The sequence below is a fragment of the Pararge aegeria genome, chromosome 9, assembly GCF_905163445.1.
Source record: "Pararge aegeria chromosome 9, ilParAegt1.1, whole genome shotgun sequence".
In the NCBI taxonomy this organism is placed as follows: Eukaryota; Metazoa; Arthropoda; class Insecta; order Lepidoptera; family Nymphalidae; genus Pararge; species Pararge aegeria.
Window position 1 is genome coordinate 12,454,760 of NC_053188.1, and position 144,179 is coordinate 12,598,938.

The 144,179-nt window shown below is 35.9% G+C and overlaps 7 protein-coding genes and 1 long non-coding RNA gene across 12 annotated transcripts in view; 4 read left to right on the forward strand and 4 right to left on the reverse strand.

Annotated features, from left to right (window-relative positions):
• Positions 1-4,474: 4,474 nt before the first annotated feature.
• LOC120626311 (NAD-dependent protein deacylase-like) lies at positions 4,475-9,287 on the forward strand. The gene is made up of 4 exons (XM_039893783.1): positions 4,475-4,962; positions 5,708-5,902; positions 6,801-6,960; positions 8,355-9,287. Exons 1-4 carry the CDS (start codon positions 4,648-4,650, stop codon positions 8,561-8,563), a joined length of 879 nt encoding a protein of 292 aa, XP_039749717.1. The 5' UTR covers positions 4,475-4,647; the 3' UTR covers positions 8,564-9,287.
• On the reverse strand, positions 9,169-26,408 carry LOC120626310 (ATP-dependent DNA helicase DDX11). 3 transcript variants are annotated; one of them, XM_039893782.1, is made up of 14 exons: positions 26,353-26,408; positions 25,861-25,981; positions 24,598-24,935; positions 23,439-23,605; positions 22,839-23,079; positions 20,608-20,875; positions 19,188-19,501; positions 17,501-17,689; positions 14,694-14,897; positions 13,181-13,369; positions 12,634-12,743; positions 10,860-11,020; positions 10,545-10,645; positions 9,169-9,359 (listed from the first exon to the last, which is right to left on the reverse strand). In XM_039893782.1, exons 2-14 carry the CDS (start codon positions 25,910-25,912, stop codon positions 9,276-9,278), a joined length of 2,418 nt encoding a protein of 805 aa, XP_039749716.1. In that variant the 5' UTR covers positions 25,913-25,981; positions 26,353-26,408; the 3' UTR covers positions 9,169-9,275. The 3 variants fall into 3 exon arrangements, with proteins under 3 accessions (XP_039749716.1, XP_039749715.1, XP_039749714.1); XM_039893781.1 differs by having other exon boundaries at positions 26,322-26,403; XM_039893780.1 differs by having other exon boundaries at positions 26,194-26,403.
• Positions 26,409-26,601: 193 nt separating this feature from the next.
• On the forward strand, positions 26,602-28,319 carry LOC120626274 (dynactin subunit 6). 2 transcript variants are annotated; one of them, XM_039893716.1, is made up of 5 exons: positions 26,602-26,774; positions 26,844-27,014; positions 27,211-27,383; positions 27,666-27,883; positions 27,920-28,319. In XM_039893716.1, exons 1-4 carry the CDS (start codon positions 26,764-26,766, stop codon positions 27,881-27,883), a joined length of 573 nt encoding a protein of 190 aa, XP_039749650.1. In that variant the 5' UTR covers positions 26,602-26,763; the 3' UTR covers positions 27,920-28,319. The 2 variants fall into 2 exon arrangements, with proteins under 2 accessions (XP_039749650.1, XP_039749649.1); XM_039893715.1 differs by having other exon boundaries at positions 27,666-28,318.
• A 1,256-nt stretch (positions 28,320-29,575) lies between these two features.
• Positions 29,576-81,846, forward strand: LOC120626147 (phosphatidylinositol 4-kinase beta). 2 transcript variants are annotated; one of them, XM_039893466.1, is made up of 10 exons: positions 29,576-30,093; positions 53,753-54,665; positions 60,876-61,076; positions 65,994-66,260; positions 71,614-71,793; positions 75,354-75,587; positions 76,893-77,071; positions 78,016-78,127; positions 78,695-78,836; positions 80,174-81,846. In XM_039893466.1, exons 1-10 carry the CDS (start codon positions 30,005-30,007, stop codon positions 80,353-80,355), a joined length of 2,499 nt encoding a protein of 832 aa, XP_039749400.1. In that variant the 5' UTR covers positions 29,576-30,004; the 3' UTR covers positions 80,356-81,846. The 2 variants fall into 2 exon arrangements, with proteins under 2 accessions (XP_039749400.1, XP_039749401.1); XM_039893467.1 differs by lacking the exon at positions 29,576-30,093 and adding an exon at positions 53,385-53,664.
• A 6,208-nt stretch (positions 81,847-88,054) lies between these two features.
• LOC120626148 lies at positions 88,055-89,105 on the reverse strand. Its single transcript, XR_005658842.1, has 3 exons — positions 88,982-89,105; positions 88,782-88,868; positions 88,055-88,118 (listed from the first exon to the last, which is right to left on the reverse strand). It is a non-coding gene; the product is annotated as an uncharacterized LOC120626148 (long non-coding RNA).
• Positions 89,106-90,045: 940 nt separating this feature from the next.
• On the reverse strand, positions 90,046-103,281 carry LOC120626357 (ATP-dependent RNA helicase DDX54). Its single transcript, XM_039893856.1, has 13 exons — positions 102,913-103,281; positions 102,306-102,485; positions 101,899-102,082; positions 100,883-101,226; positions 100,240-100,450; positions 97,126-97,244; positions 96,399-96,512; positions 95,377-95,568; positions 93,345-93,458; positions 92,972-93,114; positions 91,929-92,064; positions 91,151-91,301; positions 90,046-90,290 (listed from the first exon to the last, which is right to left on the reverse strand). The coding sequence occupies exons 1-13, from the start codon at positions 103,111-103,113 to the stop codon at positions 90,115-90,117; spliced, it is 2,265 nt and encodes a 754-aa protein (XP_039749790.1). The 5' UTR covers positions 103,114-103,281; the 3' UTR covers positions 90,046-90,114.
• A 437-nt stretch (positions 103,282-103,718) lies between these two features.
• Positions 103,719-115,685, forward strand: LOC120626174 (dnaJ homolog subfamily A member 1). The gene is made up of 8 exons (XM_039893536.1): positions 103,719-103,950; positions 104,870-105,068; positions 105,973-106,220; positions 106,689-106,847; positions 109,153-109,308; positions 109,932-110,103; positions 110,761-110,888; positions 112,527-115,685. The coding sequence occupies exons 2-8, from the start codon at positions 104,870-104,872 to the stop codon at positions 112,674-112,676; spliced, it is 1,212 nt and encodes a 403-aa protein (XP_039749470.1). The 5' UTR covers positions 103,719-103,950; the 3' UTR covers positions 112,677-115,685.
• A 1,850-nt stretch (positions 115,686-117,535) lies between these two features.
• The window catches only part of LOC120626621, a 39,572-nt gene continuing 12,928 nt past the window's right edge, over positions 117,536-144,179 (reverse strand). The window contains exons 7-22 of the mRNA XM_039894239.1: positions 140,930-141,041; positions 139,842-140,026; positions 138,510-138,562; positions 138,022-138,084; positions 136,040-136,301; positions 134,455-134,504; positions 133,450-133,509; positions 132,543-132,677; positions 125,531-125,640; positions 124,422-124,597; positions 123,522-123,659; positions 122,883-123,061; positions 120,741-120,851; positions 119,711-119,875; positions 118,651-118,821; positions 117,536-118,219 (exon numbers count right to left, since the gene is read on the reverse strand). Coding sequence (XP_039750173.1) covers positions 118,121-118,219; positions 118,651-118,821; positions 119,711-119,875; positions 120,741-120,851; positions 122,883-123,061; positions 123,522-123,659; positions 124,422-124,597; positions 125,531-125,640; positions 132,543-132,677; positions 133,450-133,509; positions 134,455-134,504; positions 136,040-136,301; positions 138,022-138,084; positions 138,510-138,562; positions 139,842-140,026; positions 140,930-141,041 — 2,069 coding nt within the window. The 3' untranslated portion in view covers positions 117,536-118,120. The remainder of the gene's footprint in view (positions 118,220-118,650; positions 118,822-119,710; positions 119,876-120,740; positions 120,852-122,882; positions 123,062-123,521; positions 123,660-124,421; positions 124,598-125,530; positions 125,641-132,542; positions 132,678-133,449; positions 133,510-134,454; positions 134,505-136,039; positions 136,302-138,021; positions 138,085-138,509; positions 138,563-139,841; positions 140,027-140,929; positions 141,042-144,179) is intronic.

Sequence of the window (144,179 nt, forward strand, 5' to 3'; positions counted from 1 at the left end):
ATTTTGCTTCAGATAAGGAATGTCCGGAATTTACTCGCCAGCAGAATATTAAACTAGCCATGTCCCAGGACAGTGTATCTTATATGGAAGCCTCATTGCGGTTTCCTCCAGTTCACAAATCATATGCGGAGATAGCAAGAGAATTGTTCCCTACTCCAATCTACTTTCCCCTTCCTTCAAATCCTCCCCATCACCCTTCAAACTCTCCCCAACCGAATTCTTTCAATTCACCCCGTAGGTCATACCGGGAAAAAATTATCCGCCCGGCTCGTACCCGAGCTCCCTTAGCGAAGGGTTATGACAAATACGCCCACCGATCCTTTACCAACAGTCCCTCTTCCTCCCTACCTAATGGCTGCGCCCTTGGCAGCAGCCTACCTGACTCTCCCCCATCCCAAAGTAAAATGCTAGAGGTTCTCTCTGAATTCCTTCTGAGTATTGTTGCTCCATGCAGCGAAATTCCACTACCGCCCAACGTTGCACATAACTTATCTCAACTGTTTAATATCCTAAATAATGGCCCCAACAACCTTACTACAATGGAACAGTAAAAGCATCCAACCAAAGAAACAAGATCTTTTATCTTTAATTAACCTGCATAACCCTATCATTGTTGCTATCTGCGAAACATGGCTGAGGCCTGGTTCTCGCTTTCGGGTTCCTGGCTTCTGCTGTGTGCGGGATGACAGGAGTGATGGTTATGCAGGCAGTGCCATTTTTATTCGACACAATCTTCCCTTTTCTTCTATTCCCCTCCCCGCTCACAGTGATCAACTTAATGTTGTTGCTGTGAGGAGTCTAAATATTTCCTTTCTTTCACTGTATATTCCACATCCTAATCCATCCTTGATTCCAGAAATCCGGTCTATCCTATCCTCCCTTCCTACCCCAGTTGTGATTATGGGTGACTTTAATGCTCACCATACTTCTTGGGGGTGTTACTACTGTGATGGGTTTGCTCCTTTATTGATAGACATCTTTGAGGATACTAACCTATGTATCCTCAATGATGGCACTCCTACCCGTAGAGTCTATCCCTATCAGAACCCAAAATCTGCTATTGATCTATCCCTTTCTTCTCCCTCTCTTGCATCTCAGCTATCCTGGAAAGTCCTACCAAGTACTTTTGGCAGTGATCACTTCCCTATCATCCTATCCCTGAATACTAGATCATTACCACCTTCCAACCCTAGTCCATTATTGAAGTATAAACTGCATAAAGCTGACTGGTCACGTTACGCTCAATCTGTTGATAACATGATAGACTCTTTACCTGATCTTGAGCATTATGACAATTTATTAACTTGTTATGAGCAATTTGTTAGATATCTTATTTCTTCAGCCGACTCTAATATTCCTTGTAAAAAGTCTTATGCCAAAAATCACTTATCTTCCCCCCCTTGGTGGGATGGGGAATGCACTGATTTATTTAACCAAAGAAAGGCTGCAGAAGAAGAATATACAGATAGCATGACAAATGATAACTTTATGAAGTATCAACATTTGGATGCTAAAATAAAAAGGTTAGTGTCTAAAAAGAAAAGGTTCGGTTGGACCAAATTCTGTGAATCACTCGGCCCTAGATCTCCCTCCACTGTCGTGTGGACAAACATGAGGAGATTCCGCCGATCTCTTAACCACACTGACCCAAGTTCCAATAACCCGTCTGAATGGCTTAACTTTTTTACAGACAAGCTCGCTCCGCCTTATGTCCCTCATATGGACGATTTCCCCATTTATACACCTGTGTCCACTGCAGATGAAATGGATGCCCCATTTTCTTTTTCAGAGCTTGAAATTGCTCTAACTGGCCTTAAAGACTCGGCTCCTGGGGAAGATGGTGTACCTTATTCTTTTTTGGCAAAACTAAAAGATAAATCAAAACTATATTTTCTCAACTTAATTAATAGCTTTTTCGAGAGTGGAATAGTTCCAAATTCCTGGAAAACACAACTAGTGATTCCACTACTCAAACCTGGCAAAAATCCATCTGAACCAAACTCATACAGACCTATTGCACTTTCATCCACTTTGGCAAAAGTTAGCGAGATACTCCTCAAAAATCGACTAGAGTGGGTAATGGAAAGTAGGGGAGTACTTTCTCCTTCTCAGTTTGGGTTCCGTAAAGGATTTAGCACTGCAGACAGTCTCAGCATACTCACCACAGACATTCGAACTGCCTTTGGTAGGGGAGAGTACCTTGTGGGTATTTTCCTAGATATTGCCTCTGCATATGACAATGTACTTCTTCCGTTACTCAGGCAAAAATTGCATCAGCTGAGTGTACCGCCAAGGATAACACATTTCATATGTAACCTGCTCTGTGGCAGGTCAGTTGTGGTTAAACAACAGTCATCCTATCTTTCCCCCAGACTAGTCTGGAAAGGACTTCCCCAAGGCTCAGTACTCAGTCCTCTGCTTTACAGCATATACACTCATGACCTAGAATTGTCTGTAAATAACTTTTGTAACATTCTACAGTATGCTGATGATATTGTCCTCTACCACAGCTCGGGCTCAGTAGAGGAAATATCCCAATGTCTAAACTCGGCTTTGTATTACCTAGGACAATGGCTGTCTGACCACGGCTTATCTCTATCCGTGGCTAAATGCCAAGCAGTTGTGTTTACAAGAAAAAGATCTCACCCTACATTTAACTTTTGCTATGAGGATCAACCCATCAATCTAGTAGACAAAGCAAAATTCCTAGGTATTATACTGGATAGCAGACTGAACGGATTACCGCATACTGAATATGTAATTAAGAAGTGTGAGAAAGGTATAAATGTTCTGCGGGCAGTGGCTGGAGTTTGGTGGGGGGCCCATGCCTATTCCCTTAAGCTTTTATATAATGCCTTAGTCCGTAGCCATGTTGATTACTGCTCATATGTTTTAGACCCTCTAAATAAAACTACCTCTGAAATACTCAACCGAACTCAATACAGATCCCTCAGGATCATTCTGGGGGCAATGAAGTCCTCCCCTACTAATGCTCTGCAGGTTGAATGTGTTGATCCTCCTTTGCATCTGCGTAGGCAATATCTCTGTGATCGTTATGTTAGCAAAATGTTACAACTGTCCTCCCACCCTTTGTGGTTTAGATTAACTCAATTGTCACAAGTTCTTAGACCACGCAATCCTTCTTCATATCTATTAGATAGCTATCAGAAATTTATCAATCTCCCTCATCCATTAGTGACTTCACAAATAAACCCTTTATACTCTACATCCTATAAAGCCCTAGTCTTTGATCCTGCCGTGGTCACAGATCTTGGGCTAGTTAAAGGAGCCCTTGATACTAATGTAAAGTTTAATAACATAGTTTGTCAAAATTGGCCAAACCACCTCCTTATTTACACTGATGCATCAAAGTTTTCCCCGGAAAGCTTTGTTGGTGCAGCCTGCTGGGTTCCAAGGTTTAGAATTGCTCTGCAATTTAAGTGTCCTCCAGAGTCTTCGGTATTTACAGGGGAGGCTGTTGCCTTGCTGGAGGCAATCTTATTTGTCCGATCCCATAACATAAAACAAACTGTTATTTTTACAGACTCTCTTAGCTGTTTATACTCCATTAAGGAAAACCCATTCCGGAGTAAGTCTAGATTCCCTATTGCTCTAAGGATCAGGGAGGCTCTGTACTCCTGCCATCAAAATGGATTAGCTCTATTATTGGTCTGGATACCAGGGCACTCTGGCATCACGGGTAATGAAACTGCTGACTTATGTGCTAAATCAGCTGTTCATTTGGGCTCCCTGGAGCATTTCAAAAACAGTTCTCAGGATCTCAGCGCACTGGCAAAAACATATCTAATCAGATCCTGGAAGTCACTTTGGAATGATTCCAAATCAGTTAAAGGTAAATATTACGCTTCTGTCCAAACTGATATCCCTAGACGTCCATGGTTCTTCTCTTGTAAATATGCTGATAGGTGGGTTACATCTACAATATGCCGTTTACGCCTTGGCCATGCCTGCACACCTGTTCACCTGAATAAGATTAGAATAAGGGATCACTCCATATGTGAATGTGGCTTGGAAGAAGGCACTGTCTCCCATATCCTCTTCTCTTGCCCTAAACTCCTTCATCCCCTCTATGATGTTCTCCCAGTCCAAGTTCCTCGTCCTCTAAATGTTGAGTGTCTGTTAATGTCTGTGTTTAGCCCATTCTGTAGATTCCTATGTAAATATGTTAAGTGTAATAATATTAAGTTGTAAATATATATGTAAGAACCTTCCTATCTCCAACAAACTAACATTCTGATTATCTGTTTTTCTGTTGGAAATTAACTCATAAAGGAGAAGCAAAAAATCTGCTACTTATTTAAATGCGTCAAGATTAATATTTGGTCTTCCTCATATTTCACCGATCATTCTCAAAAGCGTGTCTCCTCCATACCACGTGACATTGGCGAAGTAAATCGTACCCAATTGGTACAAACGCAAGCCATAAAAAAAAAAAAAAAAAAAAAAAAAAAAGAATTGAATTGAATTGAATTATTTTGATTTCGACTAGGTACATGTTTCCATGAACCTACCGAATTCGAATTAGGTATTTTTATCGTAAATTAATTTAAATTGCATTGTATTGACTTAAATATACCTATCGCAAGCAATTCGCATTATATTACGCTTATGTTTTAATAAATTATTATGTTTCTTAGTTCAATAAGAGTATTTAATAGTATAGGTTCACCAAATATTCGATTTCAAATGGCTATACGGCAATCTAGTGATACGGCAAAGTTCCGAGAATATTTAAATGCGGCAAAAGAGGTTGTTATTTTATCCGGGGCAGGAATAAGTGCGGAATCCGGAATACCGACCTTTAGGGGTGCAGGTGGTTTTTGGAGAAAGTATCAGGCGTCTTCCTTAGCGACACCAGAGGCATTTCACACTAGTCCAAGTTTAGTTTGGGAATTTTATCATTATCGACGAGAAGTTGCGGCCAAAGCCCAGCCTAATGCGGTAAGGAGGGTTGTGTATAAATCGTCCAACACAACTAAAATTATACTGAGTTTTTGATTCGGTAGCAGAAGCTGCTTATGACAAACTGATAATCTTTCTAAGCAAATGCAGTTTTTATTTTAATTTACAAAAATATGGAGTTTTGGGTCTTGCTGTTAAACTCCCAGCTGTTAGGTTAGCTGCCTCCATAGCCTTCATGGACACTTTTCATGACCACTTTTGTCATAACAGTAGTCTAATTGGCAATTCAGGTACCTCATTTCTCCTTGGGTAAACTTTATATTCCGAGGACAGAACTTAATAGGTAAATAAATTGCCTGTTACTTCTCACTATAATTTTTAAACTATGGCTTGTGGTGATCTTACGGTAAACAAATAACAAAACACTTCAAAATGAGAAAAAAACTTTAGGAAAATCCATTTTGGGCTGGGCCAAATAAAGTTGAATATACTTAATAACTGACTTAAGTTACATTATTTCTATAATCATCATCATATCAACCCATTACTGGCCCACTACACAACACAGGTCTCCTCCCACAATGAAAAGGGGTTAAGGCTGTTAAGTCCACCACACTAGCCCAGTGCGGATTGCTGGAATCCACACACCTTTGAGAAACATTATGTAGAACTCTCAGGCATGCAGGTTTCCTCGCGATTGCTTCTTCACAATTGTTAAAAAAAATATATATTATTATTTCTTTAAAGTCAACCAACTCATAAAAGAAACAATGTTTTAATATAGGGTCACCTAGCCATTGCTGATTATGAAAAAAGGAATGGAGCTGATAAGAAAGTGACAGTAATAACACAAAATGTGGATGGACTGCATAAAAGAGCTGGCACAAACAACTTAATTGAACTTCATGGTAATTTGTATAAAACTCGCTGTACCAAGTGCAAGGAAGTGTTGATCAATACAGATTCACCTATATGTGAGGCAGGTATAATTGAACTAATTGATCTGAATAGTGTGCTTTTTAATTATAACTAGCGGACCTGCGCGACTTCGTCCGCGAATGAGTCGAATTAAAAAAATAGTCATATGCCCAATATAAATGATTCCGAGATTCCAATATAAATGAATCCTAGCTTGATCAATTTATCGCCTCCGAAACCCCCTGTATACTAAATTTCATGAAAATCGTTGTTCTAATTATATATATACCAGAGTTGCTTGTTTAAAGATATAAGATTACAAGTTAGTAATATTGGTAACCGCAGCATTTGTATACCCCCTGACACAGTGGATATATGACATGAAATTATACATACTTCATAGAGAGCCGCTGGATCCAAGCAGCATAAGATCATGGTATTAGGAACTCCCCACAAAAGACCTATACCAAGATAAGCAGTTGTCCTCCATTGATTGACATGATGATGGAATTGAAGCAATTGCACTTCCTATTCTGATTACCGCTTATTACAAATAAAAAAGTGTAACAGTCATTTGTTTTTGAGGGTAAATAATAATAAAGCCTCCGATAATGAACTATAATTTGATATATGCCAAATATTTTATTAGAATAAGCATTTTAACAAATACTAAAATAAATGTTATAATAAAGCTAATTTTATGAAAAGTTTCCAGAAATTATTAAAAATGATATTTTTTTCACCACCAATGTTCATAACATTGTGCTCCTAGGTATTTTAATATAGATATGGTTGTATTTTTAATACGTTTCAGTCTTGTAATAGACTCAGACGGCGCAAAGATACCTCCCGGTGTCTAGTCATTGACACCATTGTGATATGACCCTTAAGACATGCATTCCTAAAGTATTGTGAGTATTTTCTTATTAATGTAAAACATCATTAGCTTATGGTTCCAGGCACTAGCTAATCGCGGAGCACCTGATGCAAATATTGTAGGATCAGAAATCCCTATTTATTCTCTACCACACTGCAAAAAGCCTCATTGTGGTGGTCTGCTCAGGCCACACATAGTTTGGTTTGGTGAAGGCTTAGATTCCAATGTGCTGGAGCAAGCAGGTGATATTATTTCTCTGTTCACGACTAGTTATAATCGAAATTCAATTGGTAGAACTTACTCCTTTTCAGTTTTTTATATGAGATGCATTCATCAGATTCACAAAATTTACATGTAGAAGAAAATGGCATTAAGTAACTTTTTGTATAGAGTGCAATAAAGAATGAAAACAATCAAACTAGATAAGATTGGCGCTGTGCCTCAGAGCTAACATTAAGCTATCAGTCCTGGTTATTATCACTATCATGTTATATTTAATAAATAAAATAATAATAAATAAATAGATATACTACGACAAACCACACATCGCCATCTAGCCCCAAAGTAACCGTACCTTGTGTTATGAGTACTAAGATGACTGATGAAATTTTTTTAAAAATAATATACATAAATACATATAAAATACATATAAACACCCAGACACTGAAGAACATTTATGCTCATAACACAAACATTTTCCAGCTGTGGGAATCGAACCCACGGCCTTGGACTCAGAAAGCAGGGTTGCTGCCCACTACGCCACTCAGCCGTCAATATTTAAACCATTGTTACTATACAAAGAGGTACTAGCTAGCCGGGGAACTAGATACCTACATGTCAATGCATAGCTTGTATCGCCAAAGCGTAAAGTGGTGTCGCGATGCTCCTCGCGCCGTCAGTTTGCGCTGGAAACCTATAGTACTTCTTCAAACATCTGAGCGCTTCGTCGCGTCTCGTCAGTATATATATATAAGCTTAAGCAGAGTTGCTCTCAATCTCAGCCTCCGATCAGAGACAAGTCCTGTGCACACACACAACTGTGTTAAAATTCTGAGGGTGTGGTGACGGCAGATCAGAATACAGTTGTCACCGCCCCTCCTCTTCTCGCAGGGCTCGTACGAGGCGACTAAGGGAATATACTAGAGGACGGGCAGCAGCGTCGTTCGTGCTACTAATACCATCTACTCTGATCACTAACCCATTTGCCAAACCTGGTGATCATGGCCAAACCTCTATAAGGAAAGGCCTTTGGTCCAGCATTGGACTGTTATGGGCTACTTTTGATTTTTTTTTATTCCACTACAAGTTAGCCCTGGACTGCACTCTACTGGTGGTAAATGATGATGCAGACCAAGATAGTAGCGGGCTAACCTGTTAGGGAGTATAGCAATCCTATTAAACCCATATTCATAATCGATTTCTATGAAACATCGTACCGGAACGCTAAATTGCGGTTAGCGGCATGTCTTTGTTGTCCCTAGGGTGTTGACCAGCTACGGCCGAAGCCTCCCACCAGACCAGAAATCCAGAAATTATAAATTCCCAAGTTGCCCCTGGGAATCGACCCGACAACTGCGGTTGTCAAAAAATATAAGTCGTCTGTCGATGATACAATGTTTTCAATGCTCTTTTACAGGAAACGCGATGGCAGGCTGTGACGTCTGTCTTGTAGTAGGTACTTCATCGGTAGTGTACCCTGCAGCCATGTTTGCCCCTCAGGCGGCACAAAGAGGGGCAATTGTTGCTGAATTTAACATTGAACCCACGCCTGCTACACCAGACTTCCATTTTTATTTTGAAGGCCCTTGCGGCACAACACTCCCTGGTGTCTTATCAGCTAATTAATTATTGATTAATTAGCATTAGAAAGTTTAAGATGATGCTAACTGAGTTTACTTTCATAATAATATAGTATGTGATATAAAAACGTAAACAAAAAGGTTTTACTAATAATAAAATTTAGTTTACGTAGTGTTCCAAATTTTACGGGAAAAAAAGTGTTACCTCGGGCTAAGAGGCTGTGTTTTTAAACTTTAATATCAGCGAGCGTCATCAAATCCATTCAAGCATTTTCTCAGCAATACAGTTGTACACCTGTGGAATAATTTGCCTGAGAGAATAGTAGGATCGCTGAATCAGTTCCATACAGCCAAGTCAAAATACAAATAGTCAGTGGCGGGCGTAGTCGTTTTCCAGTATATTAGATTGTTACATTTATAGAGGTTTCCGGTCAGTACATCCAAAAGCTCGGATTTTTTTAAATTTACCTATTATATTTATGTGCATGCATAGAAAATGGTAGTACCTACCTGATAAATAAATCCCATAACATTCGAAAAGGTAGGTACTTCATTACCAAAATTATTGAAGGAATTTCGACCATGAGTGATATATTATGTAAGGACAAAAAAACTACTGAGTATGTAGATCATAAGAAAAAATACCATATGTGATAGTTACATAAAACTATATTTTTATCATTATCATAATTTAATATTATCAGATCAATTAAAATGGTTTTCGTCCATACTGAAAATAAATATTTATTGAAACAATATCATCTTTTGTCTTTATGCCTTGCAAAAAACTTGGCTATATTCCCAATAGTTGGTCCAAATGCGCAGTTGGTGATCAATGATTTCTGTAAAAGAAAATTCACAAATATGATCCACTCGTTATATGAAACAGTCCAACAAAGACAGCCAGCTACATCCCGGACAGTGTTTTAATGATACAGCTCCTATACTTACATCAGGAATCATAGATTTCGAAAATAAAACTTTTTTCATCTTTTTTTGTGCTCAATCAAATTTGGAAACGGGACAAAAACACAGTAAGGGTCTGGCTTCACTACCAAGTGTCGGATAGCCTAAACGTAAGCCACTTTCTTACTTACACTTACCTAAGTCAAGTGACAAAGACAAAAGTGAACAAGCTATGCGACACTTAAAAGGTGACCAATAGATATTAACGTTCGTCGCACGCCATATTGACAACACAATTTTACATTGCAATGTGAGCTTTATATCATACGTCAAAAGTTTTGTTTGAATTGTACGCGTGGTGCACCCGTAACGTGTTCCTGCACAAAATTTTTGAATAAGTTTGCTTTATGTCCTACATGGAAAATTATTATGAGCTGTTGTCACTTTGTTTTTGTCTCCCATTTGATTAATACTCATAAAACACTAAAATTTTATAAGCATTAATTAAACTATTAGGTAAAATAATTTTATAATAAGTATTAGTTCCAGAGATAACCGTACGTCAGATGTGGCGCTACAAACAGAGACAAGGCTTCAGCTTTCATTCATATATGGATCAGTCCAAGGTAATAGAGCTCAGTGTTTATGTATCCTGTAAAGCTCACATTCCAATGCTTTAATTTCAGTCGAGTCGGTGTTTATAGTTTGCGTAGGCCATTACTTCGCTACGTAATGACAATGTTTGTGAAGATTTGTCAATGTTTTTCATAGCACTAATATATAAACAGCTGAACTTGGATCACCACACGATATATTATCTAGGGACACAAAACAATTGCATGCGGACGGATACTATTTTTTTTATGTTTTAATAATAATATACTACGAAGATAAACACATCGTCACCTAGCCCCAAAGTAAACGTTGAATAAGTATGAATAATATACATAAATACTTATTATATACAAATGAACACCAGGAAACTGAAATAGGTACATTCATCCTTATCCCACAAACTTCTAGTTGTTGGAATCGAATCCACAGCTTCAGACACACAAAACAGGGTCGCTACCCACTGCGCCAATCGGCCGTCAGTTGTATCATAATTTTAACATACACACCTGCACAAAAGAAGGTAGCGCTGATACAGTCTGAGGCCTCGAATATCTCTCATCCACTAATAATACACACGCAAAGTCATTGGCATGCCGGACTGCTCGCCCTAAAACAAATTTAAAATCAATAATGGTTTCATTAATTTAATCAAACACAGTTTATTCCAATTAAGTTTGGCTATCATCTTTTAAGATATGGTCTTTCAAGTTACGTAAATTCGATGCATATAATTTCAATCAATAGGCATATATATAGCAATATATATATATAGTAGTATTAAAATTTAAATAAGAATTAATAGAGACATTTTTATTCCTTACCGATACACTGATTGACTGCCTTCATACATAGGTTCTCATAATAAATACTGCCTGACCCGGGTGATGCTTTGTTTAGATAATTCAATTTCTCTTGAAGTTCCGGTGACTTCACGTTTGGGTACGGCATTCCTATAACCATAACGCAACGGCCTAGTTCGTCACTGTAACAATATTATCATATATTGGATAGAAGCAGGCGTTATTTTGCGGAAATCCATAATATATTATGAAAATTAAGCTTCATTTAGATTGAAGAAATTATAAATTACACCATACAGATTCTCCTTAAAGTTAAGAGTTAAAGCAAATTAAGCTCAATTTTCATAAAATATTATCAAATACTTAAAGTTACAGGCATATGAGGACTTCTTTCTGGCATAACGTGCAAAGAGGTGCTATGTTATTAGACGATGGTTACTATGAGGTAGGTCATTTGTTTATTCCGGCAATTACTGCGTAAAAAAAACAATTTGCTGTCCCCGGCCGCGTCGAATTTTGGCTACACGAATTATTTCTCAACACCAAGTCGTAGCTTTATCGATGATTAATTCGATCACGTGTCTGTGTGTTTGTCTGTGGCATAGCTCCTGCACGGATGAACCGATTTTGTTTTTTTTTTTGTTTGAAAGGTGAATTTAACGGGTGTGTTCTTAGCAAGTTGGCGCCACCACAAAATATGGATATCAAATGAAAAGTATTCTTGGCTATTAGTATACTACACACTAGTGATGGAGCGAGTACTCGTTTATTAGGTACTCTGTACATGCTGCTTTTTTTATTTACCCGTCGATACCGCTATATACGAGACGTTCTAAATTTGAATAAAAGACACTTGCTTCCTGTATGCGAAACGTTCTAAACTAGTATAAACGACATTGGCTTCATGTGTACGAGACGTATTAAACTTGATTTAAAGGCACTTGCGTCCTGTATACGAGACAAACTAAACTTACATAAACAACACTTGCTTCCTGTGCACGAGAGGTACTAAACTTGCATAAAAGACACCTGCTTCCTCTTTACGAGACGTACTTTACTTGCATAAGAGACCCCTGCTTCCTCTATACGAGACTCATACTAAACTTACATAAACAACACTTGCTTCCTGTGCACGACACGTATTAAAATTGTATAAACTGCACTTGCGACCAGTGGCGTGCACTTCATACATGCACAAAAGCGCTACTTTATGCTTACCCTGGTCGAAGTTCCTGTGCACGCCACTGCTTGGGACCTTTATAAGACGAGACGTACTTAACTCGCATAAACGACACTTGCTTACTGTATACGAGAAGTACCTAACTTGCATAAAAGTCACTTGCTTCCCGTGCACGAGAGGTACTAAACTTGCATAAAAGACACTTGCGACCTGTAAATGACGAGACGTACTTAACTTGCATAAACGACACTTGCTTCCTGTATACGAGAAGTACCTAACTTGCATAAACGTCACTTGCTTCCCGTGCATGAGAGGTACTAAACTTGCATAAAATACACTTGCGACCTGTAAATGACGAGACGTACTAAACTTGCATAAACGACACTTGCTTCCTCTATACGAGAAGTACCTAACTTGCATAAACGTCACTTGCTTCCCGTGCACGAGAGGTACTAAACTTGCATAAAAGACACTTGCGACCTGTAAATGACGAGACGTACTTAACTCGCATAAACGACACTTGCTTCCTGTATACGAGACATACTAAACTGGCATAAAAAAATAAATAATAGTCATAACAATCTAAATATTGGGCTTAAATAGAACTTGCCATACCTGAAGTTTAATCCTTCACTTAACTTCCCTCCGACGACGCTCAATAAAAGCGCACCATTCAGTTCGGATGTTTCTTTGTTTTTAACTGCTGCACCATATTTTTGTAAGACCTGCAGGAATATAGAAACGAATATACCAATAACTGAACGAATTTACCAATTTCTTTGCCTGTTACGACTTTTATCGTAAAACTACTGGACTGAATTCATATTTAAGTAAGCCATTTCAGTTAATCCTTTTGTTAGAATCATTTTATACTTTAGATATATTAAATATACTTAGTAGTTATTATGAAGTATATTGTACCTTTATTTGATCTATACCACAATTAAATCATCTTACTCACATCCAGGGGTAGCTGGAAGAGATCTCTTATAGAGATAAGCTTTCCTTTGTACATTTCATGTATGTTATGTTCACAATCACAATTTATGGTACATAAGTAATAAATAAATACATAAAAAACGACATAAGTCACCGTTGGTGTTATAAAAAAATATAGACAATATTTCAAAGTAGATAACAATTCAAATATTACTCTACTCACTTGGTCCACTTCTGAAGCAGATTTTGGTTCGCGAAAGATCTTTTTCTTCTTGCTGATGCTTTCCAAAACTTTAGTACCATTCAAGTGTTCGTACAACATTTGTTCGTATGAATATGAAGGTAGAAAGCAAACAATGCCATCGGGGATTATACTACAAGCATTTCTTAGAATTCGTCCAACTTCATTTAACTAAAAGTAGGATTGTTTTTTTTTAAATTAACGCTAAGATTGAGTATAGGTATATACACAGCAGTGTTAGCAGGAAGCGTTGGAAATGAAATGAAATACTTTATTGTCATAAAGAAAAACAAAACAGAATCAAAAGTACTTAAACATAACACAAAATATATACACAAATTTTGTTTTATTTTGCACAGATAAAAAGTGTACCTGAACTACTGTTCTCCGAACTAGTTGAGACTGTGTCTCGGAAAACAGGGCTAACCCGCTCGCTGACATAGCTTACTACTAGAAATTAAAATCACTTGTATGCCCAAGTACTCGTGGTTGTGTTTGTATGTGTCATAAGTGTCCATGTCAGAATAAGTGTGTGTGTTAATTACTCATCATTACTTCAACCAATTGACCTCCAATGCCAAAGTTCCAAAATCTACGGTTCTAGGAGACTCCCAGCGACTCGTTTGAGGTTTTCTGTCCACTATGGAGTCCCAACGTCCATCGGTTCTCCTAATTAGTGCCCCGCTCATTACCAATTATGCTTCGCGAATCGTTTTGCTACTTCCGAAACTCTAATTTTTTTACTGATCCACTCATTTGACCACATAGAGATAGTTACACCCAACATAGCTCTCTCCATCGTTTCAGAGCTGTTAGCTGTACAACGCTGTATAATAAAATAAATTGTATGGTTATAAGTCACCAAAACAAATCCTAAAGTTGCCATAACATTTTTTTTTTGCACGGGGAAATGCACTGACGCATCCCTCCCGGAGACAGGTAAGAAATTATCTAACCTGTTTCCGGAAGGGTATGTGAGACTTGCTGACACGGGGCCAGAATACCCCCTTAAACCCAGCGGAACCGTCTACGCCATACCGGGACACCACAGGATCGTTTTCGCATGCTACTCTGGTATCCCGACAATGTACTCATAACCCTTCCCGTTAAAACCAGCGCGTGTCAACGCTGCATAGAACATTTTATGGCTATGATCAACTAAATGCAGTAATTATGAAATTTCATTTTGATTTCTCATGAATAACGCGTCTGAACTTCAGGCGGGTTATGACAAACCAGAACCAAAAATCTGACTACTAGCTTCTTCAAGCTAGTAGTCATGATGTGTCGATCTCACAACATGTCATCTTCAAACTGCTTGCCCATGTTGTGACGGAGATCGTAAAAACAAGAGAAGTTTCGAATTTTGAAAAATTTCGAAATTTCAAATACAAACACGTTATATACTTACACGTCACGTGCCGTTGTCACGCGCGATTATGTACTTTACGTTACGAGTAATAAGGTTCTATGTAACAATGATAATAATCCTTACCAGATCTTTCGAAGAACGGTTTTCGTAGGAGAAGTTCAAATGAACATTTGAAGGTCCCTTTGAAAGGCACACACCCAATACATTGTCCGGAGGGACGACGTGTTCACATTTCACTACATTGACCTTGTCTACTTCAAGGCTATTGTTTGTTAGCAAAGCCTGAAACTCTGCCACTGGTTCCATGGTACCACCTGCTACGATTACCTTAAGGAAACGAATTAGATTGTTTTTGAAAGAATTTTAGATAACTAACTTTTTCCCGCGGTTTTACGTGCGTTTAATAAGGGTGGTAAAGTAATGTTCATCATCACATCAACCAATTACCGGCCCACTAAAGGTCACGGGTCTCCTCCCACAATGGGGAGGGGTTAAGGCCGTTTTTTGCTTTTTGTGCACTTGTTTTTTGTACCTGTTGTAAAAGGAAATATTTCTATTTCATTCTATTGTATTTTATTTTAATGATTAAATACAAAACGAATATAAATAATAGACAGAAGTTAGATAGAATTTTAATGAAGAATATGACTGTCGATTGTACTTTCTTTATGCTTACCTAAAGCATAAAGAAAGTACAATTCTTCCTCACTTTAAGTAAAACTACATATCTGTTCCACATTCCACTGAAGTTACATTTTTCATGACGTCTCTTATAGTTTGATATGCAGCGGGAGCGTCTGTTGATATGAAATTGCTTGCTTCTTTTGTCGTGCTTTACCATCGACCAGATTGGTTCGATTGGATTAAAAATACAATGATAAGACGTAAAACGCAAGATTTTAAAAGCCTTTTGAGACTGCCACTTCATCCATAAAATATTTCTTTTCGATTCTAACCTTTATAACAATATCCACGAATACTGGTTTTGTTGGGATTGGATCTGGCATAGAAATATTGTGAGATATCATTAAGTCAAGAAAGAACTTTTCCTCGCAGTCATAGTAGGTACTTTAAGTGATAATCGTGAGTGGTACGCAGCGTTGCTCCTTAAAAATTATGCTAATTTCTGCATTTTCAACCTATCCTTCTGTTGAACCAGCATTAACAATGGCGACCCCTCTAGAAGAAAGCACATTCGAATCACATGAACAGAAAACTAAGTCTCGCAACTCAGTTTGCTACCGTACAAAAATGTTAGATCCATTTTATACTAAGTCGGTTACTTTATTAGGTACTTAAATTCTGTCTTAAGTTATTATGTAATTAGCTAACCTAACCTCTTATATCATTAAAAATCTTTTGTCTAAAATAAAATCGAGTCACTTGGCCATCGCATAAAAACAATGTATCTTACATGGAATACATATATGTAATATTAAGTTTTTATAGCGATTGCCAAATCAACCTATTTTATTGAAAACATAAAAGATTTTTAACAGGTAACTGGTAGGGCTATCTGTACCTACGGGTATATAGAAGAAGCAGTATCAACATCAATAAACTCCGGTGAAGCAACCAATTCCAGTACGATATATTGGAGGTATCGTATTAAATTTAGTCGCCATTCATATCAAGTAACTTGCAACTGCTGTGTCGCGAGTCAGCAGCCTGCCGAGTTGTGAAGCCAGGCATACTTGCGCGAACTTACCTCTCACCTACCTAGTTCACATAGAGCAACACAGCTAAAAGGAGTAGAAAGTTGCCGCCCCAATGAATAGAAGGAAGGTTAAAAAGCAGTTAAGGCCCACAATATTCATATTGACGACGATTTTTGATAAAATATATATATTTTTTTAAAGAATATATTGTATTTTAAAGTATATAATATATATTTCTTTTTATTATATATACTAGATAGACGGCTTCGCACACTGGCCCAGTGCGGATTGGTGGACTTGACACACCTTTGAGAAAATTATGGACAACTCTCAGGCATGCAGGTTTCCTCACGATGTTGTCCTTCACCGTTGGATCAAGTGATATTTTAATTGCTTAAAACGCATATAACTTAGAAAAGTTAAGAGGTACTGGCTAGGATTCGCACTCTGCTCCCCCAAAAGTGAAGTGGAACAACTCTATGTACTGCAACTCAAATGTATAGCTTGATGCAGCATGGAGCACTTATACACCTAGATCAGCATTTTTCTTATCTCTCACCATTGAAGCAAGTGATTTTTAATTACTTTATTATTAAACTCTTTATTTGTATACCACAACATTAACATATTTAAAATATAACAAAAACAGAAACATATCGAAAGAAGTAGTAATACAAAAGGCGGCATTATCGCTTAATAGCGATCTCTGCCAGGCAACCTTAGAATTAGGAAAAAAAAAGAAGAGGAGAATAGACTGCTGGTGGTGGTGGTGGTGGTGGTGCTGCTGCTGCTTACTTAATACGCACATAACTTGAAAAGTTAGAGGTGCGTGCTGGGATTCGAACTCGGCCCCCCGAAAGTAAAGTCGAGCTCCTACCCACTGAGCTAACACCGCTGTAGTTATAAGGTAGGTACATTTACATATTAGAAACCGTCTTAATTAATGTAATGAATAATTTTTATTTTTAATATTTGTTTCCTATGCTTCCTTTGTTACCCTTAGGTCTATGAAAAAAAACTGGGCACATTGTAAATAACATTTTAAACTTGCCGTGTAATTGGCGGGCCCATCTTAAATTATATTATATTTCATGTGCGTTTGGAACAAACTGGCTCGAACAATTCAGTCCCGTGGGGGAGATCCGTGCCCTGTAGTGGGCCGGTAAAGGCGTTTTCGTTGATGATGAATGATTCACTAACTAATACTGATCATAATTTTTTACCCACAGCTGGGCCTCCTCTTTAATAGGAATGTGGGATTGAGAAACTTACCGATCGACATTGGTTGACCACTTGAGCGAAGTGCTCAGCCGGGTTGAGCAATAGGTATTTGAGTTGACCGTTCTCTCCGTGTTGCGCCAACACTCGCCCGTTTCGACCCCGATCGCACAGCCTCTCCAGAAAATCTAATATGGCGTACAATCCACTTCCGGCGGAAGTTTCTGTTGGTAAATTGTTGAGCTGGAATATTTTTATTTATTTATTTAATACATTAAATTGTACACCAGACGGTGATAGCGCATTGAGTAGGAGCCGAGTTCGAATCCCAGCACGCACCTCTAACTTTCCTAAGTTATGTGCGTTGTATTAATAAAATATCACTTGCTTCAACGGTGGAGGAGAACATCGTGAGGAAACCTGCATTCCCGAGTCCTACATAATGTTCTCAAAGGTGTGTGGAGTCCACCAATGCGCTCTGGGCCAGCGTGGTGGTCTACAGCCTTAACCCCTTCTCATCGTGGGAGGAGACCCGTGCTCTGTAATGGGCCTGTAATAGGTTGATATGATGATGATGATGATGATGCTTGTACACCAAAACATAATAAAAAATTTAACTAGAATAACATAAAAAATATTAGGCACGTACAATAGGCGGCCTTATTGCTAACAAACGATCTCTACCAGGCAAACTATCACGAAATAAGATATTTATATTAGCGTAACACATCTGCGTTACGTTACATTTTCAAATCAAAATAAATACATTTATATATATATATATATATATACATATCCCTATCCCTACTAATATTCTAAATGTCAATGTAAGTTTGTTTGTTACGCTTTCACGCAAAAACTACTTAACCGATCCGCATGAAACTTTGTACACATATTCTTGGAAGTGTTAGAAGTAATATAGGATAGTTTTTGTCCCGACATTAAGCTCGGTTCCTTTGGGAAAGGGGATGACAGTGTTTGAAATTATAACCGATTTAAATAATTATTTTTGTACTACAGAGGTTATAATATGTGTTTAATTTTGCCCAAACTTTGTGTAGATCTGGTGAATGTGGTTGGAGATAGAGGACTCCTCAGCGGACAGCAGCAAACCCCTCATTTAAGGCTTAGCGATACTGAATACTTTAAATTTTTTAGAACTACAACTAAATTGAATACCACATCAAAAAACAAAATCAAACGCAGACGAAGTCGCGGGCAACAGCTAGTATATATATATCTATACATATATATCTATACATATATATGTATACATAGGATAAGATGAGGGTTATCTCAATGGAAAATTTTGTCAGCATCGATTGTGCTGTTATGTCGTACACAAGTTACAAAGTTTCAATACAAGTTACAAACTGTTTGTCTGTCCTTCCTTTAGACCTAATTAAGCAACTAATCAACTAATTTTATACATAGAGTTAATTGAAAGGCTGGAGAGTAACATGCTATGGCCAAATTTTGTCCCAGGAAAACAACGGTTCACACAGGATGTGTAAAAAAACCATAGTTAAGGCGGGCAAAGTACGCTGGCAAAGTAAGTAAGCTTGTTGTATAAAAATATATAAAAGCTTTCGAATCGACAGTCTGATAAATAGCCAATATAATATTTTTAACTGTGCATATATAAAGTGATAACTTTGTACTTCATTTTTTCGCCGTAACATATCTCTCACTCACTGAGACTCACTCAACTCAAAAAAATGCATAATTAGTTTTTATATACCTGATTATTCGCTTTTTTCTCAGTATTCTGCATTTCCTCTTCCCTTTGATCTTTTTTCTTAGACATTTTATTGAGAAACTCTTTGAACGAAGCTTTCTTATTGACTTCAACTTTTTCATTTTCTTGCTCCAGCGCTTGTTGGCTGTATCTCATGGAAAAACCGTGGAGTTTTGGTGCCAGTCGACTATTTCTACAGAATTCTACTAGAGGGCGTAAACGGAGATGATCTATTTCAGCTTTTATAACAAAATCTTCGAGCGAAAATACTGCTGCCTGCCCTTTTTTGTCACTTGATAGCTTTGGTTTAACGACACCTAAAAAAGTTAAATAAGGAGCTTTTCAGGAAAATGATTCATCAAAATAAGATTTTTTAAAGGATGACAGAATGTTAAAGGTTGAACAAGTTAATTTTTAAGTCATAAATATATAGATGGTGCTGTTTTGGTTTTTTTTAATATTGCATTGCGCTATGAACATGCTTTACTAATAATAAGTATAGGCCTCTTTGATTGTTATTAAGGTTGAGAATTGCATTGGACCTATGCTTGCTCACTCGGGTGTGGTGTGGGTACACACTTCGTTGAGTCGAGTTTCATCCCTACTTGTCCAATATCGCACCAAGCGATCTAAATCATCTTTCCTCATATGCATGGAAAGTTCTTCCAATTTCTTATAACCCGTGTAACCCTTCAAAAAGAGTTAATAGGCATCTTTTTTATCCCTTGACTGCAATCTTACCTGGTAAGTGATGATGCAGTCTAGAGATGGTAGCCACCCATATCCGTAATCTGTTTATACGCGACATCGTACTGGCAGGGTGATTACTTATCTCGCGACAGGCGTAAATCTTGCAATCACTGCTGTCAAATGTCACTTTTCCATACGATAAATAAACAGAAGTGAAGTTTGACAGCAGTGATTTATTTACGCCTGTCGCGAGATACGTAATCACCACCGTCAGGCAACAAGGCCACGGCTGAAGTGTCCCACCAGAGCAGAAATTATAAATTCCCAAATCAACCCTGCCGAGAATCGATCCCGGGACCTCCTAGTTCTATCTAAGGTCACACACACTCTCTTTCACTTTTGCTTGACTTGGTTCAACTACAAGATTCTTGCTGCTTAATCTGGCTCTATATATTTTATTGATACAAATTCCAGGAGTGGTTCAACAGAAGACAATTGTTTAACGGACACTGGGGCATAATGAACGTTCTCTAAGGCCCGATTCTCCGAGACCGATATGACGTAAGCTTTTAAGAAGCCCTTCAACGACAACGATATTGACTTTAACTGCGTAAGATTCTTGCTGCGAATATTCCAGAAACGTTTTACCTGAAGACAGCTGTTTAACTGACTGACTGGTAGATATCGCGGAAGATATTGGCGGGTTTAACAGTAAATATTGCTTATACCTTACCTAAAAGCTTCCCCACAACGAAATTGACTTGGTTCAACTGCAAAAGATTCTTGCTGCTTAATCTGGCTCTATATTTATTTATATAAAATTCCAGGAACGTTTTAACTGAGGACAGCTGTTTAACCGAGACTGGGGCGCAATGGGCGTTCTCCAAGGCCGCTGTCAGGCCGTGCGCTTCGTCGAGTATTAGCACGTTATCCTGCAATTTGAGTGAGACGCCCGATCTTGCGCCACTGCTCACAATACCGGCATGGCTAATTAAAATTATCTAAAAAAAAAAACACTTATTAAGCCAAAGCTCATTGGCACTATTTCGTGCCGAAGAAGGGTTGTCCGTGCGATCTATAAATGGTTTCGAGAGAGACATTGAGAGATAAATTATGATTACTATAGTCGTAAAAATGTAATAAGCCCGTTTTGAGATTTGTGCAAGACCATAGAATGTAACTTGGAACGAAACTGAAAGAAACAATAAAATAAAAATCAATTACATACAGTGTTTTAAAAAATACGCAATTTTTTTCGGGACGTTAAATAATATGAAAGAATATATTGCGAGTATTCTTTTTGCGCTTACTTTATACTAGCATGCAATTTATAATTGTTGCGAAACGTTCCGAAAACAGTTACGTTCTCAGTCTTTTTTTTTTATACTAGAGCTGTAACCATTTTTTTACAGAATATCGAAATTAAATATTGTGTAGTTATCTTTACTGCAAAGAATGAGCTTGGTTCTCAAAATGGGTTCTAAATAATGAGTCTGAGTTGATGTATCTGACCAAGCGGCACATGACTGAAGCATCCCCGCGCGCACTGCGCAGTTTTTCGTTCCTCATTTTGTAAAGTTGACTGTGCGCTCGTTTAAGTTTGATATATATTGTTTACTATTACGTTAACTATGGCTCTTCTATTTTGGACATTAATTTAAACATAGTGATTTGACTCGATTTTTGTGTTTGTTGTTATATAGTACTAACTCTGTTTCAACATGTTGAAAAGTGGACGTATAATCAACAGCCAGTCACGCGTATTGGTTGTGAAGTTAAAGGAATACTTTGAACGAACGAACACTTTACAATACATAATAATATCAATCAAGTACTGATACAAACTTGAATTGATTTATCGTGAGTATCGAGTCCCGAGTCTTATGGTTCCATAACTAGTTACGTCGCGATGACAAATGTCAAAACGGGCCTATTACATTTTTACGACTATAGTAGGTGAAACTATTGTAAAGTTATTTGAATTGTTATATTTTTGTAATCGTTTCAATCTGTATAATTTACTCTAGTATGTATTAAATTAGTATAATTGGTGTTAAACGCACTAATTGAATTTAAATAAATGAATAAACGGCAGTCTATATTTGAAAATTAAATGTATGTTAACAAATAAATATTTACAATTTAAGAGAAAATAAGTCTTTAATAATTTGAACGCTAAAAATTTATACGCGTATCTTGTAGGCCGCTTGATAATGACGAAAAGACGCTATTAGCAAAAATTTTTATCTTTAGTAGAAAGGATTACAACTAGTATTGGTCAATTGTCAAGTCATGAAAACGCTAAGTTCGATTCCCACAACTGGATTTTCCAGTTTGTGTGGTGAACATGAATGATTTTCAGTGTCTGGGTGTTTTAAGTATTTGTGTATATTATTCCTAAATATTCATCAGTTATCTTAGTACCCATAACACAAGCTACTTATACTTTGGGGCTAGATGGCTATGTGTGTAATGTCATAATATAATTATTTATTTTTATTCTTTAATCAAAACATTACCGCGCTTACCGCCCTTTTTCTTTGCCTTTTCTGTTCCCTCAGACAATAAATAGGTTGGAAGAAAGGATACTGGGATTTATGAAAAGATTTAAGAAATTTTATAAATAGAAATCACTGGGTTTGATTTATCAAACATACTGTGTTCCGTAAACCCCAATAGTCTGTGAGTCTTCGTGTGGCATTAGGGTTCCTAAGCGAATAGACCAATTATGATGCGGTTTTGGCTGCTTGAAATCTTATATTATAGAAATGGTTCTCAGCTATAAAAGTTTATATATATATCTGTGTTTGAAAATCATGTTCTCATTTCTAACTATACAAAAGGGCCTTACCGATTTTTATTTCCGATTGTTGTTAAGTTGTAACCTATTTAAACATACGTTCGAGTTTGATTCCTAAGCAAATATGCAATGGGGCGCATTTTAATATTTAAGACTAAACATACCTCAGCGTCATCTAAGGCCATTCTTGAAGCGTAATATGGACAAGCTTTCAACTGTTTCCCACATTTGACTATGTCTTCCATATCCATGATATCTACAAGCAAATGTTCCTTTAACGCTTTTATGTTGTTTTGGTTGTAGTAAGGGCAAGATGTGCATGACTTTGTCTTTGTCTTCTTCAGAACTTTCCCTTCATCACCCATGGATGTCGTTTTGGTTTTAGATTTTTGCATATCCAGACATCTGTAAAATTATTTAAAACAAAGAAGATTAATATCATTAATGAGATGGCAGGTTAAGACTAAACTTAATGCTTCAAATTTAAATCTGCACCTAACACAATTTTTTTTTAAACCTAATGCTAATCCAATAAATAAGGTGAATCTTAAGAATAACAAAAAAACTTCAGGTAGGTACCCAAGATAGTTAATTTATGAGATTTTGTGGGTGTGTTACACCACAACACAAAAAAGCCCAGCAAATTTATTTTTGTGTTCGAAACTACCGGCGCGTTACTTCATTGCATGCCGAAAGGAGTCGACTGACGTCGGCTTCTTATAATAGCAATATTTTAGGAAAATACAGTGAGTAAATAAAATTACCGTTCATTTATAAGATTAACATTTTTCAGCTTAGTGACATCAGAGTAAATGCAGAAGTGTTGTCGGGAAGCAAGAGTAACAACTCTGGTATTGTCGTTGAACACTGTTCTTTTGATTTCCCCTACGAACTGCGACAGCTGGCTGTGTGTCCTGCTGCTTATATAAATCTGTAAATATAAAATTATAGTGTAACTCATAATAACCAACTTTATATTGTCATCAGCATATCAATGCATTCCCTGCCATCTAAAGGGGTCTCCTCCCACAATGGGAAGGGTTTAGGCTGTCGTCAATCACACTGGCTCACTGTGGATTCCTGGTCCTCAGACGCTTTTGAGAACATTATAGAGAGCTCTCAGGCATGTTGGGTTACCTCACAATGTTTTCCTTCACCCTTGATTCCAGTGAAATTTTAATTAAACTAAAACGTAAATAACTTAGAAACGCAAAGAGGAGCTGGCTAGGATTCGCACTCTGCTCCCCCAAAAGTGAAGTCGAATAACTCTATATACTGCAACTCAAATGTATAGCTTGACAAGAAGGAGAGCTTATATACCTAGATCAGCATTTTATGAAACCTTATTAAACATTGAACCATATTTAGTCTGTAAAATTATGTATGCGTTTCTACTCCATGATTAAATAATCAGGTTTCTGCATATATAAAATATATGGTGACTATGAAAAATATAAGGATAATTAAGATTTCAATAACTATGTTTAACATTTTCTTATCCTTATTTTTATGGGATAGGACAAAAAATTTGTGGAAAATTATATGGTGGTGTGCCCTAACCCATGCCAGTACCACAAGTTCAGCAAAAACGCTGTAATGTCTTATGTATATATGAGAATAGATAGTAAAAAGAAAATCTATCTTAAATAAGTTTTAAACATATAACTATAATTCAACATTTAAACTACATTAATAACAATCAAAGTAAATAATTATAACCACAGACTGACATCATATGTGTTTAAAATGATAGTATTGTTTTCCTGTTACAAATCTGTATGGCAGATTGCCAAATGAGATGGTGTAACAGAGATATGCATTGCAAGAAGTTGACGAACATGTTGGAGATCCTGCAATAGGCTATTGCTGACCATGCCTAACATTGCAAATTCTACAGATTCCATGAAATTAAAATACACATACTTTTGTACTGCTCTCCTTTTCATCTTCCACACATGTTTCTTCACAATCAGATTCATGATCATTATTCTGATATTCCCCTACAATTAGGTCTTGATCTTCAATGTTTCCTTTTTCCTCGCATTCATTATTATCAGTAACTTCAATTTCATGGGGCTTGTCTCTTTTTTCAAACTGGTGATCAATTCTTTTTAGATTTGTCCTGTATCTAGAAACTCTTTTTTTTAATTCAACAAACTCTGCCTCTCTATGTTTAATTTTATCAAGTTTTAACTGTAGTGTTATTAACAGTTGGTTCTTTTTTATTTTCTCATACTCTTCTTGTAACCAATCAGCAGTATCTAGTGTAAAAAACAAAAAATAATGTTAACTTTGTATGACAATATTGAGCAACCTTACAAAAAAATATTTTATTATTTTCAATGTTAACAATAATCATTGTATTAAATTTGGAGAATTAGTCAGTAAAATTGTACCATGCAAACTAGCAGTCTCTAAGTCAATTGACAGCCAATTGGTGCAGTGTGCCGCAATCCTGCTTTCTGAGTCCAAGGCAGTGTGTTCAATTTCCACTACTCAGTATCTATGTTTATCTGTTTATTAGAAGTATTTATGTATATTATTCACGAATCCTCTCTGGGCCAGGGTGGGGGATGATGGCCTTAACCCCTTCTCATTGTGGGTTTAAATGATAATGTATATTATTTATAAAATTATTCATCAGTCATCTTAGTACCCATAACACAAGCTACCCTTGCTTTGGGGATTGATGGCAATGTGTGTATTGTCGTAGTATATAAGTTTATTTATTTAGACTCTGTTGCAGGATGTCAGTTTAGTCTAGATGTTTTCTTCCACTAGGTCTCAAAACATGTACAGTGCAACCTTAATAAAAAGTACTTCAATATAACAACTTTCAACAACCAGAAGTAAATTATAAATATTTACTGATTTGGTTGATCTGTATCTTGAAATAGAAAATACTGAACGTTAAAAGTTGGAAACAGACATGTTGTGCCAGCCCTATATAGAATGGGATAAGGGAATGATGAAGAATACCTATGCAAGAAACTTAATTTGAGCAAGTTTAAGCAGTGTGCTTAGCCAAGCTCTAATATGCTTGTTAGTGATATATAAATATGATGATGATTAGCACATCAGTGAGATATTTATATTAAGCTATGTTCAAGATGTTTTTGTTATGCATTTGTTTTGATACACAGCATTTTAGCGTTAAGATGTTTAATCCTAAGATTAAGAAATTACCTGTTGTATTCGAAAGTTCCAGTTTTAGCTGTTCAATTTCTTTTTGTAACATTTCCACAACTTTTTGGTTGGTGTCTTTAAGCCATTGGAGTGCTCCACAACATATACTCAGAGATTTACCCTTAAGAACAAAAAGAAATACCAAGTGTTTGTTTGATTGTTAATGTACTACATACCAGGGGCAATGTAATATTCTTGTGCTACACATATATGATGTTATGTTGGCAAAACCCATTTCCATTGCATGGTGCTCTGCATTATTGGTTTTCATAGCCAGAATTAGATTATAAAACTAAATAACACTTGAACAGTAAAATTACCGTAGTTACTTACAGTTCCTGTAGGGCTTTCAAATACGCCTACTTTTCTACTTTCAATTGTAAAATATAATTCATTCATAAACTTCTTTTGGATATCGTAAGGCTGGAAGGGGAACGAAAAAATAGGACTCATCATCTTACGCAAAATCACAATAGTTTTGATAATATAGACCTTTCGACTTTTTATTATGTGTCACAAACTCACTGAGTAGGTACTGACCGATTGAAACTTGAAAGCGGACGGACGTATTTATGTTTTCCCGCCAACAGTCAAAACTATAACCACAGACCAGTATTTAAGGTAATCTGTGACGCGGTTAGTGACAATATCTAGGGGAATACTCTGTGATAGGTTCACAGAGTATTCCTAATAAATAGTTATACCGTTAGTTTGTGGCTAACTTTATTTTCTGTGTGTTTACTGTTTGACGAATGACGTTTATGTTTATAAGGTTCTGAAATGTGATTGAGAAATGGGAAGTGGTTAGGGGTAGTTATTTATTAATTTGCATTTAAGTTATAAAAATTATCAAATTGAAATAAAACGCAGCTACTTTTAACCTGTACTTATTCCGAAATAATTATGTCACAAAAGTAAGTAAACTTTCATAGAGAACGAGAAATTTATGTTTCACCTATTTCATTCATAATTTTTTATTACAGTATAAAAATTTTGCCTGGTGCAACGGTGTGTGAGGATTGTACACTTGAAGGTGATATTACTATTGGCGGAGGCACAGTGATTCACCCAAGAGTAACAATTATTGCAGAGGGAGGTCCTATTATTATAGCTGAGTATTGCATTATTGAAGAATACTCCACAATAATCCACAAGTAAGAAATTAGTATGAATCTTATCATAGAAATGCAATATATTTATAATTCTTATATAGGCAATATTCTTATTATTGTTGTTCTATACCTATATGATTTTCCTCATCCTACACAAAAAAAAACATCTGTAACACTGCAAATCAAATTACTAATGTTTAGTATATTCTATTTTGATTAATGTTTATTATATTTTTAGGAAAAGTGATAAACAAGAGAGTCCTCCAAAACCACTTTTTATTGGAGCTCACAATGTATTTGAAGTTGGATGCAAATTAGAATCACCATTTGGACATATTGGTGAAAGCAATGTTTTTGAATGCAAATCATATGTAGGTGTTGATGTGAAAATTGGCAGTGGATGTGTTATAGGTAATTTTCTCATTAAAATTTATTAGCCTGTTATTTTTATATTTTATAACTTTTTTTTAAACAGGATCCAATTTTAAATCCTCGGCTTTCACATCTAACTTTCCAGATTTATAAAAACTTATAATTTTGAGAAATTAAATATCACTTTAACAGTGAAGAAAAGAACGGTGAGGAAACCTTCATGCCCGATAGTTAGCCATATTATTCTCATTTGATTATGAAGACCAATCTGATGCCATTTTAAAATAATATTGTCCAATCTCTAATGCATGTATTTTTCAGGAGCAGCATGTCAATTAATAGTCCCTCAGTCGTTACAAGACAACACTGTTATTTGGGGTTCAGAACACCACAGCAGAGAAGCATTAGAGAAGCAACCATCACAACTTTTACAACTTGATTTTCTCAGCAAAGTTATGCCTAACTATCACCGGCTAAGAAAACCAAATTTACATAAGCGCCAACCTTCAAGACAATCTCAAGAAGGTGCAAAAGTGTAAAGCTACAAATATTAAAAGATGTACATTATATATCAATTGCTTAAGCTTATTTATCATATGTTATAAGCTTTTGAAGAAAAAGTTACTAGATTATGAAATCTAGCCAGTCTAGTTTTATGTCTGCAGCCACAGTGTGAGCCCTATAGGTTGTTGATTTTATGAAATTATACATACTTTCATAGATCCAGTTATTATGCTGTAATTAGAGAAATACAGACATATTTGTGTACAAAAATTTTTTTTTTTATAAGAAGGTCCCTTTTGCAATTATACCTTTTATTGTATTTATTAAACACCAAGATAAAAAAGTACCTCCACACTAACCTAGAATAATATGTTGATATTGATGAGTATATAGATTCTTTATTAATAAATGTAGGCCAGCTGAAAAATGTTTTCAGATATAAACCAATGTTTCAATTTTTTTTTTCTTTAAGTTTCATTTAATCCATCAATAAATTAAATTTACTAAAAATGCCTTTATTATTTCAGTAAAATATACTCACAGAATACCTGTATTCTTAGCTTCTACTCTATTTATCTTACTTTACTTTTACAGTCAGACAAAAAAATGAAATTGTGGAGAGTGTAAGTAAATATAAATTAGCATTTTCATATGAGTGGTTGTTGGTTGATAGACATTTCACGCCCACCGCTTTTTTGTCTGACGTACTGGTACATACATGGTACATATTTTTTAGTGATATTGTCAGTTAATATAGGTACATACTTAATTTAATATATTTAAATATCACTTGCTTTAAACGGTGAAGAAACCTGCATGCCCGAGAGTTCCCATAAAGTTCTCAACGGCGTGTGAACTCTCCTTGGCCAGTGTGGTAGACTACGGCCTACACCATTCTCATTCTGAGAGAAGACACGTGCCCTGTAATTGTCTGTAATGGGTTGATGATTGTGACGATCATGTATGAAAGAATGTATAAATTACATAAATATATTAAGATAATACACACATCGCCATCTAGCCCCAAAGTTAGCGTAGTTTGTGTTATGGCCTAAGATAACCGATGAATAATTTATGACTTATATACATATAATATAAATATAAACACTTGAACACAATGCTCATCGCAAAAACTCTTTCCAGTTGTGGGAAGCGAACCCACGGCCTGGGACTCAGAAAGTAGGGTCACTGCCCACTGCGCTAATCAGACGTCAAAAGTAGTTCGGCGTAATCGGCTTTTTAGAATTAATTTTTTACTTTTACTTGCTTTAACGGTGACGGAAACCTTCATGCCTGAGATGTCTTCATAATGTTTTCGAGGAATGTGAAGACCATAAATAATATAGGTATTTATTATTATATTAATATCAGGAATCTGAAAAAAAATCTGTAAGGAAAATCGAACTATCATAATTTAGTCACTATGTGTTGAAAAATTTAATAAGATCACCGATTTGAATAATAATACAATACTAATGTTACATTCGTATTGTAGTATTCATTCTTATTCAAAGAAATAGTTGTATCAAGGTTATCTTGTTTTGTAGTTTAATTTGGAGCTATTGGCTGTTATAAAACTGAAATAATCTCAAAAGTACATGTAAAGAGGATATAAACACTACACTGACAGACAATCTAATGTATATATACTCAAAGTAGTGAATCCTGATTGCCTTCTATAATCTGTGTGACAGACAACAGTCAACACAAAGTCAAGTCAATGGCGATAACATTATTGTTCATTTTGTTTGTGTGTGATTTTGTAAATCTGATTAAAGTAACAAAACAATAAATTAATGATGTGCATTGCTATTCGTTCTGATATTATTTCATGGCATTTGTAATGAGATCTCGACCATAGTCTATCGTAGATCGTAATTGAATAATAACTACAAACTGGTTCAAACTTTCCTACCTCTACACATTAAAGTTTTACACATTTATTGAGAATAGAGCAATATTTTAGATGACCGCGTGAGGATAATTTTGTGTTCCAGCGTCAGATTTAACCGTGTATATAACTTTATGCGTTGATACTTTATTTTAAAATAAAACAAAAATTATCGTGTAGTACCGACGCCATGTTGTTATTTACTCTTTAATTTTTACGGAGATTTGTTATGGGTTTTGTTTTGTGAATAAAAAAGTGCGTGAGCATGTTGGAAAATGTTCCTATACACGGAAGCCGAAGTGACATCAAGAGCAAGCCGCCTACCCATCAAAGAAACCTTAGCTTGGATTTTAGGTAAGTGTTCATGAAACGTATAAACCCCAATATGACTAATATAATCTTATCAGCCTAATTAATACATAAAACTCTTACGGTATAACTATCAAACATCTATGTATTTATAAGTATCACAGTATTTTTACTAGATAAATTCAAATTATATTATAAACAAAGGTTTCTTTTTTATTATTCACTAGCGGTTGCCAGTGACTTTTACGTGATATCAAGAAAAATCTCCACGATAGCTTTCAACTGTCCCCTGGAAACACTACCTGAAGCAAATACCTGGTGTCCCCTCATTATCGGTTCATTTTGGTAACATATAACACAAGTGTCAGAAGGTTACATATATACCCAAAAGACTCACTTTCACATTTATTATACTTTTGTAGATTTAATTTTAAAGATTGATGAAATTATCATTAACCAAGATTTAGGCGAGTATTTAGCCAGTGACAACATATTTTAGTGGACTGTTTAGTTTTGATCCCTGCTTGTCTCATAAGAGGAAAGAGTCGGGGTTAGGGAAATTCTCCAATGAAACAATTTTTTTCTGTTAAGAGTGGTGCTAGTTTTTTTTTTGCCTTAGGTGTGCTGGGTTTCTAAAATAAATAGTAATAAATGGCAGCAGGCTAACCTGTAAGGGAGTATGGTAGTCACCCCTAACCCCTAACGGGTTTCTACGCGACATTGCACTAGAATATAAAATTGCTTAACGGCACATCTATGACGGCAAAGGTGGTAATTAGCTACGGCCAACTGCCACCAGACAAAACTTGAGAAAATTCAGAAATTAAAAGTTCACAAATTGGCTCTGCCAGGATTCGAACCCAACCTCATAATTAATGCATACTTGACGTTTCAAAAGTGCTTATAAAGTAGGCCTACTTGAAATAAATGAATTTGAATTTGAATTTGAATTCACAGCTCTCACCATTGCTCTAGGGAGATAGTCAAAAAATAATGTAAGGATTACAATTTAGAATGACTTCTATTTGGTATGTAATTTGTTTTTGGATTCTAATGTTTAATAATCTTGTAGATATCATGTTAGTTCTGTGATGAAGATGATTTGTGTACATTAAAATTATAAGTCCACAGCCATTTTAAGACCATTACTTAATAATAAATTACACTAATAACTATGTAAACAAAAACATACAAATTTGTTTTTGATATATAAACTATTTGTACCAAAATTATCAGCTTATAATGTAATTTAATGATGGCTCATTAAATGTTTTATTTGGTATTTACTAAGCCTCATGTTAAATTAAGGGTCAGCTAATGTTACATAATGATGCTAGAAGTGCTATATTGGTCATAAGTTATGTATGACATGCGAGGCGGTATTGTGTTGAAGGTGAGAGTTATAAGAGCAACAATTTAGAGTTTTATGAATAATGCCCAATGCACACGTGTTTCATACGCGATTTTTCAACACACCTAAAAGGAAAAAACAGACTTGCAATTCAAATAAATTACCAGGTATTTTTGTTGTTTTTCTATGGTATGAAAGATTGTAAGCAAGGTATTTTTTCTTTCTAGAATTTGACCTTTGGTGGCATCAGACACTCCTCTTTGGTTAAGAATTCCAAATTAAAATTTATACAGCTATTACTACTCATGCTTTTGTGTTTTGGAAACTAATTAATTTGTTAAACTAATTAACTCTATTGGTTATTTTCTTGGTTAGTTTCAAATTGGAAAACATGAAATATCGCGTAATTTACCAGTACAAGTTCCATCGTGGCACCAGTGGATACATGATGCGTGGGGCGGCGGTGTCGCAAGAGAAAACACAGTGCGTTTTTGGTTTCAACGATTTCGTTCTGGATAGGTGTCAGTGATAAAACTGTTTTAATCCACTTTGGAAGGTGAAAAAAGCTTGAAAGGTCGGTAGCTCATGAATTGAGTACAGCAAACCGACAAACGCGCGTCGACTACTATGTTACATTGCTCAACCGGCACAATAATGAGGGGATTTTAAATCGAATTATTATATACGCTCATTGCAATGGCTGGTGAATCCTCCAAACCTTTTTAAACAGATTACAATTATATTTTTCGAAATTTGGATAACTTCCAAGGGAAAAATTTTACTGCGATGGGAAAGTCCAAAGCGCCTTCAAAGATTGTATTGATTGCCGTCCGATCGTTTTTTTTTTTTTTTTAGTAAAGGGTACTATTAACTACCTATGAGATGGCAAAAGAGCATAAACAGCAATAGTATATGCTTTGGTAAAATAAATATATTATTTTAAAAAAAATGTGTGTTCACTTAAAAAAGGCTAATTTATATATATGTAAGGATCTAATATTATACTTATAGAAATAAATTTATTCTGGTCAAAAACAAATATTTGGAGGATGCTGTTGCGAGAGTAACGTAATATATGTCACAAGAAGGACATAAGCGCCCTGATAACGGCAAGGAAATGTCGAATCCTCCCCGCCTTTCCGTTCCCCGGCAACAGCTAGTAATTATATATTTTAATGATTGTACCGATTTTACAGCCCACGGATATCTCGGAAACGCTAATAAATTATATTATTAAGGGAGTAAGTTGTTCTTGCATATATCACTTTCTATGATGTGTGAGAAGTAAATTGTTTTACGCGGCTGCAATTTTGGATTAATATTATTTGGATCTCCTTAAAAGTTTCTTTGACTCTGTATTAACTATTAAAACTACTCTAATAAGCACACTATATCAAATTTGGAGCCTTGCATAACAAATTAGTTTTATTTGTATAGATGTAGCGCATTCTTTGAGATCAGGTGAATGGACCGAACTGAAAGTAAAAGTGGCCAGCGCACAGTCCAACTGCGGAAAGCAACACCTGATTTCCTGCCATTCTGACGTACCTACACAAAATCTGCATTTTAACTATTAGTACCTATAAATAATATTTATAATACAAGGATGCAAATTTTATAATCTCGAAGCCATATTTATTTCGTGTTTATAATTTCAGAGAATAGTTTAACACAAGAATAAATTTTATAGAATACTTTACTAGCTTATGAAAATATTATTCGTATCATTTCTTAAGATATACATAGCAAAATAAAGAAAGTAAACTCTATTTTGCACTAAGAACACCTTATAATAATAAACAGATTTAGCTCAACACTACTACTTTTTTTTATTGATTTAATGTATATTTAGTATGCATAATTACATAATTAGAAAAAAGCATTCTGCTTTCCTTCTCTTTATAAACTGGAAAATTTCATACGGGGGGAGTATGAAAGTCCGCGCAATTTACATAAACAAAGTTTTTGCTTCACGTATTAATATATAGATAACGAATAATTTCTGAGTAGGTAAGCTTTTATGACAATTGCCGTGTTGCTGATCAATCAAAAACAATTGACTTTTAAAATAGAATGTAAGCGACCTCCATTAAGCCAATGTGCGGTGGACCGACCAAGGCCTTTTTCATTGTGATTTTATATGTTTAGCCGTTAGAACATTTCCAAAAATTCATACAGGGTCTTTGGTTATTTAACTAATAATGATGCCTATGCATCGCGTCTCATACAAACTGTTTTATAACTGAAGGTAATCCGTATGTTTGGCTTTTGGCTCTCACATCTTATATTAACGGAGTTTTACTCCAAAATAGTCTATAAATAAATTAATTAATTTATATACTAAGACAATACACATCGCCATCTAGTCCCAAAGTAAGCGTAGCTTGTGTTATGGTTACTAAGATAATTGATGAATAATTTTATGAGTAATATACATAAATACTTATAATATATAGATAAACACCCAGCCACTGAAAAAAAATCATGTTCATCACACAAGTCGCTGCCCACTGCGCCAATCGGCTATGAAGCAGACAAAGACCATAGAAATGCACCATGGTTGGAACCATGAACCCGGTCAGGTCTTAAAGTCAAACACGAGAGTTCGAACAAATAGTTACGTAAAGACCTTTAGTACTAGTTGAGTCCCTGGCAGGCCCTGTGAAGTGCTCCGCAGTTTATTGGCCTTATTTTTCCCACTTACCATCTGCCATAGTGGGCCATCTGCTCGGTCCTTCAATTAATACTATAAAAAAGTCTTGAGTTTGGATACACTAATAACGTTAACGCTGAGCTTGTAGCCAAAACAGCGTTTAGGACATTGTGCACATAATATTTCGTGGGCTAACCATTATAGTTAATTAACTATTATGACCCTGCCAGTGTCTATCAGTGGTGGCGTCCACGGAATGCAGCAAGCCGCGATCGCAATCTTTCCAATTACTCGGAACAGCTATTTCTATGGGTTCCATAGTAAATATAACTTTATTCGAATAATTAAATGTTACGTAATAACTGGATTATTTTTAAAATTTAATCGAAGAAATTTTTTATATCGATATGTAACCCAAACAGTTTTTTTTTTAATTTTTCTCTGTCGGTTCGCGCATTACGCAGAAAATACTGAGCAGATTTGAATGCAATTCTGTAGAGTAAGATTAACGATCGTATAGCACTACTCAATCACACATAGTTGATGCGGGTAAAACTGCGGGGCACAGCTAGTCGTTAATCAAACCATTATGGTCATTGATAATAAATTAATAAAGTTATTGCCCTCAGTCTATCAGTATTCCATTACTGGGTTAAGGCCTCCATCTCATACATGAGAGAGAGAGAGGGAGAGAGGTCTGAAAGATAATCCACGTTGTAGGGATGCAGTGATAATAACCGGGACCCACGGATTACTTTGCTTCCGTTGAATTGAATGCTCCCATTTAATTTTACAAAAATAAATATATTGAAACCTTGACTTAATTACGTTCACTGTCATAGGATACCTATTGGTATTAATATCAGATCCGCGTTACACATGTTTACAATACGACATTATCTTATTAATTATTATAATCACGTACCAACCTACCCCTATATAAAAAGCATAATAGATAATAATATAGAAATATAGTTACCTACCTTCCTTATCAATTTGATAAATGTTTTATTTATTTAGATAACTGCGAGAAGGACGTCTTTATATACAATACGATGCAGTTTAAATAATGAAAGAGATGTTTTGTTTGAGAAAGGTATGTCCTTGGATACTCTATTGGATTTGTTTGCACCATTATTCTAATGCTGATAAACTTAAAAGGATAAATTTACATTTTCCGGCTTCAGGGACATCACGCTAAAAATATTTTCGTTACGCTGCGATGCGTGCTTCATTCTCTGTGAAAAATCCTAGTTATATTCTTAGGACTTATAGCTTAGCTGTATTATCTTAAAATAACAGATGTATATGACCGTCTACCGTCCGTACCGTTTACCGTCCGAAAAAAAAGCATTATAATTCTAAAACAAATTTTAAGTAATAATAGGTATGTTATAACCAGTGATGTAAAAGTAAAGCGCATTTTTCATAATTTCCTAAAAGGACCAGGACTACTACAGTTAACGAAATGCCAAATTCAAAATTAATTTAATTCAATGAGGTCTACTTTATAAGCATTATTCAATCATTAAGTCTGTCAGTTTGTCATGACTTCAAAACCATGTGCAGCACAGAGTCCTGCCACGCGCATTGCATCTTTGTGAGAAACCAACCTAAGCCAATTGTTGTATCATTAATAGCTTTTAATAAAATAAATTAATGAGGTAATATCCACAGGTAATAAATAATATTTTGCGTTACCTAACGAATTACTCAGATAATGAGGATATTAGTAATTGGATTTTGACAAGTGACTTTCTTTCGTCTTCAACGGCGACCTAGTTAATTTACAATGTGGCAAAACGAACGAATAAAAGAGTAATTTTGTAGGAAATAATTTTTAATCGATCCATTAAGAAAAAGAAGAGAGAGTGCACTAAATTAAACGGTATTTGAACATTGCATAGAACTGGGACTTTAGATAGGCTAGATGCTTTCATCTATGCAGTCTTAAAGGCTGCCGATGTAAGAAGTCACACGAAAAATCACATGTAAGTCACATGTTATATTTGTTACCACAATACCGGAGTGCGATAGTACCAAATCACCTTTAGAGGCACACGAGGTCCTACCAACAGTTGGATAGGAGTAAAGTCCTTAAGTGGAATCCAACTTGATGACTTTACTCCGATAGATCGTTGTAATTCCCTGTATCCATCGCCTGATTGTCTTTCACTAGGGAGTAGATGGTATCATGCTTCGTCGTGTCGTGTGTGGCAGATGATCGGGTGAATCTGCGGAATCCTCTTTCAACCGGTGCGCTAATTTTATCACAAATCCTCGCAGAAGGATGCCAGGTAGAGCCGTCTTGTCCCATAGAACTATATCCGCAAAACCTACACGTGACTCCGAACGAGAAACAGACTTAGAAACGTCGCACTGAGCATGTCTTGCCCCCCAGAGTGCGATAAGGACAGCTGCAACTGAGATCGATTTTACCAATAAAACTTGCGTTAAAAGACGAGAACGACGTTTCATATTCCACGGTTTTCTCATCCTACACTGAACGGATTCAATTATTTTTAGCATGAACATTTTAAGACAGATTGCGTCTCGTTTTTCTTTCACATTATTTATTTTTCATATTTATCTTTGAGTCCTCTGAAAGATAAATATGAAATCCTCTATTGGTAATTTTAGAGGATCAGATTATCAAAAGTATTAAGCTTTCCAAAAAAAATAAATGCTATCTTGAGATATTATCCAGGACGTAAATAGGGGAATACGTTTTTATGGAGAGTCCCGCCTATAGTTTCCTCGTAACCAAGCTACTATTATGTAATATTATATAGTTTCTAACAACGTTCTCATCATTCTAGAAAAGTGTGTGTGCGGGTGTGTACATCCTTCAATCACCAGTGACCTTAATGTGTGGGTGAACATTTCAATTGTTAATGCTAATGTATGCTTTGTTAAAATCTTCTTAGTTTTACAATAATAAACATCGATCATCAATAGTCTACGACAGTCCACTGCTGGACTAAAGGCCTCTCGCTATGGGAGGGCCGGAGGAAGATTGGTGGACACTGTAATCTGATCTCCATTACCACACGTTAAAATAATACTGTCTATATATAATCTAAGTAAAGAAATAACTAATAGGTACTTATACCATAACGTAGACCAATTTCACAAGCGTTTTGAGGACACAATGGACGGAAATCATCAATCAGCATTCTCAGTTCTCACCCACGGGTAGGGGTTCACTCTTAATAAACTCGTACACAAAAGACCTTTTAAACTAATTTCCATTTATCTATATCATGATTTCATATTTTACTTGCTGTACCCGGCCACGCTTCGCTGTGGCTCAGTCTGATATTAATTCCCGCTACTGTGGGAACTCAGTAAATTGTTTAATAATTTCAAATTAAGGCTTAAAGTAACATACGGATGCTGAACTTTTATATGCACCTATTATAATCTCTTTACACATATACAAGGCTGGTTAGAAAGGGGCCATACTGATAACAAAAATCGTTTGTTAGAAGACTTTTTACTAGGAGTCTACTTTTTCTTTCTTTTTACTTTGTCGTAACAAATATGCAGTGCCAACCATAACGTCTGCATCAGCATGTTAACCGAGTCGGTCCGTGGGTTTTTGTTGGGATTTCCATATTCCACAGTCTTCTGTTTGCCGGCTTCCTGGTTTCGTCCGTAATCAGTTTACCTATTCTAGCCCCTCTGAATTTTAACGCCCGCGTAATCAAAATAAAGATTATCCATTATTGAATTTTAAAGTATATAAATAAAAAATAATTCTTAAAGTCTGTTAGCGATGGCGGAGATATACCTAATAATAAAGGGACCTAATTTCTTAAACTCGGTCGAAACTCACAAAAAGAACATGATATGAGTACTAATCAGTAATCACCATGTTTCGGAAACCCCGGTTTGCGTAAGACTTATATCGAGCAAGGTCTTAAAAATAAGAAACATCTGTGAACCATCCGGTAAACCAATTTTAGAGTCATTTAAGTAAATAAAAATAATACATTAAGACATTTATGTACAAATGTGGCAATGATTTCCATCAATTTTAGTGACCCCGGTTTTAAGTAATTTAATCTTTTAAAAGCTTTATCTGATAAGATAAGTTCATAATATTTAATTTAATTATTTTAGCGGTTAAAACTTTTAAAAAGTAATTTCGAAAGTTTATTCTCATGATTTCAAGTGATTTAAAGTGTCGGATTATATACAGGAAAAATAGATTATATTTCATTACTTTTTTTTTTTGTTTTTTAATTATGGTATAAACTTTTATGGTATGGTATATTTGTGTACATATTTGTTTATTTGTGGTACAAACATCACCAATGTTATTTTTGGTTAGTCAACAACAGAGCAAAAATTTTAAAAATATACAAAATATAACGCATGAAAGAATCGTTAGAGTCTAAATGCTTCAAATGTATTCATATTGTGACGTCACTGCAGTTATCGCCCCCCTCTTGTCAAACTTTGTTGAGCTCTCAATTTTAAAAGTGTGACGTATTTTATGGATGGCCCCATTGATATAAATCTATAATTGAAGTCGTCTGATGACCCCCAACGTGCGTTTAGAAGTTTAGCTTCTTCTAAAACCCATTTGATCGGTGACACTCAATACTTTATTTTTGGTTTCGTTATATCATTCGGCGGTTTTAGTCGTGATTGACGATTATTACTGCTCCGTTACGCATGCCAGTCGTTTCTCATTCTATTGTCTGCCCCATTGATATAAATCTATAATTGAAGTCGTCTGATGACCCCCAACGTGCGTTTAGAAGTTTAGCTTCTTCAAAAACCCATTTGATCGGTGACACTCAATATTTTATTTTTAGTTTCGTTATATCATTCGGCGGTTTTAGTCGTCATTGACGATTATTACTGCTCCGTTACGCATGCCAGTCGTTTCTCATTCTATTGTCTGCACAGGAAGAAAACTAATTGCCTGTTATTGCTGTTAGAGGAAATAACTTTTTTCTCTACTCACTGAGGTACATTGTTTCTAAGTGGGTACTTATAATATAGAGAGTCATGGCCACTAAAGCGCGTTACAAACCTTAAGTCTTGCTTACGCCCACGCCGCAAATATTGATGCATATTGTATAGTAATTATAACAAAACTGTACGTTTAGTATGATTAAATTATTCTGCAGGCCTTCTGTATGGATGTTATGAAATTTGGATGAATTTAAGTTGCTTTTAAGTTATGTTTAATACCGACCCTGGAAGAACACCCTCTGCATTCCAGTGGAAAGTGGTACCTTTTTTTTTGAATAATGTTATCTTTACACGTGCGTTGCTACACCAGCCGTTTCGGTATTTTGTTTTATAATGGTATTGTTTCTACGCTTGTTGCCAACGACCTATTGTGGTCGCTCAATGAATTCTTGCGTTTATTCATTCTACAATTATTTTGAAATATTTTAAACCAATACTTTAGTGACGCAATACATCGCAACACGTTTCTCATCGACGTCAGATTTAAAAAAAAAAATGTACGTACATTTTTCCTTTTATGTTATAAAACGTAAGTTTAATGAATTATCTTCAGAATTGTCAGGAGAAAGTTTTGTATGTAAGAAAATTTTAAAAAAGCCCGATAAAAAGTTAAAATTGCGATGATAATCGAATAATTCCCATCTATATAGTCACTCACCACGAAATCTCGGGAACCATAAGACTTAGAAACGTGAAACTTGGTAGGAATATTACTTTTGCTATGTAGAGGTCAGCTATGAATAGATTTTAAGAAATTCATTCCCCAAAGGGGATTGCGGGGGCGTTAACAATGAACAATTCCCGTTTTTAAACTATAGCTCCTATAGACTTCAAATTTGGTAGGAATCTTCTGTAAGAGGTGTAGAAATAGGCTATGAACAAATTTTACGATATCCCACCCCAAAGAAGATTGCGGGGGCGTTAACAATGAAAATTTTCAATTTCCAAGCGATAGTTCCTATAGACTCCAAATTTAGTGAGAGTATTCTATATGTAATATAAAAATGATCTTCGAGCGGATTTTACAATGAATCACCTCCAATAAGGTTCGCGGGGGTGGGTGTTAACAATAAAAAATTTCAATTTCGAAATATAGCTTCTAAAAATTCTAAATATGGTAGGAATCTTTTATTATTCACATAAAGAACATCTCAAAATGGATTTCAATAAAGTCTACTTCCGAAAGGAATTGCGGGGGTGGGTGTTAAAATCTAAAATTTTTATTTCTAACCTGTAACTTCTACAGACTCCAAATTTGGTGGGGATCTTCGTGTATGTATGGATATTCGTGTATTTCCTTACAACAATCGTCTTTTTGGCAGCGGAGAAAAAGTCATTGAGAGGTTTCAAAAACTTAACTTTACATGTAGCTATCCAATCAACGGACTAAGAATTTTACATTCATTTTACTTTTGCAGACTACATAACCGACGAATTCTTTTATTGCGGGATCGCGGAAATGTAACAGATTAAAATGAATGCATTTTCCAAGCACATGAGATGTGGAAAAAAAATTTAGTTATCTACTTATTCCAATAGAATTCATAAAAAAACATGCACAATTAATCTTCTATAAAAAATTGATGTCACGGAGAAAATTTTAGTTAACAGAAAATTCGTCGCACTTGAACCTAGACAGATTTCAACTTCACATATGAGACTTGCAATGACTTTAACTTAAACTTTCAATGCTCATTTCAAATTTTTTTCTTCATTTCAATTATTATTAATTTTTGGAAGAAAGGCACGGAAATGTTATAATGATTGCACATTGAAAGTTACAATGAATATTAGTGAGAAAAATCACCTGGATGAAAGATACAGGCTAAATCGATGGAATTTGGAATTTGAGTAAGTCTAAACAATATCGATGCTTACAGTTCTATCCGCGGGGCCTATTTATGTTCATACAAAAATAAAAAAAAGGAGAATAATAAAAATATGAAAAAAATAAATAAAAATGAAACATAAAATGTAATTTATTTCCTTTTTCAATTCGCCCAGCGAAGCGGGCTGGAAACGGCTAGTAGATATATATATACATTTTATTGGTAAAGCTGAAGGGTCTGGTTAAACGAGTAGTGGCTGATTGTTTCCAGTATTTGTCTCGATAAGTCTCTAGAATTCCAGGTCCGCTTCAAATCTATACTAATATTATGAAATTGAAGAGTATGTTTGTTTGTTTATCTTATATCTTTAAACGAGCAATTCTTGTATATATATAATTGGAATCTCTGAATCGGCTCCAATGATTTTCATGAAATTTAGTATACAAGGGGTTTTGGGGGCGATATATCAATCTAGCTAGGAAGTATATCGGAATTGTTGTTTCTTTAAAGTTCTATAAAACAGTTCGCGACAACATACGAAAATTTTCTTAAGTCGGCTCATTCGCGGACGAAGTCGCGAGGGTCCGCTAGTTTGCTTAAACGCCCTAATCTCAGAAACTACTGGTTTGAATTAGTAATATATATTTGCATTGGATAGTTCCAATCATCGAGTAGGTCTATAAGGCTACAACATCACGCTACGATAGGAGCTGATCATCAATGAAAAGGTTACAAAAAAGGGAAAAATTATTTCTTTTGTGATGATCTGTTACGTGCGATGCGTAAACGGTTAAAGTTACACTATTGTTCCTGTTCAAAAGAAAAAAAAGTCCGTGCCAATATTGATATATCTTTATTTTAAGGTTCACTCATACGAAGTTGCGTGGGACCGCTTGTTTAATTTAGACATATCTTTGTTTTAAAACAATAATCAATTGTTTATATGTAACCGTTAGTTTTCCCGCAGTCTATGAATTTTTAGAGAATCAAATCTATCTATTCAAAATCAAAATTTCGCAAAGATAGTTTATGTTAGCTATGAAGCCTCGCATAGGTAATCAAGACTATATTTCTTAGCTACCTGGGAACTTTTAAACTAGTGCTTTTCCGGGATAATAAGCATAATTTAGGCTTTCAATTCAAAAGCAACCTTCACATCTGCGATTGTATCTTCGAACGTCACAATGCCGCGGCAGGTGACGCGAGTAGCCAACCAGCTGCCTACGTAACAGCAGCTGTACCAACAAACGCGCAGACCCAAATGTGCTTCGATTTAAAGTCGATTTTATTATTCAAATGTATTTACCAAAGCTTGAAGGAAATATCAAATATCAATTTTAAAATGCATATAAAAATTTCGACAGGATTATGAACCTGCGACCCTCAGGCAATCGCGGCCTGAGCCTTATACCACTGAGCTACGGCTCTCATAGCACTGATGCCGAAATTATTATGCTTTTATAATTACGATCATACACTATATACCTATGACAGCGTAATGTATATTAGTGTGATGTCAAGAAGTGAATTGTTATATAATTGACAGTTTGCTAGGGAAATAGTCATGAGTTATTGCTTTACATTCAAAACACTATAAAAGTGACAGATTTATTGATTTTAACGCTATATTTTAAAACATTCAACAAATAACCATCACAAACAATCACAACAGAAACATTCATAACAGTAACTGGACACTTTTTCAGCTAGATTGCATATAGAACTGCATATCAATGCATTATTAATTAATATTTTATAAAACTTAAACTGCCCGTGGCTTCGTTCGTTCACACTGTATCCCTACCTAATTCCTTACTAATGGTTTAAACGTATGTTGCTCCCTGAAAGTTTCTAATTTTGATATATTCCATAGGAACCGTATATTTTTCTGAAATAAAAAATAGTCGTCGTCACTAAAACTGACTCTGTGCAAACATCCGTTGCTCTGTTGCTGCGTGAACGAAGCACAAACAAACAATAACACTCGCTTTTAATTATTAGTATAGATTCGCTCAGACAGCTTTTAAACTTTTTACTTATTTATTTAGTACTCGTTTAGTCGGTATTACTGCTATGTCTCTGGGATATTTGCTTGAAACATGCATTGCTGAATAAATGAAGGGATTGATTTTATTTAACACGTTTATCTTGCTCAGGCCTTAAAGATATTTGAAACAAACATTTCATATATTATGCATTTGATGATTGTTTGATACTGACGGCTTTGCTACGAGAATTAACTTAGGTGCAAAGCAATATAATTGCTTTGACTAGTGCGGCTTAAAACTGTGCATGGCTGCCATAAAAATTTTTAATCAAAAAGGATAGATAGAAACAAAATTCATTTGATAAAGATAATAGCTAGCAGTCTCTGGCAAGCAGGTCACGATCTATCTCGGGTCATCGGACCTTACAAGTTGTCAACTTGAAACATGAAACCAATTACCAACCCAACCGTACATTCGACAAATTAAACTTATTCCACTAAAAGCCTTCTTTGTTTCGTGTATTTTGTACCCAATAGGAATCTTGTACCTACTCGGATTTCAGAACGTTTTTAGATAAACTACTAACAGTTTCATCGTTTCGAATCTGCCTTTATTGCCACGTATCGTTTACCTACGAGAAATATACATTTCGAAAAGAGAAGTAAAGTTTAAGGTAATGAAAAGAACACTAGAAATGGTATGTATTATTCACTAATAAAATGTATTGCGTATGAATGAAAGCGTAGATCGCTCAAATTACTAAGTATAAGTATATAAAGTTTTTATAAAGTCGCTTTCTCGGGCTTTAATATTATCGGTCAATTGTTATAGGTATATCACAAGATTAGGCGACGTAGCTAGAATTACTAAACTTTCATGTTGATTGAGTAGTTGATAGTTTCTACGAATTTCTGATTTATAAAACGTCATTAGTAATATTTAACGCAATAATTTTTGTGTCATGTCAACCACCTCGAGGCTGTTTTACTCACAGGGTTATAGCCACATAATTGACCTGATTTACAATAAAATTAGGTCTTTCCTAAATGACTACAATCTCTTCACAAAAGCCTGTTTGTTAATGGTATAACTTTATTGAAATTCGAAATAAAAATAACAATTTATATTTAATTACACTTATTTGCTTTGAAGCATTTGAACTGTTCTTTATACAAAAGTAACACGTTGAATAACCTAGCTGATACATTAAACCAATATTTTAGATATTAATTGTCAAACCGTATGCATAAGTAAATTTAGACTCTTATCATTCTACTCAATCATCATCATCATAATCATCATCATATCAGCTGATGAACGCCCACAGCTGAACTGTAGTGATATCCAAATTCCACGGTCCTGTGCCACTGGCCTAAGTATAATGTCTCAACGCGGCCGCCCCAGAGAGCAAGGAATGAGTGTAGTGCGGGGAGCAGTCTGGACTATAGAGTCCTCCCTCTGCCCACGACGCCTGCGGTAGGCTGATTTGACTGCTTGCGTGCCGGTATGCTCAATGAGTATACAAAGAGGTGGATTCATTATATAATCACTATATACATATATAAATAATATGCCACTGCTGATCAGCGACACCCTGCTAATTTTGACGCAACCTGCCCGCCTTGTCTATTATTCTCTGATCTGGTCTTGGTTCTGGATTATGATGATTATTCACGATTATATTATATCTTGTATTACAAGTAAATAATAAAGTTGTAAACAAATTCTGATAACTAGACCGCGTTTGTTTTTGTTCAAAGCATCCTGTAGGAACCGTTTATTTAGGTGTAGTTCTACAGATATTCTTGTATAAAAAAACGGGTGTAGCGTACGCGATCGGAGGTCCTGCTTTGTCTCGCTCACACTCATTTGCTTATATGGGGCTTTTATTTTACTGCTCTCTCTCATAGAAATTTCAATGTATTTAGCAGAGACAATCTAGATTATTTAATAATTTAGTATGGAGATCAAATGCCAGATTGCGAGTTAGTGAAGATAACCAGCGAGCGAATTGAACTAGTTAACACTTGACAGATTCATTATTATTAATTAGTGACTACTTAGTTAGGAGTTTTTTATTGTTTTTTTGAGTTGAATAGTGCATTTTATAGTATTTTAGGTTTGTTTTCTTACAAATTATAGTAAATATTGTTAAATATGAGCTTAAATTGTGTGCAAATTGTTTCTGTGGCGAAATCAGAAAATAATTGGCGAACAACAGGTAAATTTATTTAATTTAAAAATTGTTTGTTGGTGTTGCATATTTTTTTTCTATTGAGAATAATGGTTGAAACGCGGCTGCGATACACGACACAAATTACCAGGCATCATAAAAATTAAAGAGAGCAGGACTTTTTCAAAGATTTCTTGATATTGTTTGTCATTTAGCACAACAAGAATGGTTACTTAGAGATCATGACGAGTTAAATTTGTCCTTTAGGTAACTGGGCTTGCTCAAATTCAAAACCCTAGGAACGCCACTGCTACCTCGTTGCCTTAAATTTTTAAACTCGTCATAACTTCTAAATGAAATGTCCGATTGGAATGAATTAAAAGTATTTTACTACCATACTCTTGATGATAAATTTATTTATCTTAATATAATATAAGATAATAAGAATTTATACTGCGATACTATTGCAACCCACTTATGTCCACACCTGCGATCTAATGAAATTTTAGAACACAAAAGCTGTTATTGCGCCTTAGCTATAATGGTTAGATATACTTCCTCGCGATCGTTTAAGTAGGTCATAATAAGAACTTTAGTCATTTATTTATTTATTTTTTAATTCAATTAGTACGTTTAACACCAATAACACTAATTAAATACATAGCAGATTAAATTATACAGATTAAAACGAGAACAAAAAAAAGAAAATACAAAAATATAAACTGAAACAAAAACATAATTATAACAATTCAATTAACTTTACAATAGTTTTACCTACTAGAAATTATATTATCTTCTCAAAAAATCAAAAAATAGTTAAGCCAAAAACATGGTGCTATTACATTTCTCACAGTACTGTAGGCAATGGTTAAAACGGTGTTCCAAGGATCCGCAAATATGTAGTACTTACAACATTTTTCATGTATCACCAATAGTTTCCTCAGCGCACGAGTAAATGAATTTTACAGGCAAAACGGCGCTACTTTGTGTTACATTATTGCAATTTTCTTCATAATCAGGATTCAGGATCTCCAATTATTTTTTTTATAATAATTACTTCGTATTACTATTAGTTAAACTTTCTTTTAGCCAAGAACTGGTAAAAATTGGACCAGTAAATTCGGAGCCTATTCGGCACAAACAAACAAAAATCTTCTTTATAATATTAGTAGTTAGATTTGGTAGAGTCATTGTAAATATACACACTTGTGGTTTCAAAAGTGTAGAGTAAGTCTCTCTAGACTTCAAATAAATGAATTTGGAATACTAGTTTAAAAGGAGATATTTTATACCAGAATTAGTATAATCCTTACTAACATTATTAATGCGAAAGTATATTTGTTTGTCAAAGGACAAAGGACATTCCTTGCTTTCCTTCCAAACTAAGCAACTAATCAATCAGCTTGGTTTTCGCATAAAGTTAGCTGAAGAGACGTAGAGCAACATAGGCTACTGTTTATTCCGAAAAAAAAACAAACGGTTCCACGGGATTTAAAAAAAATCGTATTAACCGCAGACGAAGTACGCGGGCAAAAGATAGAAGTGGTTGTGCTAAATTATCCCCTGGGCAGCTGTCAGATTTTTGCCTTTATATAGGCATACTATTATTACTTCAACACAAAATATTTTATTTATTTTTGCTTAACTACCAGTTTGGCGTTTATTACCGTATAAGTACCTAGTACACGATTTAGCTAAGTTAGGCCATTGATCAACCAAGCTTGCAATTAAAAAGCTGACGTTTATTTTTTGAGACTATGACTCATGCACATTTAAAATTATGAATAATTTATTATAAAATGGTCACAATTAGACTGGTGGGCGTACCAGACAAAACAGGTTCCTTTTTAGGGTTCCGCACACAAAGGGTTTCAACGGGACCCTATTACTAAGTCTCTCTAAGACGGACTCTGACGGTCATCGTAAGTTGTTAATTTGCAATTTTTCAGTTCTTACGCTCTTATAATCTTGAAGTAATTTAATTATATCTTGCTTACAGAAACGACGTGTCACTGTTTTTCTTTTGTTAACTATAATATATAGCTAAACTTGTGTGTGTAGGTAAGGCCTAGATCCAACAATAATAAATTATACGACCGAATCATCAATCACGGGTCAAACAATGCAGAGTATAATACATAATATAATAAGGCCTCGTCATACACCAAATATTGTATATGAAGGAACTAAAGCAGGGATTGCTTCTATGTTAATATATACATATGAATGATGCCCGGGCGGTTTGCGCTGATATAATGCCAGTGGGAGGAACTCTTTAAATTTTCCGAGATATCTCACGAGATGAGTTTGTTACCTTTTTTAAGCATTTACTGAACTAATAATTATTTACTACCCTACTGAATATACCCTTTGAACAACGTGAAATACTTGTGTGATAATAGATTCAATGGCACGAACGTCCCAAGATAGCGCTATTATAAAAATACTACCTTAGTCGCACACTCGATATATAATTAGCCCACAAAAGATATTTCTATTCACCTACTTTAACAATTTGCTCAGTATGTTTTTATTTATTTTTACTAAATAAATAATCACTAGTTTATTTTTCTCAATTAAATATAACAGTGTTTCATTAAGAGTAGCCATATAATTTTTCATTCGCATGATTATAATATCCCCTTTATATAATAATCGTAAGTACTTAGTTATTTATTATTGCAGTAATAAGAGTCGTTCAATGAAGGAAGTGTTAAGCTTTCACATAAAATGCACGAGTACAAATATCTGCATAAGTCTGCATATGTGCGATGTATCTCATGTTCGGGAGCGTATGGAAAAATACAACTTTCTCGTATCGTGTTACGTCTTATTTGTTCCTATTTACAAGTAAGATTAATTTTCTAGGAACATAAAAAAGCGGTTTTAGGAATTTGTTATTTCTTTTATAATCTTTACAGGGAATAGTGAATCTGGCGCTATCAATAATATCACACCGCGATATTTTTATACCTTATAGCTTTTTCCCGCGTTCTTCGTTCGCGTTTATTCCTCAAGTAGTGTTGCTAAAAATCGAATCGCTTGGTTGCTCAGTTAGAGCGAAAAGTATAGAAAAACCACCAAACACACTTTCGCAGTTATACTATTATATATTAGTATATGTATTATGTATGGATTTCGACTTCCTTTCGGGGTGCCGAGTTCGAATCCCAGCTTTAAGTGAAGGAAAACATCGTGAGTCCACCAATCCGCATTGGGCCAGCGTGGTGGACTAAAGCTTTAACCTCTTCTCATTGTGGGAGAAGACCAGTGCCATTCCATGTAAGTGACGTGTGTCTTTTATGGAAATAAATATCTTTGAACCTATATCAATTGTATTATAATGTGACATAAGACCGGTGTCATTGAAGCCGTACTGCGTACAGGCGGTTACCGTTAATATGTTGAATGGGCTTACTTATTTATTAGATTACATACCAGTGTGCTGACTCCTGTACCCAATAAACATTCCATCATTGCTCCACCAGTCAGTCACTCAATTTGCTGTGAAACTGAAGGCCTTAAAATTGTTCCTGGGATTTAAGAGAGACAACTTTCTCATAATATTCTCCAAAGCCTCGTTATGATTGGCTAGAAAATACCTATATAATAAAGGTTAATATAATAATGAAAGTTATAATTTTGTGGATGTTTGCTATTTTAATTAATAATTATAAAAAGTTCTATGAAGACAGGCCGGCAAAGTGCAATTTTTGTTAGTTTTTGGTAGTTCATTTTTTATTAGTTCGAAAGGTTAGTCGGGAGTGTTTATCGGATTATCGATTTTACACTATTCAATATGGGCACAGTATAACTTTACTATATTTACTGTGATATGCGTATAGAAAGAATCTTATACATTCTGACAAATTTCGAAATCAAGATTGCCGCAACTACAATATGACGCATAACCTTTTTTTCTAAAGAGCTTGTCTAGTAGAAGTATGTACACTACATTAAAAGTGGGTGGTTTTTAATTTATTGATCTGATACAAACAAATAAATTAAATTGTTTTTTGCTGTGGACAACTATTATTCTCCTCAGAGAATTTCCACGCTTACTGCAAAGTTGACATGAACACGTTTTACGTAATCATATCGCCTACTCTCTTATTGGTACATCATACTGATAGCCAGGCCTATAAAAATTTAAATAAGACTCGTACATTTCTATTATAACCCATTTAATAATGGTTAAATACTAGTATTTTGTAGGTGCAAATATCTCTTAAATAAAATAATTAGAAAGCAAATATAACGAAATTAAAACAGATTAAATGTAGAACACATACTAAGAAGACCACGTGGCAAGTAAAATTATTTGTATGTCGTTGTGATTTGTTTTAAGTATGTGGATATTGAAGCATAAAGGAATAAATTAATATTTATGAAGATAAGAAATGGAAGCAAACATTTTAAACTAGATAAACTATATAAAAATAGTAATAAACAATGTAGTATTTTAATATATTCTACACTTTGCTTTAAACAAAAATCCTCTCAAAAAAGTTTCGCTTTATGATCAGAAAGACTAGACTAGAACCCACAGCCTGAAAGTCAAATAAAACGAGTTTTAGGTCGCTTACACAGCCTAAAGTAGGTACGACTTTAAGTGAAAAAGTATATTATTTTAATGTGTACCTTTTATTTCCTTGTAACATTGTAACTAAGAACGCGCTTAGGTAACACTTGCTACGGTCCAGAAGCCTTTAAGACTACTTGGGCAATCTTTTTCGTTATTAGCAAACAGTACATATGTTGCATATTAATCTAGTGGCACTATTCAATATGACGGTACGTAATTATCTATATGCTACGTTGCCTATAAATGTACAAACTATATAATTTTATTATTTTTATTAGTGTTTCTACCACTGGAGGAAATATAAATTTTATAAAAATAAAATAAATGCACATAAAAGTTTTCGGAACTGACAGGATTTGAACCTGCGACTGTCTGGCAATCGCGGCCTGAGCGCTTTTTCCAATTGAGCTCTCCTACCGTCGATGCCTAGTATATGCCTTTTACATCAGTCTTATAGCGACTGTTGCGTCATCTAGTAGGAAAATTTGCAGTTTCGATCAACTATTTTTCAAATTTTTTTATATTTATTTATCATACCTAATAATGACACAGGCCCGTTCGTTCGTTGGTTGGGCACAGGCCTCCTATATCATTGGACAGAGGGTTTCTAGAGCATAGACCCACCACGCTGCTCCATTGTGGGCTACCCTCATTTTATAACATGTTATAGTGATAACAACCGAGACACAACTTTTTAACGTGCTCTCCAAGGCCATCCTTGGAGAGCACGTTAAAAACGTCGGCCCGGAGTAAAAATCGTCTGCCAAACCCATGTTTGGCAGACGATTTTTACTCCGGGCCGACCGAACCGGCAATTTACTCAATCATAAGTTAAATATAATCCGCATGCGTTACAAGAAAGTGAGTACCTCCGTAAAATAAAAAGGCAAGGTTGAAAAAGTTCGCGCTTTGTTCACGGTTACATACAGATATCATATCTGACCGACTTATAATTATCATGGCTTGGTGAAAACTCAAGTTAGATGAAAGCAAAGGCTATAAATGCTCAGCGGAAGTCTGCCTTGAAGATCCTAAACAATCTCTTTTGTCTTTGAAGATGATGATTTCTAAAAAAAGATTAAATTGTTAATGTCATTTAGAAAATATTAGAATTAATTTCTCATTATGAATAATGCAGGCACTTTCAGTTTGGATAACTACTGTGCATATTATTTATCTTTTACAACTTAATAAATCCTCATGTATGTATACTGCTATGTACAGATTCACAGCATCTTGGGATGGATGACCTATTCAAACTTTATTTATTTACTTGCTGTCCTTCTCAGGACCGCAATGTGAAAGGTTCCCGGAAGGAAGCTATCAGATCAGGCTTTATTCACTCACACCCTTCAGTCGTCTTTGCATATTTGTCACATAATTATTAATTAAACCTCTTTGCTCTTCACCGAAAGTGGTAATCCAACTCTGCGTCGTGCTTTGAACTTTTCATCTTCGAACGTCATGCATATATGTATTGCGTGGTTTGGTGTGTCCTCAAAACAAACATAAGCTTCTTATGAGATATTGAAAATTGACATGTGACAGTGACATTAGCATACCGCGACCCTCCCGTGCTTTCTGTACAACTCCACCAACGGAACGAAATTATTCCATTACTTTTTAATTCCATTCTTATAACATCCTCCACCGGATTTGGGGTTCATTGGTCGACTTTGTCTTTACCAAAAGAGCTTGTTTGTTTGCAGTTATGTTAGCTTAGGTGTTTATCTAATAAACTACCTACTTGGGATAACTAAACTCAACTTGCGCAGCTATATTGCCTTCATAAAAATTAATAATATCAATTGATTCAAACCGCTTCATCAATTGGCCAGTATGTCAGAGAATGCTCGCTGAGTATAAACAAAGTATTAATTGAAATTATTGCTCTGAAGTGTGACGCTTTAAGTGGTGTACCGATTCCCTGAATAGTTTTCTACTCGGATTGTTATCATTAACGATCGAACAATACGTATTCACTTCATTCACTAACTTTTTGCCCATGTGCCTATAAACAGAATAAGACGTGTTGAGAAAACTGCTTTGTCAAGGAAGTATTAATTTTCTTAATTGTGACTAGACGTTTTTCTACTTTATAGGTACCTACTATATTCAGTCATACAGTCCGAAAATTAAAAACAAAATACATACTCATATTATAAATGCGAAAAGTGCCTGTTTTATCCCTGGCTAAAAATAGTTAAAGGGTTAATACAAAACAAAAAATAAAAACGCGTACGATCTTGCGCACAACAGCCAGTACTTAATATTATAAAACATAAAATCATGCAAATGTCTCTAACATTTTACTGTTAATGGTTATCTCATCAATGCCACATCTGTTCAGCAGACACGCAACTTAGGCTCATGCCCGATAACAATCCAAAAATACGAAGTTAGGTAATTCGTTTTCTACTCGCGCTTCGTGGGGAGTATTCGCGTAAATGAATGGCTTGTCTTTACGTAATTATTAAAACTACATTTTTTTGCAAGTTTCACGTCAAGCCAAATGTACAGTTACAATCGTTGGCAATTTTAAACGTTATGAATAACTTTTTTCGTGTATAAATCATAACTTTTTACATATATCATTTTTATGTGCTGTGTATCTCATTTCGCGACTTTTCTGGAGCAGCGTTTAAGCGCTGAAGTTTTAATAATTATAAGTGGAAGTTTTTCCTGCTTCTTCCTGCCAGGAGTCCTATTTAAGAATTTAGAATTTTTCAGCTCTGGTATACAGGCTTCGGCTGCGGTTAGTTACAACCCTACCGGCAAATACGGTGCCATGCCGCGATTTAACGAATTGATTTAATTTAACTGACATATCACTAACTTGTTAGCCCGCTACCATCGTTGACTGCATCATCACTTAGGTACTAGAGTGTGATTGCAGGTAAAGATTCAACATGTAGTGAAATTAAAAAATAAAGTTTTAAATATCCGCTTTCTCCACAGCATTTGCATTATGCCCGTCTGCCCTACTGACGAATGCAAACAAACTGCTTAGAACAAAACGAACAAATGCAACTGCTTAGAACAAATATCACAGACTACACACACGTGCCATTTACGCAAGTTTACTAACGATAATAACTTACCAGTTCATGCTCAACATTCCGAGTAGTTATCACGAGTTGATAGAGTGAGTCTAATAAGGAACTACTTTAATATACCTACTGATTGAATACTAATTACAATGTTCATACTTCGTAGTAGACTGCCACGTTGGTTTAGTGGTTGGCATGATAAGTACGGATCACGGGTTCTTGAATTAAATACCTGGGTCAGGTGAAGGCAAACATTGTAAAGAAATGCCTCAAAGAGCACGTTAATCCCATTGCCAATTATTATCAGTTATCACTCACATGTGGTACCTAATAATTATTCTCATAAGCCCATCAACCCGTAGAAGAGCAAAACTTAAAAGAGAGGACCTCAATCCATTATTGAACATTAACAAGTGAGGATCCGCAGAAACCAACTAATAATATAAACTCTCGTGTTAAATATAATAGTTCTTTATCAGACTTTCACATGGTATATCCAAAAACAGCAAAATTTGTAAATACCTAATATACTTAAATATTAACACGAGTACAAATAATATCTTTAGTAGTTTTTTTAAAACGGCGAAGATTTATTGTTTAGTCAATTGTCTAGTCGCGTTCCAGCTGGCGTAATCGAGGTGATCCTTATTGGAATGGTATGCGGAGTGTATACTGTATACGATTGCGTAAAGCAGTTTAGTGCAAAGCCACGGTGAAGTTGGACGTGTGCTCGCGATGCCTACAGTGTTTAATTACGTGCTGTGAAACATTGCGCTGCGCGCTGTTAGCACAAGCTACTTATTCACGATTTGCCTTGGCCGGATACTATAACTATGTTCGTGGATAGACACTAACGATATTAATATAATGCAATCTTACATATTTAGTTAAGTGTTTGTGAAAGCTCATTTCTAAAGGTGTACTTGTGAGAATACTCTACAAATGGTTAAGAAAATTATCGTCGTAGGAATACGATATTATGAAGATCCGTTTGAAAAGTGCGTTAAAACATTAACAAAGTCCCTAATTATATATTTTGCATTCCAAGAAACATAAATTTTAACGAGATGTTTCCTTTGTCCTTAGGCATTTGACAAGCCAAGCCAGTGGGCCGCCACCAGGATGCGGCCACCAGAGGAACAGATCCCTGGATTCTGTTCTTCAGCGGATACCAGAGGATATGACACCGACGTCGCCGGAGGGCGCTCCGCTTCGTCTTTCGAACGAAGCGCCCGCTCCCAGGCTCGCATTGCCGCCCGAGGTGCCCACCGGGTCCGATGACTCCGGCATTCACACTCCGCCCGATGGGAACGATGATGACCGACCGCAACCTCCGGCTGCCGCCAGATCGAGGGAAAGCCTCGATTCGGGCAACCCTGAAGAATCCGATAAACCCCCGGACCCACCTTATAATGCTGACGAACCACTGGTTAACACAATGTGTGTCTCAGACTCGTCGAAAAAAAAAGACTTTCTCCTCCGACTTTTCGAAAGCAAAATGTTTGATATGAGTATGGCGATTTCATATTTGTTCAATTCTAAAGAACCCGGTGTGCAGACATACCTAGCTAACAAACTGTTCTCATTCCCACATGAAGATGTAGACTTTTACCTCCCGCAGTTAGCGACAATGTATATAGAAATGGGAGACGTAGCGGACGTTTTGCGACCCTATTTGGTGTATCGGTGTAAACAAAGTGCGGAATTTTCGCTACGATTAGCGTGGTTATTGACTGCTTTTTGTGGTGACGCTAAGAGATCGAGAGCGACAAAACTGAGGGATTCTATTCTCGCCGAAGAAATTAGGCCGGCGGCCCGAAGAGGTCACCACAGATCACAATCTGATGCCTCTGCATTGAGACTGGCCGCGCCGACGGGTAGGCACTTGGGAGACCTTGCGTCTGGCCGTGCCTTCGACAATGGCTGCCTCTGTGGGGAACAGTGCTCGTGCGGGGCGCAATGCTCTTGCGGGGCACCAAGGCTAGCACCGCAGCTACAGGTAAATAAACATCTTTATCAGACGCGCGTGTGCCGTATAATAAAACTAGCTTTTAACGACCTCCCAAGCGCATCGGTGAGCGTTGTGGTTTGAAGTTGTCCCAATCCCGGGTTCGATTCTCTGCAGGGGCCATTTTGAAATTGATAAATTCTGAATTTTCTCTGGTCTGGTGGGTGGCTTCGGCCGTGGCTAGTTACCAAAAGACGACAAAGACGTGCCGCTAAGCGATTTAGCGTTCCGGTACGATAAATAACACTGAGAAACATTCATGTTCATTACACAAAAATTCCCATTTGTGGGAATCGAACCCACGGCCTTGGACTCGAAAGCAGGATCGCTGCCCACTGCGCCATCTGATTGTCAAACGATATCGCGTTGAAATGTATTAGGGGTAGGGGTTTAATTTAATATTACTGCTATAATCTTAACAAATTAGCCCGCTACCATCTCAGATTGCAGGGCTAACTTGTACAGAAATAAAAAAAATTGTGTGTGATTTAAACAACTTAACTCAAACAATGGAGTAAGAACGTGATAATCACCCCTATTGTCAACCAAGAGAAAATATTAAATGCACTTGCGTTAATAAGGCTAATCGTTCTCGTATTTAACTTGACCTATTTTAATCAAACTTGGTTCAGACTATAAATAGTTAAATGTGTAGATTTTTATCGTACACCACAATAAAGTACAAAAAACACGAAATAAGGACAATAATACAATAATTTGGTTGCCTAATTGCTACATAACGACATGTTAATGGTATCTGGTAACCAATGGCGTAAATAGCCATATCATAGCTACAGAAAGGAAATGATAGAAATACAGGAACCAGTGGCGTGCACTTCATACATGCACAAAAGCACTGCCTACCCCAAAATGTAAATATAACTCGTATAGGAATTTTAGCGAATTTTAGCCGTTTTATACAATTTTGCTGCTGTATGCATACCCTGGTAAGAAACCCAGTGCACGCCACTGACAGGAAAATACGGTTAAATAACCTATAATTAAAAAAAAAGTAACAGATTAAAATACTAAAGAAGCATTTAAGCAATTAATAGTCCTTTTAATAAAATCAAAGATCTTTATATTATTTACAAAAAGTCCGTTACGAGCTACAAAAACAATGTTAATTAGTTTTAAACAATTCATTGCAAATGTCAAAGTCAAATATTTAATATTGAAATCATGTAGAGTTTTATTATCAATTTGTTTTACTTTCAACTCTATATATGTCAGTGATAATGTATGATACCTTTTAATACCTCGCTGAAGGCTGTTGTTAAGGATAAACCATTAAAGTTCTTTAGTAAAATATTTAATTAATTGGAGTCAAATTCAGGAATTCTTACTGTATATTAAAGCTTACAAACACGTTGTTTGAATACAGTTTTATTTAAAAATAAATTATTTTCACTTATAAATTAATATGTTGTTGTATCAAGTATTTTATTTATATATATGCATATAATTTAAATTAAATATAGCTAAGATAAAATAAAAAAAATATTAGTAAAAATAGATACTAATAATAAACGTAGTTAAATACGTCTTCATTCTTCGAAATTTCTACTTACAATGAATGGAATTAGCATATAATGTAGAAGCATTTAATTAGGTTTTCATTACAGTGAGTTTTATCTTTTGGAAGATTGATTGAAAGTTACGTAAATCCTTACATTCCATTTGCCATCTATTGATAGACTTTTATCATTTAACATCTATTACTTTATGTATTGATTAAAGTTGTTGCGATAACATAATTAAACCCATTGTTTACATCATAATATTTTTTACTAGGGTAAAAGTTACTAGGGTTTTGTACTTTTTAACTGCTGTATAAGTACGATTTTGTTACTGAAATATGCAATGTTGCACCCGACGCAAAAAATATTTTTCCCTTAAAAGATCACCTGCAGGGCTGGCACAGGCGGGAGACAAAAATTATATCCCCCGATTATATACCCTGACAGGGGATATAATTAACGTGTCCACCTGTTAAAACACTGGAATATGGAGTAGGAGAAGTTTACCCCCGTTTATTAATACACATATATTATTTGGATATGACATCCATTTGTGCTGAGAGTTGATAAGGCTGTGGGAGAAGATAAATTTATATCTTACCCAGGGAGATAATTTTCTCCTGCCCATGTTAGCCGTGCAGGCGGTAGAAAAGATGCAATAAGGACTTCTTTAAGTAAACGAAAAAGTGTTACAAATATAAAAAACAGACGCCGTAAAGCGACTTCTACAACGTATCCCTAGTGGCAATAAAAATATCCTGTTTATTAGAACATTTAATTTGATAATTCTTATATAGAAAATATTTTTTTTTTTTATTTTGACGAACTAAATATATAGTTACTAGTATGCTTTGCGACAGTAAAAAATAATATATTTGGTGATCATTTATATACACCTATAATACCTGCTGCAGATACAATAGAATTAATTATAATGGTGATGCATTCTTTACATAATTTAATAGTTTTGGTTCATGGTGAACAACGGTTACTAAGGCGTTGTAGAACAAACATATGCCAGCTTGTATACTCAATATATTATCTGCAGAGTTTTTTTTTACAATTAAAGCATTTAATAATTAATGAATGATGAATAAGACACAACGAAATTATATCAACAATATAAGAAGATAAATGAAAAGGTAAAATGGGAAGCCTTATCGCTTAAAAGCGATATCTACCGAGCAGAGAAACAGTAAATCACTTGGATTATGGGGTTACGTTGTACACGAGACAAAGTAATACCAAATACAGAACTAACAATTTTAATTAAGTGGTAACTATTAATTACTTTACTTAGTTTTAGCATAATACAGTTTTATAATAGTACAAAGGTCGGAGTATATTCGTAAAGTTATAATAATTAAAAATTGTTAAAATTAATTATAGAACATTTAATTGGATGATTCTTCTTGTTTAAACAAACCATTCAAATTATAAATGCTGTATAAGCAGACGATAATGTTGTTATCATAAAGATGTAATTTTTACATAAAGGTAATTGAATTTCCGGCTTAAATAAGTAAGGAGTTTCACGTTCGTGCTCCCTCGTTTATTAAGCTTTAATTACCGTGAATGAATCATTCGTATACCTACCTTCCTTATTCCCAATCATCATCGTCAACGTCTCCACCAATTTAATGTAGGATTGAGATAACCTATTTTTAGTTTTTTGGATTAGCGTGTACGTGGTATTCATTGTACGTGGAATATGTTAAATTTTCCTTGCCAATTCCGCTGAGTTTCTTGAAACCGGTGATGCATGGCGTATGTAAGCGTTATTTACAAAAATGTCGTATAACAAATACATCATTATCTCAACCAACGGTCGTCTAATGCTAGACATAATATATATAATTAGGTCTTTTGTAGAAATTTCCACTGACCACGGCCTCTTTAGCCATTCCCAGGGACACGTTTGATGTTTTCTGCTCTCCATGTTGAGGGTTGGGATCGCAAAGTCCTCAGAGTAGAATAATCATAATATTTTTGAAGTGCCCTTTAGCTTTGAAACTAGCTAGAAAGTAATGCTGAAACAAAGATCTATATCTCATATTCACTGTATTTTTGTTACGCAATGTAATTGTATGTTAAATGTGTTCTGTATAGTACTAAAATCAGCCTGGACTTAAAAAAGCAGGGCAGGTATTTGTGACAATAACGGCTTAAAGTAAGTCATAGCTCATAACGTAAAGAGAACAATTGTTACAATACAAGGTAATTGACTTGGAAATGTTGTAAAAATCCATTCAAATATTATTAAACTGATAATAATTTTTATGCCTGACGCGCTTATCTTATGAAATACCAACCACCAGTCAGATTAAAAATATGTCAAAGTCAAAAATATCTCTGTTCAAGTAGACCCATAGATGGCATTTTTGATACCAGTACATTACACGAGAAATGTGTACACGGTAATGAGATGATGGCGATATTCAAATTCGTAAACTACGAAGAAGCCCACAACAAACTTAGCCGGGTCTTTTTTTTGTTATCACCATCTCACATTGTGTTTAAAATTATTAGAACAGCGACCTGGTTAGAGCAAGTTTTTTATCGATTACGTAGCCCTTTATATTATAATAGAACTTTTCTATAAGCTTACGTTTAATACAAACTTCAAACTTTTTAAGAGACAACTCCAAAATGTCTTTTGCAACTTTTTATGATAGATTATGGACTATATTATTTACTCTATAAATTATTATTAAACGCGAGAGAAACCGTGGGGCACTAGTAGTAAAGTACATACTTAAACTATAATTCTAGTATTTTAATGAAATTGTAATTTTTAGATACTTTTACTCTAAATTATAATTTTTACCTGACTACAACAAAAAGATAACAATTATTTCTGAATCCAGGAGTATGCTTTTATATAGCTAATGATTCATTTTTTTGCCTACTTATGGTGTTGTTATCTTTAGTCACCAATATGAGTCATCATGATATCAAATGTTAGGTGAGCTTTGACCCAAGTGTAAATTTTGTTTTTAACTGAGGCATAGATAACTTTCTATTTTAGTAATGTATTGATATTTCCGTCTTTAATGCAAATTTTATATAAGTGTATTAAGATTGGAATAATTAATGTACCTACAGATTTTCTGTTACTTTAAAGTTTGAGATTAGTATAAGTTTGAAATTATCTACCAACATATAAATGAAGGTTTCCTTATACGGTACAGGCTCGAAGGTGCGTTTGAAGGCGGTCGAGTTCTAGAAAAGACGACCAAAATGTTTATTTACCACTTGACATACTCAGAACTTTAGGTGTTTTTAATAGATAATTAGGTTCATTTTTATATTTTTGAAGGGAAAAAGTCTTTCGGAAGTTGTTTAAATTCGCTCGCTGGTCATCTATACGAACTTCAACTCGCAATCTTGCATTTTATATCCATACTAAATTATGAAATAATCTAGATTGTCTCTCCTGAATACATTATAGTTACTATGAGTGGGGCAGTAAAGCCTCATACAAGCCAATCAGTGTGAGCGAGACAAAGCGGAAGCTCTAATCCTGCATCAAGACGAGATCAGAGCACGATCGCGTTATTTCGGCGCGTAGCTATCCATAGAGCAAAAAAATATATTACTTTCATTCATTCTATCGGTCGGTTGCTACCACAGAGTCTACCTGCCACAGTAACGCCATGCTTGTATAGTCATTGAGCTAAACTTAAAGCATTGTGTTTATTTCCTCATTGCTATCAAGTATTAATAATTTTGCGAATTGCATTCTGGAATAGTCAAGCAAAATTTTAAAGAGATTATTATTTATTGTATCGCAAGCCCGGCTTTTCGGCTTCTATGGCAGTCGCGCCACTGGGTATGGTAGTTACATTAAACCCATAACCCTAAACCCTTAATTGGTTTCTAGGTGGCAACAGACCGGAACGCTTAGTCGCTAAAAATCATCAGCCATTCCCTATGTGTTAAGTACGTGAAACATAAAATTTTCCCGGGTTTGATCCTCGCCTGGGACAATTTAGGAATCTTAATTAAAAAAAACGGCTAGCTACCAAAGGCTTTCCGCCAAGCGATTAAGCATTCCCCGTGGTGCGATAAAAATTACGTCTACATACGTCTTCAACGTGAATACATTAAAGAGGTATGGAAACTACGAACATACGTTTGAAACGGCACACTCACACTGATGCATCTACGAGGCCCAAAAGTAAAAGTCATGTACGTTTTTAATTTAAACAATTAAATATCACATGCTTTAACCGTGAAGGAAAACATCGTGAGAAAACCCGCTTACCTGGGAGTTATCTATATTGGTCTCAAATGCTTGCGAAGTTTACCAATCCGCAATTGGCCAGCGCGTGCAGCGTGGCGGCCTAAACCCTTCCCATTCCGAGAGGAAACCCGCACCCTGTAGTGGGCCGGTAATCAGTGGCGGGCATAGAGGGTATGCATAGGATATGCAGATGATTTAAAATGAAGAAAATCTTCAGTACGAGTTATAAAAAAATATAAGGATAGGCATTGTCAGAGTTATAAAACGCCTACCCTTGAGTATTTATAAATCTTGCTGGCGATTTTCTTCATTTGAAATCATCTGCATACCCTGTGCATACCCTCTATGCAAGCCACTGCCGGTGATGGGTTGATATTGATGATGATAATGATCTAGTTCTCTGTGTAAACATTCAATGACTAAGGGGTATTTCAGTTTCTCACAGCGTTAACAAACATCGGGCGGCGTCTTGCCGGCGTTGCGGACAAGGAGCGGCGGAATGGCCGCCTTAGAGCCGAGCTCGCGGCCCTTGACTTGAACCTGCCAGCGCGTGTCTGGCTACCTCTGCATCAGAAACCCAACTACGTGCTCAGGATACCACCGCACGCCGCCGCTGTACTTAACAGCAAGGATAAGGTACATACTAAATCTTTATTTATTTATTTCATATCGTCCTCTGGCCACCTACGCCTTTTTATTCCTTAATATCAGAGACTTGAGAAAAGAAAGCCACTTATTACTTACCTTCTTTTCAGCAATGGGGAAGTACTTACCTTGCTTATTTGTGCCGCTAAGCAGCATTGTTGCAATGCTTTGTTGCGGTCTGAATGGCGTGGGTCAATTACAGACACATGTCGCTTAACGCCTCAGGTTAATGGATACAGAGCGAACTTTGTAGGGCGTTATCCTTGGCCTGCAAATATTCGGTCATAGGGCGGTATACTAGGTCCATGAATATATTACTATAAAAAGAAAAAACATTGCGAGTCCTGTGTTGTTAATGACAGACAGAAATTTTGGAATATTTTCAAAACACTACTGGATTACTTCATCAACAACTTTTTATTTTCATCACATAGGCTAGCCATGTAAGAGGAGGGACTAGGACATATTTTACGGCCACCAGGCCCAATATTCAGTCCTTCTCTGATATGTTACCAATCAGCGCGTATGGAAATGCCTGTTCATCGCTATATAGCAATATCAGAAAAGTTATTTTACCAGGGGGGATGCTTACACTGCATTAGATGTTTCTATAAAACGGCTGGGTATTTAACGTTCCTTCGGTCGGAGGTTTTTTTATAGGTCAGTAAAGTGTAAACATCAATCCATCAAAGCCTGACATTGTTTTCGCTCATAATTTCTCGGAATGGTCATGAAAAAATTAGCTGCTCACAAGTAATTCGCTAGTTATACCGGATACAGTTTTAAAATACACCTGTTAGCCCCGAACGCTGGTCAAAAAAGGGCAGCGGCTGCGGAAAATTCTCAGACAACTCTTTTACTTATTTACCTTGTGTTCGACTTTATTACTGTACCTACTAAATTTTTGGACGAAAGACGAATGTTGTTTTAAAGTCTTAACAGCTTTGTATGCGATTTTTTTTTTTTATTTATTTAACGATAGGCCAGCGTTTGACGATAATCATACCCGTTAGAAAGCAATGATGAGGTCTAGGTTGGAATACGCTTGCCTAGAAAAAGCCTATTCACTCTAGCCTTGAAGGTACTCAAATTATACGGGGCAGGAAACACAGTTGCCGGGAGGGCGTTCCACATCTTAGCGGCACGTATCAGAAACGTGGATAAAAAACGTTTCGTGCGTGTTGATGGACGCACCACATAACGATGCCACCGCTCACGGAGGATTGATTCGGAGTGTCTTTCATCATAACTCTTAAACTGATTTGAATCCGTCTTTTTATCAGTGTTTAATAGGCGATGTTGATGAATATGCTATGTTCAGGGATTTAAATGCGCTGTTCACAGCTGGTATAGTGATTTTAGACATATCACCATAGCCTATAATAGTCCATTGTTGGACCAAAGGTCTCATCCAACGGAAGGGATTTACCATGCTGTGCAGAAGATGGTAGTAGTAGCACAGAGGACGCTGTTGTCCACTCTCCGTTATTAATCCCTTAGTATTGGATATTGGATAGAAGCAAGCGTTACGTTGCGGAAATCCATTATATATTATGAAAATTAAGCTTAATTTGCTATAATCCGCGAACAGCAGGAGAATCAGTATGGTGATATCTATAATTTCTTCAATCCGTATACTCCACACCAAACAGATCCTCGGCGATGTACCCTCTACTTACGTTTCGCTCCGAAACCGGAGCATCCTCAGGAGATGTTGACTTTACAATGAATATTTGTTAACTAACGATAAATTTGTTCAATTGTTAATTAACAAATATTCATTGTAAAGTCAACATCTCCTGAGGATGCTCCGGTCCATACAGATTATCCAGTTGTTCGTGGAGTATAGCAAATTAAGCTTAATTTTCATAATTATCCCTTAGTCGCGTTGTGCGACAACCGCGGGGTGAGAAAGGATTTTGACAGCTGTATTCCGATTTCCCGTCACCACATATTTCAATTAACTTAGTTTCGTCATATCAGTATGACCACCAAGTCATTGATTTCGTCTTGATCAGAAGTTGTCATACTTACAGTTCAGAATTCGTGATCACTGTACGGAGCTGCGATTGTCTAGTAAAATAAAATGGTATTCATTTCACAGCTTTATGGCCTTTACATACTATATCGATTCAATAACAAGTCTATTAAATTAAATAAAAACATTTAAATGTGAGCTTTATGTCACGCGACTTAAAATGGTTGTTGAAGTGGACAGCGAGTGCACTGTACCCTCCTTTCTCGAGTTAAATTTGACGGAACCCAGTAGTACTAGTATAAAGACTTTTTTTAAGTTTGAGGTTATTCGCAGTATCGTCTCGACGAAAAACCTTGACCGCTCCCAAAAATAACGTAGTATTACCTATTAATTGCATTATTATTACTTTTGCGTTTGCACTAGAAGGCAATAAGAAGACCAACGTCTTTTGAAAGCTAAACACTAAACAGATGAGTGAATGTCCTCTATATTCACGTATTAAAAAAAATAATCATTTCTATCTCGGAAACTTTACGGTTCGGCGGAAAAATACTTCCGTGTAAGGTTTATTTCCTGTAAAAAAAACTGCCAACTCAATGTCAGCAATAGGAAACCTAACCTAACATATTAAGAACTAGCACTCCCTCGCGACTTCGAACTCGTTTAAGTCAACCTTGAAAAACACACATATGCTGTCGCGGACTTTTTTTTGGAACTATTAAAGGGGAACAACAACGCAGCGCACGCAGCGGAAGCCCTCAAAAGGGGGAAAAACCCCCGTTTTGAAACATTCCTCATTAGTGCTATCCTCCTTTTAGTCTTAGCGTATAGCCTTCCTCGATAATTAGACTATCCAACACTGAAATAGTTTTTCAAATCGGACCAGTAGGTTCTGAGATCATCGCGTTCAAGTAAACAAACAAACAAACTCTTCAGCATTATATATTAGGCCATGCCCAATTTGCATGTAAAAACGATAAACCATCCATGAACAGCCATGATATCCAGTATCCACGATCCATGATTGTTTACGTAATGGGATGTAAAAAATATTACTCTTATTACATATATACATTAATCAGTCCCGCTCTAGACGTTGCCTCTTAACCGACAGACAACTTAATATAGGTAACTTCCTGTAATTAATGTAATGTTCGATTTTGTAGATTTAAATAATTTTATATACAGCAACAAATTTAAATCAAACCTGTCAAAAATAACATTTATATTGGCATTATAACACGAAGCAGCGATTAATATGTGGGAAAATAAGGTGTATTTATGAAAAAAATGTTCTCGTAGTGGAAACATTGCTCTATCTTCCTAGCCTGCACTTATTGATGTGATAACGACCAAGCCACTAGGAGGTATCTTTGCGCCTTCCGAGTCTCTTGACAAGACTGAGCTTCATCGCTAGAAAAACTACTCAATTTAAGAAAAGGTATATTATTAGTCTTCATAATTTTTTTATGAACCATCTTTACAAAATTACTGTTGCCAATTATTCCGTTGTACAAGAATCTCTTAAGTAATTTAAATTGACTGACCTAAAAATAGTTCTAGCCCTTGCCACAAAGAGCATTGTGAAATGGATGGAAATACTTTTAGACTTAGCAATTTAATCCAGTTCTGAGATTTGAGTTCAACAGAATTAGCCCCAATGTATCTAACATAAGGGTGATGTCCCAGCCTCAACCAAGCGCTGTGCATCATTTTCTGTTAATTGTGGCTTTTTGAAAGCCGTCTAACATTTATTATTTATTAGAAAAAACGTTTTATTTGAAATTTTTGATGATTATTTATTTAATTTTATTAATTTTTTTTTTACTTTAAAAATTATTATGATGAAAGTTAATTTAAAAATAATAACGAATAAAGTATTTTGCAAACCTGACATTTCAGCACCCGGTATACTACGTTTTTCTTAGGATTGGGTGATATTTACACTCCAACTTATGCCATTGATCTGTGAGGTTATAAATGGTAACCTCTTTAGCTTATTACGTATAAACGCGTCACCGTTAAATCATATTAAGTAACACTAATATTAGAAATGCGAAAGTGTGGTTGTTTCGGCTCAACTTCTGCCCGGATCTTGACGATATTTTGAACAGAGACCACAATGAGTTACGACCTTTGGTTAACCCGGGTGAAACCGCGGGGGACAGCAAGTAGTAAATAATATCAGACCAAGCAAAAGCAAAGCATAGCCGGGTTAAACTACTATACAACTTACGATTTCATTATGTTAATGTTATGTATTGATGCTACGTGCCATTATAGTTGTTTAACAGTTAATCGCTGTAATAGTTAACTGTTACGGACACGCATACCCATATTTAGGGGTCGCGGATTTAAATTGGCTGAAGCCTCGTTTCTACCAACAGTTCCCACGTTTACATACAAATAGTAATATAATTCGAAACTGCAGTGTGAACTACAGATACCGCGACAGTTGTTCTGACTATTCGACAGCTAAAACTCTTATGTTTATAACGATAACGACTAAAATGTAACTATTTTCTCCAAATTAAAGCAAAAGATAAATAATACAAGAATTACCCGATTGAAATATTTTACAAGAAAACTATCCCATACGACATATTGTCATATGTCAGACGACATATTGTCATATGTCAGACGACATATGACAATACAGTCACCACCCTACCTCGACCCTCGGATGTCGTACGAGGCGACTCAGGGAAAATAATGGAGAAAGGCCTCTAATGGGAGGGCCCATTAGAGAGGCCTTTAGTCCAGTAGTGGACTGTTAGAGACTATTGATGAAGATGATGACATATATTTTTGAATTGAGAACATACCCACAAACGACATTAAGCGTTTATAAACATTACTATTGATTGAGCGTTTCTTTGTATCATAATACAATTTGAGCTTCAGCTACATTAATAGTGTTTTATTTATAGGCGCCGTACATAATGTACGTGGAGGTATTAGAAACGGAAGGACACGAACCGCTGCCACCTCGCCTTCTTCCGCCGGCGCCCCCCGCACCTCACTCGCCCCCCATAAGGCACACGAAGAGTGAAGAGAATCTCGTACCAGAGTGGCCAGCCTTGTCCCTCTACTCGGCGTTGGACGACTCCGACGCGGGAGACTGTTGGAGTCATGAGGATGAAGAATTAAGTACGCAATATACTGCTAAGCTACCAGCGCCAGATAGCTTATCACAGGTGTGTACTATGATATTATTTTTTTTTTTCCATAATGCTCTCAAAGAGAAGTAATTATTTCCAATAGCGTGCGAGAGAAAACGAGAGAAAAACGCACTGTCGTTTTCGCTCTTAAACAAACAATGTCGAGGATTGTTTATATTAATAATTAGGTATATGTCCCTACACAACCAGTTTCTAAGTCTATACGTATAGTCATCTTCATGCGATTAAATATATTGTTTATAACGTTGGTATAAGTGCAATTACTTAAAATAAGATATTCAGTCACGTGAAAAATATTAACGTTAAACGTTATTTTTCACCCCAAATCGTTTGGCATTTTATAGAAATTATTAAATATATTTAGTCTAGTCAATGTGAATATTAAACTAGACGAATTTCGGACCAGATAGTACTTAGTATGATTAGTTAAACATACATAATGCATACAACTCGCATGCATAATATCAAGCTAGATTCAAAACCTAATGCAAATTTAAAGCTTTATTCATGAGCCCTACATATTAACTGCAATTTTTAACAGTATAGGTACGACTAACGATGACGAACTTATTTAGTTGGGCCTCTAATTTAACCAATTTAAGTGTGCTAAATTTATTGTATGACTATCTGAAGCCAAAAAACAAACACTCAAGAGTATTTTTTTTTGAACATTACCAACTGATTATCATTTTGTGAAAAAATTAAGCATATATAATTATAGCGTAGCAACCTGAAGATGGGCATAGCATACTTCTTATCCCGGAATAGTAGTAGGGTAAAGTTAACGGGAGGTAACAATATATATTTTAACTCTTGTATAACCATAACCCTAACTTTGTAAACCGAAGTTAGGGAAATAAAAGAAGAATAGAAATACAAAGATCAAAGGAAAGTACTAAAGGCTGCCTTATCGAGGAGTAGCGATAGTATATAGATATGGTAGTCTTTGTTACGTATGCAAGACTTTGCAGCTAGAACAGCAATGCCTGTGTCTTACAAAATCGCGGGTACTAGCATTTCACATAATGTAATTAGTGTTGCCCAAATGCAAGAACAAGACGAGACTTAGCCAGTCTTGGTCTTGCGCCAATACACCTGGTCTTGGTCTTGGTCTTGGTCTTGCGCTCCCAGTCTTGGTCTTGGTCTTGGTCTTGCAGCAAGAGTCTTGCAAGTCTTGCAATTACCTATTAGTCTATTACTATTTATTAAAGTTTACTTTAAATCTTAGAAAAACGTATTAGAATTGGAACATTGTGAGCTTGAATTAACATAGCCATAGTAAAGATCAAGCAGATTAATAAATAACTGAAGATTTGATAAGAAATTCGAAAAATCAACTGACCTATATGTCGTTTTCCATGGAAGTAACTGTTTCTTAATAAACATTTATGATTTATAAGCTTACATTTGCTAAAACATGTAAAAAAACAAATTAATTACAATAACTTGACTGTATTTTAAAGAACAATACTTATCTGTCTAGAAAGAGATTGAACCCTCAACTTATAAGAAATTTAATAAAAGAGTTTTACGATTTATCATTTATTTGAATAAAAAATAAAATACAACACAAATCAACAGCTTTATCATTAGGTTATGATACTTTATATCAATTCTTTTGACCAAGAATTAATACAAAGTAACCATCTGGCTGACTCATCACTTAACCTATTTCTATGTTTTCTAATTACTAATGATGCTTTAGAAAATAACCTCTCAGCAGGTACTGAAGTTGCAGGTATTGAGAGAAAATCACGGGCCATTTTCGATAAAATCGGATACTCTGTCTCATGCGTCCTCCACCAATCTAAAATGTCTTCCGAGCTGGCAGTTCTTGGTTTTCTCAGGTACTCCTCCAACTCGTCTATCACTAAGCCTTGAAGACAAGATCCAGATGACGTCGAGGGACATTCATAGAGTTTATCAAAGTCTATTACGTCTTCATCTTCATCACATACTTTATTGTCTTTTTCTGGTAATTCCAGAGATTTGTTCAGTGAGTGTAGACTTTTATATTCTTCATAAAGTTCATTGAACTTGCGCAGACTTTCTGTTTTAAGTTGCTTCCCCCACATTGTCAGGTCAAAAGTCTGAGCCTTATGCCTTGGGTCTAAAATTAAAGAAGTACAATAAATCCAGTTGCTCTTCTTGTAATGTTTAAGCATTTTGTCTCGAGCTGCTTGGAAAGCTAGAATGAGCCTTTCATCCACTTCAGATCGATTAGGTTTCTCATCTAACTGTTTTACCATGGATTCAATTTTATCTAGCAAGAGATTAAATGATACAATGACTAGCGGTAACGTAACATATTTGTCTCCACCAAGTTTTGTACTTAAAAGTTTAAAGTTTATTAGAAATTTATGTAATTTTTCGAGTACCTGCCATTCATTAGCTGTGATTTGAAAATCATTCAATTCGGTGACAGAACTGCACAATATGTCAATGCCCGCTCTCACTTTTAAACCAAATCCAATCATATCATGTGTGGAATTCCATCTCGTTGGACAGTCAAGAATGGCATTTAGATTTGATGGCACGCCAGCTGCTTCACAAGCAGACTGAAACTTCTTCTTCACTATCTCACTTCTTTTTATTTTACTGGAAATACTGCGTAACTTTGTTACAGATGTACGCGAGTCAGCAATATTTGGTGCAGATTCTTCATCTTCCTCATCCTCAGTTTCGTCTGCATAGTCTTCGTACTGCTGATCTTGCGCGTTAGTGTCAGACTCACAGTGTAATGCTAAGGTCTTTAATAAATCTTGTACACCAAGGTTTAAAATGTGAGCAAAGCACCGGAAATGTTGATTGTCTGAATCAAAGTGTGGCGGCAGCTGTTTGCCCAGTTCATACATAAATTTGGTATTTGCAGTTGCGTTGTCGACCGTGATACCTTGTATTTTATCAATTATGCCATATTCCAATAAACATTCATGGAAAATCGTTGCAATATCTTCCCCAGTATGTCGACCGCGTGATGGTATAAAATCAAGAACTACAGATCGATACTTCCATTCGTTGTCTATATAATGAATAGTAACCCCGTAGTAACTCCTACCAGCAATTGACGTCCACCCATCAATGGTAAACGACATTTTAGATGATAATGGTTGAAGTCGTTCCTTGAGATTCAATTGGAGCTCTTCAAATCGCTCTTTGACTTTCCTTCTAAGTGTAGACCTTTTAGGAAACACCATATTAGGGCAAATACGTCGAAAATATACTTGTGTAGCTTCGTCATCGAAAAATGAGAAGGGAAGATATTTTTTCACCACCCAATCAACTGTAGCTGTCGTGATGTTGTCACTGCTGTTTTCCGACTGAAACAAAACAATAAATCTTGTGTTATTATTTAAAACATACTAGGTTTGAGCGTATAAGAGGAGGAGGTTTGTTGTTGTTAAATCGAGAAAATCGTTAAATTGATATTTGTTATATTAAGGTTGCACTGTACTGTAATTTACCAAAATAAAGTACTTAGTTGTTACTGGCCGATTAAATGAAAATATGGGTGTTTATAAAAAATATTTAAGACGATAATTACATACTTAATATGTCGCACCCCTAGATGAAAACACCACTAACTCAAAAATACTTACGTAAGTTAATGGCGTTTTTGAAAGTATCGCATGAATAGCTACGCGGAGTTAAAATTCTTTTAACTGTTAAAAAAATATTCTTACCTGTCCACTTCTTCCAGCGGTTACTAAAAAGCTTGTGATATCTCCACTTAATTTTGGTTTAACAGGAAGAAATATTTCTGATTCCTTTTTGTGGAAAGACATTAGATGTTTCCTTAAGCCTGAAGTGTTTCTGTTTTTCATTTTTATTTCAATCTTTTTATGTTGGCACAATTTACACAAGGCAGTTTGGGATGCATGAATTATTTCGAAAAACTCCTCAAATTTGCTTTTGGGTCTTTTAGATCTGTGACTCAAACTCTCGTTACTCGGACTAGAATAATTTGAATCTTCGTCACTCATATTAAATTGTACACGTGATACGTTTTTAGAAAACAACGAGAATTAGTAAAAACAATTATTAAGTTAGAATCGAAGCACAGCTCAATTGGAAATGACTGGAATTAAAATAATTCCTTCATTTATAGTACGTTTCCTTGCTTTTTACCGCGCCGCCTCGCCACGTGCCGGCTCTATGAAAAGGATGCCGCCGCAAATCGAACGATGCCGCGTGCGGCGTACAAACACACACTAAATATTACCTACTTGTACAGACGCGACCCGTGAATAAAATATATGTAAAGAATTAGTGCCAATCACTATTCTTTACATATAAGTGAATGTTTTGGCGTGCATCTATACTAATATTATAAAGCTGAAGAGTTCGTTTGTATGTTTGATGACAGAAGTTTTAAAATAAATAAATAAATCCTGAACGTCACTATACCTCCAAAGTTACTATTCCTCGTGGACGAAGTCGCGGGCACAGCTAGTAAATACTTACTCTCATCATCTCTCTCAGAGATATTCGAACACTTTTTTGCTATTTTTTCTTGTAAAAACTTAAGAAATATAATGACTAAATGTACAATAATAGTACCTAAGTAATTAGTTTAAAACCATATAAGTAATCAATATTATAATTACTTACTAGAATGAATTATTATGACATCTACTACCTATCCTCACCATTTTATCCTAATCATAATACTACTTGCGTGATCAGTATAATGTATTCATTTTCATTCTAAGCACTCTGAAACTTATTTATTCTTTGGAACACCTGTAGGTACTCTTAAAATTCGAAATTATTTTGCATGAATAGTGTCAAATGTTATGATTTCGGCGCGGCGGCAACGATTGTTTTAGATTTCAAAAGAAGCCGCCGGCGCGTGTATCATAACCATGTACTTCCGAAAAGCGGCAAATTTCTTTGAGAAGTAAGTACAAAACCTTTGATGCCGCATTATCAAAGTGCCGATGGTTAAAACATAACTATGCATGCACTCAGTTTGATTTTAATAGATATTTTTTTATTCGCTATGTTTATGGTATTAGTCGTAATGCGCATAGGTCCAGTTTTTCATATTCTTTGATATAGTTTTTTGCGTCTCATAGAATTCCTAAGCGTACCTACCTACCTATACACCGAACTGTTACACCTAACTACTCCGTGAAATAGCGCTAAGTCCTAGCTGCAAGACGCAAGAGTCTTGCAGGCTATGTCTTGTTCTTGCTCAAGTCTTGCACGGTCAGTCTTGGTCTTGGTCTTGCTAAAAATACGCGGTCTTGTTCTTGGTCTTGGTCTTGCAAAAACGCAAGAACAAGACCAAGACTGCAAGACCAAGACTGAATTTGGGCAACACTAAATGTAATATAGTATTAATGAAGGTGTTGTGTCGCGGCAGGTGTCGGCAATGTCGGCTATGTCCGGCGTGTCGGCGCTGTCGACGTCGTCGTGCGGGTCACGCGAGTCAGTGGCGGTGGGCGCGGGCGAGGTACGGCGCCGGCTTGCTGACGCTACTGCCGAGCCGCCTCCCAACGCATTCCGCCGCGACCCGCAGGACCCCTCCGCGCTAGCGCTCAAGGTACCAACACCCACCACGTCATGTTTAACTTTTGACAGTTCAAATCCAAGGCAACAACTGCTGGACAAAGATTTGGCATTCTTTTCAAGGACAAGCTTCAGCTTCAGGCCGGAAATAGCTTCTGACCATACCAAGCTCAATTTCAATCGTGCATGGAGTAATACCAACAAGGTATTAGGAAGGTACCATCACGCACCACATTACGTTTAACTTTGGTCAGATCGAATCTAAGGCAAAACACTGGTGGACAAAGTTTGGGCATTTTTGACAAGGTCAAGCGCTATTATCTTGGGCCAAAAAAAGCTTATTACCATATCAAGGTGAAGTTCGGGAGTACTGGAGCCATTTGTAAAGTGGCTCTGCCATCTAGCTTGATGATTTGGATTCAGGTGACCGCTGTGCTAGATCGAGTCATCGACGACGAGGCGAAAGTCAATGTAAGACTTCTAAGATGGGAACAATTTTGTTCTTCCGCCCATCTACTGGTATTGAGCAACATATCTTACGGAGAGTGTATTCTGGAACTATTCAATTACCATTCACCATCTCTTTTCCACCATCAAGCCGCAAGACAGCAATATTTCTGAAACACCTCTTTTCCGTCATCCATCCAGCTACCTATTCAAAATAGGATTGCTTCAAGGCAAGCGCGCTCTAGCTTTGGCTGCATCATCACTTAACATAAGTGTAACTGTAGTGGAGTGTGGTTTTGGTTAAAGCAAACATTGAACTGCACTTTTACCGAGTTTGACATGTAATAGGTAATAGTCGTTAAAGCTCACATCGCACCTCCTCCACCTCGCATTGGAACATCTTAAAGGGTCTTCACTCTAAATCCAGCAGCAGGCGAGGCCTCTGTCTAGCAGTATGGCATTGTTCGGTAAAGGTGACAATGATGACCAAGAAAAAATACCAATATCGGATAACAATCCGATTCCTCGTGATCCGTATTCTAAATTTAAAACAGGCTTAATCCAAGAGTTAACAAGAGTCTAAGAGTTAGCTAAACCGCTGCATAAGTTTGTTATTGCAAACTATGGTCGTAGAAGGTTAATTGAATAATAACTGTCAAGTAATTAAAATATAAGTAACTCGATTGTAGCAGCAACGCGTTAAGCCTCGCCCTATTATAAAACTGTGGTATAGCACGACATGGTGTCCAAATTATTGCCCAATTTACTTTAATTAATTAGCCGGGACATCACGCGCTTCAATGAAAATAATATTATTATACTGACGTCATACTTTTTATTACCATATATGGTCGTTGATGATATAATAACCTCGTTGGTCTTATGCTTAACATATTATGTTACCAATTATTATTATCTGTTATCCCGTGATAGCAGTGATGCAGGACTTCAAACTCTGTTTTGCGGGGACCGAGTTTGATTCCTGGCACGTGCGGTTTCAGCGATGAAATTTTACTTGCTTTAACGGTGATGAAAAACGACGCGAGTAAACCTACATAACTGAGTTCTCCGTAATGTCCTCAAAGGCGCGTGAAGTCTATCAAAACGCACTTGGCCAGCGTCTGGACTGCGATCTATGAACCCTTCTCATTCTAAGAGGAGAACCGTGCCCTGTATTAGGCCGGTAATTGGTCACAATTCAAATTCAAAACTCCTTATTCATGTAGACCTATCACAGGCACTTATGAGGCGTTCATAAATTATGTTTACATAATTATGAAGCAATGCTGATAACTTCGTTCGCCAACTTAAACCTAAAGCTACGAGGGTCTCAAACGCGCCCTGGTCTAAGAAGAGCCCACAACAAACTTAGCAGGCTAACTTTTTTTCTTGTCATCACCATCTCACAGTTAAATAATTTTACTATTCGATTAACGAGCAATACACACCCAAGTTTTTTTATCGTTTAAGAAATCCTTAATATTATAATAGGATTTTTCTATCTTCTTTCATCAGGTTCATCTGATAGTGATGATCACGTGGTTGAAAACAATGCTAAAAGACTACTTACAAAATCCACTTACTTTTCGTAACTCCCATCTAAATAGGTCAATCAGTTTATTTAACATAACGCTACACTTACCTTTTGTCAGTCCCATCAAAATCGGTCAACCAGTTCAACGCTCATCATGTAGTTGAACCGGGTAAAACCGGCCACAAGTAACATTATAAAAGTTCGACTGCAGTCAAAACTCAAACAAACGGGCTTTGTTATATACAGTTCCAATCGATATCAGTAAATAGGGGAAACACAGTCTGGTCAGTATTAGTCACGCATCAGCCATAATAGCAGGGCGGGGTAGCCCCGTTCAACTTAGTTTATATTATCGCTTTGTGTACCTTTTCGTGGCCTTTAGCCCCTGCTTATTGTATACACTTCGGTCGTGTTCAGTCCAATAATAACCGTATGACTCATAAGCTTACCTTATAGAATTGTTTGTGTTTTGTATAACATGTGTGTCACAAATTTGCACTTTTAACTGCGTTGAGTGTTGTCTAGCTTAGCTTATAAGCTTTATCAAGAAATAAATTACAAGAAAATAACTTGAAGCTTACTGGTAGTTTTGGAAATATATTTTTAAATTCAAAATTCAAATTCAATATTTCAAGGCCTATCACAGGCACTTATGAAGCGTGTATACATATATGTTTACGTAATTGTAAGGGGATGGTGATAACTTCGTTCGCCAATTTAAACCTAAAGCTACGAGGGTTCCAAACGCGTCCTGGTCTAAGAAGAGCCCACAACAAACTTAGCCTGGTTTATTTTAACAAAATAAATAAATAACACAAAAATTATAACCTTAATTTTTAAATTATTTAAAGGCATTTGTTACACTAAAAAGCTTGTCAAAAGATGTGATTGATTATTTCTGACGCTGACCAGCATTGCTGTTACTAAAAGGCGTGGTGGCCGGTGCAATTTGCTGGCGAAAGAGGCTTAACTACACCTCAGATTGATGAACACTGGCACTTCGTAGGTTGTGTTCCTTACCCTGCTAAGTGCTGCTCTGCTTAAAGGCTATGTTTTTCCACTTAACATCAGATGCAACCGGCTCAATTATACTCATAAAAAATAGTGTATTACTGCAACGGCCAACAAAAGAGGTATTGATAGACGAACGTGTATAAACACGTATTTCAACATACGTACGAGTAAGTCCTTCAATGCCTAGCTGTAGCGAAGGCTTGTATAATACTTTCACAGTACATTCACTTGAACTAGTTTCGTCAAATACAATTACTTTTCAAAATGAAGGAAGAACAACAATAAGTTTTCATTTGTTTTATTTTTTTTCAATAAACAGCTTTATATTTGCAATCCAGTTCAAAATTTATATAAAACTTGGATAAGTTACCATCTCGGTTGCCATAAAAGATCGTTCCATTTTTAAATTACACGACAAATTTGAAGTTCCTTTGTAATTTTTTGGCCGAAATTAATTCATATCACATACCACTTATGGCGGCCGCTGCTCGCATGTATTTGGCCAGTGCAGCAATTTCGATTTATCTTGAAGACCGTGCTCAAATGTGCTAGCAGTTTTGAGAAAAATACTATACGCACGTTCGTTTGCGCATGCGCAGGAGTCCTGGGAGAGCAAGCTGGCGCGCATGCGCTCCGCGTCGCCGTACGGCGCACTGGCGGGCTGGCGGCTGCTGGGCTGCATCGTGAAGGTGGGCGACGACCTGCGGCAGGAGATGTTAGCGGCACAGTTGCTGCGGCGCCTGCAGGCCGTGTGGGAGCTCGAGCGCGTGCCGCTACGCCTGCGCCCCTACGAGATCCTGTGCCTCGACCGCGAGTGCGGCCTCATACAGCCGGTCAGTTGCATCATACCTCCACGTACATTATGAATGAATGAATGAATAAATATTTTGACGGCCGATTGGCGCAGTTTGCAGCGACCCTGCTTTCTGAGTCGAAGGCCGTGGGTTCGATTCCCAAAACTGAAAAATGTTTTTGTGTTGAACGTGAATTTTTATATGTATACTAGATGTGCCCTGCGGCTTTGCCCGCGTAATTTTGGGAGTCAGCGTACATCGTCTACACCTATAGTCATATATGAGATTTTTACACATTTTTTTTTATCTTAGGTAATTTTTTTTCCAATGAAAATTATACTATATTATTTCTAATACCTCCAAGAATATGTATTAAAAGTTTTATGAAGATCGGTTCAGTAGTTTTCGCGTGAAAGCGTGACAAACAAACTTACATTTACATTTATAATATTAGTAGGGATTTAAGTATTTATGTATATTATTCATAAAAATATTCATCAGTCATCTCAGTACCCATAACACAAGCAACGCTTACTTTGGGACTAGATGGCGATGTGTGCGTTGTCGTAGTGTATAAAAAAAATACTTTTATTGCACACCACAAAAGGTACATAAAAAAAGAAAAATATAACAAAATATCGTATACAATTTGGCGGCCTTATCGCTTCATAGCGATTTCTTCCAGGCAACCAATGGCGAAGAAAACAAATACAGAAAAAAATTTGGTGGTGCACTTATAAATATACCCATAAATGTATATAATATATATAAAACAATATTTGAAACTAAAGATAAATAAAGAAATTGGTAGTTCAATGCAAATATAAATTATATTTCTTAAAAATAATATATAGTAAATTAAAAACAAAACAAAATAAATAATTATCCTCAAACGAAGCGAGCACTGAACTATCACTATCAAATCAAACATTTTATACGTGCAGCTTATGGGTGTCATATACTCAGAGGGCTTATAACGACCTACGTATACAATACAATAATAGCTTCAGAGTATTGTTGGGGCTGCCACGCTTCTGCAGTGCATCCAAAATGTTTGCAGAGCATCACATTGATGACTTCTACGCAACATGAATTTACTTCTACGAATAAAAATTATTTTCATGATACGCAATCATGAAAAAAAGATCTGCATCAACAATATTTTGGAAATATTAAGCAATAAATGGGAAAATCCCTTTATGGAGCATTGGGGTGGTACACACACAAAGTGCTCAAGAGGGTACTTACCCCACCTAATGTTGCTAGGCCACAAATTTTTCCCATTTTCCCCATTTTGATTTTGTGTAGATGCCCACTATTATAATACTATTGTTTTCTTTATAGGTGCTAAACTCAGTTTCGCTGCATCAAATTAAGAAACAGTCGGGCAAGTCACTGCGCGCCTGGCTCGAACTGGAGCATGGCCCGCCCACCAGCGAGGGATTCCTGCGCGCGCAGAACAACTTCGTAGAGTCCGCGGCCGCCTACGCACTCACTAGCTACCTACTGCAGCTTAAAGACAGGTTAGTTGAACAAAGTTCAACGGCCACGGCCGTAGCCACCCACCAGACCAAAGAAAAAAAAACTTATTGCCCCGGGCAGGATTCGAATCCGGGACCTCAAACTTAAAACTGAAACGAACACCATTGCGCTAAGTAGCTCGTCTAAAATTTGTTTGGTGGGAGGCTTTGGTTGAGGCGAGGCTAGTTACCACCCTACAGACAAAGACGTGTCGCTAAGCGATTTAGCATTTGGGTACGATGTCGATGATAAATGTCTTACACCTAACTAGTTATCCCGCTACCGCAAAGAATAAAAAAAATAAAATTTCGCAATAAATAATTTCCGCCATTCAGAATGACGCCGATTAGACAGAGGCAAAATTTAATATGAAAGAACTACACGTTTAATCGAAATGGATTAAGTGAATGTCACAATAAGGTGTAAACTGCGTTCGCGCTGGCGGCTATCCTTGCGATCTGCGTACGACCTATCACAAAACACGCACGAACACTCGCGAATTGTGATTGGTCGCATGCAGGACGCAAGCTTGAACGTTGACCCGGACGCAGGGGGCCTTGGTTTGACCTTGTGTTTATTTAATGCATGCTTTATCGACTCATTACCGGCCATACACATAGCGCGAGTCTCCTCCCAAAATGAGAAGGGTGTAGGCCGTAGTCGACCACTGGCCCAGTGCGGTTTGGTGGACTCCAACAGCTTTTGAAAACATTTTGGGGGACTCTCAGGCACGCTTAAATTGCTTAATACGCACATAATTTACAGACCCATGCTGATACGTACTCGGCCCCCTGAATGTGAAGCCGAAGTCCTAGCCTTGGGCGAATAAAAGATTCGGATGGGACGAAAACGATTCGTTTTTATCGAATCATTAAGCTATTATTTATCGTGCTTTAAAACTAACTAGTAAAATAACGGTTTTGTAAGCCACATATTTTATTCGCAGACACAACGGAAACATTCTGTTGGACAGCACAGGACACATCATCCACATAGATTTTGGGTTCATATTCTCAATTTCGCCTAAGAACCTGGGATTTGAAAGTTCGCCATTCAAGGTAATCTATCGCTTTAAACCTTATTTATTTAACGATTAACTTTGGCTTGTATAATTATTTAGTCTAGTAGTGAGATCTGGGTGCTTCTGGGTGCTTTTAGTATCTGGGTGTAATCTGGGTTTTTGATTTGATGAGACATGATCATAGTAATATAGCCTCATGTTTATTGTAAATACAATTTATTATATTCTGATAGGTTTAAATTCGTTAAACATTCAATATTATAAATTAGAAATTGTTAATGTTTGTTTATTTATTCGTTAATTTATTCCTATGCACTTGATAAATTATGAAACATGTATAGCTTGCATTCTGTTATTGTAATTTATCGAACTGAAAAAAAAGGCGGGAACTCCTGGAATTATCTGAATAAAAAAAAGAAATTTGGTGTCTAAAATACGTTTAGCGGTTAAAACAGTCTCCGTAATATTTTGTTAGATAGGTTCTTTAACAAGGGGGGTCCTTTGGGATTATTAAAAAACCAAATAAAACACGGAAATTCTTGGCAAAAGTTAGTAGGAATATTAATAATGGTATAAGTTACGTAATGTTCGATTAACGCTACAGCTGACGGGCGAGTTCGTGGATGTAATGGATGGCGAGAGCTCGGACATGTTCGCGTACTTCAAGATCCTTATCCTGCGCGGACTGCTCGCGGCGCGCAAGCATTGCGACCAGATCATACATCTCGTCGACGTCATGCGAATGGGTAAGTGGTATATTTGCCTCGATTAACTCTTACTCTCACTCAATCTCAATCCACTCCTGCAAGGCTAGAACAGGCAAGAGACAAAAATTATATTATTTTATATCCCCGATTATATCCCCTGACAAGGGATCCCACCTGCGAAAGCACGGAAACATGGGATAGGAACACATATATTATTTTCAATTGTGCGCCAGTGCTCTGAGAAGAGTTGAGAGTTGATAAAGCTATGGGAGAAGATACATTTTTATCCTTTCCCCGGGGAGATAATTGTCTCCTACCCATGCTAGCTGCGGATAAAATAATCATAGGGATCGTTTGGGCGCTATTGATTTTCGACTGTTAGTATTTCTTTAGGTAGATCTGAGTAATTAGGAATATATTGGTGCTGGTGTTGGTTAAATTATGCGTGTTGGAGATTGCAATTTCTATCAACGAATTTAATTTTATTTTCTTTATCTAGTGTTATGTCTGATCTGCTGTCGCATATCTATCTATATTATTATTATTCTATCATTTATTGATTTTCATTAATTTTATTTTTGTTAACAATGTTAAATGATATAAATAAAAATATTAAAAAAATTATAAAAAAAGAAACATCCACTTCTCAGCTTGTGGAGCTTTTGAATGCCCAAGGAACAGGGCTCCAGAGTGAGAAACCTCCTCACATTACGTTTCTCTGGGAAAGGACTACTGCCTTCTGTATCTGACCCTTGATCTAACAACCAAGTGTAAGCTTCTTAAGATGTTGGTCGAAGCTTTTCGCGAGACGACCATTGACTGAAACGACGATCGGAACAAGAATGGTCGACTCAACATTCTACATAGCGGTAATCTCGTGAGCAAGGTCCAAGTACTTAGATACTTTTTCCTTTTCAGCTATCACCAGATTATCGTCATGTGGAATAGTAATGTCTACAATTATTGCACGGCGCACTGATCGATCGACTAGCACTATATTAGGTCTATTAGCTGTAATATACCTGTCAGTGATAATCTTTCGATCCCAGTAGAGCAATGCACTGCTATTTTCAAGAACTGACGCCGGGTCGTACCTATAGTAAGGCGTTAAAAATGGGCCATACCGAAGAGCAAGTTGTTGACGAATTATCCGGGCTACTTGATTATGTCTGTGCAAGTATTCGCCATTAGCAAGATGAGAACTCCCGGAAACTGAGGGACTCCCCTGGGCGATGACACGATCGACATATGTCTAGAGTGCCATCTTTCATAACGTGTTTCCGGTAGTTTCTCGTCTTGATGACTTCGTCCATAATTGCACAGACAAAATTATTATTATCATCTCGATGTTCAATTTGTCGTTGGCTTGATTGCAGGCGGCCAGCTGCCTTGTTTGCGGAGCAGTAGTGCCGTGTCGGCGTTCCGCGCTCGCTTCCACCCCGGTCGCACCGAGCCCCAGCTGCGGGCGCTAGTGGACCGCCTGGTGCGGGACGCAATGCACTCGCTGTCCACGCGCCTCTACGACAACTACCAGTACTACACCAACGGCATCCTCTAGCACAGCACATCGCACACAATATACGGTAAACCCGTAGTCGACCACGTACGGGCCCGCAAAAAGCAACATTATGCGTTCGCGATATCGACATAAAGGTACATTTGCGTGATTTGCAGCCGATAAGAGTGACAGTGTACTCTCAACGATATTCTCTAGCACTGTACATCGTACAACACGCATATACTATACACCCGCAGTCGACCACGGTTGTGCGTACGAGACCGCAAAAAACGACATTATGCGTTCGCGATATCGACATAAAGTTACATTTGTGTGATTCGCAGGTTATAAGATTTACAGTGCACTCTCTACGCAAGTTTTCAATTGCTGCAATTGTTCATTATATAGTCAACATCTCCCGGAAATGCTCTGGTGTCGGAGCATAACTTGTAGAGAGAATACTGCACAAGATCTGTTTGGTGTTGAGACAGATTGAAGAAACTATAAATTGCACCGTGCAGCGTCCTGCTTTTCGCTTTTCGTATATTATGGAATTCTGGAACGCCTGCTTCTATCCAAAATAAGACCTAAATTACTTCACTTTCGAAGCGCGAGAGCGACAGACGTTTGCTGCCGTCGCTATACATTTTCGTAGTTTTGTCATAATGCATTAGTAATGTATTATTGGCAGGTGCTTCGCTTAATCGTGAAATATTCATAAAATATACGTGTTATAAAGCTGGGATCCACAACAGCAATATCTTAAACGCCATAGTAAAATAGACCTATTATTCCTCTGTTTAAAGTTTTGAATTCTGTAATACCGAATTTTAGTTCACATATATTTTGCTAGCGTACTGTTGAATGTATAGAGGACATAGAACATAGTTATCGAGAGTTTGAAAAAAAATAAAAACATTATGGTTGAATACACTTGTGCAAAGACAACCTTACATTACTTTTATTGGGGAACATGTAATACGATGCGTGCAGTCTTCCTCCCAATTCTGACCTTCTTGTTCATTACCTTCTAAATCTCACTGAAAAATATAATATTTGCTCTTTAGATAATCCTGTACTTTTGTAAAACAATTGACCTTGAATATAAAACAGTAAACACTCGAGACCTGTAGTTATCAGATATTACATCATATCGGAAAAGGTAAAGACAATTACAATAAATACTAATGTAGTCAATTGTGTTTGCCAAGGTAGCATTTTAACGGACGTGATGCTAGTTTACATAAAAACATATCCAAGACATTGGTTTTTGTTTTTTGCTTTGAGGCAGCATTACACATCCGCTGGAACATCCACTAGCAACATATTAACTTATTTACTCGAAATGTCCATCATCGTAAAATTTCGTTTAAAATTCCTTTTATCATTTAACTACGAAAATACTGAGCATTTTGTTTAAAATGCTTAAACTTAGTATTCATATTATGGAAAACTCGCTTTACAATAGTGAATATTTAATAACGTTTTATTTAATAATAATCAGTTATGTTTCTTTGTAACAATTGATATCATTTTGATAGATCTAATACATTTGTGCTTTCTTTTTTCTATTATGTTATTGTAGATTATTTATTATTATTATTAGATATTATAATGTAAAATGGCTTTACTTTACAGCCACTTAATTTCTAAGTCGTATTTGATTAAAGGTCTTCTTTTTAAAGATTTTTTGGATGCTGTTGGAAGTGATGGCAAAATGTTACAATTTCTTTCGCATTTTATGTTAAACAAATTTAAAGTACTAATTTTAAATTATGTTAAAACATTATGCCATCTTGGCGGTCAATCCACAAGCACCAAAAAAAACCTTATTAGTGTTTCTACAAATTGTCTAATCTTAATTTATTATATTCTGTAAATCTTGGGACTATACATCACAAAGATTTTGTAAATAATTAATTAGTGCCATACCTCCTTGGACCGTAATTACGGAATTAAACAAAATTGTCACACTATGAAAAATATTCGATATCGAAAATATTTGTAATTATAAAATTTACGAGAAATCTAACCAAAGCTACTATACATTCATTTTATTTTTACTTATTAGTATGGCACGTCCTACGAGGGGGTATAGCGGCGGTGATCGAAATTAAAATCTTCATAGTTGCATTTTACAATCGGTTTTGAACAACGTAAAATTTTCTTTTTGGCCTTCGCATACCATATCAACTAATGACTGTAGGACTAACATTTAAGCATTCATATGTGTGCGTTTTGTAATGCGCCATAATGCCTTGTTTGAAATTTGGGCCATTAGGGGGTCCTCTCATCTTATACTACTAGCTGAAATACGTTGAAAAATGTCCTTCATGTCACATTACACAAAGCCCACATACGAATGTTTTATTTTCATTCGAGTTGATGTTGAGTTGATATTGTGTGCGAACGCCATTAAAAAGGGCCCACCGGAAATATGGTATTACACTCATATATTATCATGTTGAATATTTGTTATTTCTCGAAAGTACTATGGCTTACTTACTGACACATTAGGTCACCAAATGCCCTGATTCTGTATCAAAACTATCGTAACTCGTGTGTAGGTATGTTTTCAATGCCAGAGAGAATGTTATATAAAGCAATATTAAATTAAAACCTTGTTGCATTTTGATTTGATACAAATGCGCTGGTTGCTTATTGTCCACAACTCTATAAACCTTACAATTTCGGTAGATTAAAAAAAAATCAAAATGATTGTTCACACCACTCGCTCGACATAGATAACAAGACCTGTTATCTTAAGGTAAAGAACTCCATTACATTCATATGGCTTAGCGGGGTTTTAGAGTGATCTGAATGGAAAAACAGTCTTATTTATTTTAATAATGCAGAATGAACTATCACATAATGGTGGTCTCACGCGTTATATGAATGTTTCTGTCTCGCTTAGATGTATGATGGCGTCCCTTTTACTCGCCAGGGCCCGTAAAACGTGAACCAGAGAATATAGGTTTTATTTGTATCGCGATGTGTGAAAAGAACGCGCGGTTACAGCTGTTCGCCGCAAAAAGCTGATATTTATCTTGTGCGCCCCAAATCCTTCGCTGCGTTGGTGAATACTGTTATTCGTCGTTACACGTTGGATTTATTATTGCGTCCGATACGTAAGGCATTGCATTGCCCCCGGGTTGATGACCTCCCTCGCTCAAGGGTCAACGTTATGGTATGGTATAACTGGAAGCATTCGGTTTCGATTTCCGACGGGGGTAATTTGGGACTTCGGAATTTCTGAAACTTCCCTGTTCTGATGTGGAGGGCTCGTTACGGCCCTACCGACAAACACGTTCCGCTAAGTGACAAAGCGCCCCGGTACGATGCCGCGTAGAAACTGGTTTCATTTAGTTAACTGCTATAGCCATAACAGGTTAGCGCGCCATCTTAGACTGCATCATCAGGAACCAACAGGTGAGATTGCACTCAAAGGTTTAACCTGTATTGGAATAAAAATAAATGTTGAAATTTATTTTTTGCACCCGGTATCACATATCATAATTAATTCACACCATATAGTAATCGGCCTGCTGACATTTCGCATGTGATACCTATTTCCGGGCCGGATAAGTTTGTGGGACTTTAGAAGACTCATTTATTTTATTATTATGTCACACATTAAGTACTCGCTAAACATATTTTCATAACTGAGATCACATTCTGACCCGTCCATTTTAAAAATTTAAAGTTCACTTAGTGCTTTGATTAACAAAATAGATACATTTTAGCTGTTCAGACTTGCTTTTCTGGTGTTAGATAGGAAACAGAATACCTTGTAGTAGATCAAGTATATATTGATAAAAAAAAAATTATTTCTTTAGTACAGAATTATATTCCAATTGAATAGATGTTTGCTTGATATGTCTGTTTCGTATGGAATGATTTAAAAAAAAACATGTTATTGCGACATGGACACATGTTTTAACAATCTATTCACGTGCAATTGGTAATTGAAATAACACAAAACAATTCGACTTAAGTCTTAACAAAACTAGTTTCCTTTGTAAATGTTCCACTGTGCATGTAGTTTGAAGTTTGAAAATTTGGGAAGTGTAAATATTATATGAAATCGATAATTTTTGCAATGAGAAGACTGATTGTTTCATGGATGAAAAGTGGTTAGAGTTAGGTTCTTTATTAATATCAATTTAAGTTGTACATATAAAATTGTTTTAAATACGAAATTACGATCGTGATCCCCAAACTTGTTGTCGAACAAAATAGCCAAAAACGTCGATAGAAAAATCCCTTGGTATGTATATCTAGTTAGAAAATATATTACGTATTCTATTGATAAATAATAAATGAATTTATTGTTGATTAGATAGGTACACTAAAACACCAAACTCATATGTACCTAATAAAATGCAGTTAACGGTGTTCACTCTGTCTGAAAGATGGGATAGGGATTATATTAATATTGTGAATTTTTGAGTACATAAGGGACCCTAATTTTACTATTAATAAACCATTCTTTGAATTGATATTTGACGTTTGGCTCATATGCGAATGAATAGTATCGTTATATTATTTTTAGTAAAATATAGTATATAATTATAAAAATAATAAACGGCACGTAAAAAGCGCGCTGAAATTCTTAATGCTAGCGCGCACTCCTGTCGTATCCGCGCAACTTTGTGGCACGATTTTAGCGAGATCGATCGAAAAATACAATGCGAGCTTCTAAAATCGTAATGTCGCAAAAAAAATGGCATTTCAGTTGATGCTGCAAGACAGATTAACTGCAAAGTTTGCGCACTACACAGCCTTCGCGAAAATGACAAACAGTCTCTTAAAAATCAAATCGCTATATATAACGTGAACGCTTCAAACACACTAGGTACCTGTAGAAGCGGACGCAATTCTGAAACCTGATGTTAATCTATTGAATTTAGCGAGATCGATCGAAAAATACAATGCGAGCTTCTAAAATCGTAATGTCGCAAAAAAATGGCATTTCAGTTGATGCTGCAAGACAGATTAACTGCAAAGTTTGCGCACTACACAGCCTTCGCGAAAATGACAAACAGTCTCTTCAATCGCAAGTCGCAGTCAATCAAATCGCTATATATAACGTGAACGCTTCAAACACACTAGGTACCTGTAGAAGCGGACGCATTCCTGGAACCTGATGTTAATCTATTGAACATTCTTTTAGGATTCTTAATGAAAAATTGTTGCGGTAAAAATGTCGCGCAATGAAATACCGCAGTGTGCGCAAGCAATAAGCATTGAGCTATTTATACTTGAATGTATGCTAAGCGCACATATTACACGTAAATGAGTGCGCTTAGCATAAATTGTTTTATTATAACTCTATTTTTTACCATTGTTGATTTGCAGTTGTGCGACATCAATTACGTGTTTTTTCGGTAGAAGGTTTTGTTATCTTTAATATAATTAAGGAATGTAGATTACGTGCGTTCGTTTTTTTACAATAAAATATTCATTTATGTAGCTGTATAACAATTGAGATAGATTTTCCATCAGCGCTCTTTTTACGAGACGCGAATGTTTCTAGTGGAATAGCTTACTGACTTTCCGTGGCATACTAAGTCAATACTGCCGCGTCGTGTTAAGGCAGACTTACACAAGGACAGTTTTCCAAATGCAAGCGGCAACTTCTTCTAGGCAATAATATTACCATTTATTTAGGCAAATGGTGGAAGTTTCGCCTGTTGCAAGCAATTAACATCCAACTTTAGTCCGCGGTTTCCGTTTGTGTAAATTATTGTAAGAGTTTCGCCTTTTCTCTTTCCGTTGTTACAAATAGCGAGAGAAAGAGATACTTGATCACAACTTTGTTGTTTGTTTGATTAGTTTGAATGGTACAAATTTTTAACATAATGTGAAGAACCGCGTTCGAGGATTGGATGGACATTTGTTGTATAGGATATTTGCATAAGAGTTCTTGCCGTTTGCATTTCAGAAACTCCTTATGTAAGTAAGCCTTAAGCAGATTTCACATTAGACTTGTGTATGTGCCCGATAGGCTTCTCCTGTAATCTCTGGCGCGTCGACATATAAGTCTATCTAATGTCTGTGGCATTAATATTATGCGCAACACAACACTAGCAACGTGTCGAGAAATTTGTATTTTTCGTTTAAACAATTTCATATATATTATTCCCTTTATTCGTATAAGCAAAATTGATAGCTAAACATGCTTTATGCTTATTGCATATATTTGCATTAAGCTGATACTTATTGTATTATTAATAATGGTGTCCATATATTGTAGTTAAGGAAATACAAAATGAATAAACACCTTACCCCGGTGTGTTGTGTTCCAATAAAATTGTTACTGGAATTATATACATTTAGAAAAATATTATTGCTTCTATCGTGTGTTAAATGAAAGTACTATTGATATAATGTATCTATTTCGTATTATATTATAAAATATATGCATTTAATATAAGTATGTGTGATATACATCATCTGCCAGGTCTGAGACACTTATACCCGACGCGTGTTGAGTCCTATCAAATCATAGTACTTACTATAAACGAGACAATACAGACATCCACATACAGTCTGGTATTGTTATTTGATTTGACTCAACATTCGGTGCTTGGCGCGGCGTCGGATATTTTTAAGTGTGTCAGAGTATTGACTGTTGATAAAGACGTTCTTGTTTTCATAATTATGCGCCCAATTATTTATATAAATTCGCCAGTACTATAGTTTAGAATGCTCTTTTGTTGAAACAAAATTATAAATGATATAACATTTAAAAATGAATGACACAAAGCTTTCATAGTTAAATCATTAGGCGAACATGTTTCAAATACCAGCATGGAAATAGAAATTATTTTGAAAAATTATTAATTGATCCTGATATAGTAGTTCGTAAATTATTGACATGATGTAAATAATTTTAATGTCTTATACATACATACAATGGTTATAATCTGGTTAATAAATTGATACATACTATCCAAAGTCCAAATTAATGTTTTTCCTCAAAGTAATTATTCATGTTATTTATCAACATGTACAGATAATTGTAAGTAGGTTACATTAATGTTTACCTTAATTTTTTAAATATACATATATCAAAATTTTTAATTGTGTTTCAGTTTTAATTTTATTTGCAGTCAATCGCGCTGGCAGCCTAGTGGGTAAAGCTTTGGCTTCCCTTTCGGGGATCTACAAAGTACGATCCCCTTTCACTCTCGGAATTTCATGCGTTTTATACAAATATAGTTTTTTTAAACTGTGTAGGCAAGCATCGTTAGGAAACCTACATGCTTTTTGACGACCTACCTGGCGCAATGGTGATCGCTGTGAAAATAAGTAGGCGGTCCCGGTTCGAATCCTGTCAGGGGCAATGGTCATTTATTATTTCTGAATTTTCTCTAGTCTGATCCGGTGGGAGGCGTTCGCCGTGGTAAATTACCACCGTACCGACAAAAACGTGCCGCTAAGCGATTTAGTGTTCCGGTGCGATGTCGTGTGGAAACTGATTAGAGGGGACTATTATTACTCCTTAACTTTTCCACGCTACCATCTTAGACTGCATAGTCGATAACCAGTAGGTGAGATTGCAGTCAAGGGCACATACGGGGCAGACATTTACAGATACTTCGTATATTTCGGAAGCCCGACGCTAATAAGATTTGGTCTTAAAATTACGGTGTAGTCCCATTGCATCCGTAATCGATCCGTTATATAAACGAGAAACAAAAAATTTAAATTTATTACTACTAAAAACTTTAAAGTCAAATTAAGTTTATTTCATGAGGACTATAAAAATGTATCTGAACTTGGCACATTCTTCATTTATCAGGAATATCGTTTAGACCCTGAAATATAAAATAATAATCATTTCAGAATATCTGTTCCTCGTATCTCGGTACAAAGAAGCCTTTCTATGGAATTAAAATTTCATAATTACTGGTTCAGTATTTTCGAAAGTAAAAAGTAGCACACATAATGCTTGAATATCGGTTAAGCCTGGAGATTAACTGTGGTAAACAGACATCAACTTTACGGTTTCTGTAAGTTTGTCCGTTAGTCCGAATTAGTTGCTGAATTGATTTATACAGTTGTAATTCTCTAAAAAGAGTGCTTATGAAATATACCTACTGTATAAAAACCGCAACAGTTTCCCTGACTGATTTCGGCTACTAAGGTCAAGTTCCAGAAGTTTCCTGAAGTGTGTGCGAAATTAAATAGTCCGATAGGAATGCAGTTCAGACACGACTGGTGAGAGATTATGCGCAGGACCGACAGCTTAACGTGCTCTGCGAGGCACGTGGTTGAATCGACGTCAATTTGCAAATGTTGGGCTGGTAGGTATTAAGAAAACCACCAACGAGGACCTTCGATCTGCAGTCAAACATGCTAACCGCTAGACCAACGAGGCAGTTATACGCATGCATTCACGGGAACGGGAATTAATATCAGAAACAGCAATAGCGGAACTGTGGCCGGGTACATCTAATATATTATAAAAGGATACATACATTAACTACGTATGGATTTCCACTAAGAAGCCTGTCTCGGTTGTATAGAGCACGATCCCACCGTGAGTTTTGAGCGCGCCTATAATGCTATGAAAAATAGGTAATTAAGATCGGAGATTGGTGTTCTCTTTACTAATATTAAAGTTTATTTTTATAAGTAAAATAAATCACAGAACAGACATAACTATATTTACACTTACATTCCCGAGAGTAAGATGATGCAACCACCACAGAGCATATCCAGGACCAGCTATTGCGCCGACTATTATTGCATACGATGGAATAATGTTAAACCACATATCGATTCAAATAGATAAGATAAGTATATGTCTTCTTATCCGCTTTCTTCTTCTTCTTCTTTTGATTTATGGCTTTTCGTACTCATCCGCTTTAGTACCTATTTATTAAAACAGTAACCTCTTAAATAAGAATTAGACTGTTGTTTATATTAAAGTCAACACTGACAAGTGACCTAATTTATTTTTATTTTAGTAAAATCTTTTTTCAGCTCAATATTATTATTATTTATCTTTCATTTAATGGCATTATAATAAAAAATAAAATGAAAACATTTTATTTTTTATTTCTTAACAATATACTTTATCAGGTTTCTTAGCTGCAATATACCTGTCAGTCATAACCGTTCGATCCCAATAGAGCAATGCTATTTTCAAGAACTGACGCCGCCGGTTCGTTCCTATAGTAAGGCATCTCAAAATCGATAAGGCCAATCCGAAGAGCAAGTTGTTGATGTACTATCCTGGCTACATGATTATGTCTGTGCAAGTATTCGCCGTTAGCAAGATGAGAACACTCGGAAACTATATGCCTGAGGGACTCCCCAAGGCGATGACACGCTCGACATATGTTTAGAGTGTCATCATCTTTCATAATGTGTTTCCGGTAGTTTCTCGTCTTGATGACTTCGTAATTGCACAGACAAAACCCTCGGTTTCCCCAAATAGGTCACGGAACTGTAACCAGATGCGATATGATCTACATCCGGGCCCGACAGGGCCTTGTAGAATATTTATTGTTATTATTATTACTATTTATTTCTACAAAAATTAAAATAAAAAAACCTTAAAGAAAGAAGTAGAACACAAAAGCCGTCCTTCCTATATTCAATCTATCTGTAATCTGTTGATAATTTGCTTGGCAAAGTTGTTATTTGTTGAAAATTGCACACACAATACTATAGATTACGGATACATTGAATATAGAATATGGGCATAGGGCAATAAGGAAATAAAAAATTCAGGAATAATTACACGTAACACATCAAAGGTAAATCTTATAATTCTGTTACCAATATGTTAATATTATATGACACTTATTTCTTCTTTTTCTTTTTACTCATCTTGTGTTTCAACTTCTGTTTAATTTTATCTTTGCGCAGGCGCTCCTTCACTATCTGTTGTTTATTGCGGAATTCATTGGACGAAGCCTCGGCTTTCTTTTTGGAGAGGCGCTCATTGTGTTTCATCCACCGAGGACGGAACTCCGATACTAAAAATAAGGAAAACAAAAGGGAATCAATAACGTAGCACGCGAACGGTGAACTTTTTTTTTCATTTTTCCTGTCGTACTTTTTTCATCAGATCACGTTCAGTGAACAATAATTTTAAAAATCCACAAAAAGCTTTCGTTTTTAGCTATCGAAACATTAAGGCATCGCCAAGTAAAATGGCCAAAATGTTACTTATATAAAACTAGTACGTTTTACTAAATTTTATTTGTAAATCAATCATTTAGGAGGAATTCTATCTAAGATGTAAGAAGATGATTTACAATGAACTATGAGTTTAATTTGCAGGCACAGCCAGACAAGTCATTATAATAATAACGTCATAATAACGTCCCACTGCTGGGTACATGTCTCCTCTCAAAGGAGAGAGGGAATCAGGTCTGAAGGGCGTTACCGGTGTAATTTCAGGCACATGAGGGTTAATACCTTCGCATCAGGTTGACTGACACAGGGCGGTACGACGTGTTTTTTGGATGCAAAGTTTTGCTTCGTTTATAGGCGATGATTTTCCCATTACTACCATGTGGGCCACCTACGTGTTCTGTCAATTCCTACTATAAAAAAAAATATACACACGGTAGTATATGTGCTATTTAAAATGGATAGTAAACTCAATATGAGTTTTCTGGCATGAACTTTTTGAGTGGTTCGTTAAAATGAAAAAAAAAAACAAAATAGCATAACCATATCACGACCATCGTGATCTCGCACCTATTTTGGAGCAAACATCGTATAAATCGCGAAGGTCTCTGACACCATGCCAGAGGATCACTGAGTGCGAAACAAAAAAAAAAATTAAACGAGCGGTGTAGGCTCGTGACCTTTCTATGAAGAAACGTACCGTTGCGTTCGCTGGCAGCTGGAGGCCCATCAGCGGGTTCGTCGTCTTCCTGCACCGCGTTTCGCTTGCGCCACTCGGCGTAGCGGCCGCTGCGGAACGACGCCGACACGCGTCCGCCGCTCTCCGTGCGAATCATCTTACGACCGCCGTCCTGCACAGAAGATATATCCATGATACGAATAACAACGTATCATATTTAATTAAACAAAAAAAAACTTTAAAACTATTACAAGTAAAATAATTACTATCTAATAAAGTGGCGTGGTTTTTGATGCTTCAGTATAAATAAATAAATATACTACGCAATACACACATCGCCATCTAGCCCCAAAGTAAGCGTAGCTTGTGTTATGGGTACTAAGATGACTGATAAATATTTTTATGAATAACATACATAAAAACTTATACATATAAACACCCAGACAGTGAAAAACATTCATGGTCATCACACAAACATTTTCCAGATGAGGGAAATCAAACCCACGGCCTTGGACTTGGAAAGCAGGGTCGTTGCCCACTGCGCCAATCGGCCGTCATTTATTAGTCGTGTACACGGTTTCTGTGTGTTCTCAATTCTGTGGCCTTATATTAGAACGTCATTCGATTGCGTGAATTATGTGTAATTGAAAGAGCGCCATCTATTTACAATACTGGGAAACAGCCATCTAGTGCGCCATCTAGCCATCTAGTGATAATATCACTAGATGGCGCTATAAAATCTCATATGAGGCACCCTGGAACTTGTACGGCTTGTTAGGCGAGTGAGCAGCTAACTTACGGGGTCAACGTGCACCATCTTCTTGCGCTTGCGATCCCAGCGCATCTGTGTGCGGTGCGTGCGTTGCCCAGCGTCGCAGTCGCTGCGCAGTTCTAGCTCTGCGGAAGACGCGCTCGCCGCGAAGTTCACCGCCATTCTAACATTCAACAATATGGCATGATGACAGTAACAAAGTAGTATAAATTCAAAAATTCAAAATTTTTTTTTTTCAGGTAGGCCACTTTTATAACCACTTTTGAAACGTCATGTCACGTCTGCTCGTGACTCTACCACCGGTTCGGAAGGAAGATTCCATCGAGAAGAGCCGGCATGAAACTCAGCAAATTGCTCTTTTTCAACATACATTTTATGGTTTAACAATCTTTAGAATTTTTCTGTTTTGTGAGGGATGAGAGCGGAGTGGCCTGCTTCCAAGCAGTCTTGTCGATAATATTGTATTTGTCTAATGATATATGATACATGTATTATGAATTATTTTATGATTTTAAACTATCAAATGCCCAGTTTTGTGTTATCAATACCAAAGTCAAATCAATACCATCAAAGAAGAATTTTCTACGGCAGATAGTTCTTATCTGCCTATGACGTCATGATTGAGCTATGAAACCTGGCGAGCGATTTCGCGGGAAATAGATATTTTTTAATATAATTTGCAATTTGAATCAACAAAACCTGCCAAAATAAGATATATTTTAGATATAGGAGATACAAATCTCTCCTCTCGTAATATTCACACCCAGAGCGTATTCACTATGACTACAGTGGGATCTTTGGGTTAGCCATTACTGGCGATGTAGGATTTTTTCCCCTAAGTTGGAAAGAGGAAAAGCCACTAGGTCTAACCTAGTTGCTTTTCCTGGTTTTGGTGGTCAGCCCCTGCCAATAAATTCAATACTCATTAATTTTAATTACTCTTACTGTGACTGATATTTTTTTAATGTAGCACGTATAGGAATTTAGCCACTTTATGCCATCTGCCTGCTTTATCGCCTGCTCAGACACCCTATGCACGGGACATTTAAAGGCTGTAGATGATGACATACCCAGATTCAGTGTGCTGATCACTAGCGAAATGAGGTATATAGTTCTCATCGCGCTTCGCCAGCTTTTTCCTCTTTGAACCTTTCACGTTCGCAGATTCTTCATTCGAGTTCGTTTTAGTGTTATCTTCTAACATTCCTTCTGCCTTAAAAACAAAAACAAAACAGTTAAAAATAAAGGAGACATAATGATAAAAAAAATATACCAACAAACTAGCGAACTCAGCAGGGCTCAGAATAAAGGGTCGCTTTTGTCTGCAATAGTTAATTTGTGTCTGCAACATATGCCCCAGATTACATCGAGAACAACATAAGTTACAAGCCAACATACCAAAATACACACTTTTTATTATTAGCATAGATTTTATTGTCTTACCTGTTGCATTTTGCTATCTCTGGTTTTCTGCACCATCTTCCCATGCACGCGTCGCTTCGCTTTCATCGCCAGATACATCGGGGAGTCGTTTTTATTGGCCAACTCTAGGATCGTCTGAAAAAAAAATTGTTAATTCGTCATAATATGGCCCACCACCTCTGGGTGCCTAGTGTGAGTTTTTTTACCAACGAACTACGAAGGCGCGACATCTAGCGATAGTACTGAGATACAGTATCGTCACTAGCTAGCGCTCTGTCGTTATCATATAAATCAGTACCACAAATATTGTTGACCCGACACAGATAATAAACGGTCATGAGAATAAAGAGAATGAGAATTCAGTGAAACTAGTTACTTTCACGCGATCCAATAAGTAAACGTAGATAGAAAATCTCACACTGTACCCAAATGATGAAAAATAATTAAGTGCTCAACGTGTGCATAATATTGTGCTTTATACCTAGTGTCTGCAGTATGGTCACGTTCGATGTGAACGACCTCGAAAGTGTTCCTAAAACGTGTTATTTTAGACGTAAACAGAGGCGATTTCCTAACAAAAAATCCTCAAATTCCTAACTTCAGGTGGTACTGAAAAAGAGGCGGTCTCTTATTTTACCCATGTGTAGTGAAATAAACTCACATTTAAGAATCATATCATATTAAAGAAATATAAAATAATAATATGTGCGGATTTATCTCTTTTTGACGTTTCTGATAATTGATGATACCATAAATTAATATCTAGACACGTCTTTAATACCATGACGCGTAATGAAAAAAATAACACTCTATATACAAAACTTGATAAGACAACTTAAATACCTAAAATAATTAACTTCCGCTTGACTTTGACTGCGTTTAATTTGCGTTTGACCATTAACCGAATCATGTAAGGCATAATTTTTGGTCGTAAAAACAACTCGTGCTTATTCAGTTAAACATAATTCCATTTGAAACCAAAATTTATACATTTATAGATTAATAATATTTATATGTTATATTATTATCATGGTATAGACCAGACCAATATCAAAATGGACCAGAGAAATTTCTGGTCAAAAAAAACCAATATCAAAGTTTTTACATTCTGACTTGCACACCACTTCAGTTAAGGTCCTCTCCAAACCAAATTTGTATTGATAACCTATTTTTTTAATTTTGTTTGACAACAAGTTAGCTCTTGGCTGCAATCCCACCTGGTGATGATGCATTTCAAAATACGTAACGGGGTGAATCTGTTAGTGAGTATGGCAGTTATATTTAGACATACCCTAATCGGTTTTTACGCGACATCGTGCCGCATCGCCACCAGACAATCCGCCACTAGGCTATCATCGCCGTTATCGCTTTATGATCATCGAATTACGTATGAAGGTTACGTATGGAGGTCCTAGCTACACGGGAAGCCGGTGATGGTGATGAATCGGTCTAAGTCATCACCTATCTATATATCCGACAATATCTTGGAAACTGCTAATGTGAATGTATGGGTATTTTCAATAAAACATGTCTTTAAAACAATGATTCGACGAACAATGAATTAAATGACGGTCGAGTGGCGCAGTGGGCAGCAACCCTGCTTTCTGAGTCCAAGGACGTGGGTTCGATTCCCACAACTGGAAAATGTTTGTGTGATGAACATGAATGTTTTTCAGTGTCTGGGTGTTTATCTGCATATTATAAGTATTTATGTGTATTATATTCATAAAAAAATATTCATCAGCTATCTCATTCATTATCTATTCATCATTACTGAAGCTGAAATTCAAGGTTTCTTAGTTTAGCTTCAGAAGCTTGTAGTAAAATAATTATTTAAGATTTCATGGATGCCCCATCCTATAAAATAAGAAAACCTTTTTACTATATTGTTTAGACTTAAGATTTTTTTTGGAAATAAACATTATTATTATTATTATCACAGTACCCATAACACAAGCTACGGTTACTTTGGGGCTAGATGGCGATGTGTGTATTGTCGTAGTATATTTATTATTATTATTATTATTATTATTCAATATGCCTGAATACTCACTCCCTTAGGTCGGAAGCTCTTGATCTGATCTACGAGCTCGGCCGCTTGCATGTGTCCCTTGCCGACGAGGAAGGGATGTGGCGCGGTGGGCGGCGTCGTGAGCTTGGCCTTGCGGTTGGCCTCCGCCGATGCGGCCTCGCGCCATCGCACGTACTGCTGCCAGCCGCGCCCGCTCACTCGCACCGCGTCTTCCTACATCACGTAGTCGTTTCATCAAGGTCATTTAAAAATGGCTACCAGGGAACCACCCATATATAGTTTAATTATCCTTACTAATATTAAAAATGCGAAAGTGACCTAATTATTACGTATCTATCTAATTAAGTCATCATCATCGTCATCATTTTAACCAATTGACGTCTCTCCAGCAACTCGCCTGATGTCATTTGTCCAACTCGTTGGGGGCCGCCCGGGGGGCGTTTACCGATGCGGGGTTAAGACCCCAACGTCCATCGGTTCTCCGAGCTGCATATTGCCACTTCATCTTCGCGACTCACGGAGCTATGTCGGTAACTCTAGTTCTTCTATGGATCTCCTCATTTCTGATTGGATCACATAGAGACACTCCTAGCATAGCTCTCTCCATCGCCCGCTGAGTGACTCTGTGCCTTCTTATGAGGTCCATCACATACATGTTTGTATGTAATTAAGTATTAGCACTAAATACTATTACTTTTTTCTTTTTCTAATTGGGCAAGCGAGCAAATAGATTTTTTCATATAGGTAGAGTTAGTTAAAAGCCTAATGCCTGAAACTAACGGTTCCCTGGGGGAAATCTTATCGTTTCGACAAAAATGTCTTGCATTTCCCTCTATATAGGCTTTACTAATAGAAAAATATTAAACACTATATTAAAAGTGTGGAGGGGGGATTAATTTTTAAAAAGTCCATCAAGAACCCCAATCTCTTTTGTGTCATAGTAGTGATGATCTTGATGATGATGTCGCCGCTTATTTACTGCACAGTTATGACCCTAAAATTCAAGGAAAACCATGATTTAAGTTTTTCCTAAACAATCTTACAATTTCGGAATGGTTCTTTTCCCACGCCATAACGTCTTGGTGCCTCAACTCGAGAGCGGTGGTCGGCATCGCCCCCCACACGCCGGACGGACACGCGTCGCCACATTCACTGACCTGTTATAAAAAAAACAGAAATTTTAATAACAAAACACTAGAAATACCTGTTAACACTTTAAGTATGTAAAACATTTGGCGCCGATCAACTGCTCCGTACTTCCAAAGGACGCACGGAGATGCGTACGCGCACGCGCTGATAGTCGTATATTTATATTTTTCACAACGGCGTACACTAGATTTTTTAGAGCGTAATGTACTTTAAGAAAGACAATAAAGTTAACGTTAACTGTTACAAATGTTTTGATAAAATTCAAGTGATCTGAATTAGAATACAATAGAACAGAATAACTTTATTTTCTTGTATGTGGTAAATATTTTTGTATTACAATACAAGTATTGTTCGCGGCCGCGAACATTGATAGACGTCTACCATCCGCACTTGGCTAGCGTAGTTGACTACAGACCCCTCCCCTAGCAGAATCTGTAGGGTTTACCCTACAGATTCTGCTAGGGGAGGGCCCTGTATTGGGCCGGTACCTAATGGGTTAAAAAAGATAAAAGCGATCGCACTATTTGGGATCGCCCAACCCAGAAGGGGTCTGCAAAGACGAAAATGTCTGTTAATATGCATGTAGATTCTATGGTTTGAGAGTGTGTTGTTACGTTGTACCTCGGAAGGCACTTTAAGCTGCGCGCCGAGGAAGAGTTGCAAGTCAAGCAAGTGCGCAACGTCTTCCGCCGCCACTAGAGAGAACGCTCGCCCCGACCTTCCTGCACGGGCACTTCGTCCTAAAATAACACAATGTAATATAATATAATATACACTAAGATTTGGAATAAATAATAAATTAAATAAAAATTCATTATTCAAAATTCATTTATTTCAAGTAGGCCTAATACAAGCACTTTTGAAACGTCAAGTCTGTCCGTGTGTAGTGACTCTACCACCGGTTCGGAAGGCAGATTCTACCGAGAAGAAGCCGGCAAGAAACTCAGCAGTTGCTCTTTTCCAACATCAAAAATTTACATTTTATATTTTAACATTCATTTTTCTATCTTGTGAGAGATGAAAGCGGAGCCGGATGCTTCCAAGCAACCTTGTCATTAAGAAACTCATCAATTGTATAATAACTTCGCTGTAATAAATGTGTTCTAACACATTCTTTAAACTTATGCATTGGTAGGTCCAAAATTACCTTAGGAATCATATTATAAAAGCGTATACTCAATCCCACAAATGACTTCTGCACCTTTCGCAGACGATATGCAGATGTCACTAATTTATGACCATTTCTTGTAAGTCGACTGTTTATATCCACTTTTTGTTTATAAAGACTAATATGTTGTCTTACAAATACTATATTGTTATAAATGTATTGTGAGGCTACCGTAAGTATACCAATTTCTTTAAATTTTTCACGGAGGGATTCACGTGATTTAAGTTTATATATTGACCGTACAGCTCTTTTCTGCAATATGAATATAGTTTCAATATCAGCAGCTTTGCCCCATAATAAGATCCCGTAAGACATCACACTATGAAAGTACGCGAAGTAAACAAGTCTTGCTGTTTCTACGTCAGTAATCTGTCTAATTTTCCTGACGGCGTAGGCAGCCGAGCTTAGTTTACCTGCTAGTGTATCTATATGGGTACCCCACTGAAGCTTACAATCCAAGGTCATGCCCAGAAAAACTGTGGAATCTTCCATTTTTAGTGATTCTCCATTTATTATTATATTTTTATTAACTTTCTTTACATTTGGTAAAATAAATTCCACACACTTAGTTTTTTTTGCATTTAAAAGTAAATTATTGACAGTAAACCAGTGCGAAACATGCGACATAGCACGGCTTACATCGTCAGAGTTGTCTCTACCCCTATCAGTTTTAAAAATTAGAGATGTATCATCAGCAAACAGTACAATGTCACAGGTTTCACTGACATGGTGTGGTAGATCATTTATATACACCAAAAATAGAAAGGGACCCAAGATTGAACCCTTTGGGACACCCATTGACGTAGCCGACCCCTGCGACTTAATGTCTTTTATGCAAACCCTTTGGGTTCTGTCACTGAGATAAGAGGCAACCAAATTTAGTGCAACGTTTTTGATACCATAGTGGGCTAGTTTAAGAAGCAAGGTTTTATGATCAACACAATCGAATGCTTTGGATAAATCACAAAAAACACCAATGGCATTCTGCGAACGTTCCCAGGCATCGTACACATGTTTTAAAAGTTTAGCGCCTGCATCCGTGGTGCTACGACCTTTAGTAAAACCGTACTGCTCCGGATGTAGTAAGTTATTTACATTGAAGTGATTCAAAAGTTGATTTAATATAATTTTTTCAAAGACCTTACTAAGAGCTGGTAAGATTGAAATGGGTCTGTAATTGTTAATGTCGTTTTTATTGCCAGATTTAAATAGAGGTATAAGTTTACTATGTTTCATTAAATTTGGAAAAGTACCTCTATCAACACATTCATTAAAAAGTATGGCTAAGTAAGGGGCAATAACGTCTATAATGTTAGATATTACCATTACAGACATACCCCATAAATCACCGGTTTTTTTCTGTTTCAACAACTTAAAATTCTTTATTATATCATATAAATAAAATATATATTAATAAATAAAATATCCAAACAAACAAATTGTAATAAACATCAGTAAGAATCAGTGTGGATAAAAAAATTATATCGATACGACATCAGTTGTTGACTATTACCGATTCCTGAACGAAAACTGTAGGTCTTAGTAGGAGGAATTCCAATGTCAGTGGGGGAAAAAAAGGGAATTAACCGGTGATGGTGGAAAAACAAGCATGGTTAAAACTAAAAAGTACAGTTGGTAGAAGTTTTAAAGGTCATTCTGTTCTCTTACACATAATTATGAGAAGATGTAATTGTTGATAAACGAAAGTAAAACGAACAACCAGATTAATTGCGAGTCATTGAAACGTGCTTTCTTACAAACCACAAGTTGCTAACGAGATTGGAGATGAGTATTAAAACATTAACAATAAACCTAGTTGCTAGAAGCTGTTATAAGCACCATTGTTGCCAAATAATAAAAACGGTTAAAGTTTAGGCATGATAATTAAACTTTATAAAACTATTTAAACCTATTAAGTCTGCAGGTACTATGATAAATTATAAGTACCTGCTTTAAATAAAGCGAAAGTAAAGTATTAGTATGAAAAATGTTTTCCTTTAACTAAAATAAATCTCGAAGTACAAAGTAAATAAATAACTCTTAAATATGTGTGCACTGTATTTTATTCATGTGAGCCTAACCCAATATTACGAACAATTATCCATAATGATTATTTTTTTTGAAAAACTGTTTGGACGTATCTAATATATCTTATTTTTTGCAGAAATTAAAGGTTTTGATAATATTCATTGCAATTTAATAGAGCTTTTGTAAGTCTTTGTTCCATAGCTAAAGATAATTGATTTTGGTATTGGTTTGAATTCACAAAATACTTGATATACGCAGAGAATTTCGAAGTTTAAGCGGTACAAAATTATGTTTATATGGACGTGACGTCTTAATTTTTAATTCGACGTTTCACCTGTCTTAGCGGATTGCAGTTTTAATTATTGAAAATGAACACCACTCTCACTTCGAATAGAAATTGAAATACGTTTTACATTAATCATAAATCAATAGATAAATACAATATTTTAGCGATTCTTTGTTACTGGCATCATGCCTATAATGATCTATCATTTTTTTTTTAATATAACCAAGCCATGAAATACATTGCAGGTACTTACCTACTCTGTGCACAAACAGTTTTGGTTTAGCTGGAAAATTATAATTGATTACGGTATCCAATGACGGCAAGTCCAAGCCTCTGGCTGCAACATCAGTGACCAGAAGAACTGAACATCTTTTATTCGTGAATTTGCCAAGGGCTATCTTACGAGCTGCCGGGTCTAGACCAGAGTATGCATATGTTGAACTTATACCAGCTTGTTGCAATATCTAAAAAAAAAAATGCATGATCCATAACCAGTGATACATTATCTATAACCATTAATTCGAAAAAAATATTTAAAAAAAATCAACTATTAGCCTCTTACATCCCACTGCAATGAATCAAATTATTTCATTTTTATTTTTAACCAAATTGTCTTAAAATAATAATCGGTATTCCATATACCAAAACCTGTTGGCTACGGGACAATTCACGGCGCGCGAAATTTCACGCAATGAGGATAAATATATTCATTTATCCACATTGCGAAAATTGCGAAACTTTAATTTGGTATATTTCCATACAATTATTTCAGTCTCTAGACACTTCGCCGCGCGAATTTCCCGTGGTCTACACATAAGCTGTACGTAACCGTACACTTCTTATATGTTAATTGCTTCTATGAACAAAAATTTATAAATATTTTGTACCATACATACCAAGTGAAGGTATTCCACATGATGTTTAGTTGCGGCAAAAACTAATGCTTGAGTATTTGGTGTTAAAACTCTATCTAATAGTAGAAGTAGGGCCGCCGTCTTTAACTCTGCTCGCACATATATCCAACCAAGCCATAAAGTGGACGGTAACTTCCAGTCGACATCTAATCTTATCAAAACGGGGTCACTGAGACCTGCACGAGCAAACTCAACCAACATTTTTGGAAGTGTTGCAGAAAATAACAGGGTTTGACGGTTCGATGGTAAACGTGCAACAATTTCTCTGAGTTGTTCTCCAAATCCAAGTTCAAATAATCTATCTGCCTCATCAAACACCACAACTTCTGTAATTTTTTTTTATAATTATTTTAATATTGTTACCAATAAATAGATTACATTTTATTGAATACAGAGTATACTGGTGTAAAGTGCACAAGCGAAAATAGTTAAAACTAGACGTGTTCTAACCACAAAAATTGCCAGGAAACAAAATTTTAATTGGACAATTTAATTAATTGAAAATATCAAAGAAAATATTGTACTCTCTTGGTCTATGTTTATATCTCTGTTATAACTTTTTTCTTTGGTGTACAATAAAGTGTTCATTCAAATATCAATTTTAAAATTTTCTTCAAAAAATGCGATATGTTATTTAATGAGTGTTTTGAAAGTTATTATACTGTAAATAGGCAACAAAGTATCTAAAAAAATCGATAAGTATTTTTAATATTAATTAATTATTGAGAAACCAGTTGTTGTCCAAACCATACTTGGTCAGTCGTAGGAATTAGAAAGTAGCCTTAGAAAATTTTTCATTTGGAATTTTTGAAGAGTTCCACCAACATTAATGATATATATAAGCTTTGACCTGCATTCTAGTGTGGAAGATGTTGCTCCATTGAGGGTAGAAATGTTTTGCTTGGATAATACCTCTCTAAGTTTTAATACAACAATATCATGCCTAATTTGTGCTATTCAAGTAACAGTCAAGAAGAAAATTAAATGAAATCACATACTTATGTTATCCAGCTTGAGGCTCATCTCAATACAAATATGCAGAAAACGTCCAGGTGTTGCCACCACAATGTCAGGGGTAGTACCACTCATGACACCAAATTGTTGCTCAATGGATTCACCGCCAAGGATTGCAGCAGAACTGAGCCCTGTGAACTTTCCTAATTCACGCACAAACCTTAATGTCTGAAATTTTTTTAATTACAATAATATAAATGCTTACTAAAAATTACTAAAAAAAATATACTATGACTGTGTTATGTATATAAAGATGAATGATTAATATTTCTTCGAATAATATAGCCTTAGACTCAGAAAGCAGGGTCCCTGCCCACTGCGCAAACCTGCCTTCAAATCTTATGTTTTTAAATGTTTTTAGGAGCCTCTCATTAACAAACTTTTTTCATACCTGCAAAGCTAACTCTCTCGTTGGTGACAATATAAGAGCTCGCAAATTCTTCCCTTGAAGTGGTTTATTGACAGGTGACATAAGTTTCTCCACAATGGGCAAGACAAAGCAAGCTGTTTTACCAGATCCAGTGCGAGCCATAGCAACTACATCTTTGTTGTCTAACGCAAGTGGTATTGTCTGAAAAATATTGATTAAAATTGAAATTATAACACAACAAAATTGCAATATTGTTTACAGAATGATCAAATTATTGAGCAAATTAATTATTACATATCTCATATTTCTCCATAAGGTTCTCAAAAGTATCTCAATCAATACTCAGCCAGTGTGTTGTACTCTGACCTACAGCCCTATTATTGTGAGAGGAGACTGGTGCCCTGTAGTCGGCTAGTAATGGGTAAATATGATGATGCTGATGAGGATCTGTTAATTATTCCCACGTACTAAAGATGTCAATGATATAGAAGCAAAAAAATGCTAACCACAAGTATCTTTATTTCTATAGGGTTGTGATACCTTAATCCTGGCTTAGCCCAGACAGAAGGCTGCGGGATTCGTAACATTTTTGCAAGTTTTGGCAATACCAGAAATATTTGGTTCCTACCTTACGCTGGATTGGTGTTGGTATTTTATAACCTCTTTTGGTTATTCCTTTAAGGACGTGAAAACTAAAGCCCATTGTTTGGAATCCTCCAGAACCTTTTTTTTGTTTCTTCTGAATGGAAACATCGTTTTCCGCTGTTTCTCCTTGAGCTGGTGCTTCAAAACCTGGCAGATCATCCTCAACTTCTGCCTTACGACCCATTATGTTAAACAGGCCACCTAATAAATGTCTTACAAAAGGTATTGTTCATATTACATTGCAGTAATAAATGAACATTATATTTGTAGAACTAAAATCGTAGAACGGTATTTCCCATGTTTTAGGTTAAAGAAATTTCAAAGCAACACAACACAGGGCATGCACAATTTGACAGCGTATTGACAGATTTGACACATTGACACAATTTTTTTTATCTTTGGCTTCCCCGTAGGGTTAAGGCAAAGGTATATTACCGTACCTTTAGGAATATGCACATTCATACCCATTGTAAGGCGTAAAGCCGTCTTAATTCTTAAACAAGAGAAGGGATCTCTTCCCATATTAACAAAATCAAATTCAAATTAGATAGATACATAAAACTTTCCCAAATTAGATACATAGATAAAACTTCACAAACCTTCGTGGTATTATGGGGCCAAATTGCTTGCCTTGAATTATTATGCGTGTGGATTGATTGTTGCGAGAAACCGTAAATTTGCTATAAAATTGTACGTTTAACGAAACGTAATATGGAAACTTCTCGAATACACACACACAGAAACGCGATGCGATCAATGCTTGCGATCGACATGCGCTGAAATCTCTAGAAACTCTATGTCTTTGAGTCAAAAAATTTTAAACGTCATTCGAATATTGACTTTCAAGAGTTGTACCGTGTTCGGTGTGAGGGTTCTATCTAGAGCTGTTCAATTATTGAACTGTGGTTTCAAGAATTTTACTTGCCTTGTGCATCGTTGAACTATTCAGTTGTGTTTCACAAATTACATTAGCATTGATTTTTGAATAATAGAGGAGTGCTATTAGTGGTTTTATATAAAGGTAAGAAATCAATTATTGAACAAAGCATTATTTGCATTATACCTTTGCTATATAATTTTTTGTAACTAATTGCCGTTTTATTGTATATTATTCTAAAGTTGAACTTCCGTCTGCCTTGAACGTATTTATTTAGTATGAAATGTTTTATGATTTCATAATTAAACCTAGATATTCTAGGAAAGGTTGATGGCAATCAAATTGGCGTGGCGTTAGCGAACGTAACAAATTCTTCAACTTGTTAGATAGATATTTTATGGTTTTTTTACAAAATAATTCATAGAAATAGTACCTATCTAGTTTTTAATCGTAAGATCACAATCGTGTATGAATAATTGAATTAGCGAATTATTGATTATTAAATTTTGTAGGCTATGAAGTTCATACTTTTGTGGTTATCGCCGCGCTCGAACGCATATAAGACGATTCGATCCCTAGTAGCAAAGTTACAAGTTTCTTCTAAACTATACTATCATAATCAAATGTTATAAGTATATTATAACATCTTGATGAGGATAATATAGTATATTAATAACCTTTAAAGTTCTGGTGTTGGACCAAATAGGTTAGAATGTATGTATGAATCAATATCTTTTAAGCTATGAAATTTTACAATATACCTATTATGTGTAGAATTATTCTGACATTATAAATGGCAAGATATTGAATTTTTTTGTCAAATTAATAAATGCTTAATACTAAATTTTGACTTTGGGAAGCTTTGTTCATCCAATAACACTGTTGGTGAATTGTTCATAAGTGTGATTACCTATTATAATTTATGCTATTACCTTGAGGTCACTACTTCCCTATTATTTATAAAGAATATTTTATAATGAAAAAAAACTAAAATTTTTATGCTGAGGATTGAAATACTGGACCTAACTAATAGTAATATTTTCAACATTTTTTATGTATTAAGATGGTGAAAGAAACACCCTACTACGACATCCTGGGTGTGAAACCCAACTGCACAAATGATGAACTGAAGAAAGCATATCGAAAGCTTGCCTTAAAATACCATCCAGACAAGAACCCAAATGAGGGTGAGAGGTTTAAACAGATCTCACAGGCGTATGAAGTACTTTCGAATCCAGACAAAAGAAGAATCTATGACCAAGGTATTATTACCAAGCATTTTTGCTTATAATTCAAATACTCTGATGTAATTTAGAAACAATTGTGTTTTTATAATGAGTTCATTTATCATCAACCTCCCTGGCGCAGTGGTGAGTGTTGTGGTTTTAAGTTGGAGGCCCAGGTTTGATTCCCAGCAGGGCAATATTCAATTTCTGAAATTTCTCTGGTCTAGTCTGGTAGGAGGCTTGTTTTGGTTGGCTTGATTTGTTTCGCTGAGCAATTTAGAGTTCTGGTACATTAAAAAGCGATAAGGAAAATATGGGTCTAATAAAACTGCCAGACTCCCTAATAGGTTAGTCTGCTACCATAGTAGGCTGCATCATCACTTAACACCAGGTGAGATTGCAGTCAAGGGCTAACTTTTGGAGTAATAAAAAAGAAATACAAATCTGTTTTTTTTATACAGTTCAGTAACCTTATACAATCAAAAGAGCAAATACACAAATCTCTAAAATAAACACTATCCATTTCTCAACATTTCCTATTTCTTCATATTGCCACATAGATGGCACTTTTGATGCATACATTACATAAAAAGATATACATAGTATGCAATAACTCTAAACTAAGGCTGTGAGGGTTAAAAACTCAAAGAAGGCCTCAACAAAGTTAGCCTGGTGTTCTATTTGTTATCTCCATCTCATTATCTCCCTAAAGTGTCTTACTGTTGGGCATAGGCATGTACTCTTATAGTGGTATTAGCCATCTTGTGATTCAATCATTAATTTTTTGAATCCAAAGTTATATAGAATGCCTGAAGATTTTAAATACTGTTGCAATTCAAAAAAATGGCAGATACAATTGCTTTAACTTTTAATCCAATTCTATTATTAATGCTATACATAAACAAGATGTGATAGTTATCATAATTTTTATAATATTTAGCTGGTGAGCAAGGTATAAAAGAAGGCGGAGCTGGAGGTGGTGGCTTCTCATCACCCATGGACTTGTTTGACATGTTCTTTGGTGGTGGCTTCAGTGGTGGGCGGCGTCGAGGGCGTGAGAGGAAGGGCAAGGATGTCATACATCAGTTGTCTGTCACCCTTGAGGAGTTGTACAAAGGTGCTGTGCGGAAGTTGGCTCTGCAAAAAAATGTCATCTGTGAGAAATGTGAAGGCAGAGGTGGGAAAAAGGTTTGTTGAATGATGTTGAATATAATGTTTTTAGTATGGTGATTATTTTAAGCGTATGTATCTTAATCTAGTTTTCAGCGTATGGAACACACTATTAGCACATAATAATAAGTATATATATTTTTATAATGATCATTAAATTTTATCTGTGAAAAAAAAATCTGTTCGGTGTGTAGTTTGGTATTTAAAACTAGTTTAGTCTCACACTCATAGTTTAATGTGCAACCACTTAGCAATTGTACATTGTGAAGTCAGCATTGCAATTCCTGAGAATGCTGCTGTCAGACACACATATACTGATTATATTTTGACAGATCTGTGTGGTTTGAAAAAGTTTATACAATTCTGTGTAGTTCTTGCATATTTATAGCATATTTGGCTTAGTGTTTATTGTATCTTGTGGTCATATGCAAAATAATATAATTTTATTATCCTTATAAGTCTTCCACTAAACTTTATATTTCTTAGGGTGCAGTACAAGTGTGCCCCACTTGTCGTGGTACAGGAATGCAGGTGCAAATCCAGCAGCTGGGTCCTGGCATGATCCAACAGATCCAAACAGTGTGCAGTGAGTGCAGAGGACAACGGGAAATTATCGACCCGAAGGATCGCTGCAAAGTTTGCCAAGTAAGTCCTTATTTACCTTGAGTTTAGCAGGTAAGGCAAACTGCAATTCGGAGTTGTTCAATGGCTGGAAAAAAGAATTTACTCAAATAAAAAATACAATGCACTCATGGCTCCTCAGGTGCCATGAGTGCATTGTATTTTTTATTTGTTCCTGTACATATATACAGGTGACTTATTATTATCATCATCATATGGCCGCCACCACGAAATGGCGTATTACATTTTTTCACACCTCTGTTGGTTAGACTAGTAGAATAATATAAACGATATTGAAAGTCGGGGGTTTTTAAATCTTAATGTACCTATCTATTATTAAACTTTTGATCTAGTTTACAGATTTGTTTAAATAATAAACTATTCGCACCAATAATATCGTGTATTTCAAATGTATTGATATTTACATAATGACACATAGTGCGTCTTATTGCATTTTGTGACGTTAAGTTTGACGTCATTAGTCACAAATGCAAACGCGCGTAATAATCTGCATTTCAACGTTGCGTCATAACCAGGAACTTGGCGTGAGCACAACACATCAGAATGATTGTACATTCGACTAGTTCTCTATATATTTTGACGGCGTCCCTGTCGCAGCGGTGAGCGCTGTGTTATAAGTTCGATTCCCGGTAGCGCCAATTTCGGACCTCATCCCCTTCTCATTGTGGGAGGACAGCCGTGCCCTGTAGTGAGCCGGTAATGAGTTGATATGATGATGATTATGTATTTTCTCTGCCCTGGTCTGGTGGGAGGCTTCGGCCGTGGCTAGTTAACACCCTACGATGTCGCGTAGAAACCGTTTAGGGGTAAGTGTTAAATATAACTGCCATACTACCTAACAGGCTAGCCTCCTACCATCTTACAGTTTAACTACTCTCAAAATTGGCTGGGTGTTTCATCTTCATGAGCACAACACACTTGAATGATTGTACACATTATTGAATACTAGCTGACCCGTGCAACTTCGTCTGCACCAAATCGGCTATTACCGGAAAACACAAATAAAATGACATTTTCTAAAAATGAATACTAGCTAGATAGATTTATCGCCCCCGAAACCTGTATACTAAATTTCATGAAAATCGTTGGAGCCGATTCCGAGATTCCAATTATATATATACAAGAATTGTTCGTTTAAAGATATTTGATTGAATATTAACTAGATACTACATATAGGAGTATATTCTATAGAGGTTTTCATCACTACAACTAGCAAACACAACTGTAGCTCTAGATACAATTCATTGATTGATGAATGGATATTTGTTTATTTTTTTATGATTTGATGTCAAGATAGCTAGCTATACGATTATAAGAAGTAGTTTATAGAGCCGTGTTAACTGGAGACCTGAACTATGATAGGTTTTACATCAGTTGCTAATCTAAAATAATGTTTTTTTTCCTATTTCCCCAAGATTCAGTCATTAATTAGTGCAATCTCACCTATATATCTTTCATCACTTACAGTCTTGCAGTCTAAGATGGTAACTTGCTAACCTGTTAGGAATAAAGCTGTTATATTACATGATGATATGACTGATAAATCATTTGACGGCCGATTGGCCGGTTCGATTCCCACGACTGGAAAATGTTTTTGTGATGAACATGAATTTTTCAGTGTCAGGGTGCTTATATGCATATTATAATGTATTTATATTTATTATTCATAAACATATTCATCAGTCATCTTAGTACTCAAAACATAAGCCACGCTTACTTTGGGGTTAGATGGCGATGTGTCGTAGTATATTTATTTATTTATTTGGCGGCCGATTGGCGCAGTGGGCTGCGACCCTGCTTTCTGACTCCATTGCCGTGGTTTCGATTCACACAACTGGAAAATTATTGCGTGGCCAACATTACATTATTAATGTTTTTCAGTGTCGGGGTGTTCATCTGTATATTATAAGTATTTATGTATATTATTAATAAAACTATTCATCAGTCATCTTTTAGTACCCATAACACAAGGTACGCTTACTTCTGGGCTAGATGGCGATCTGTGTATTATCGTAGTATATTTATTTATTTATTACCAAAGATGGGGTATCTTACCGGAACGATAAATTGCCGGCAAATCTAGAGCGAATTTCGTCTTATCGAAATAAAATAATCATTTAATCATTATTATCACAATCATCATCAACATAGGACTTTTGTAGGGAGTTCGACTGTCGTCATTCAGTCACCTTGGTACCCCGACGACCATCATGTTTCCGATCTGTGTCCCGCCCATTACCATATCCCGACTCGTATATGTTAAATAATTATAATGAAGTATCAAATGAGACATAAACTATTCTTTCAGGGACGTAAAACGGTGCGCGATCGCAAGATTCTCGAAGTACATGTCGACAAAGGAATGAAAGACGGCCAGAAAATTGTTTTCAGCGGCGAAGGTGACCAAGAGCCGGGATTGGAGGCCGGAGATCTTATTATCGTTTTAGACGAGAAAGAGCATGCGGTAAAAGATCGATTTTGTTCAATTATTTTTTATTTTATTATTAACAGAATAATTTCTTTAGGCACTTCAAGAAAGAGTTTAATCGAGTTTAACGAGTACGAAAACCCTTAGTGCGCGAGTTGTACTCGCACTTGGCCGTTTTTTAACAGACTTCCTTAAAAATAAGGAGTTTTTGTTTTTACAAATTTGCATTCGAAAGGAGTTTATTCGGAAATGGTCCCATTTAAATTTCATATAGAAATAACAGCAAATCAACAGCGATTTTTGCTAAGCATAAATATGAACTCTTTTAGCATATACTCAACATAACATAACATAACATGCCTGTACAATAAACATAACGTAACATGCCTGTACAATAAACATAACATAACATGCCTGTACTATAAACAAAAGGGGGACACATATTCAGTTTATCGGGTTACACCCACATTTTCTATCAAAGCTAATAGTTGATGCAAATTTTCTCGCCGAATGAAAGGTAATTACAGCACTAAGTATTCAAGGCTTGATTTATGCTAAGATGTATTTACTTTTTAGTTGCTATAAATTTTTTAATCAAAGGCATTTTTTTCCTTGTTAAAAAACATCTTTTTATAATAATATAATCGTTCCTGTTACAGGTATTTAAAAGAACTGGCAACGACCTCATAATAAGGATTAACATTGAACTGGTGGAATCACTGTGCGGCTTCCAGAAAGTCATCAGAACATTAGATGACAGGGATGTTGTAATAACCGTGTTGCCAGGAGAGGTCACTAAGCATGGTGAAGTCAAGTGTGTCTTGAATGAAGGTAACTTATTAATTTAATGACAAAAAAACAAACTGATAGCGGTTTGCGATTGGCGCAGTGGGCAGTGTATCCTGTTTTCTGATTCCAAGAATGTATGTTCGATTCCCAAAACTGGAAAATATTTGTGTGTGAACATGGTGAATTATTCATAAAAATATTTTTCAGTCGTCTTAGTACTCATAACACAATCTACGCTTACTTTGGGGCTAGATGGCGATAAGTGTAAGTTGTCGTTGTATATATATTTATTGATTCGGTTATTTCTTATATTTTTTTATTATTTCTTATATTTTCGTAACATTTTTTTTTATGTTAAGTCAGCAGAAGTGTTTCTTAACTTGTATTCAGCTTGAGTACATTTTTGCAAATTTAGGAGGGCTAGACAACTAATTTATATAAAACACTAATCAAACTAGTATTCGGGAACTACATAGTAGGTCAATTCAACGAGTGTGGGGAGCTTTGCTCGCGCGCCGGTACTCTCAATGAGTACACAAAGAAATTTACTCACTATGAACTGATTACACATGTGAGAAAGATTGTTCTGTTCAGTGTCTTAATCCACCCACCACATATAAAGATCAGCTTGGAACATATGCTGGATACTACTAATTATTGAATTATTTTCAGTAATTTAATTGTAACTTTCATTTCCAGGAATGCCAATGTACAAGAATCCATTTGAGAAAGGCCAGCTCATAATACAATTCTTAGTCAATTTCCCCAACGCCATTCCACCTGAAGTAATGCCTGCGTTGGAGAATTGCCTGCCTCCTCGACCAGTGGTAAGATATTGTTTTATTACAATAATCGTCAATTTTTGTTCACTAAGCACAGCTAACACTCTAAGGGGGGATATTATATCATTAGTTTACGCCCAGTACCAGTTTCCAGCATGTATTAATACATAACTAACTAATTCATGTACAATTTTTGAATTGAAACTTTTTTAGAATCTTTGTGATTTCAAACTGGATGCAACGGAAAAAGCGACAGGTAAGAGACACAAATACAAAAATGTGTAGGATGAAGCCGGCAAAGAATGAGACAAAATATACATATACAAAAAACAGATATGATTAATCGGTTTTTTCCTATTTAAGTTACCGAGGAAACCAAATATAACCTAGATAAAGATATAATAATAAACCTAGATAAAGAAATAAATACATAAATGTGTAGGACAGAGTGAGATAGAAAACATTATAATTTTTTTTACGTATTCTAGTTACCATGGAAACAAAATAATAAACTTTAAATTTATCCTATATTTATCTAGTGATTAAGGTGGATGTAGAGTATCAGAAATATTAGGCCTACTAGTGTAGGCTACTTTTCAGAAGCCTTCCGCCGTGTGTCAATATCAGATTTTTTTTGCAAAAATCATTCTATCATAGATTAAATAAGCCTATGCTTTATCTCATTTAAGATGATAATTTTGGCAGGTCAAGCCCTTCTAGTTTTGTATTTTTTCCGGAAAAATATAATACACGTTAAAAATATAATACCGTCGTACTTCGTTGATGGGTACCGCATGCTACGCCCAACGAACAAATTGAATATTCAATTCACACAACTATTTAGCAATCTAAAGATATCTCGTAAAAGTTTATTGTAATTAAGTCACGAATAATTTAATCAAAATCTAAATGAAATATCAACTTTCTTCTGATCATACAGCATTGCATTGAAACTATCGTTTTCATGTTCTATGAAAGGAATGTTCGATAATCGAATAGGTACATTAATGATTATACAAAACCACATCCATCTCATCAAATCAGAGAATGTATCGGAAATTGATATATGGATTGCAAAGTTTGTTGGTTGGTAACTCAAAGTAGAACTTTGAACTTTAGTAGTATTGGTGAACCATATTAATAGGCTGGCTAAAAATTGAAGTCAAACTCAAATATTTCTTTATTCTATTGGTGAACCATATTAATAGGCTGGCTAAAAATTGAAGTCAAACTCAAATATTTCTTTATTCAAATAGACAGATAGATGGCATTTTCTATGTGCACATCAAAAATATTTAAATAGTAGTGAGATGATGGCGATAACTTCTAAGCTTTGAATGTTCCAAACGCGCCCTGGTCTAAGAAAAAGACCACAACAAACTTAGCGTTCTTTTGCGATCACCATCTCTGATTATTTAGAACTATCAAAGAAGAAACCTACTTCGAGCAATAATTTACACCCAAGCTTTTTTATTTTTACATAATACATTTCTATAACTTTACGGTTAATCCAAACTTTGAATTTTTTAAGAGACATCTCCAAGATATTAATGGGTAGTGTTATTTTAAAATGGTGTACAATTTCCTTTAAATGAATTACTCACTTTATGTAGTTAACTAGTTAATTTATGTGGCTTGCTCCCCGTTTTAATACATGGTGATCAGGTTTATGTTTGGCTGCAGGTGGAGATCCCTGAGCTGGCAGAGGAATGCCAGCTTATCGATCTGGACCCGGAGCAGGAGACGCGACGACGTCGTCAGCACGTGGCCAACGCCTACGACGAAGACGACGAGAATTCCGGTGTCAACCGCGTGCAGTGCGCCACTGGCTAATTGCACCCATCACCCATACTTAAACTCACCCACCCGTGCGAGCCTCAACAACTAATACATACAAGCCCAAGTGCTCAGGACGGCTAGACTTAGCTTTATAGCTTTATAAAAGCTGAAAGTTTCTCTGTGTGGAATACCAGTGACTATGGAATTTGGATTGTGGTTACTTATGCAGGTTCATTCTTTAACGAATTTATGGTACTACTTTATACACCTTTTCTACCTGACACCTGTACACGTAACCACAATCCAACTCTATACTCGCTGGTCGTTCTTAACTGTGTTAGAGACATACAAGGATAAACATCGCAGCTGATATAAGTTCTAGCCGTCGTGTGCTCTAGCTCTATGTGTTGGACTACTCGTGCAACTCTTGTAACCCGATCCCGACTACCCTCCTCGCCCAAAACTACTTTCTGAAGTAAGCTGTAACATGAATGTTGTAGTAGTTATTTTTGCTTGGCATCATATTTTTAGTGAAATTCGGGTAAAGCTGTTTTAAGGGTTCTAAGTGGAAGGAGTTTATTGAAAGTTGGAGCAGTATTTACAACAGTGCAATACACTAACTATTACTATTTAATAATAGTAAAATTATTTACATCTAAAAGTTTGATATCAAGTATGTCTATCTTGTACACCGTTTCTACGCAAGCATGAGCTGAAAATAGGTTTTTTATGACTACTGTACCAGAATTGTTTCACTATAAAATCACTCATATACATAATTAATGTTGGAAAAGAGCAACTGGTGAGTTTCTTGCTGGCATCTACTCAAATCTACAGATTGACTTGACAATCCCAAGTGACTATAAAATAGGCCTACTACCTAATTTTCAGTTAGTCCTGTGTCGATAACTCAGTGACACCAAGTGTTAGTATAGTTTTAGTATTACGTTCTCAACAAAATAATATAATTTCTCTTGCTGCCAATTTGGCAAGCAAAAGCAAGCGTGGTCAGTGCATTGGTGCCCATAGTATACTATTTTAGTGTATTATGACCCCTTCCATATTGTGTTTAGTTTGCCTGACACTATTGCAGACAAAGTAAAAATAAAGTAAACTTAAACTTATCACCTTGCTATTAATGTACCTAACTATCTCATTAACAGTGATGGCCAAGAAAACTTTCTTTACACCTAAGTCAAGACTTCTTATAATGGGGTAACTAAGCCGGTGGTATGACAGTCTTCATGTGATAAACGTTTTCCTGGGATCAATATTTTTAGAGAATTAAACTTTACAAGGTTGTCTTAAAAAATGTGGTGACTACTATAATATAATACTCAGCACAAAATTATACTCGGAAGGGTTTGGTTGGGAGTAACAGATCCAACTGTCTTGCGTTTATTACATCTCAGCCACTCATTTGATATCTTCTGTCAGTCTATTTGGGGATCTGCCATGGTGGGTTTTGCTGGTTCGATAACTGGTTCTTCTGTAGATCTCCATAATAATTCATAATTATTTCTCTAAATTGGTTGCCTGGTAACTCCTTTCCAAATGAAATCTTTATAAGTACTTACCTTTTCTGGGTATTGTATCATAATGTACACTCGTGAAAAAGACGAGTTACTTTGAAATGCTTGCGCGGAAAGCATTATTCTTTCTTTCCTTGCTTTTGTCTACTCTGAACGTGCTTGCGTCATGAACATGTTATATGACGAAAACTTAACAAATGGTATGATGTGATCTGATGGCTGTATTTACTTTAAAAAATTACAATATCTATCAAATTTTAATGCAACGATGAAGTCTAAAGAATTCATGGGTAAAAATACATAACCTTATTTTGAATGTAATATTACAGAAATACAGTTCAATCAATTATTGTGGTATCAAAAAAATACAACAAAAAAACAGGTTTATATTTTTAATTTTATGTCGAATGCAAGAAACTTGCACAATATGTCTTATTTACAACATACTTACTGGAACAATTTACTTAAGAGACTGCCTACGCTGGTATAAATAACCAAATACATATATTCGTTTACAACCGAATATTGAAAGCAGCTTGCATTTCAAAACGTAAGTATCCCTTTATAACTTTTTGATATGCAAGCTTGAGGTAAGAGAGTTCAAGTTGCCTTCGTTTAGTAATTGTAAGGCAAATTAAGTAGGTAGTGTACAGCTCATCAGCTGACCACATTATCAAAATATTCATAAACATCCAAGTTAGATTGTTGACACGAATATGTTAATGTATTTTAGAGTTAACAGGTTGGTATAAAAAATATTCTTAATCCCCAATAATTAATAACTACACTGTACTTTAAAATAAATGTCTTCATTCTTAAACTAACTGTTCACAATATACCTTAAATTATCCTTAGGAAAGCTATTCTTTATATGTATAAGAAGATACCACAATCAACCAATTACTTTCAGTTCGGCCGTTGAAAAAATGAATTACTGAAAGATTATCAAATTGACGATGTAACTTTGTTTTGGCGTTGAATTTACGTTAGAAACATTTTTATTTTCTATAAAAAACGCATGTTTGTTATTTAAAAACAAATTATAACACAAATTGTCTTTCAAATATAGAAACAATATTTTTTAAATTCATATTGTAGCGGCCGGACTATAATTTAATTTAAGGTTGTATACGGTACATCATGTGTTTAGAAACATTTAAGTTCTTTAACTGTGATTATGACTTATAATTTTACTGTAGAGTATTCAGTGTTAAATACGCATGCTATGAAGTAGCACAAAAGTGTGCTTATATCGAGTAGATGCTACTTGCTTCTTGAAATGTATACATTTTGAGAGCATTGTGAAATAACTAATAACTAGCATTGTGTATTATTAACAAAAAAATGATTTTTTTTATCAGTATAAGTGTGGTAGTAATAATTTGCAAGATGTTTGTCTTTAAACCTAAATTGTAGTAAAATTATTCCAAGCTATTTATTAATAAGGTTGTCTATGGTTATGCAAGATTCGGTAGATGCTTACATTTTGTGGTAATATAATTTGAATAATAAACTGTCGTCTCATATTTAAGTTGTTTCTTTATTTTCTTCATATACTGGACCCCTGGACCCATATTTTATATTTCATTTAAATCTTATCTCAATAATGGAATAAAATAGTCAAGAAGTGAACAGTCCACCAATGTCACCCACACAACCCTTGAGAAAATGATTCAAAATTATAGGGTAGCTTCGCATTATACAAAACATACTAAAATCACAAAATCACATTTCGTATACGATAAGGGAATGATAAATGGAGTTTTATATATATATATATATATAGGTACTTTTTATAGTATTTATTTATTTATAATATTTATGAAAATGAAATTCGTTTAAAAAAATCTAAGATAACCAAACTTCAGGATAGCGAAACGGTCCCCGGTAGGATTTATAAAGTGGGTAAATAATTTAACTTTTGATAACTATAAATTCATATTTGCCAGATATTTTATTAAACAGTTAATAAATAGTTTTCAAGAAACAATTAAAATTATATTTGATTAACAACCAATGTTCATGACATTGAGTTCGTAAGTATTTTCCACCTCAGTCCTACATGGACTCGAACGATGCAAAGATACCTCCCGGTGTCTTAGTCGTTTATCACGAGGCATCGTCATCTGGCGCCAGTGCTATGTATGGGTCCTTTCCTCAACCCGTACTTACCGCAGGAAAACTGTCTAGCCTTAGGCTTCGTTCACACGGCATTGTCCTGCACGTTTTTTTGCATAAACGTATACGTCTTAACGTATAAATAGTGACTATACAACGTACATAGATCCATTCACACGTCGATTATACTGCAGAAAAATGTGTACCGCTTATACGTTTAAACGCATACTCAACGGACTATTCAAGCAAATCGAATGAACGATGACGTATTCGGTTTGCAGTGGCACATGGACCATGGTATAGCTTTGTCTCCTTCACACGACACGTCATACTCATACCGACACCTTAAACAGATGGCTAATTTCATTTTAGTACTAATGCATTTCTGGATATTAGTATTTGATTTTGGTAGGCTTGAATTTTCCAGTCGAGTTAATAACTTTTCAAAATTTTCAATAGACATTCGAAGATAATTAAAAAACATTTTTTCATCATTTCTAAGATTTTCGAATAATTTTTCAAACGTTATCGTATGCACAGATTCTTGATTAATAGGATGTACCCAAAACCCCAAGCGGGGATAAATCAGTGACGTCTACTCACTGTGACAACTGTGGAAACTGCGGCTATTCGATTTTACAGGAATGAAAATTTACCATATGAACACCCGGTTGACTATACGTAAAAAAAACAATAAAAAACGTGCAGGACAATGCCGTGTAAACGAAGCCTTAGGCTTCGTCGGATTTCTGTATGGTCATCCTTATACTTTGGTTATGTTGTAATCATTATAACTACACGTACACGCATCCGTAAGTCATCTTGGAGTGTCCAACAGGTTGAATATCTCCAAATTACAGACAACAAACCATATAGTGTTTTTAGGACATGTTTAAAGGACAGCCCGATGAACTCTAATACTCATAGTCGGTATAGTATCATAAATACATTTATGATACTATACCGACTATGTAAATCCTGCACATTATTTCAAGAAAGTTGTTCAAATCAGTCGGTACCAAGTTTGATCGAATCTGTTCAGCTTTTTTAGAATGAGGAGTTAATTAAGGTCTCAAGTAGATAAGGTCATTTTTTCCCGGACAATATCTCTAAACAAACATTGTCGCATTTATAACATTGTGCCTAAATAAGGACTTACGTTTATTTTCTTCATAGGGTTCACTGACTAATATAATTGAGGGATAATAATTCAAACTAAAGTTATTTATTTGATTTAATATAATATTTTGTCTATATAGAAAAATACTTAACAATATGATGCCATATTTGAATATCATTGAACACTGATAAAAATTACAAATTGTGAATGATTATAAAATGAAAAAAGATATTAAATATCAGGGATTACTTCCTCTGAATAGTATATTAATAGTTAATAATCAGTAAAAACTTAAAATAATTTTAGTCACGGTCAATTCATGTGACTTAGAAATACAAAAAAAAACAACTAGAATTTCATTTCTTTGCGCCGTTTACATGAAGAGAAATGCTAAAAAAAATTTTATGGAGTGTATGAGTTACCATCAACCAAAAACAAAAAAGTAGGCGTATTCGATTATGTCATTCGGTTCTCGTCAGGATGTCTAGTATTGTGATTGTTAATTTTTGGTATCATTTTTGCCAGCTTTTTACTGCTGAACACAGGCAGTTTACGTATTTTAACGTCAAAACCAGAACTACACAAGTATCTCTCTCCATGTAAATGATGGTTGCTGTCATCACATCAATAATATAAAAGTATATTTTTTTATTCAAACAAAGAATTGTTTTCATTCTAATAAATTACATTCTTCATTTCATTATTTACACGCTTAGCTATCACAACAATCAATCGCTTAGATATCTCTTCACGATCATAGCCGCATCCAAGCAACCTATGTCTTCTAGTAAAAGTGCCAGTGATTTCGATGTGATTTCGTGACTTTCCTAAAAAAAAAAACAAATTAGCATAGAACTCTTCGCAGAATGTCGGTAGGATAAAAAACTGAATACGGTATCTACGATTCTAATATAACGATTAGTATGCAATCGAAACAGCGCCATCTAGTGACAATACCTTTTTCCCAGTAATGTTACTGGCATGCGCTCTTCCGATTGTATACAAATCGTAGATGACGTTCACGCAATTCAATAATAAGAAAATGTTACACTAAGCACTGCGATGAGTGAACGAGACAGTTAAGTCAATGATAACTTTTCTGTCCCGTAAGTGTAGTACTTCGAATGTTTTATATGGTTCCTGCGTGCTAAAACTGTTAGGTACTATATTTTTCTAAGACCCGTTGAAGTGGGCCGGTAATGGGTTGATATGATGATGAACTGCTTTTCTAACTTGCTTGTGATGGAATAAAAATAACCTTTAGATTTTTCAGCAGGGTCCTGGCGGGGCTGGGCGTGGCGCTGTACCAGGCGTGCGAGCCGTGGTGCAACCTCTTCGCCAGCTCGCGCCAGGCGCCTCGCTCGTCCAGCATCGCTGCCAACTCGTCCATGTACAGAGGCAGCTCAGCAAGCGGCTCGTCACTACCCTCCTACAATGTTGAGAGCATGAAATATTTATTCTATGTTATTTTTTTATTTTAATATTTAGTTTCTTAATAATTTGCTCTTTAAAAAATTGTGAATGATCTTTTTTTTCTCAATCCTCTGAGAGCCCGTGATCGTTCACTGCTCCCTTTTTTTTCTGTTTCCATATTTTTATTTTATCTTAACAGGATTATTTATTTATTTATTTATATGTACTCTATTTATTATGTTATGTTAATGATAGGAACGCGTTTACTCTATTGTAAATTTTGACGGCGTTTTTAGAAACTAAAATTGGAATAGCTAAAATCTACTATATTACTAGTTCCATGTTGAGAGCGTGGGACATATGGGGCGCTAAAATGGCGACACATTTGAAGCTGTCATTTGGTACGGACATTCAGTGCAGTGTTAATAATGGAGCTTTTTTATTCTTATACAAATTAGCCCTTGACTTTACTCTAAATGTCTTTTGTAGGAATATGAAACTTGTAAGCCCAAGTCGGTTTCAACGCGACATCATCATCATGCAGCAGTCATGCTTAATCGTTTGGCATCATCTTTTTCGGTAGGGCGATAACTAGCCACGACCTAAATGCCTTCTACAAGACCAGACCACAGTAATGGTGTCGGCAAACCAAGTTCAGAGTCAGGCCCAGGCAGAAGACCACATCGCTCGCAACCAGGGGTCGACAAATAAGAGTGTGCGCGAGTGTGGGCATCGCAGCTCGTAAACGGCTTAACCGAACGGCGAATTATTCGGAAGTTTCCTGAGCTATGTTTTCAAATCTAAGATGGCCGCCACCAGAAAATGGCAAGATACATTTTTTTATCTGTACGTATCAATTGAAAGAACTTGACTAGTTGAATAATGTACACATTTTTTTTACTTACACCCTCGTCTGCGGACTCGAATTCATCCTCCGGCTCCGACTTGATGTCGTCTTCAGTAATGAGCTGTGTGCCCGTGTGCATTTGTATCAGTTCAGATAACTCCGGTTTGTCCCGCGCCAGCTTCCACGCTGGTTGATTGCATTCTTCGTGTTTATTCGGATCCGCCTATACAATAACAACTCATACATTTTCCGCACGAAATAATAATACAAGTATTTGTATTAGTACAAGGAAGCAATTTTGTAATAGTTTCGTGCGTACGTTAATGTGGTACGTGAAACTTTTCATGCAAACTGTCATCCCCTATTGTAAACTCACGAGAAAATTGCATTTTTATTAAAGTTCTTTAAATCTCCAGATTTAAAAGCTCTAATTCTAAAATCTTTCAACCCACCGTTTTGTCAAACCCTTTCATAGCTTAAATGCCACGGTCACGCCAACATTTATGTGGCATTATTAAGTATCGTTCATGGCTTGAGTGAGTGGATAGCTGCTCTCCGGTGTTCTTCACGACATTTTTCCAACCATAAGCAACCTACTTTTGAAATGTAACATGTATAAGCGGTTAAATTGTTGCTATACGTAGTTGAGTTGTCGCAATTTCAAATAAATTCTTAAATTTACATTTTAGGTTTATTAAGAAAATTTCTGTTATAACTGACGGCCGACTGGCGCAGTGGGATGAACATGATTGTTTTTCAGTGTCTGGGTGTTTATCTGTACATTATAAGTATTTATTTGTATTTTATTCATAAAAATATTCAACAGCTATCTTAGTACCCATAACACAAGCTACTCTTACTTGGGGGCTAGATGGCGATGTGTGTAATGTCGTAGTATATATATATATATATAAGTGTTTGTATTATATAAAGTGCTAGCGGTCACGCCAACATTTATGTGGCATTATTAAGTATCGTTCATGGCTTGAGTGAGTGGATAGCTGCTCTCCGGTGTTATTCACGACATTTTGGCACCTGCTGAACTGTTTGATTTTCGATCATAAAAATACATAATTACTTCGACTTACTTTTTTTTGAAGTAGAAGTTTGGCGATCTCAAGTGTGTTCTTCCTCATGGGTCCGTCACAAATTGTTTGCAACGCGGTGTAACCTCTACCATCGATAATGTCTATGTCGCTCTGCAATATATAATTATTATTAAACTCTTTATTTGTATATCGAAAGAAGTAGAATACAAACGGCGGCCTTATCGCTTAATAGCGATCTCTGCCAGGCAACCTTTGAAACAGGAAAAAAAAGAAGAGGAGAATAGACTGCTGGTGGTGCTGGTGAATAATTATCATTTTAAAACATTTTTTTTCCAGTGCCACAGAAAGGACGGTTCTTTTATTGTTCAATTAAATTTTTATATTTCTTTTGTTTTCAACTTCAGACGTGCTTCTATGCAGTGAAGTCAATGTCACCGGTATTTTAACACTGTTAAAATACCGGTGAAATTTATTCGTTTTAGTACGAATAAGTTTCCACTCGATTTATATTCCGGAACGCGGAATATAAGTCGTTATATCGCCGTAGTATTATTTTTTTGCAATGTGGGGTTCTTTTATGGCTAATAAAGAATTTTAACTCCAGACTCTCAATTTACTGCACTTTATTGTTTGTCGAGCCCTTTCATTTCATATACATATGAAGTTGGGAAAAACAAAATGTCATTCGCCATTTTGTGGTAGCCATATTGGATTTGAAATCTGACATAGTGGTGTAATTAAAGTACCTATTCTACCAGTCAATCAAAAAATCATTTGATACCCATATGGAGGGAGTTGTAAAAAAATTATGAAATCCGCCAATCGGCAGCCATCAGCCATCCGACGGCCGATTGGCGCAGTTCAGCAGCGACCCTGCTTTCTGAACTCAAGGCCGTGGGTTCGATTCGCACTACTGGAAAATGTTTGTGTGATGAGCATTAATGTTTTTCAGTGTCTGGGTGTTTATATGTTGATTCTAAGTATTTATGTATATTATTCATAAAAATATTCATCAGTCATCTTAGTACCCATAACACAAGCTATGCCTACTTTGGGGCTAGATGGCGATGTGTGTATTGTCGTAGTATATTTGTTTATTTATCTTTGTTAAAGCTAGCTAAGAACACTGCCTAAGAGCTACGATGCCGCAAACAGACACACACCCACACAAACGGCGAACCTATAACACCCAGTGGCGTGCATAGGGTTTGTGGCCAGGGTATGCATAAAGCAGGTAAATGGCATAAAATTGAAAAAAATCCCCTCATATACGAGTTATATAAGATAATTTGGGTATGCAGTGCTTTTGTGCATGTATTAAGTGCACGCCGCTGATAACACCCCGTCGTTTTTGCGTCGGGGGTTAAAAATAAACTATAGTCGGAAAAATGTAATAGGCCCGTTTTGACATTTGTGCAAGACCATAGAATGTAACTTGGAACGAAACTGAAAGAAACAAAAAAATAAAAATCAATTACATATCGCAAGTATTCTTTTTGCGCTTACTTCATAGTAGCATGCAATTTATAATTGTTGCGAAACGTTCCGAAAACAGTTACGTTCTCAGTCTTTTTTTTTTTTATACTAGAGCTGTAACCATTTTTTACTGAATATCGAAATTAAATATTGTGTAGTTATCTTTACTGCAAAGAATAAGCTTGGTTCTCAAAATGGGTTCTTAATAATGAGTCTGAGTTGATGTGTCTGACCAAGCGGCACATGACTGAAGCGTCCCCGCGCGCACTGCGCAGTTTTTCGTTCTTGTAAAGTTGACTGTGCGCCCGTTTACTATTACGTTAACTATGGCTTTTCTATTTTGGACATTAATTTAAACATAGTGATTTGACTCGATTTTTGTGTTTGTTGTTATATAGTACTAACTCTGTTTCAACATGTTGAAAAGTCGACGTATAATCAACAGCCAGTCACGCGTATTGGCTGTGGAGTTAAAGGAATACTTTGAACGAACGAACACTTTACAATACATAATAATATCAATCAAGTACTGATACAAACTTGAATTGATTTATCGTGAGTATCGAGTACAGAGTCTTATGGTTCCATAACTAGTTACGTCGCGATGACAAATGTCAAAACGGGCCTATTATATTATTACGACTATAATCCTGGTAAAAACAAGGAGCATGCTATTAGGGAGAGGGACGCGGGACGGGGACTCACGGGCGGTACGGCGTCGACAAGCAGTCGCGCGACGCTCACGCAGTCGTCAGTGGCGGCGAGGTGTAGCGGCGTACGCCCGCAGGAGTCGCGTGCGTGCACGCTCGCACCGTGCCGCAACAGCGTCGCCGCACTCTCTACGGACTCGTATATCACCGCAAGATGCAACGGACTCTGCTTTTCTATTTGCAGACAGTAGAAAAACTTAATGGAAAACTCATACGAAATGGTCCGCATTCCATATATTTGTTTCAGCCATTACACGCTTCGTCGGCCGCAACTCGCCTGGCCAGTATGAATTAAGTTGTCTGATTTACGCAAGTCTAGAGTGGCTGCTTTTTATATCTTATATCTTTAAATGAGCAATTCTTGTATTCCCCCCCCCCCCAGGCATCTCTAATTTTTCAGTAATGTGCGATTCAAATATCACTTGCTTTAATCTTTGAATAATATATCGTAAGGAAACATGCATGCTTGAGAGTTCTCCATGATGTTCACAAAAGCGTGTGAATTCATCAAATCCCCACTAAGCCAGCGTGGTGGACCTAAACTCTACTCATTCTGAGGAGGAGACCCATGTCGTGGAGTTCTATCTATTGAACTATTACCGCTTCTTGTTACGCTTCGTTTTATTTAAGTTACCGTTATTGTAAGCGTTGATGTCGCAACTGACGCCGTTGCTCTTTACAGCATCCAGCAACGGTTCGATGCACGATTGGCAGATAACTGCATAATGCACTGCGTTGTTGCCCTCATCGTCTTCTTCCATTGGATTGCACCCTGTAAACACGGAAATCGTTAAGTCTCCTAAACAACAATAAAACACGCGGAACGAACTCGTGCGTTGCAAGGATTCCGATGATTGCATTCAGGACGTGTTTTATTAATTTTATACATTTGGTATGCATTTATTCTTTCACCTCAAGACAGCATCCATTTTTGTCTAAATTTGATAGTCGGTCGAAAAGTTTTGCTGTATTTCTTTAGAACTAGTCCCATTTCTTATTATGATAATATTACTTTGGTTTTATTTGAGTTCTTAAATCTGTATTTTTACCGAAAACAGAATGTATTAACCTTTTTTGGAGTTTATGTTTTTGTACCAAATAGAAGTATTAATAATATTTTTTATTTATTATATTACATTAAAAATATTAACAATAATATTGAATATGCATATATTCACCATTTCACAATTTTCTCATCGCGAATATCAGCTACTTTTTTTTTTTTTTTTAAAGAATAGTGGACTAACAATTATGACACAATCATTTTAACTGTCATAAACAATAAAAAATGTTTATGAGACTAGTTTTAACAAAAGACAGTTTTTGCTTGGTCTTGCACAATTAGACAAAAAATGTTTTAATTGTGGATGGTATAATTCTCATTTAGGTTTGTCGGTCACTGAGAAGTGAAAAATACTGTTTTGACAAATAAATAATAAGTTGTTGCATTGCATTAAAATAAGAATAACTAGTGACTTATCATTTAAGAAATTTATTTTTAAAATATTTATTTTTGGGTGTTATAAAAAATTACCTTTTGAGACCAAAAACGACACAAGCTTTGGAGAATCATTGATGATTGCAAGGTGTAGTATGGTTCGCATTTGATTGTTTTTCAAATTCAGTAGTTTAGTCATTTTCAGGCTGAATATCAGTTTCACTATGTATTCCAAGCTCGGTTGATTGCTGCATAGAGTCATATGTAGAAAACTAAAATTCAATAAAAACAAGTTGTTAGGATTTAATTTAAATTAGTATTGTTTGGATGGATGGATGGAGGGATTTTTGTGTTGTGTTTTTGCGTGAAAGAGCTTGTATCTTAATAATTTACGGAAAATTGAAAACCATCGCCTATAAACAAAGCAACACTTCTCAGGTCATCCAAGGAAAATGTCCCACTTGGAATAAGATCGGCAACCATGCCCTTTAGACCGGATCGAAGCGATGCTGCTGGGCGGCAGAAATATGGCGAAAGTACTTACCTGGGACAGGTGAGTTTTTCACAAAAGCTACTACTTGATATAATAAGTAGATTTACAGAGAATTTTAATAAAGACAGCACAGGTATTCCTGGCAACACCAAGAAAGATGACAGGAAGTTGGTCATAGACATTGATTTTAGAGAAAAAAGGAGGACATCTTGGACGAGGTAACAAGCTGGAGTGGAGAAACAAAAAAGGAAAAAGCTAAGAAAATTATCCGGGTATCAAGAAAAAAGGGGACGACAACACGAACTTTGAAGGATGAGGGTGATTTACAAGAATTTGGGAGTCTATGAGCAGTGAGCAGATGGCCGTGGGGAAAATGTAGAAACCGGAGGACGGTTACCTTTCCATGGGAATAAATAGTGATTGTAATCGGAGATATAACATTTCAAATTGTTGAGAGAAATTAAATTTATGATTGGTTTCAGACAGTATTTCATTTGTTTATGATGTTACCTAACCTATGATTTAACAACTGCTAAAATAAGTTTGTTTAGTTTGTTAGGGCTTTTGGCTAGGGTGGTGGACTACGGCCTAAACCCTTCTAATTCTGAGAAGAGCCCGTGCCCTCTAAGTGGGCTGCTTCTGTGTGATGATGATAATAATGATGAATGCTAACATTTATAATTATTAAATATTAATGAATCAACAAACTTACGTGTCCCCATTGCACAGCCGCATTTCAAAAAGCCTTTCCAATTTAGCTCTGACGATTTGTTTCTTGTACGCTGTTTTATTTCTGATGATTTCGCACAACTCCAGCACCAGCTATAAATACCACCACCACTTTTTATACTTACACGGTGTGTGATAATACTGTACAATGTACACGGAACAGTATCTATATTAATATTATTAATGGAAAAGTGTCTGTTTTTCATTATTACCTATGTTCGGTTCAATCGCACCCTGGAGGATACATTCCGGGAAAGAAACGGAACCTGTTTAATATACAGAAACAAAACGTAGTCGCGGACCACATGTTATGATAGATATATTAAATACGCACGTTTTAAGGCTTGAAGACAACCTTATAAATTTGATATTCATAATTTTATCGAATCTTTAACCGTATATACAGCGCATGCAGTGGAAGCTTTCAAAAAAAAAAATCCCCCGATTTTGAAACATTCTTAATTGGTGCTATGCTCCTATCGATCTTAGCGTGCGCCTATAACCTTCCTCGATAAATGGGATAATCCAACACTTGGAATTGTTCAAATCGGACCAGTACAAACAAACAAACTCTTCACCTTAATAGATAAGTATAAGATATCAACAAACCATAGTTTGTATTCTCATTGTAGTATATTCATAGTGCTTTGAAAATAGAATAATGGCCTTCACTAGATTATAAAATAAAATTTTACGATCTATGGCGGTGACGCGAGTTTGACAAGATAGATTGGCGGGAAAAGAGTTAGCACGGAATACGGATTAGCATCAATTATTTGAGATCATATAATAACATGACCTAAGTGCCATCCATTGCTAGTCTTGAAGTTTATACTTGATGCTCATTATATTTTTTAGTAAATGCCTTTGATAAGCCTACATGAATAAAGAATATTTGGATTTGAATTACTTGCATCATACAATGTACTTTGGAGCAATTGGGAGCAGCTAGCCGCGGAGAGGTGAATACGGCAAATGACAAACCTTTCAAACGAAACGTCAAGAAAAGACTGAAAGCGCCACAACAATAATACTACGCCAAAGCTTTCCTGTACTTACTTAAAATACGTATGCGCATCGGTTTGCCCTATGGTATTATCAGAGGTCCCGGGTTCGTTCCCCGGCACGGACAATTTGCGAACTTATAATTTTTGGATTTCCTCTTCTCGCGGGTGTCTTACGAGGCTACTAAGTAACGGTTCGAGTATAACTGAGAACAGGTAGCAGCGTTCTCTGTGCTACTTAGTAGTATCATCTATGATCTACTACGATCACCCGTCTGACCAGCGTGGTGATTATGGATAAAACTATATAATTATGGGCAAACCCTCAAATTCATAATTCAAAATTTCTTTATTCATGTAGGCCTATCACAGGCACTTATGAAGCGTTCATACATATTTGTTTACATAATTGTAAGGGGATGGTGATAACTTCGTTCGCCAATTTAAATCTAAAGCTACGAGGGTTCCAAACGCGCCCTGGTCTAAGAAGAGCCCACAATAAACTTTGCCGGGTAATTTTTTTGTTATCACCATCTCCCAGTAAATTTATATTAAGCTATGAAGCTAGAGCAATTCACACCCAAGCTTTTTTATCGTTTAAGTAATCCTTAATATTATAATAGGATTTTTCTGTAAGCTTACGTTTTATATAAACTTTGAACTTATTGAGAGACATCTCTAAGATTTCATTTGGTAATTTGTTATAAAATAATATATAATTGCCCTTGAATGAATTTGCAATTTTGTGTAGCCTAGTAAACTGCACAAGTTTATTTTTGCTTCTAATATTTATATTGTTACAGTCCATTTTCTTTTTAAATTTTGTTGTATTTTTATGGACTTAAATTAAATTTTCATATATGCACAGTCATTATTTTAACTTCTTTTAATTTATCCCTTAATTACTCACGTTGGGAGAGGTCTCAAGTCTAACCGTGGATTTAGGCTATTGATGAATTCATGATATCTGTTAATAAATAATCAAAATAAGAGCAGTATACAACATGTAAATGAAAACGTAAATACTTCACAGGCTTTAGAGCTACATTATGTACTGTCTCTGAGACTTATTTGTGAAAACGAAACCTAATAGTTTTTATATTATGAAAATGTAGCTTAATTTTCATAATGAGTATATCATGGAATTACGCGAAGTAGCGCTTGCTTCTATTCATATCTATAGTTTTTGAGTAAACCACTGCCATAGTTTCATCTGAAAGAAATCAGATACAGCTAAACATCACATGCAAAATTAAAATCATGCGACTCTTAAAGCGAAAGAGAAAACTCTTTCTTAGGCGACGCGTGGGTACTATGCGCGTGTCAGTATTTTGTTTTCAATAGGGTTCATCCGGGTCAAAAATAAACACTTAGAATGTTTTGAATTCGTTTGTATGGAAAAATAAATTTGATTTAATATTTTTACGGGACCATTCTTACTTATGCACCCTTCAACTTTTTTTTGTAATTCGGTTACACGTTGTATATATATTGTGAATAGCTTTCGAATTGCGAAAGTTTCTACCAAATCAACTTGCATTGCAACTTCCTTTGGATGCCAGATTTATGATATCCACTTACTGTGATCAGGGAGGGAATTGTATATGAATAAAAATTCTAACTTTATAGTTATATTTAATGAAAATAAATTTGAAAAACAAAAATACTTTACTATCTGTAGTATGACATTTTGTAATAGAATTATTTAATAGTATGCCTCAAGTCTCAACATACAACAAAGTGATTCTTACAAAATAACAATTCTTCAAACAAAATATTGTTTCATACAAGTAAAATTAAAATGAAATAGTTGGAAAATCCAAAAGTGCACGCCTCATAATCTCATTATTTGTAAATAATAATAAATCAATAGTCGTAAAAAAGAATTAGGCCCGTTTTGACATTTGTCATCGCGACGTAACTAGTTATGGAACCATAAGACTCCGTACTCGATACTCACGATAAATCAATTCAAGTTTGTATCAGTACTTGATTGATATTATTATGTATTGTTAAGTGTTCGTTCGTTCAAACTATACCTTTAACTTCACAACCAATTCGCGTGACTGTTGATTATACGTCCACTTTTCAACATGTTGAAACAGAGTTCGTATTCTATATAACAACAAAGACAAAAATCGAGTCAAACACTATGTTTAAATCAATGCCCAAAATAGAAGAGCCAAAGTTCACGTTATAGTAAAAAAAAAATATCAAACTTAAACGAGTGGATAGTCAACTTTACAAGTTGGGGAACGAAAAATTCTTTTCAGTAAAGATTAGGTACTACACAATATTTAATTTCGATTAAAATCGTATGAAGTTGGTGATATTCAGTAAAAAAATTAAAAAAAAAAAAAAGACCGAACGTAACTGTTTTCGAAACGTTTCGCAACCATTATAAATTGCATGCTACTATAAAGTAAGCGCACTGAATGTAATTGTTTTTTATTTTATTATTTCTTTCAGTTTCGTTCCAAGTTACATTCTATGGTCTTGTACAAATGTCAAAACGGGCCTATTACATTGTTACTACTATACATTTAATTTTCCCGGAAAAGCAATAGGCTTCTATTCCTCAAAATACTGAAGCCTATAAAAAAAACCAACTCGATAAGTGAAGTATTTCGCTCGTTATCGTGGCCACAAGATACGGGATCCGCACATACAGACACACGGACGTCGAAGACAGAACTTTTTTAATTTTTTAATTCGTTTAAATAATAAAAAGAGATTTAAAAATATCACAAAATTTGTCTATTTATATTCCCTTATAAAGTTGGAGAATCACTCGGTGTGCGTAAACTGACAGTAATACCCACCCACACTTCGCTTATGAGGCGTGCAATAACAAAATAAAACAATGATTTTATAAAAACGAATAATAAAAAAAATTAAAAACTAAAACAAATTTTATCAGTCTCACAAGATCACAACAATAACAACTTATGAGTGTTTGCGCGGGCGCCTTTAGGGAGCACCGTAATTTTACGCATGAGATCGGAAAATCGAGAGATTTTCTTTTAAAGCGACATTCTTATATGCCATTTTAAATAGATAAACTTCAAAAGTTTTTGCTACTGAATGGCAAATTTAACATGCTAAACGAATGCAAATATATGTGTTATGTTTTCTAATTATTTATAACCATAAACCGGTTTTGGATTGTGGTTGTCCGTTGTAAGTGACATGCACGTTCGCGGAACTCATCATTGAAGTAAAAATAGCAGGAAAAAATACGAAAATTATCATCCTCATAAATTAGACAAAACATAGGCACTCTGGCCCACATTGTGAAAAGTAAGAATAAATCAAAGATATGTACGTTACCAACCTCACAGTATAAACAAACTGGTTTCGAAATAGGGTAGTAAGCCGTAAGGCTATTATTCAAATTCTTTTCATAATATCAGCTGTGTTTACATTCAAGGTCGTGGATACCGATTGCATAGCAAAACAGTTATGTTAATGCTGAACACCCTGTCGCGTGAGCCCAAAGGGAGCGTTTTCGCGCCATTTTAATTTATTTGTACTTTTTGTGAACTTCATTTGAAATATTTAAAATCGAATCTTTTGAGTATGCGGTCCTGCCAACACAACTGTCATATGGTTTATAGAATTTATTATAAAATACTGAAAATAGTGACGGAGTAAAAAAGAATTTTTGAGTAATTTGAGACGATCAAAAAAACCCTCAAATGCTATCTATATCTATAGTAACGAAAGACTGTTTCTTACGGAAGTATACAAATTAGGTATATTGATGCAATGTTTGTATCAAATGCCGAGCTGGCGGTCTAAGACATTCAACAAATGAAGCAAATGGTTCAAAAATACAATACTGAGCGTAGCGAGAGATACAAATGCACGGGACGTAATTTATTGGTAATCTTTTACGAAAATAACTTTACATTAAATTTAAATTTAAAAAAAAAAACTCCGAAATATAATAAACTAAAAGCCAAATAAATACTGATCCGTTAGGTCTACCAGTCACACACACATTGATCACACAAAAAAATAATTTTCAAGTTTGTACTTTTTATCTATGTTAGTTAATATTCCTCATTCCATTATATAATAGTTTACATTTACTACTATTCAAGCCTTTTCATATGATACCCATAATGAGGAAGTTATGAAAAAATATGGAATTCGCCATTTTGTAGAGGCGGCAATCTTGAAGAAGAATAACACTTACAACTAATTCACCTTTCATACAAAAAAAAACAAAACAAAATCAAAATCGCTTTACCATACACAGACATACATGCTCATACACACACACACAGGCACGTCGAACTTATAACACTCTGTCGTTTTGAGCCGAGGGTTAAAAAATCTAAATGTTGTCCATAGATAAAGAGCTTACTCCAATTCAAAAAAACAACGGTCATGTACTAAAAAATATTCAGTTAGTTAACGAGATAAGAGAGTCATTGAAATATAACAATTTATGGGTGTGCCAATTCTGTTGTACATATATCAATCATATAAACAAAATTGGCAGGTCTAAAAATATTGCAAGTTAAGAATATATACAAGACAAACAACAAAATGAAGAAAGATGTAGAAGGCTTATCGCTTGGTAGCTATAACATAATGTTTTTCACAAGGAAACAAAATATTGACAATGGGCAACAAGCAATGAGAATACAAACACTACAGAAACACGCAGAATGCAGTTTAAAGAGAGGATACCCACACTAGTTTCAGATTATTATCTGGGCTAGAGATACTAATTTATTCCTGTCCTCTTTTGTACTAAATTGTTTCCGGATTGTATTCATATTTTGAATTGCTTATGGACTCCATTTAAATCTAATGAATGTATATTAGATAAAAAAAAGTAATTGGAAACAACATAAATCACAATGCTTCAAATTTAATGAGAATTTTCATAGATACACTTAAGAGGAAAATTGTATGAAAATTGGCCAAATGACCCATTCTCATTGGCCACTGACTAGTAAAATTTTAATTTATGTTTGGATAAATGATGGACTCTAATAAATAATATTTTAATACTGCATAGTTGGCCTTAGTAAACTTATTTATTAGAATTCAGATAGTTAAGTTTTATAGCGCGTTTGGAACCCCCCTAGCTTTAGTTTTAAGTTAACAAATGCAGTAACATATTACATGCAGTAATATGTTATATGTATGTGGTCTATGAAGCGTTATATGTATGGACGCTATATATAGTGCCTGTGATACATGGGTTCTACAGGAATAACATTTTTGAATTTGTATGTGAAATTATATTTTAACAAGAGAAAAGGTACTAAGTATGAATGATTAAGTCTAGTTTAGTTCGCAACCAAGTGAACTTTATGCTGTTGACCAACGCAGATGAATTTTATGCTGGGTACATATCGACTTGCGTAAAAGTACTTCTTATAATCTCACTGTGCAATGGACGGTTTATGCAAATTAAATAGGAATAACAGTGTTTAACCTATTGTTTTAAGATATTATGATACGTATTTTGTGTCTTCGTTTTCGTATGGATTTAAGATTATTAAAAAAAAACTAATTTTAATTTTTACATCTGTCAAGTGTCAGTTTAAGTAATTTATGATTTCAGTGATGCGTAGAGAATAAAAACGTTTCGCCAACTCTTAAATGATGACAGACGAAGTTAGGCGTCATTTACGACACCGATTCAGCGGTGCGTAATGTTTAGGCAACTCGTAAACTGACACTTGACAAATGTAAAAATTTCAATTGGGTTTTTTTTAATAACCCCAAATTCATACATAAACGAAAACACAAAATACCACACCACACATTGTGAAAGGAATCATAGGAACTCCAATGTAAGCGTTTCATAGGTTTACTGAAAACGGGCATAAATTAACATTTGTTAACTAATGAAATCAAACTTATTCGCATGCAATTGTACGATCCGTTTGCTCCGTAACGTCGTAAGAGATAACCATAAAATATATTCTACTGCTATCTTCGAGCTTCACATGGGTATTTACTTACTTTTTTAACTTCCCGACCATCATCTGACTTATAAACGGCAGAATATTCGCCGGCGTTATTCTTTTTCACGTGCATTTTCGGAGATTCCTCTTTGACAATAACATTCATAGCATCTTTCTCAATGAGTTTCACTGTCTGAAAAAAAAAAAGTTTCAGTTAGGTTTAATTAAGATGATGATGTGAAATGAAGTGTGGAAACCGTGGAGTAGGGATATGAGTTTAATACACCTGCTATGCCCCTACCTGGATAGACCATAATTTTGACCAGATTCATAATTTAACACCAGGTGAGGTTGCAGTCAAGGGCTGACTGGTGGTGAAACAAAAAAACAGTTTGATATCAATTAACAAGGGAATGCCTCACTGTATTGCTCAGCCTCACTGATAATGCGCTTAGAAAACTAAAGTTAACCGCGTTATGGTACTTTAAAGAAGTCATTATCGGATTTTCGTTTTTGAACGTTATCTTTTCGTGGAAGTAGTTCCCTTCCGATATTTAAGAGTCCTTTGAAAGACTACTCCCTCTCTTTCGAGTGATGGCATTTGAAGTAGATTCTGTATATTTCTTTCTATAATCTACTTAAATATATTATGTTTGTTATATATTAAGTATATTCATTTAAATTATCTACGTATTTGAATCTACCAAGGTTGCCTGTAAGAGATTGCTTGCAGCAATTAGGCCGCCATTGCATGTCTACATTGTGTACTGTATTCGCCTTACTGTTTCTTTTCCTCTATGTTATACGTGCAATAAAGGGTTTCTGCTTCTTTTTATTCAGGCATAAACAAATACACGATTTAGTTAGGTGTTACACTGAATCTCTTTGTGGTTTTTTCTATTAAAGTCTAAGGAGAATGTCCACCGACTGATGATAGTTGCGCGGATAAAATAATATTAACAAACCTTTGATCTGCCAGAATCCGATGCGAACATGGAGCATTTGAGTATATCCATAGCTCCAACCTGGGCAAATCAAAATAAAAGTTATTTCCATTAACAATAAAAGCAAAGTAACACAAATATTATATTTTGACTAAGCAATATCATCATGATTATATAAACCTCCTCCCACAATGAGAATGGGTTAAGGCCGTTGTCCACTACGCTGGCCGAGTGCGGATTGGTGGACTCACCAACATCGAGAACATCATGGAGAACTCCTAGGTATGAAGGTTTCCTCACGATGTTTTCCTTCACCGTCGAAGCAAGGCATATCTTAATTGCTTAAAACGCACATAACTTAAAAAAGGTAGACGTGCGTGCCGGGATTCGAACTCACTCCCCCGAAAGTGAAGTCCTCCCACTGGACTATCACCGCTTCTAAGCATTATATTAATGTAAAAACTATTAATTAATCCAATCCAAAATCTCCAGATAGCAGATTGAATTTAGTAGTGCTATCTTGTTCCTATCTGCCTCGTTGGTCTAATGCATGTTCATCTACGGATCACGAAGTCCTGGGTTCGAATCCCGGGTCGGGCTAAAAATTATTTAAGGTATTGTGTATTTTCTATCAAAAAAAATTCAGTACCAATAAGGAAATTGGCGGTGTCAGCCCCCGTGTCTCGAAGAGCACGTAAAGCCGTCGGTCCCAGTTGTTATCTCTGCATTCTGGTAAAGTTGTAAAAGCCCACCAACCCGCACTGGAGCAGCGCGGTCGGTCTATGCTCTAAAACCGTCATAAGAACAGTGGCGTTCTTAGGGTCTTGAATTTGAGGAAGCTCAGTTCCATATAGGACTAATTTCATCATTACCTCTAAAAGGCAGTTTTCGATTTATAATTGTCGGGATAATTTTTTTTCTATTAATTGAACGCTTTTCGTATTTCCCGGAGAACGAGGAGAACCTAATTTAAATTACATATTGTCATAAAAGTTCGCAATAGTTTGAATTATCTGCAGTTCTTACCTCATTCATTCCATCTAAGCTTAAACTTCCATCGAAATGTTTAAAATATTCTGAAAAAAAAAATATTATATAAAAAGTGGCATTTTAGATAAGTGCCATAGCTAAGAACTTTCCAGACTAATTCACTTCTCAAATAAAAATAACAAAATCAAAATCGGTTCATTCGCTCGGGACCTACGACGCCACAAACAAACACACACTGACACGTCAAACTTATAGTAGTAAAAGAGCTTTTTGTGAAAGCGCTCGTCCGGGGAAGTACTACTACTATAGTCGTAAAAATTTAATAGGCCCGTTTTGACATTTGTACAAGAAAGACCATAGAATGTAACTTGGAACGAAACTGAAAGAAACGATAAAATAAAAATCAATTAATAGTGTATTAAAAAATACGTAAATTTTTGTGGGACGTTAAATAATATGAAAGAATGAATATATCGCGAGTATTCTTTTTGCGCTTACTTTATAGTAGCATGCAATTTATAATTTTTGCGAAACGTTTCGAAAACAGTTACGTTCTCAGTCTTTTTTTTATTTTTATTCTAGAGTTGTAACCATTTTTTTTAACGAAATTAAATATTGTGTAGTAATCTTTACTGCAAAAAATGAGCTTAGTATCAAAGCCGCAAATAAAATTTTGAATTGACGACACTGGATTGATGTATCTGACCAAGCGGCACATGACTGAAGCGTCCCCGCGCGCACTGCGCAGTTTTTCGTTCCCCAACTTGTGAAGTTGACTGTGCGCTCGTTTAAGTTTGATATATATTGTTTTAATTACGTTAACTGTGGCTCTTCTACTTTGGACATTGATCTAAACATAGTGATTTGACTCGATTTTTGTTTTCGTTGTTATATAGTACGAACTCTGTTTCAACATGTTGAAAAGTGGACGTATAATCAACAGCCAGTCACGCGAATTGGTTGTGAAGTTAAAGGAATACTTTGAACGAACGAACACTTTACAATACATAATAATATCAATCAAGTACTGATACAAACTAGAATTGATTTATCGTGAGTATCGAGTCCCGAGTCTTATGGTTCATAACTAGTTACGTCGCGATGACAAATGTCAAAACGGGCCTATTACTTTTTTACGACTATAACATGCTTATTTCGGCCGCTTAGCAGCATTTTTGCAATGCAATGTAAAGTTCTGAAGGGTGTGGTTGTCGGTATAATCACAGGCGTTTGGTTCACAGCTTTAGGTTTAAGTTGGCGAACGAAGTTATCAACATACCCTTACAATTATAAAATCATAAATGTATGAACGCTTCATAAGTGCCTGTGATAGGCCTACATGAATAAGGAAATTTTGTATTTGAATTTGAATTAAACCAACGTACAAGGTGGACTAGTGCGAGCGGCGGGCGAGGGACGACTCACTGACGCCGGTAAAAACGTTCCGCTGACGCCAGCAGACAAGCTACACTCTATTTACAGGCGATGGTTTCCACTTACGATCAGGTGGACCATCTGCTTGGTCCGTCAATTATTGCTATAAAAACAAAAAACGCTCCGTCATTTTAGCGTCGGGTGTTAATAAAGAATATAATATATAATAGATATCTGGTATAGTTACCGCTCAGGTCAGTCTCGTAGAAGCGCTTCTTCTCCTCAGGCTCGATGCTCCGCTCAAGGATACGGTCCATCTCTGAGGAGTGCAGTTGCAACTCAGGGACGCCAGACAGGCCAGGCGAAGCGGACACGTTGGGCTGGCTAAGCATCGGGCTTAGCTTTAACGGAGCGCCCAGTACCTCGGCTGGCGTCGAGCCCATATCGTATAGGATAGCGTCCGCCATCATTGAGTCTGAAGTCGGCGCCACCTGCTGCATTTGAGGTACCTGCAATACAACTATTATATACAATTCCAGTGTCACGATGTTTGTCCGGGATGAACTTACTTTTCTTTTAATGTGTAAGTATTTTGTTCCTATTTATAATTGCAATATTATTTTAATGTTTAGTATAAATAATAATAAATAAATAAATATACCACGACAATACACACATCGCCATCTAGCCCCAAAGTAAGCGTAGCTTGTGTTATGGGTGCTAAGATGACTGATGAATATATTTTTTTTATGAATAATATACATAAATACTTTTTACATAAACATTTTCCAGTTGTGGGAATCGAACCCACGGCCTTTGACTCAGAAAGCAGGGTCGCTGCCCACTGCGCCAATCGGTCGTCAAACTTAAAGTATCTTATGATTGAACGAAATACAACGTAGCGAAGCGTGCGTAGAGGGTACATTGCCGAAGATCTGTTTGGTGTGGAGTGTAAGGATTGAAGAATTTATTAATTACACCATACAGATTATCCTGCTTTCGCGGACTGTAGCAAATTAAGCTAAATTTTCATAATATATCATGGATTTCTTTATCCAATATTTAAAAAGAAAGCTCCGACTTACAATAGTCTACATTATTCTGAGGTGAGCTGTGGAAAAAACTTTCAATTCGCCATTACGTGGTGACGGCGGCCACCTTGGATTTGAAATTTGTCATAGTGTAATTTTCTACTAATAAAGCCCTTTTGTTACCGATACTGAAGGAACTATAGAAATTCCAAACCGGTTCCTCCGTTCGGGAAATGCGATGCCGCAGACTGACCGACACGTCGAACTTATAGCACCCATCGTTTTGCTTCGGGGGTTATTAAATAATCTGTCATGATCAACATAAACCCATTAACGGCCTACTAGGGCACTTAGGGCATTTAGGCCGTAGTCCACCACGCTACCCAAGTGCGGATTGGTGGACTTCACACGCCCTTGAGAACATTTGGGAAACTCTCCGAAATGCATATACGATGCACGATGTTTTTCTTCGCCCTTAGAGCAAGCAAGTGATTTTGGGATTTTTTTTGGGATACATCATCCACTGAAAGCAGTAAAAGTATACTAACTAAGTATACGAATACAATAATTATTAAAATATGATAAAATTGTCAATAATTACTTAGGCAGAATAAGTAGGTAGGTATTTGAATGTTCTGTATTTGATTCATTGAATAGGTTGGTAAGTATGTACCTACTTATCATATCATATCTTTAAACTACACAAGTTAAGTTTCTATGTACATAGTTTGTTCTGTTACATTTTTGGTTAAACTTACATAATTTCACAGCTGGTCGATTATAGTTTAATGTGATCTGTGACTTTTTGAATTGATACACATAGACTAAACTAGTATTTGTATCACCCTTTCTTAGTCTAAACTCTCTTACAAATTCCAAATGCGAATATCATCTGGTTAATGCAAATTCATTTTACATTTACATTAGATTAGATTTCTAATAGCTTAAATTAAGACACACATAGCTCCGAATAGTAAGTGTTGCGTGCCGGGAATCAAACACGGTCCCTCCTATAGGGAATCCGAAGCCACTTCATCACCGCTTGTTTTGTTAGTATAATATAATTATAATAGTAGGTATCATATAAAGTGCAGTAGTACAGCTTTTTGTGTCAGAGCTTGCACGGGGAAGTACTGCCGCCAAGCAGAATTGCTTCAATAATGTGTGACAATTATTTTTCTATTATTTAATTACTTACCGTATAAACGGGGATTCCCTGCATGATTTCGTCTTCGTTTTTTATATAGAAATGATTGTTGTTCTAGAAAACAAAAGAAAAACGGATTCAAAAAGAAAAATTAAGTTCAAAATAGGAAAAGAATTGTGTTTAAATTTGTTTAAGTGGAAGCCAAAACAGCATACCAGAATTTGAAATGAAAATATATTGCTCACAAAGTACCGTAGCGGATAATTAGACCCGCAGTAGCAAACAATGGCTAAAAAAGTGTGCATACGTTTTTCATAATATAATATGTACGTGTATTATGAAAAAACGTATTTTTATTGAAGTGAAACTTCTTTATCGACGTTTGGGAGAAATTTCATAGGTAGCAATATAACGTTAATCTGTTACGCGCCATCTTCATTTCGAAGTCACATTTTTCATATTTATTTCTAAATCCTTCCAGTGTTTGATTGTAAATATCAGTGAATGTAAATAATTTTAATAAAGCAATTTGTACTTACATTGACATTTTCCACAGATAAAGGCACATCACTGAAGCTTTTTATTGATCCACCTGAAATAACAATACGACGCTTATTTGAGCAACATTAGAAATATATTATACACCGCGCCTGTATCATCATCGTAATTATCATGTCAACTAATGGACGATCGTAATGGACGTCCATTTTTGGACATAGGAATTTTGTAGGGAGTTCCAAATACCACGGTCTTATGCCGCTTGGGTCCAACGGCTCCCTGCGTCTCGCTTGATGTTATCCGTTCACCTCGAACAAGCTCTATTAATGTTTCATTTATCGGTGCGAGTGATACAATGTAAAAATGAAAACCGAAATAACACTTCAAGAGGCTTTAGAGGTACATTATATACTGTCTCTGAGACTTATCTGTGAAACCTTAACGCTAGCAGTTATTGAGTAAACCATTGCCTTACTCAAATAAATCAGATACAGCCCTAGCGCAACATGCAAAAGTTACATCAAGTGACCTGTCACTTTTTTAGGTAGGTACGCGTCATAAAGCGTAGGTACTATGCACGTATCGTTCTTTTATCTTCAATAGGGTTGCCATAAGTCAACTCTGAGAATGTTTTAAATTAGTTTGTATGGAAAAATAAATATGCTTCTTATGATTTCATATTTTTACAGGATGATTCCTTATGAAATAAACTTATGCACCTTTCAACATTATTTCGTAATTCCGTTACACGTTGTATATAGTATGTTCGCCTTTGACTGCAATCTCACCCGGTGGGTGGTGTAAGTCTAAAATAGAAGCGGGCAAACTTGTTAGGAGCATGGCATTCATAATAAAACCCATACCCCTAATCGGTTTCTTTGCGACATCGTACCGGAACGCTAAATAGCTTGGCGGCACGTCTTCGTTCATAGGGTGGTAATTTGCCACGGCCGAAGCCTCCCACCAGACAGAAATGGAATACAGGACCCAGTGTTCTGTACTCAATCATGCTAAATGCTAGACAAACGAGGATACAGCAAGCGATACTCGTATTTATTAACTCATCACATCAGTCACTAAAGGGCACGTCTCCTCCCACATTAAAAGGGGTTTAGGCTGGAGTCCACCAGGATGGCCCAGTGCGGATTGGTGGACTTCACGCGCCTTTGAGAGCATTATGGGGAACAGGCATGCAGGTTTCCCACGATGTATTCATCGTTGAAGCAAGTGACATTTTAAAAGTTCAAAAAGCAGATAACTTAGAAAATTTAGAGAGGTGATAGTGATTCGAACACGGCACCCCGAAAGTGCATCCGATGTCCTAACCACTAGGCTATCACCGCATCATTTATCCATCATTTAATAATATTTACCTGAGACGCTTTCAAGGGAAGAGTACGAAGAATAATTGGCTTTCCTTTTTTTTCTATGTTTATAAATACTTTCAGCTTTGTAGGTGAATTCTTTCGGTTCGCTAACTCGACCGTCGCTGGGTCTCACTAGTTCCATATACACTTTAACGTCCTTTGGTGTATGAGGATTTTGGTATTGTGGCGTCCTGATATAAAGAAAAAAAATGGTAAATAATACTAGAAACTTTTTGACGACCTCCTGGGCGCTGCGTTTTTAAGTGGAAGGTCTGGGTCGGACTGGGATCGAGGGTCAATATAAGAACTTATAATTTCTGATTGATCTCATGTCTGTTCTCGTGGGAGGCTTTACTCGTGGCTAGTTACCACGCTGCCGACAAAGATGTACCGCTAAGCGATTTAGCGTTATATAATACATATAGAAATGTGTAAAAATCTCAAGTCTCCTCCAAATACTGTTTCAGTTACGCGAGCATAAACGCGAGCACGAAAGCTGTTTATTTTTTAAATACCATACCATAACCACAACCATATTTCGTTTATTTATTTTATTAGTTAAGAAAACTTACAGTTACTAACAGTAACCGAAGTTAGAAGAACAAGTAAAGTAGTAAAGTATAGCCCATAACAATTTTCAACAAATATTTGTATGTATTTCATTTCATTTACAACATGTAAATGAAAACCGAAATAATACTTCACAGGCTTTAGAGGTACGTTACGTACTGTCTCTTAGACTTATCTGTGGAACCGAAAACCTAATGGTGTTTGAGTATATAACTGCCATAATTTTTTACTGAAATAAATCAGATACAGCTCTAACATCACATGCAAAATTAAAATCATGTGACTCCTGTCACTGTATTAGGTACGAGTCGCGCAGCGTAGGTACTATGCGCGTGTCGGTCTTTTCTCTTCAAGTCATAGGTAAACACTTAGAATGTTTCAAATTCGTGTGTATGGAAAAATAAATATGCTTTTGATTTAATATTTTAACAGGTTGAATCATTATGAAATATACTTATGCATCCTTCAATATTATTTCGTAATTTTGTTACACGCTGTATAAAAGATACAAAATATGTTAATACCTGAAAACGATGGCATACTGATGATGTACATCGCTCTGCAAGAAGGTTGCTGTAGCTGACCAGGGTCGATCACCTTTATCATCCAATTCGAAAAATCTGATCATAATGTTCTCTGAAAAGTATTACGGGCTGGATAAAAAAATTTAAAAGAGTTATGAATTGAATTAATGCTAAGCCTATAAATGCCCCAATGCTGAGTAATGGGAACAGAGACCTGAGGACCATCGCTTGAAGCAATATTAATGATGACGTTTTGTTACAGAATTATACTACATATTTATTTTAAGTACAGCAAGGCGTGTCAGATAAATTGACATTTTAAAATAATATTGTTCAAAGTGACGGTAGAAAGGCCCCAGGGCATCAAGTCTGCTATTAGTTACATTGATTGTGTCTCGGTGAACCGTCATGGTCGACCAGTGAGAAAAAATTGTAACATATATATTTAAAATAATTCAGTGCAAGTCACACACCATTCTGATAAGTAGCCTACGAGAGATTGTTATGGTTATGACAGATAATGTCAAGTTTACATCGTTTTAAAATTTTTATTTTAGGTTCCACGACGCAGAATCCCAGTGTAGTAATCACAGATTTTATTTGTATTATTTGGTTACTTTTCACGTTTAATTGTTTGTTTGTTTGAAATTTAATATTTTAATGTAAAATATTATATTACACAGCTATTGACCGAAACTTCGTCCGCGTTGGTTTTTTTTTTAAAGCAAACAGACCACGTCTGCAGCCATGGACAGTAAACGTCTATTGTCTTTTATTATACTACAGCTTATCTTGGTTAACGCGCTTTCGAAATTATAAAATTAATATGGTTTATCTGAATTCGCTTTACCCTGATTAACGGGGTGGACAATGGCGACGAAACTATGAATAGATCGTTGGGTGATAAGGGTCAAACTTTAATACCTACATTCAACACTTAGATTGCAAACATTGTATAAGTAGGTAATTGTTGTTCTAATATTTATCTTACTTATTTAATTAATTAATTAATTAATTATTATTATTATTGAGCAAATACCATTTAAAAAAGTCGGTTTAATACGTACTTAGGGCTTATTGCTTAACATAAGTACACCATTTAAGCAGCTTATATAGATTCTTTGGTAACTATTATTTTTTAGCAATTAACTTTTTAAATATTAGTTATTAGCTTCGAAAAATTAAATGGATAAACAAAATATTGAAATTATTTTTAAAAAACGAACTCTCTCGATATTATGTATCTATTATTTTTTCTTTTATATCTACTGATATCTATATCGGCTTTTGGTTTATCCAAACAAAATATTATTTCTAAAATTGCGATATTATTATGTTTACAGTGAAAGTTAACATTAACAGTGGCGTGCATAGAGGGTGTGCACAGGGTATGCAGGTGATATAAAATGAAGAAAATCTCCATTAGGAGTTATAAAAAACTTAAGGATAGGCATTGTAAGAGTTATTAAAAGCCTAAAAGTTTGTATTAAACGTAAGCTTATAGAAAAGTCCTATTAAGGACTACGTAATCGATAAAAAAGCTTGTAATTACTGCTCTAACCAGGTTGCTCTTCTAATAATTTAAAATGACATTGTGTGATAGTGATAAAAACAAACACCCGGCTAAGTTTGTTGTGGGCTTCTTCTTAGACCAGGACGCGTTTGGAACCCTCGTAGCTTTAGTTTTAAGTTTACAAATGTGGTTATCGCCATCATCTCACTACCGTGTAATTCTTATGTACGCATCAAAAGTGCCACCTATGGGCCTACTCGAATAAAGATATTTTTGACTTTGACTTTGATTTTGACCTACCCTTCAGTATATCATCTGCCACTGAACATTAAGTACCTATTTTAATTTGAAGTGTAAATTATTATATTTGTACTATTTAATCCTGTACTCATAGCCCCAGAATTCCTTGTTGGAATTTTTGACTCAAAGAATTACTCGTAATTATTCTATTTGAAGTATATTTGCGTTAGATAGCTCATTTATTAAAGAAAGCTACTATATTTTATAAAACATCTCACTTCGATCCCGTGTTAACGACTAGTAATCTAGTATTATTAAAAAAATTACTTAACGATTATGCTATCGTCATACCGATTTGTGATTCATATTTATTTTATGATATGAAATATAGGAAATGACATCAAGTTATATTATTTGTAGAGGATTATCTGAAAACGAAATTCTATTAAGTTTGTGTTGTTGTTTTTTTTTTTTAATTTATAGACAAGTGCTTGACTGCAATCACAGCTGATGGTAAGTGATGATGCAGCCTAAGATGAAGCGCGCTTGCCTAGAAAATGCCTATTCACTCTCGATTTGAAGGTACCCAGATTATAGGTATCGGGGGAGACGGAAGATGGGAGGGCATTCCAGTTTCTATAATTATATTACATGTTCTGAAATATTTGGAAGTAGGTATTGTCTACAGTCCACCAATCCGCACTGAGCCAGCGTGGTGGACTAAAGCCATAACCACTTCTCTTCCCGTGCCCTGTAGTTGGCCGGTAATGGGTTGATATGATGATGATGCTGATTGTCTACAAGGATCGGAGATAAGAGATTATTTCGGAGTTTGAAAAATGCCTCGGGAATCCTACGTTCCTGGAATCCTTCTCAAGGATGCCTTTAACCTCTACGCAAATTCCATTAAAATCGGTGCTGCGGTTTTAGGTTTTCGAGACAAAAACCCAATATCTAGCATATTTTGTCATTATCTCCGCAACAGATTGACGTCCACTGCTGTATAATATCTGTGGTACGCAGTTCCAAAATCCACGGTCCTGGGCCGTTCGTTTCCAGCGGGTCCCAGCGACTAGTTTGATGTAGTATGTCGTCGGTGAGGGATAATGCCGAATCACAATTTAGTTTAACACAGATCTAACTTGAATAGATTTTCGCGTTTAAAAATGTAGGTACTATATTTCTTCGACACGGACGATTTTGGGGCATACAGATTAAAGCTGTGTTATATTAATGTTAATGATGTTTTTTAAAAATATAAAACCTTATTCTTAGGAGGTCAAGCTATGGTTTAACAAACTCTTGTTTTATAATAACATGATTTTTTTTTTATATACTACGACAATACTCACATCGCCATCTAGCCCCACAGTAAGCGTAGCTTGTGTTATGGGTACTAAGATGACTGATGAATATTTTTATGAATAATACAAATACTTTTAATATACAGATAAACACCCAGACACTGGAAAACATTCATGTTCATCACACAAACAT

Excerpts from the sequence above, each read along its gene's own strand:
- LOC120626311 (XM_039893783.1), top strand. The coding sequence starts at position 4,648 with ATGTTTCTTAGTTCAATAAGAGTATTTAATAGTATAGGTTCACCAAAT. Across the intron at positions 4,963-5,707 it reads CCAAAGCCCAGCCTAATGCG|GGTCACCTAGCCATTGCTGA; the intron begins GTAAGGAGGGTT and ends GTTTTAATATAG. Across the intron at positions 6,961-8,354 it reads CAATGTGCTGGAGCAAGCAG|GAAACGCGATGGCAGGCTGT; the intron begins GTGATATTATTT and ends GCTCTTTTACAG.
- LOC120626310 (XM_039893780.1), bottom strand. The coding sequence starts at position 26,316 with ATGATGAGTCCTATTTTTTCGTTCCCCTTCCAGCCTTACGATATCCAA. Across the intron at positions 24,936-25,860 it reads GGAACTTTCGAATACAACAG|ATACTGCTGATTGGTTACAA; the intron begins GTAATTTCTTAA and ends TTTTTACACTAG. Across the intron at positions 23,080-23,438 it reads GTTAATCTTATAAATGAACG|ATGTCTGGATATGCAAAAAT; the intron begins GTAATTTTATTT and ends ATAATTTTACAG.
- LOC120626274 (XM_039893716.1), top strand. Across the intron at positions 27,015-27,210 it reads TACTCCACAATAATCCACAA|GAAAAGTGATAAACAAGAGA; the intron begins GTAAGAAATTAG and ends TTATATTTTTAG. Across the intron at positions 27,384-27,665 it reads TGGCAGTGGATGTGTTATAG|GAGCAGCATGTCAATTAATA; the intron begins GTAATTTTCTCA and ends TGTATTTTTCAG.
- LOC120626147 (XM_039893466.1), top strand. The coding sequence starts at position 30,005 with ATGTTGGAAAATGTTCCTATACACGGAAGCCGAAGTGACATCAAGAGC. Across the intron at positions 30,094-53,752 it reads AACCTTAGCTTGGATTTTAG|GCATTTGACAAGCCAAGCCA; the intron begins GTAAGTGTTCAT and ends CTTTGTCCTTAG. Across the intron at positions 78,128-78,694 it reads TTGAAAGTTCGCCATTCAAG|CTGACGGGCGAGTTCGTGGA; the intron begins GTAATCTATCGC and ends TTAACGCTACAG.
- LOC120626357 (XM_039893856.1), bottom strand. The coding sequence starts at position 103,113 with ATGGGTCGTAAGGCAGAAGTTGAGGATGATCTGCCAGGTTTTGAAGCA. Across the intron at positions 92,065-92,971 it reads GATCAGCACACTGAATCTGG|AATGGCGGTGAACTTCGCGG; the intron begins GTATGTCATCAT and ends GTTGAATGTTAG. Across the intron at positions 91,302-91,928 it reads AGATGGTGCACGTTGACCCC|GACGGCGGTCGTAAGATGAT; the intron begins GTAAGTTAGCTG and ends TCTTCTGTGCAG.
- LOC120626174 (XM_039893536.1), top strand. The coding sequence starts at position 104,870 with ATGGTGAAAGAAACACCCTACTACGACATCCTGGGTGTGAAACCCAAC. Across the intron at positions 105,069-105,972 it reads AAGAAGAATCTATGACCAAG|CTGGTGAGCAAGGTATAAAA; the intron begins GTATTATTACCA and ends TATAATATTTAG. Across the intron at positions 106,848-109,152 it reads ATCGCTGCAAAGTTTGCCAA|GGACGTAAAACGGTGCGCGA; the intron begins GTAAGTCCTTAT and ends CTATTCTTTCAG.